Here is a 144179-nt window from a genome sequence, read left to right as displayed (position 1 = left end):
AGACCCTCTTTATCTTCGAAGTTATTAGTCAGTGACCAACGAATTCTGTTCTTGGTTGTTGTTGATTTTTTTGTTTGGTTTTTTTGTTGTTGTTGTATTTTTTGGTTTTGTTTTCTGCTGTCGTTGTTGTTTGTTTGTTTTTTTTGTTGGTTTTTTTGTTCTGTTTTTTTTGTTTTGTTTTTTGTTTTGTTTTTGTTGGTTTTTGAAAGTACAATTCATTCTGGAACATTTTTTAAAAAATGTCGTAGTCAAAGGGAGAAACTCTCAGACTGTTTGTAGAACTAGAAGGTCACGAGGAGTGTATTAAAGGTCTTCTGTTGTTCAAAAGGGTGAAGGGCTCCAAGGCTCTAACTCTACTTGTGATTTAAAATATATTCTAGTCAGAGATAACACCTGGACAATTTAACTTTTTTTCTTTTTATTTCTCTTCTTTCGAGACAGAAGCTCTGAGATTGATAAAAAGATTGATCAGTTTGTTGCATAGTCGACATTGTGCAAGCATTGGCTTTAATTACTGTCAACTACTGGTTCTTAAGGCCTGGGTTTACATGTAAGTCTTGCATGAACCGTTAAGCCATAGGTAAGGATATTATCCATCACTGTGTTGCCATTGTTGTTTAAGATCGATTAAATCCAAAAGGAGAACAATAAAGATGTTATGAATAGTCGGAGACTAGCGTGCGCGCACACACACACACACATGCAATATTTACTGAAACTGATCAGTATTTGTGACCATGGACTTGTATACAAAGCACATACCTATATATATATTCACACGCATGCACAAGCGTGATAGTAAAACGATGGTTCTTTATCAAGTCTCTTTTTTTTAATTTTCGAATTTTGTCACATGGTGATAAGATATGATGATCTGTAATTGAAAAAATCTCTTTATGTTACTGCATCAGCTACTCACACTGTAAATTAAGATTCGTTTCTCCCACATGCATCAAACAACCGAGACAACAAAAGTGTGCGAGTCCCCACGCTCTTAAACTTCCCGAGATGCAGCGGGCGGCCAGTCGTGCAGTAATTTGTGGCTGATTTTCATTTCGAGTATTGCGTTTTCCACCTTCCATCTGGATGAATTTATTTCCTGAACACTGCAATAATTGATAGGACTGTTTCATTATTGCAATAATTGCAGCTCCCAACATGGCTGTCAGGCAAGAGTGACTTGGTCTTCTGACCGCCCGGCTTAAAGTGACGTCATGCTTGGTGTCATCGGCGCCTAATGAGGCGTGACTGATGGACTATTTTTCTTTGGAATGGCGCCTTTCAAAAGTTCAAATGGGACTGAAGCACGGCTAATGCTATTTGCTCACAGTCTTTGTGCTTAAGCTCCGATGGCGTAAAAAAATGAGAACAGGCATAGAATACACTTTTGGCGGCTCCCGATTTTTCTGTCACACCGCTTCGCACGAAAGCTACCTTGAAGCCTGAAAACATTAAATTGGATTCTGACAATAAGGACGTTTCTCCCCGAGCCGAGAGCGAAGAAATCTCTTTAGTACTGGCTCGGTGAGAAAGACAAATCAATTGCCAGGAATTCGAATCGCAGATAAAAGCTCTTTGTTGTTCTCTGACTGATAATGTGATTGCGATGGGAAACGACGAAGCGTAAAATTTCATGAAGTCCGTTCTTGTGAGCAGAAAAAGCTTGAAAGGGAAATAACTGGCTAAGATGGAAGTGTCTTTGCGAGCAGAGTTCTGAAAAAAATCATCTCTCGGACGAGGGTCTTGCGTCAATAGGAAGTAAGACTTTCAAATCATATATCCTGTGCATATTTAGTGTTTGTGTGTGGTAGTCGTTTCAGTCTATCTAACAGACTTGTCAGGTTATCCAACGGTCTGTTACAATATTCTGTTTTTTTAAAGTATATTTTTCAAATTACTTCATTGGAAAGGTTTCTATTTTCGTGACAACAATAGCAACAGCTACAACAATACCACAAAAGAATAACAGCAACAGAAAACACTGTCTCCTTTATTAAGCTGTTTACTTTCTCAGATGATGTGATCAAGGACCAATTGAATGACAGAAACTAATCCTTTATTGATGAGATTTTAGAAGTCCTTTCATTTTTACTTCGTGAAGTAAGGGGAATGTGCGTGTGAAGGTGGTGTTTATGTTAGAGAAATAATTACACTGAATTCATGTCGGTGTGCGTATGCACGTGTGAATGTGAGTTTTGCATTTCTCGTATCTGTAACGATGAACAAGTTCACTTCTCCAGCCCTTTGAATGCCACAGACACGCAGTTGGCTTACTCCTTTCCCTGCAGGCTTTTACCGACATCTCCCACAACATTAACTTCTAAAAGATATTTACTCGAAGCATATCCTCGTCATCTGTCTTCTTAAGAAGAGGAGAATAATGGAGATCAACCGTCCTGGAGACCCGCCATTACAACGCGCCCTTCTGCTAACGCCAGGAATATTTTTGCCAATAATTCGAGCCGAGACTGACACATAGGGCTGAATTAAGAGGAATGTTGTTCAATGAGAGAGGAGAAAATTAAGGACGGAACGGGAGTCCATTCCAAGACGACGTCGAAGCAGGATGAGACTTCTGCTTTTTCCCCCCGCTGTCAGAGCCCAGACACATCGCAGTCTGGGTCTTGGAGATGGCTTCCTGCCCGTCCCTCCTGCAATTGCCTGCAGATTACACGACTCATTTCACTTCTACACAAGCCCCTCGCACCGGAAGCGGGAGCATTACACAGGTTAGTGCGGTGGAACATTAGGGAAAGCCGGTAGCACAAGGCGAGCCAGAAGCAGGAGAGAGAGACAGAAAGAAAGAGAGCGCGCGAAAGGGAGAGAATCGTAATCAACTGTCCGCTTTGTGCGCCAAACACTGGCTGGCTATTGTTATTGATGGCATTATACCAGGCGGTGCTGCACGAGCAAGCATCTCGTCAAATCAAGCCGCCTTTAGGTCCACCGGGAAAGCTCAAGCGAGGAAAGACCGTTTATTAGACAATGGACAGTTTTCAGGCGCCGTTAGACCAGCTCATTCCGCGCGACAGGATGAAAGAAACAGCAAATATTACATGCAGCGCTGGTGGTTTTCAACCCGCTGTTTCATGTTCAGGAAGTCGTTGAAACGCACTCGCCGAACTTATTTCGCAATCCCTTTGCCTCCGAGTTTACGCTTTTGCGGCCATAATGAGTCTGATATAGCCTCGCCGGTTTTATCTTTTGTCCAGAAACGGAGTGCTCGGACCTAGCGCGAGGTTGTCTTCCTTTCCTCCGGAAGTTGCGTGAACACCGTTCTTTCCCCCCGGTGGGACGCACAACAACCCGCCGGACCGGGTTTTGCGGAGGTCCTTCGGAGGTTGCAGCAGTTATTCCAAATGGCAATGGAAAAATAAAGCAACACTCAGTTGGCACGCCATCAGAGGTCTTCAGACCCCCCGAGACGACCCCGAGGCTTTCAACACAGAGAAACCCTTAGGGCAAAATCAAGGAATTCATTTTTCACATTACCAGCCCATCGGTTGTGACATATCGCAAATGCGTTTTCGTTTAGGCGCTGAGCGAAGCCCTCGCCGGTTGAGTGGTGTGGGTTTTGGCGAGCCCGTAAACCCTCTCCACTGCACTCCAGCCTAATCGAGCGCAAGAGCCTGCGTGAAGTGCGATATCACGGCGGCTCAGCCGGGGGAAGAGGCAAGGCAGTGCCCCCAAGATGAATGTGGCCACGCTGCACTTTGGAAATGTCACAATTGCATCCGACGTGTTATGACGAACATATTCTCCAGCCTGGAGAGGCCCGCAAGGATTAGTGGAGTTGGACGGATGAGAGATTTGGGGGGAAAGGGGCAGCGAGTCCTAGTTTCTGTGGTTTTGCAGGTGGAGGAATAGAAGAGCGAGGGGCAGTGGATGTGGGGCACATCCTGCCCACAGAGAGAGAGGAGACAGTGGATGAGGATCTTCTTCTTGTTGTTGTCGTTCGCTTTGTTAGTCTTGGAAATAAGCTCTCGAAATGAAAGTGGTAGTCTTCTAGAGAGAGTTGTGGGGAATGCTGGCGGTGGTGGTTGTGGTGGTGGACGTGGTGGTGGTGGTGGACGCGGTGGTGGTCGTGTTGGTGATGTCATACCCAATAATACAAAGGAACCACAAGTAAAATTGAAAACCTTTCTCTCATCTTCACTCAGTATTCTCATTTTTATGATCTATTCAAGCACACACACATTATGCTTAATTCGAAGCACTTCAAACCACACACAGGCTTTATCTCTTTTTCGCCCTCCCACTCCACTTGTCTGTTCACAAAAAGTAAATCTCTCACATAAAGATAAAATTTATATTATAAGTAATAGTATCCGACATGGGTATACAACGGATCACCTGCATTCTCATTTAAGGTCTGTGTCTGTTTTTTTTTATTGAATAATAATACTATTTGTTGCTTAAATATTAAACTATATTGTATCCTCTAGAAATCCAGAAATCGAATGTGTCAAGGTTCAGCAGTAGGGACTGTGTGCTAAAGCCGAGCAGTTATCTAAAATGATTTACAAAATATTAGCACGTGAGCACGATCTGTGCTGTCATTTGACCACGAACTTGTATGACTGGACTGCTGGCAGACGATTTTTCCAGTTAACTACTAAAACGAGGCGGGCTTGTACAAAGCTTCCGGTTTAGTCACATTCTTTGTTTAGTCTTGCCGAGACTGACAGCGGAGAGGCTAAGCGTTGGTCTTGGCAGACAGACAGCAGTCCATCTGTACACGTCCATGATTTGACTAGGGGAAGCGTCCCCTGGACTGCAATTATTAACCTGCATAGCTTACAACCTGCAATTATGCTTCGTCAACTGGTGTTTTCTGAACTAAAAGTCAATACCAATCACCATCTAATTATTTTTTAACCACTTCCGGCCGCCCAAAATAATCTTTTATTAGACCTCTGAATATGAAATAAATAAATACATAAATAAATAGAGTTGGGGTAAAGAAAAGATCCAACCTTTAACGACAAAAACCGGTGGCTTATCCCTCTTTTGCAACCCTTAAGACCCAGAGAAAGGGACAGTAGGGATGTGTGGTCTGAACAAGGGGGTGTTCCTGGAGGGAAGGACAGGGTGGACCCGCTGTAGTCAGTGACGTGTGTCTTTGGTGACGATTGCCGAGTGGAACAGAAAGAAGCTCTGAGGGGAGGGGGAGGTGGGGGAGGAAAAGCTAAAGCTCCGACGTTGAGGTGGGTGGGTGTGTGCGGAGGGTACGGGGTGCAGGAAGGACAAACGCTTGCGATCTGGTTCGCACGTGTTCTGGTCGCCATCAGAGTGCTTTGGAGACCCCGCTACCAGTCCACAGCGCATCATCAAAACCGATTTTCCGCACTCGCGGACACGAAAAGCAGCCCGGACTTATCAATTATAGCTGCGGATAGATTAGCGTTTCGTCTCAATGGTCGCCACACAAGGAGGGGAATGAAGGCTTTCCACGACGGCCACCCTCCTCCACCCCCGTTGTGGTGACTTTTCCCCCAGCGCCTAACCTCCCCCCCCCCCACTACGATTCGCCGCGTTCCAAAAAAAAAAAAAAAAAAGAAAAAAAAAAGCACAGGGTGGGTCCCAGCGCTGCCTTCCAGGGTGGCAAGTTTTTCACCTTGCCTTTCATGCTTGACTGAACGCGGAACCAGACTTGTGGCAGTTACGGTGATGTCCTTCTGTAAGCCATCGGTTCTTATTATTTTTATTATTATTTTTTGTCGAAACGAACGGAACAGCATAGTGAAACACAGTTGCCAGCGAGGTTAACTCGTCTTCACAGACGTACTGAGGTCAAAGACGTCAACAGCTTAAGCAAACCTTTTTGGATATTGTCAGACCGCCAGCAAAAAAAAAAAAAAATTAAAAGCATAAAAAGATATAGCAACGATTAGGATGACTGCTAAGGAGATAACAGTGATAATTTAAGATAATGGCCAAATACGATATCCATGTTTCTCATTTTGCAGTTCACCACTGAAGCTATTGTAAATGTAGCTTAGAGACAAACGACAACAGGAGGTCACCCAGTGAATTCGCTGTGACGATTCTTGTGTTCCCAGGGCTAGTCTAGGGTTGTTGTTGTTGTTGTTGTTGTTGTTGTTGTTGTTATTATTATTAATGAATTTTATAGGTTATTTCTTTACTTAGCAGAAGGTTTACTATGCTTTACAAAGGAAAGTCTCTGACAGCAAGACGGACACATACGGACATAGTCAAGTAAATGTCAACAAGCTAACGGTGAGGAGCACATCAGAAGATATAAACAAAAAATAAAAACCTGCATATAATGTAAGTCCAAGAAGCGTGATTTCTCGGTTGTATATAATGATGTAAACTTCTGCGATATCTTAGAAAAAGCCAGGCTCTCCGGGCATTGCAAACACAACACAGACACTCTCCCAGTTAGAACAGAAGGTGAGTTATAAACAATAACACTGATATAGAACGAGATTAACCCTTTCCTGTTTTTGAAAAAGTCCCGTGGAACTATGGTCACGCATGTTTCTTCACCTGATTAGAAACAGTATCGAAATTATAACATATCAAAATAAGAATAGCGAAAGAAAAAAAGAAAAAAATCATTTTGCACAAATTTTATTTCATACTGTGTAAAATTGTAATGTGTGTTTAGTACAGGATAATATCGTGGTCACCATTGATTATGAACATTGATTATGCAGTTAATGTTAGAAAAAGTGTGTTCCGTGTGTTATGTATGGAAACCCAATACATAATTACTGCACACGCAGCTGTGATATTTTATGAGAAATTAATATTCGTAATATCTGTAGCCAGCTCAAGTCAGGACACGTGGACAGCAATGTCACATCTTGTAGCTGTGAGACAAATTATGAGATCGTGATTGACAACAATTTTCTTGCTGTGAACACTCTCCGGGATGATCGACATATAACAGAAAAGATGAAATATACAGTTTCTATGACTATGAAACTTTTTTACTTTTTTTGTTCCATGCTAGCATTTTTCTAGAAGAATTGTACGGTAAGAATAGGAATGCTCTTCAAACATTTATGAAGAGTACTCAACCTTGCCAAGCAGCAATTTGTCCCTCATTTAATTATTCGAATAATAATTATTATAATACTGTTTGTGCTACTGCATTTCCAGAATTCTGCATCATGCAATTTTCAAGAACAAATCTCTGACCGCGTATTGCAATTACCCGCAATTACCTGCCCGGATATTTACGACCACCGCGACTAGTCTTACCAGACTTCAACCTGCGCATACCTAAATTGGCCAACAGGAAAAAAAAGAAGAAAAGTAGAAAGAAAAAAGATGAATTAACCAAGACTTCTGACAGAAATAGACCTTTATATGAATGACATTGGCAAATAAGAAGAACAGAAAAGAAATTATTTTTTAAAAAAACATGAAGGTGTTATCAGGATTTCTGAAAGAACCTGTAGGCGTAAAGGAGTATATAATTAATACATTGAGAAAAAAAAACCCCAAAAAAACGCAGTGCAACGGAAGAATGGAGCGTCGAACATTCGGTCCTTGCTGGGTGACCGGTGAATGAACCCAAGAGACGGCCCGGGGCGAGTTGCCGTGTGCACCTGTGTGGCTGGTCCGACACGAGAAAGCTCGACAAAAGTCAGGCGCCTCGGAGCAATGGCCACGCCACGAGTTAGGTAGGGAGGCCATCGCCTCCATGAAAGCACCATCTATCCTGGGAGGGGGACACAAAGCCCCTCGTGCTCTTTGGTCTAGCCAGGCAGCGTGACTGTGACCCTACAGTCAAGGCAAAGCCATTTCTTTGACTGCTACACACCCTTCTTCCTCAACACCTTATAAAAATAAAGCCTTCAGTTTTTATTTTATTATTCTACTGTTCCTTAGTGTTTCTATTTGCTCGTCGAAGCCTCCTGTTTGTTTGTGACTAAGTAATTCTTCTCCCATTTCCTAATGATGGATTGCTCCTCCCTCCCTATATCCTCCCTTCCTCGCCAGCCAGGTGCGTCGCAACCACGCAGACCTCCTCGTCTGAGCCAGTGTGATGCAGAATTCAAAAGGTTTGGCTTCTCGGTCGAGCTGAATGAGACAAAATCGCGACATTTCACGCCTGATTGGCGCTGTGTGACGTGATGCCGGAGATTCTGCGGTTGGCGAATGTCTGGTGTACAGAGACCGCGCGTCTTTTGTCGTTCACCCGCCCAGAGCTGCAAGAAACCACCCGAACTTTGACAGTTTGATCTTCTAGCCCTATGATCCGTTAGAAGCGTTGGTGTTCCTTGGCATGGCTATCATGGCTAGTCGTCGCTGTTACGGGTTAGCAGCCTCCACTGTACCCCACACCCTATAATTTTTTTTTTATTCCTTTCATCTTGACATGGAAAAAATTTTCATCATGGGTTTAGACTATAAGCAACATAAGAGTTATCTGTTTATATTATGGAAAAAAAGTGTGTGAGGGAAGTAGAGTCTGGCTATCATTGCAGATGAAGCGCCATATTTTTCTTGGTATTTTCTTAATTTTGTTGACAAATCAAAGTTTGTTACTAGTGTAAGACAAATGGGTAGTGGTAGTAGTGGAGAGAGGAGGGGGACCACGCAGTTCTACATCACTAACATGACTGATGTCTGACAGAGGAGAAACGAAGATATTGCAGAAGAGCTCTTAAAAGGTAGGTAATCTTTGAGATATACTTGTAGTTGGACGAAACACAATGCACAACGAATGACACAATATTTTGATCGAACTGTTATAGTTCTTGATTGTCATCTGCATCGACAGCGCTAATGTTTGTTCGTTCGTTCGTTCGTTCGTTTTTTCAGTTGGTTGGTTGGTTGGTTGGTTGGTTGGCTGGTTGGGTTGGTTTGGTTTGGTTTGGGTGGGCTGGTTGGTTGGTTGGTTGGGTTTGGGGTGGTGGGTGGTTGGTTGGGTTGGTTAGTTGGTTGGTTGGTTGGTGGTTGGGTTGGTTGGTTGGTTGGTTTGGGTTTGGTTGGGTTGTTGGTTGGTTGGTTGGTTGGTTGGTTGTTTGGTTGGTGTGGGTGGGTTGGTTGGTTGGTTGGTTAGTTGGTTGGTTGGGTTGGTTTGGGTTGGTTGGTTGGTTGGTTGGCTCGTTCGTTCGTTCGTTGGTTTGTTGCTTGGTTTGTTGCTTGGTTCGTTGCTTGGTTTGTTCGTTTAGTTAGTTGGTTGGTTGGGTTGGTTTGGGTTGGTTGGTTGGTTGGTTGGTTGGCTCGTTCGTTCGTTCGTTGGTTTGTTGCTTGGTTCGTTGCTTGGTTTGTTCGTTTAGTTGGTTGGTTGGTTGGTTTGTTCGTTCGTTTAGTTGGTTGGTTGGTTGCTTGCTTGGTTAAAAGGGTGAATAATTTTCCACAATTTAATAGTGACAATACAGTGACACGATAAAAATGGCGATACAGACCCAGTATTTTTATTATCAGTCTGTCAGCCTGATGCGTAGTTTGGAATATTAAACACCGCACTTCGTGATCTGGTTTGTTTGTGTACATGCACAAATGGCGATGTCTCAGCCATATTTATTCTCTTCATGTGAACACAGATCTACACCGACTAGACAAGAGGTCCTATCTGAACAGGTAAACCAATACTTGATTGAGTCGGACGGATCATCGCAAACACACAGCTTTGCTTGAGCAGAACTCGCCGCGCCCACAGCTCCGCCATTGCTGGAGGGATCGCGGCCATGGCCAGTGGTAAGTTCTAACTCGCAAAACCTTTACAACGACCATTCTGATTAGTAATTCGAGCTCCCGGACACCCTCTCGATTCGCAGACATTTTGTTTGTTCTGTCGACAAGAGCGCCACAAAGATGGCGTCGAGTGGTTAAGCACCAGAGCCACCATTATTACCTCCCCCTGATCTTGATGCGTAATGTCAACAATGGTGGACTTGATCTGTTGTATTATATCCTAAGCCCACAATGTCATAAGGGGCCTTAAAGTATGGTGTCCTGTGCGAGTCAAATTTCGAGCATGATAATAAGTTTATTCCAGTTCCTTTTTTTTTTTTCAAGCCACGCTTTTACCTTTATTTTGTTGCCTTTCTTTCATTGCGAACAACTTTGAAGTGAAGTGAAGTGAAGCAATTTTTTTATAGAGCTTTAACCAGTATCGCTGGATATGATTTCGTTAAACAAAAGTCTGAATGGTTCCAATTTTTGTATTACCATTGTACAAACTTCTGCTTAAATCTCTGAGAAAAGCATACGCATAAATTTTTCAGCTCGTTTTTCTTGGTGGATGCAAAACAAAAGAGGTGCAAATGGGAAACACAACCGATTGGTGCTTACAACCTGAGACCTATTTAGTATGCAGGACTAAAATGGCGTCCTCGAAAATGATTAGAGGACCTTTCATATACATGAAAGAGAAATTAATAGTGGAAGCCATAAATTACATTCCGAGCTCAATTTTTTGAAAGATAGTTTAGTACTGATAGAACATTTGAAGAACAATAAAAGAATATCTTAGAAAAGGAATCGAGTCTAGTGAAGTGTGATTTTAATAAATGTTTACTTATATATATATATTTTGACACCACTCGGCTATCGTAAGTTCAGCAAACGGTTGTCCGAGATGCTCAGACAAGAGGAAATCTGCATGTTCTCCCTTCAAAATTATTTTCTAAGAGAAATAAATGTTTGTCTCCAACTGAATCAACTTTCAACAGAACATCGCCATTCATGGACATAAAATTTGTCTGCATGTTTGTTTGGTGCAGTCAAGCGAGAATACAGCGCGTTGATACCTACAAACACCTAACTACCATCTGACATGTCAGACAAACGATCGCAAACGATACCCGGGGACGAGGGAGGGAGTGTAAGGGGGTTAAGGGGAGGACAGTGAAAATGGAGACAGTGACTGGACATCGCTAAACCCCAGTCACGTCAGCCCCAGACACAGGGCCCAGCTTTGACAACCTCCGCTTTCCGTAGGAAGGGGAAGAGCCAGAGAAAGTGAAAATGAAGCCCGGGCTAGCGGAACGCGGGGACAGACGCCATTGACAGATAGAAGGCGCCAGGGGTTTTTTGTCCCACACTGGCGCAATCCATCTTAATCAGCGAGGTTATCAGCAAGCGATCAGGCCAGCCAATCTCCTGCACGCTTCGCTGTGTTGTCTCTTGATCGGCCGGCAGGTGCATGACGGGATACAAGTCAACGTGGCCGCGCGCCATGCTGGAATATTTACGTCACGTCGCAGGCGCCAGCGCCATGGCGGGGAGGGCGCCATTTGTTGCCGTGTTCTTGTCTGATTGCTTCGGTGCATGAGCTGCTTTGGTTTGTCTTCTCATGTATCTGCCGGAGTCTGTAAAAATGTCGGTACTATTTTTCGGTACTATTTTCTCACCCTGCTCATTAACACCTTCATCAGTTGCTCTTCTCTGCCTTTTCCTTGGAATTTCATTTTCTTTCTCTCTTTCTCGCCCTCGCTCAAACTCATTTTTGCGTTTTTTAATTATTAGATTTTTTAAATTTCATTTTCGTTCTGGTTAGCGTCTTACATGCGTTTAAAAAGGTTTACTATGTTTCTTTCCTTCTTTCCTTCTTTTTTTTTCCTTCTTTCTTTCTTTATTTCTTTCTTACCTTCTTTCTCTTTCTTAAATATCAAAAATTGTATTTCCATGGCAGGCACACCGACGAACAGACAGGTAGTTTGTATCTACATGGCTCTCTCTCTCAGGTTCTGTATTTCTCCTTTTTTTAATGTTCTTTATTAACACTCCATTACTCCAGGGCTGAGTGGTCTCCCTTAACTGAAACAAACAGTAAACAGACTGTAAGTAATTATGTATACATATCCTTTCCAAATTCTCCCTTTCATAAATATAAAGTATCCCTTGGCCTGTGTGCACGAGCTTCGCCTGTAGCCTTGTGTCTCATGCACTTCTCACCAAACGTGATGCGCATCTATAGCAATCAAGCGCCGCACGGAAGTGGGGTAGCATCGCACCCGGCTGTGGAACGTGAAGAAGCTAAGCACTCGGAAGTGGTCGTTCCGTCTATGGTGGACAGCTATTTTCTGCTCTTCTCGATCAATCACAGCGGCTTACATATCAGGCGACCACCTTGTTGTCCTCCAAGCACTGGAGAATGTCCACCCTCGGGCTTGCATGCACCGCCACACCCCAAGTCCCTCTTGAACACAATAACAACATAGAGTGCGACAGGCACAGCAGCCGAGTCTGGACCCTGGACCCTCTCACCTGCCCGTCGTGCTCACCTGTGCTCGATGACTGGAGTGATTGCAGTTCATCGTCGGTCGGTGTGTCGCCGGCATCACTACACACTAGAGCAGCACTAGAAGAACACTACAGGACGTGCACATGTCTTGGACTATCACACTCCCCTTATTCCCTCTGTCATGCAAACTTTGCCTCTCTTGAATATTTTGAATATTTGAATAAATGGACGGTTGATGGGATACCTGGTTAGGTGAGTATTTTGTGTGTGTATGAACAGGCGCGTGCACGTTTGAGAGTAGAAAAGCAGATGACATGCGCTTACGAAGACAGTCCAAATACCCTTTCATTTGTGCGTGCGTGCGTGTGTGTGTGTCTTGTCTGGGTCTTTCAGCATTTTTATTGCTTGCCTGCAATAACCGGGTGGCTAGAAGAGCGTATTGATACTGTCAGTCGGTAAAATGAATGGAATGCCGTGTAAAACACTTAAAGGCTAACCCGAGCGCAAATGTATTTTAAATTGAGGTTCTTAATTTCTTCAAAGATAGCAATTCACAACAAATCTGTTGGGTTCATGAGCTACAAGCCTTTGAATAATCCAACTCTCACCTGGGTTTTGCCGAGGGGTCGAGACTTCATTTCCCGTGACGTCATAATGTCGGTTTGCTGATGGGGGACTATGAAGGGGCAAGACTTTACTAGTGTATATTCAAAACTCTCGAACTGGCTGCGACCTTCCACTTCAACCTTGCGGTGTCAGCAGTCAGAATTTAGGTTGATCGTGTAGATATTGTATACATTATACATAAAGAACTCACTACACACTTTTGTGACAAACTAATAACAGCTGAATGTTCTACTATCCGCGTTTAGCTTAATTGTATGTTAGACTCCGGTTAAACAACAGTTGGCTTATCTCGAAGGTACAAACTACTAGCGGTGAAATGGTTTATAACAAAAACTTGACAACTATGGTGTTCGTGCTTTATAGTGGTATGGAACCCTCTAGGTAAAATAATTACTTATACCATGTGACTGGTGTTTATTTCAATGACGGATGTGGAGATTTTTTTAAAAGTATTTAATGTGTGTAATAACATTATACGATTTGACTTCCATGTCATTTTGATCTTTGTTTGCGCTTCATTACAACTGGTACGGAAAATTGATAAATATTACAATTACAAACACAGATTTTTTACAAATGTTATATGGTGTGATATTTAACACAGTTTATTCGTATGACAGTGTGTTTTGTAAGGTGACAAGACTTAGAGCAAAGATAGGTTGGCTGTGCCGGCAAGAAGTCGCATAGTATGACAATGACAAGCGATAACAGAATATCATATAGTGCGATAAGGACCAACAGCTTGCCAGTACAAACAGGAAGCCAGCCATATAGTATGTTGATGTCAAGTGTTCAAGAACCGCTGGTCAGATCGATGCAAAACGAGGCTCCAATTGACTGCCTCAATAGCTCTCACCAGTGCCTTTTAGGCTGTCAGGTCTGAGGAGCCTTTTAAGAAGGTTGTGTTTGACCTGTCAAAAAGTTCTTTTCTCTGCACGACCCTTGCAGGCAGACGACGCTCACGTCAAAACTTCTCGGAGCGTGGCTGGGTAGATTGCAGGGTGGCACTTTTAAAAAAAAAAAAAAAAGAAAGTGGGGTGGGAGGTCATGAAGGGGTTTAGGGGTCTTGTGCTTGCTACATACGTCACTCTCTCCTTCTCTTTGCCTTCCTCTCTGTCAATGTTCCATGCTATATGCACCCGTTTAGCCCCTTTACCCATTCGTTCATCCACCCACATGTGGCTGTATACTGTGTTAATCATGCTTTTCTGTAGTACACTCCGTGAAGAGTTTGTGACTATAATGCGAGTGTGTTGATCACAGCTGCTGACTACTGAGGGTAGAGACGAGTTCAGTCCGTTTCTGCCGAAGAAACAAAAACATACACATGCAAGCACATACCCATACACGCGCACAAACACGTGCACTCACGCACGCGCAAATGGTCACACATAGATATACACAGGTGTACACGCTTACCCACGCACTTGTGTGTGTAGACGAGTGTGTGTGTGTGTGCAGAGCTCACAAGGTTTCCTTTTAGTAACTATTCGTACACGTCGCAAGTAAACTATAGAATCAAAGGACTGTAGCTGATACTGAAGGCCATAAACACTAGTCGTAAATCAGATCTTTATGGGTGTCTTTAATTGTGCCGACAAAACGGCAATGACCCATAAGCCGGCGTCATTGATGTTTACCTGCGAGCCGGACTGAGAGGTGTGTGTGTGTGGGTGAGAAGGGGGATGGAAAGGGTGGAAGGGTGTCTAGAGGGTGTGTTGGTGTAAGAAGAAAAGTGGTCTTCACTGCTCACACTTGTTAAGCGGGTGGATGTGGAATTTAGAGGCTCTATCATCTTGCTGTAGCGGCCACAGCTTTTTTTAAAGTCACACCTTACCTTTCAACAAGCTGTAACACCCGTCCTTGCTGTTACCGCCAATAATAATAATAATAATAATAATAATAATAATAATAATAATAATAATAATAATAATAATAATAATAATAGCCATCATCATCTGTTCTGTCTTTTTCTCTTTCTATTCTCCATCATTATGCTTCTCCTTTTTTCCATCCATGGAAGATGCAATACGGAGTTGCTTACTCAACCAGCGAAGGTAAATTTTTTTCTTCCTTTCTCAAGACTTCATTTCTTTGCTCTCATTTCCTCGGTAACATTTGTTTTATTTATGCAATTAGCGCTCAGCGTGACTCTGTGGAATTTATTTATTTACTTGTTAATTTAGTTTACTTTTAGATGTGTATTATGAATGCAGTTGTCATTTTAGTATTTCAGATTTTATTTCTGTCTTCATCGTTTTATACTAAACCTGAAACTCAGCTATATTCATGGAGAATTATGCGTTCATATAATAATAGAATCGGAAACTTCTACACATCGCTGCATTTACTTCTGCTCTCATACAGTGTCCCATGCCCATGAGAAAGACAGATAAAGCTTTCACAAAGTAATAAAGAAACAGATTTTAATTCCATTTATAAATTTACAAAGCTCTCCTGAATTTCGAAGACGAGCTGTTTACAGCATGATAAACAACCAGCTTGAACTTTTCACTCAATAGAACATTGCGAGTGATACACACAAAAAGAAACAAAGTATCAAAAGTTAATTTTACTTGTCAATTAAATTATTAAAATCAGCTTTCTGTCTGAACTGCACAATTTTTACGACTTTTCATATTAAGATTCCCTCATGGCAGGTCAAAAAGAAGTCTTAATTTCGAGGCGACATCATAATTTTGAAATGATAATCGTTAACTGACGATGTCTACTTGATAATGTTTTAATCATCAGGCTGTAAACTTTATTTGGAGGAGCCGCTGCAATCAAAATGGCTCCAACGAGTTTGTTCGTACGTGTAGGTAAATACTGGCTCTGGTGTGTACGAGACCTTCCCATTGAGCGAGAGTGATGTCCCTCTAGAAGCTCTCTCAATGGCCGCAAACACGGCGGACAATGGCGGCTGGGCTGGGTAAACAAGATGGCGGCGGCCTGCAGATTGCCAGGCCCGCGCTGATAGAATATTAATGCCGCGTGGGGTTAAGTGACAACAATCGCCGTGTCAAGATCTCGCGAAGCCTCGACCAGCGCCACCGGCCCTCCAGCCCCTGTCCCGCCACCAAAAGAGCGATTTCTCTGTAATGATCAAATGATTTCTCTTCTTCTCACCTCCACTTCTACCTCACCACGGACTTAAATCTCTCTCTCTGTCTCTCACTCACACATTCACTCTCTCTCCTTCTTCTTCCTCTCCCGGCACTGTTATGGGAGCAGATGGTAGAAAAACACGTAGTTGCTTCCCATACCCGGCCATTCATTCCCCTCCTCGCTGACTGTGACAATATTTCTGCTAATACTCCTTCCTCCTGCCATATCAAATGGAATCCTCATGCAAATGAGGTCGGGATCGGATGCTCAGTGGCTCGTCTTAAACAATCGCCGATCCTCGGTTAATCTTGTCGGTCTTTGACAGCCTGCCGCGTTGTGGCGCTGGGAATAATGGTATTATGGACGGCCCCGAGGTCTCAATAAATACCACTTTATTGAGACTCAATTTGTAATTTATTCAGGGGTCAGAGGACGACAGTGGGTGCGCATGCGCCAGGCCTGACAAGGATCAATTTCAGCCGTGACAAAAGGAACCGCAGGATCTTGGTCTTTGATTCCATTACTGCTGAGGGACACTAATAATGGTACGGGGGAGTTCTTGGTTTTCCTCCGCGCAGAATGGACCAGGCGGCCTCTGAATGGAGTATTGTCCTTCCAATAAAAGACAAAAACACATCGAAACAAAAGTAACCGCGGGTCAAAGGTGAGCAGTCGATAACGGAGGAGATGGTCGTGGACATGCTCAGAGGGAGAACAGAACAACGAGTTACTTTTAGTCGCTGCATCGCGACGAGAGAAATAAATGTTGTGATTCTGGAAGATAGATGAATGTTTGGTCCACTGATGACTAGCAGGAGTTTCGTCGACGTTAACATTTACAAATGACGATGAGAGATGCGACTGGCTGCAGCAGAACATGTCTTTTTTGTTTTGCTTTGTTTTTGTTGTTGTTGTTGTTGTTTTTTTTTGGGGGGGTGTTGTTTGTTTTGTTTGTTTGGTTGGTTTTTTTTTTGTTTTGTTTTTTTTTTGTCTGCCAAGAAGTTTATTTCAGTTCTAATTAGTCGGCAGAGGAAAGGAGGCGAAACCTTAGGAACCTTTTCTTCTCTGTTGTCGGATATTAAGAGTCATTCACGCTCTCTCTCTCCTCCGACCGTTCATCGAAGAGAGGTATAGTAGACGGGGTAAGGACCCGGGGCAGGGTTTGTGTGTTTTCACACGAGTCTTAGCCGGATGGACGACAAGCAGCTGTCCGGAGACCTGTTTACACACCCGACCTCTCCTCCCTCTCCTCCCTCCCCACTGATACTGCCAAGTCGGTCTATGATGTCGTCTGGACGAGGATTAAGCCAGGGTGAGGAGGTAACTCCGGCTATCGGCGCTTTCCCCCTAACATTTATTATGTCTAGCAACTGCGGTCCTCCAGACAACGGGCATTACAGCAGCCACCATTTTGAAACCAGAACGAGGCTATAGAACACTAGGTTAACACTCTATTATAGGGATTTTCTCGATTTCCTCCTGATAACTCGTACTTCCTCAGTTCTGGATTTAAAGTCGGGATTATTATTATCCTGTGATGTGTGTGAATTTACGTAAGAATTTGTAATGTGTGTGTGTGAGTGAGAGAGAGTGAGAGAGTGAGAGAGTGAGAGAGAGTGAGAGGATGCGAGTGTGCTTGGTGAAGCATGTAATGGTTTGCCAACCGTGCCTTGACATAACTATGAGCAACGCATGGAAAGAAAAAAAAGGAAGCAGAGATTGTTCTTTCATTTTTTAGACATGAATCAGTAACTAGTGATATTTAAGCAATATTAATAATAAACGAATTAAAAGTAATTAAAAAATTAAAAACTTAAAGTTTTTTTATCTTTTTAGTATTATTACAAAGAAGCATACTTTATTTCCAAGTAAGGGAAGTCCCTTGACCATCGTAATGCAAAAAAAAAAAAAATAATAATAAAATAAATAAATAAAAATAAATAAATAAATAAATAATAAAATGGTTGCACTAAGTACACAAATCATCGAGTAGGTTGAAGGAATCATATTTATTATTTTCATAATTTTAAGATGTTATTTTATTCTAGGTTGTTTTGTTTGTTTTTTTTTTTTTTTTTTTTTTTGGTTTTTTTTTTTGAAAGCATTTTCTGGCCTGGTGAACTTAGGTAAAGTATATAAATAAAATTTCAAATGAGATAATGTAATAATGGCTTTACCTATGCTAACAGCTTATCTTAGCCTGCTGCACACGTTCCTATTGAAATAGGTGTGGACAGACTTTTCCTTTCAAAACGCGAGATGCATTGTACGGAAAAGAGCGAATGAATAACAGGCCCACCAAGCGACTATCTAATGCCACTGAAGATAATTGAACAGCAAATATGCCTTAGAAAAGCAAACCCACCTGGAGGTGACACTAATTTTTGTATAAATATATTGTCATACGTTATCAGCTTCACACACTTGCTTGGTTCGACCAAGACGCTGCAGTCAAGCCCTCGTCGCCATGACAGAGAGAATCCTGGGTACAGTCTCCACACTTATCTGTGGATGTGGCATCTGTTTGTTGGCTGGAACTAGCTCTCCGTGATCTACCCATGGCTGCTGACTCGGTGTAACACTCTCTCTCTCCCTCACCTCCCTCTCCCTCACCTCCCTGCCCCTCCCGCCATGCCAACAGAAAGCCTTTTGAGCGTCACGAGGCTGTCGACGTGTGAGGCAGCGGAGGGAGGCTAATTTTCCCATCATCCTTTGCTCGCCTCACATTGCGTCCCACACCCAGCGGCTTGACACCTCGACTCCTCACAACCTGCCCTCTGTCAGCGGTTATCTCCCGTGGCGTATGATTTTCCTCCCTTGTCGCGCTAGGCCCCGCCTTCCAGCGCTTCTTTCACACTTGCCTCTAAGGATGTCATCGATTATACAGAGACGAGCTGGGGAGGCTGGGGAGGGTAGGTGGAGAGCAAGTACTTCAGGCGAGAGAGCTGAAAAGTGTCAGAGAAGTGAAGCGCTCGAAGAGTCTTAAATAATTGTCCGGTCATATTGTTTAAAATCCTGCTCACTTTTAATTTCCGTCTTTCGTTAATCTTTATATAACTTTAGATATTCATGTGTTAGACTAATTTTTTTTTTTTTATGTTATCGTCAGTGGCGTGGAAAGTGAACCAAGCAGACTGTGTGTAAAAGTCGTGATTAACTCGAGTCCTACATCTGTGGAGTTCCTTCACGCTGTGAGAGGACAGTTGACACTGAGCTCTGCTCACGAGTGTTATCTTATCCTCCGCAGTCCGTTGAGCCGCAGGACATAGCTACAGCTGTTTGCAGTGGTCATGATACACGACTCCTCTTGGTGTGATAAACTTGCTGCACCTCGTAATACTTTTCTCAACACTGGAGATCGGTCCTACAGATAGCGGGTTCGTCTCCTACAGTTTCACGATAGCAAACCTCACTGGGGAAAAACCTCATTGTTATTCTACCATTGTCGTGTGGTACAAAATGTATGACCTTTGACACTACACCCTGATGGACATACTGGGCATTCTTCAGACATATTTCCTTTTAGCTTTAGTTCTAAAAAAAAAAATCCCTACGTATTCTCTCCACGTGACAGCTCATCTGCAATCATCCCTCTAAGATCTTGTGTAAGCCCAGTGTTTGAGTTGTTTCGAAGTTCTTGTCGTTATCGCGAGGCTGTAATCTGTTGGAGAGGTTGCGGGTCAGCGGTGTCCACGGAGCAGGAGATTCATCGCTGTCATTTCCCGTTGACGACTGCGGCCCGCCGGTCCAGCGACAGATAGCGGGCAGCGCCCGCCACCCTAGGGAGGTGCCAACAAGCCAGCAAGCAATCTGGACCCTGGGAACCGATTGGGTGGCATGGCTGTTAGGACGTAAACACGACAGTCAGGACCTCGCGAGCGGTCAGCCTGGTATCAGATAGAGGCTGTCACCTTAAATAAATATGAACAGCAAAGTTCAGATGTCAAAAGAAAAACAAACAAACAAACAAACAAAAACCTCGAACGAACAAACCCAGCGAACCAACTAACCAATCCAAACCAAACAACAAAAGAACGAAAGACCGATGAACTAGCGGGAAAATAAGAATGAACGAGCGAATTAGAGTGAAGCGAACAAACAAATCTTACTTCGTTCTAGAGCATATTTATTTAACTCTGCATCATCATCATCATCATCGTCGTCGTCGTCGTCGTCGTCGTCACAGTAGAATGGTCAATAAAATTATACAGAAGTTTTTTTTTCTCCCAAGCTACAATGAATGAAAAAAAATTGTGCAGACCTGTGACATTTCAAGGTATTACGTTCCCATAGCGACGAATGACTCCACTGCTGTTTAAATTCTCTTTAAATTCAGCTCCAGTTTTCATCCATGCCAATGACTTTTAGCAAAAGTTCTAGTGGAGGAAACCACACTCATAGCTGTCGTGATACTTGTTGGTTCTTGCTTTTTAACCGAGCGGTTTGCCCTCAGTGTTTTTCTCCCCCTTTGCAGCGATCACGCCGTTATAAACACGTGACGTAAGCCGGTCGCACTCATTTACCTCTCAGTTCCCGCTGATCGTTGGTAATCCAAGAGACCGGCCTGTCCTCTGTCTCCAGAGAAATGATCTCCAGGTACCCGACAACGGTGAAGAGAAGCCCGTTCCTGGCAAAAGCCTCGCGCTCGCTTCATGATGCGTAAACCCTCGCCACCCCTGGCAGCCCCGCTCGTAAAGCTCGCCTCCCCGGGTACGTGAGGGTCCGGGTAGAGGGGCTGTTCTCACGAAGTAACGACATTATTCTCGTCGACGCGAGGAGGTTTCGATCCGCTCCGTGCAAATCTGTTGACGCTGCGAGCTCTATATTGGGGAGCAAGCCTTCCATCGAGATTTATGGCCCTTTGTCGAAGACAACATGGCAACGAGGGGGAGGGAAGTAGGGGAGGAGGGTTGGTAAAAAGTACCCAGCGCCCATAAACGTAGACCTACTTATTCTTTGGCCCCTGAAGGATCCAGGAAGTATGAATGACCAACAAAGTTCTCCCAGAAGGGTATGTATTCCTCTTCTCTCCCTTATTTCTTCCGTCTGTCATCGTGTTGCTGGGTTTTTGTTTTCTGTGAGTCATATTGAATGCATTTGCAGAGACGGTCACGTCTGAGGGGAAATCTTTAAAATGAATACACAGAGAAAGATACAATAGAGTTTTTTGTTTTTTTTTTTACTTGTTTGTTTGTTTTTCTCAAATATGCTGACATTTGATGCATGAATTTTGATTGTGTGCGTTGTGTGATGACCATTTCTTGGGGTCGGAGAAGGGTCACGGATACTGTTGGCCCTTTCAAAAACACCTTTGCTTTGTGTGTTTTTGTTAAGACAATTTTGTGATTTTATGTATGCAAGATAATAGGCTTCCTGTCATATTAATGCCAGGATGCACTTTGGCCAATGTCGATGTCTTTATTTTGTCCTAACTGGTAGTAGACAAGCATCTGACTAAAACTGGCAAATTGAACAACCAAAAAAATCAGTATTCTCTTACACCTTTTCAGGACATCATACACACTCTTCGGGTCGTTGTTAAGGTGAGGTTAACCCTTTCCCAGCTTATCACGAGGACAAAAAGAACGATTTAGCAGCCTTTCGACGCAATAGGTTGCCATCTAAAAAGGGATTTTAGGATGAAAAATCTTTCAACGATTTCACGAGTGAGAAAATTTGTCGCCTAGAGGCGGAACTGGAGAGGCCACCATGCATTCACTTGGCAACCATTGCTGAAATGTGACCAACCCGGGATTATCTTTGGTACCAACCGCAAGAGACCGCCTTAAGCTGTGCTTAATGGCTCGTGTTGGGGGTACCAGGCCAGTTTCAAAGGACCTTCGCTCAACAGGAGAGAAAAACGTCTTCACTATCGTGGAAAGTTAATATTAAGTAGGAAATGATAGTATGGCGTCTAAATGATAGCCAGGCCTCTGAAACACCAGTGCTAGGTTGAGATTTTGTTCCTTCGTTGGAGCGAACTTATGTCCCAAGGGTCTGGTTCACCAAAAAGATGGATCAACACAAAAATCAAGGTGCAGAACGATGAGACATTGATGAACCTTCATCAAGCCCAATAATAGCCTTATAATGAGTTTAAATAGTCAAATGTCGACTCGAGTTGTGAAACAACGCAGCAAGAAGCAATCTATTGCCTTGCAAACGCCAAGCCATGTGTTCTGTTCCACATTTGGCTCTCAGTGTCTCCCCCTAGCGGTGTTTGTCTCCTCGTCCCCTCAACGTGACGCCTCCCCACCCCACCACCACCCCAATCGTTCCTGCACGCCTTTGAGACAAAGTAAATAAATCGATCAACGCTTTTGTTGCGACGGTCACATATTTTCTTCGCCCTGCATTGTAAACTAGAAAGTGCAGCATTCCAGGGGGGCATAATTCACACCTTTCCACGTACTTGCTACCGATAGACCCACCACACACACACACCTACATTATAAGGCATGCCGACTGGGAGACATTGGTCTCAAAGGCGCGCGCACGACGTAGCTGAGGGATAGGATGGGAATTAGAGAAAAAGGGAGAAAAAAGGGGAAAGAAAGAAACAAAGAAAGAAGGAAAGAAGGAAAAACTAAAATAAGTAGACAGACACACTAGGTTCTTATGTTTGGTGGTTGTCAGTCATGTTGGACATTTGATTGTCTTTTGGACCATCATTATGTTGTGGATAAATATTCTTCAAAAATTGTATATTATTTTTGAAAAACGTTTTAGACAATAATCATGGGAAATTATTAAACCACAAATACATATTGACAGAGGGAATGAAGGAAGCAGAAGCATGTCATCATCATCATCATCAACATCATCATCATCATCAGCAGCAGCAGCAGCAGCATTATGACTTTTTCTTTTCCTCCCTCCCTTGCCTCTACCTCCATCCCACACTAACAGCTTTACTGCTTGTGTCAGCTACAGTTTATTGTCCCTATGTTTTCTGCCGTTCTTTGGACGATTGAGAGAAGGACAATAAAACAATGACAGTCCAACGACAGAGGTATTTTGCCCGACTGTAAAGACTACTAGCCTTATAAATTCTGGCACAGGTGCACAAAACGAAAAATATATTCAGGGCAACTGTTTCGAAATGTTCTCGGTAAGTAAAGTTTATCTATCTATCACCCCCTTTGTATGTACATAGGAAACGGATATTGGCAGCATATGGTGATGTTGTCAAACTCGATGCAGTGATTGTCATCTTTAAAAGCATGTCTTTGGTTTCTTCTCCTCCGAGAAGGAAGCTACTAGAATGACAAACACTGAGACAGGACGTTGGAGATATACAACTGGCAAACTGGCTTGCTGAACTCAGCGACATGTGCTTGCGGCATCCAAGATGGACATCCACCCGTAATGACAGGCAAGATTGCAGGACACGATTTACACCTTCTTGGGATTATGCGCACCCGACAAGTTTTTCTTTTGAACGCTCTCTCTTTCCCCTCCCCTCCCCTCTCTCTCTTTCTTCAGCTCTCGGCTCCATTCGGTCTGAAGACTGGGTGCGCGAGTGTTGCAAAATAATCTGAGCTGTCGATTGATGCTCTGAGCAATGGCAACGTGTTTTATATTATGGGATGTGCATAATTATATTTTTTACCTTGATGCCTCTCTATCTCATACACATGCTCTCACCATTTACGCATTTGAAAATTATTTCAGCTGTCAGAGATTGTTTTATCAAAATTTCAGAAAGATTTGAAGAATTACACCAGAATTAATATGATGATTTTTCTGTATTTTATTAAACACTCTGTATTAATAACTTGTAATGATCATCAATAATGATCACTAAAAATGGTTACTTATAATTGAAGACATTGTTCCTTAGAACATGAAGTTATGGTCTTCATTTCTAGACACCTGCAGTGTCAGAACAATCCAAACTTCTCAGTAATATTTACACCACTTTTTTGTTGTTTTTTTTTCTTTCTATTTCTCCCTCCTTTTCTTAATATCTCATTTTTTTCTCTCTCATTCTGCTTTTTCTTCCCCCCCCTCCCATCCACACCCCTTCCAGGAGTGGCTGCCCTTGTTGACACCTGTCAGTGTAATGTGTGCGCGTGTGCTGTGTTATCAGTGTGTCGTATATTTGGCTCTGTTTATCTGCACGAGGAGAGTGTTCATTGTGCTAAGGTGTCTTCGGCTCTTTGAAGTGCCCCTGCTCTTCTCGAACACTCCAGACAACTGTGAAGATCGCAACAATCATGGGCTGTGACATGTCTATGGCGAGGGCTTTGTACTACGACGATGACGACGACCGCAAGAAAGCGCCTCCTTGTCACGTGACCAGCAGTCTCTGCCGAATGGCGTCAGGCAGCACGGGTCAGTGCGATGTCCAGCAATACCTCTCGTTGGATGATGGCTGATTAAAAACTCCTTAATTACCTTCATACATTAAAGAAAAAAATGTGTGTGTGTTTGGCGAACTGGTGAATATGCTAAGATTGTTGTTGATTTTTGTCTCGTGTATCTCGGATTTAAAAAAAAAAAAAAACCGTGGTCTCAGTCTTCTCAGCTAAAATCAAATTAGTTTGCAGAAACTGGACCGTGGTGGCTAAAGGTCGACCCACCCTGGCCTGCACTTTTTACTGAAAGATGAAAACAGTTACCCGACGGAAGTGCCCTTTAACACCGTGACATGCATCTTCTTATCTGAAGAGCTGCCACTTCTTTTGGGCCGGAGTGTAGCTGGACCCTGAACACTAGTGTGAAAAACCGGTTATCGGAGGGAAATAAAATGTTCCTCTTCTGTCACAAGAAGAAAGATACTGACCTGGCCCATGTCGACATAAAATACTTTGGTGATATTAGGAAATAGTTCGCAACTCGTCCCATCCCCTCGAAAGCATTATCTGCAGGGTATACCGTATCATCCTTGACGCCACCTGACACGTGTCTCTTGAGAAAGAAATTAAAAAAATAGAAAAGTCTGCGGTAGTCGGAATACAAACTGTCATAAATAATTAAGTTGTTCTTTTTACTATTGAGCAACATGCGTTAAATGAGAGTCTAGCCTTTATCCGCTGTCTGCTCTCTATGGAACATCAGTCCACTTCTTTCTCCTCTTCCCCGCTCTTCCAGCTTCCTCGGTGTAGACTACCCTATCCCTCCCTCCTTCTCGTCTCAGATTTGGATCACAAGACAAAATGTTCCGACAACGCTGATGCTTCGTTTGTTTGTTTGAGGTTTTTTTTTTTTTGTCTTTTTTTACCCAGACGACTAACGTTTCTAGTAAGGTCCAGGCTAAGTAACTGGAGTGGAATGTAATTCTCGGCTGTAGTTCGAGATACATGCTACGTCTGAAAATAAATGCTGGCTCGAGAGACAGACAAATGAGGCCGGATATTGCCTATGACATTCATTGCCGGCGCTAGACTTCCGGTGAATCCTTAGATTTTCTTACAGCTTTATCATTATTATTCAACTTTCGTTAGGTACTTGTACCTCTGCTCTCTGCGCTAAGTGGCGGCAAGAAGGGCCTAGTGGCGTAAAAGGGTCGGGTTTTCAGGCTCAGTCTCTCTCTCCCATCCCTCCATCTCCTCAACCACCACCAAAAAGCAAAAAAAAAAAAAAAAAAACTTTTCCTGACTCCGTCTATCAAAAAACTCTCGTTTCATATTTTTGTCCTTCCATCTCTTTTTCTTCCTTTCTGTTCTGCTTCATTTATTTAATTAAACCCTCACGACTCAAACTAATTATTTTAAATGAATGATTCATTCTTAAACCATGGAGTTCCTGGCATCACTTTTAGTAATTGCTGATCTCTCGCATAAACCACACACAAATCCTACTATGTCCATCCCACATTTCGTAGCTTTCACACCACCTACCGTGGAACCTGACGAGTGCCGGTGAATCCTGATCCTTCATAAACAATATTCCCAAGGTACATATCCTGCGTCATCACCGCCATACCTTGTGATTGGCTATAAAAACTCTCGTCTAATGACATGTCTTGAACGTCAGTTTGTGGCCTCGTCCACTTCCTGTCATGCGCGGTAAGTGTGCATGTACGCACGAGATGGCTACCCACAAATCACTGCGTATCGCAAAGGGACGTCCCCGCGTGTTTACTCTAGCGGCTGAGACAACAGCTTATCAGAAGGGTGAATCCCCACCCCTAAAACACGGCGATAATTCTGGATGGCAAAACTGGGTACATTACAGTTCTTATAAACATGGCGTGATGGGCCTCATCCGATTATTGCCATGAAATGAATTCTTCTGTCGACATCCGTTGACCTCGGATAGGAAAGATAGAGAAGAAAAATAAAATCTAAATCCCCTTTCCCATGTCAGGTAGGCATCTTTCTTCGGGTGGTACTGTTGGTACTGGCGATCTTGATGTTATGGCAAACAATGCTATAAAATGTTATGGCATTCTATGAATAGATCGAAATTTTTGTCTACTCAAATCACCATCACCGCTTATGTGTACTGCTCTGACAAAACTGATGATAAATATGTGGCGAAGGATAGAATCATATTTTGTAGTCAGTACAAATATCGAAGAAGAGAACTAGAAGTGGAATTTTAGTAAACGTAGCGTCACCTCTCACGAGGAGATAAATTTCTCATCAACATACCATAAATAAAAATGACTGGAGTCGAGTAAATCACTCGCATAGCTCACAGAACTTTCTAGTAGCTCAGAACTAGGCCGAAAAATATGGGCTTGCTTTATATTCTGCAAACATATCTCCTCAATATACTTTTATAAGATTATATATATATATAGTGTAAAATCTCAAAACTTAAACATTCTTCGTAATAAGTTGTGTAAATTTTAAACTCTTCTACTCACTTTCTTCGTTTTCTCATCTTCATCCTTACTGCCGTTGTTCGTCGCTGTAAAACGTGTGTGCTACCAAGTTTTTAATTGTGTTTTGTTGTGTATCAAACTGTCGGTTCGTCTGTAGTCCTGCGAGCATAGTGCATCGAGATTACCTCCTCACGGCGAAATGTGTTTTTAAAGTATATATATATAATTATATATGTGAGCAAACGTGTCATCTAGTAGAAGATTTTGCGCGGAGGCAGAAATTTTATTTGGTGGAAAATAAAAAATATGTCAGAAAGGCACTATAGTGTGAAGTGTGTCTAAATCAGAGGTTAGTGTAAATCATGTCTCAATCAGAAAAGTTAACGTGAAGTGTGTCTGAGCTGTGATAAATGTAAGTGTGTCTGACCTGTAATAGATGTGAAATGGCATGAAGCAGGAAGATTTACAAAGTACACACACACAAGCACAACACAGCTGAATTATGTTAGTATAATCCTTGTTACTTCTCGAGGAACATAGGACCGATTGAATGATGTCTATCTTCGTTATTATTTCTATATATTTAGAATTGCTAATGAAATCATTTTGAACAGGCAGTTTTATGAGCAGCGTGTTTCTCAATATTTCGTTGGTTGCCCAGCTACATATAATGTACAGTTGAAATCAATATATAATTTTTTAATTATTCCCCCTCTCCTTCACCATGTTAAATAGTAAAAATACAGATTCACTAGAAATATTTTGCAAACAGAAATATTTACAAAATGCAATGATTGTTCTTTCACTGTGGAAGTGAAAAATTTATTAAACTGTAGTAAATTGCCTAAACTGCCTGTCGGAACTAAAAATAACTTCGGCAATAAAATAAAAATAGAACTGTTATCAGGGTAGAAGAGTTTCAGGTAAACGAAACTATCCCTGTAACTGAAATCTTTTCTAATATTAATTTGCACGTGCTTGGTATTGTGGCAAACGTGTGTTTTTGCTTTTACTGTTTTTCTTGCTATTTTGAGTCTTCTCATGTTATAGCAACTTGTATGTCGACAAGGTCCCAAACATCTTAACCGCACCCATGCACACGTAAATCCATCAGTCGATTGAAAACCATCGATCTCCTGTGACCTCCACACAACCCTCTGTCAAATACTGTCAAACGTCCGGCGACCTTTGCCCTAACCTTTAGGCAAACCCATCCTTTCCTGCTCGAGCGAACAGCGGTCGAAAGCTGAGTGGCTTGATCACAACCTGACGACGGGGAGTTTGCCGGATCCTTCAAACTCTCCAACGCCATTATTTTGGAAATTCGCTCCTCGGTCAGACTCTGTGACGACGTGGGAACTGGACGGCGACAAGATCACAAAGCCGATTAGAGGAAATACATACTCAACAAACAATTCTCCGAGACGCTTGTGCAAGAGTTTATTTTATCGCACCTCGATCACAGTTACAAGATATGGCATGAAGAGGACAAAGGCTGGGGAAGGGAGCATAACATTTGCATGAGAGGTGGTATCCTTTGAGACGCTGACAGAAAAAAAAAAATATGAAGGCAGTATTACCAGAAGACTCGCATTTTTTGTGTGCTTGTGTGTGTGTGTGTGTGGGGGGGTACTTTTGTTTTTGATTCTCCTGAAGCTAGTTCAGTTGGAACAGCATCAGTGACATTAATAATAAGAACAACACAGTTCACCCAAGAACTTGTATCACAGTCTTGTGCTTCATCTGCTCATAGCACAATTCACCAGCCTGCAGGCAAGCTGTACATGTCACAGTCCCAACAAGACAACCACCGTCAATGATGTAAAATGAAGAACAATGCTATTCCGGCGTATATATATATCTGGCTCTGCGCGAAACTCACACCAAACAAGAAGGGTGCGCTTTCATTTATTAGAGATCTTAAATGCTATGCAAACGACATCTCTAATGAAAGTACAGAGGAACGCAGGTTTACACGCCCTGGACAACCTAAGCAGGACTTCTCTGCCGTACTTTCTGTCACTTCAACTTCTGTAAGGCGACTGAATGATCGTAAGGTGATATTTAGAGGCTCGCATCTCGAGGATGGGCTTTGTAACAGAGAGTTTGATAAATATGGTGTCTAGTAGTAAATTAACCCAGTGATTTGGAAACAAAGTTTTGTACTCTCATAAACTTTAAATAACAACCGAGGTAGTGATGGCGGTTGTGGTGATAAAAGGAAACATCATAAAGTCCTGAAGTGTTGGTGGCACTGATCTGAAATCTGTACCCATTGTATAAATGGGATTATTATATTTTTGAAAGTTTTCGCTGCAGACACAAAACTCAACTTTCCTTTCAGTGTTTTGCAACCACGACGAAGACATTAAATGTGATTTTTCTGTTGCTTTACCCATTCTTATGATGACTCCGGAGCAAAACCCGATGTCGTTTCTCACACACCTGATGCTGGTCTTAGCATTGGTTGTGGAGAGAGCACCACCATGGCACTTAAATTTCATTAGTGTTGTTTTTTACACACAATTAAATTACCACTGTATTCATAAAATTTCTACCGAATAGTTTCTGCGTCACATCACCTATTCACTACCGATCGCACTACTCACGAACTTGTATTACACATCCATGCACTCACTACTCGAGCAGGATAAGGGAAGCCACCCCTGAGACTAATTCTTGATTTTTTTTTTTCGGTAGTGTCCCTTTAACATATTGCAAAGAGATGCGCCGAGAGCGAGAGGAAAATAAAATACTATTAATATTATAACAACAACAACAACAACACTAGTAATATGACTCAATCATAAGAAATTCAGCTAAGCGTGATAATATTTTCCATGGCTATCTCATAACTTTTTTATTTTAAATCACTCACTTTCATGACGTGTACCAACTGCGGAGCTAAAACATGGCTGCACACGAGAAAATGCCAACATATCGGCTGCTGTTTACCATCACATTTGCTGCATATAGTATTCAAGCTAGTCAGATATCAGATTTAAAACTGTGTGCTGATAAGAACTGCAAAGGTATGTTAAATCCTATTTCCCCTCCTACATATTAAACGTGTAGATGTAGTTCATTTTGAACTGTGCTTTCAAGAAATAGTTATTGTATGTCATCACGATCACGGATTATCATATGCCGATGGCAATTTTAATCGAGTTTTCGCGTTAACAAGCCATCTGACATTAAGATATTGAAATGCTAAATACTTGATAGACTTGTATATATAACAGATAGACTGAGACTCAAATAGGTTTATATATTATCGCTTTCTTAATTGTTTTTAAGCATTGTGTATCCACCAGCTGCAAAGAGGATTTGTTGCAAAAATGTTCGCAGTATGAAGTGAATAGAAGAACGCGGATTATTTACGAAGAATAGATCGCTGTCATAGATTTTTCAGGAAAAATGTAGCAATAGTAGTCTTTTTTAAAGCAGATTTCCTACTGCACTGTCTAAATTAATAGACAATACAAATAAATCTGAGAAATATCAGATAATGACATTATCTGTTCTACCTACGCTGATGTTTCTTCATATGAAAAGAATGTGGGATAGACAATAGTAAAAATGGTCTGAAAACATCATACTCAAAGAATAAACCTCCCTTAATACCCCTTTGTGTGGACAGACCATGATTAGGAACCCAGTCGGCTACTTTGCTGTCATTTCCCTTCATGACCACTAAAGTAATTTAAAGCTTCATTGTCTCTGGAGTGCAATGTCTTTACAGGAATTCACTCTGAATGCACTGTTTTGTCCAATGATTATGATCCAGTGAATAGTATTGCTTTTTTTGTTTTTAACCAGGAACAATATCCAGAGCCGCTGCAATAGCACGGTACCCAGCAAGCTCACCCCTTCATCTTTCATTTAACAGGGATGACATTATTGAGATTAAAAGCAAGTCTGCTGGGAATAGACCAGAACTTTGGAGTGGAGAAGTAAGATCAGTATTTGATTAATTACCTAACTTACAGCTGTATTGATATATTGCACGTGTACACATTGTTCTTTACATAGGACTTTACAACATAACATTAATAAACAAAAAAATAAGAATACAACACATTGCAATCCAAATTTTATTTTAGCTTTAGAATGGTTGTTATTCATTAATTGATACCTTGACTAACATCATGGATAGACCCATCAGCTGACAAGGCTCTCCACTCAGGCTTGTCTTCACCAAAGGTGAGCATGTCCTGCACAGAACAAGCAGTCCTCTCCTTCATGTTTGTAAGCCAGTTCTTCATTTGGCCACTAAGGCATTGACCTCCCTTTATGACATCTTGAAGGACAGTCTTCAACAGTGTCAAGCCAGGTCATATAGTCCAACCAAACCAGCTTACACCATGACTGTTTTTAAGTACTCATAAGGATTCCTTATCTCCTGCATGTTTCACACAGTCATTGACTTTATGTTCCTCAACAAGATCTGGTGCAACCTTTTCAGGCACTTGCTCTTGAATGCATGGATTCTCTTCTCCATATCAGCACCATAAAGCAGAATTGGTACTATAAGGGACTTGTACAGATTGTCCTTCATAGTATCCTGATGTTATGGCTGTGCCAAACCCTGTCCATTGTTGCTGTTGTTATCCTGATGTGGATATCTGTTGAGCTGCGGTCTTTGGAGATGGTGGCTTCCAAGTACTTAAAATTGTTTACCCTATTGAGCCATGCTCCATTCATTTAGTTATCTGCTTTGCTATTGCCAGTGATATTGACTTTGCTCTTAGTGCTGGTCCTCATTCCATGTGATTTTGAACTGTCAGTCTGTTAGTAAGCTCTTGTCGTTCTCTGTTAGTGCTTGTTATGAGATCGATATCTGCAAAATCAGTCTTCCACTGAAGGAAACAGTAGTCTGAAGTGGCATGATGTTCTGATTTTGATGAGCTGGTGAAGGGGGTACTCTTGATATATTCCTACTGTCTTGTGACTGAAAGCTCCCATTTTGTTACCAAGTAGTACTGTTGCTTTGGTGACTTGAGCAAGATCCTCTTTTGTGTTAAATTTTTACATCACATGTCATAGCCCTTTTGTGGCAGACTGTACAAAGCCTTTTAAAGTCTATGAAGTTGTGAAAGAGATCTTGCTAATCCTTAAGACGCAACATTTGAAGATCTGCTCAACTTCTATTTAGCCAGTTTGTTCTTCTGCTAGCAGTTCCTCAGCATTCTTTACATGGGTGGACCATACACATATGAGCTACTTAAAGAAAAACTTACTTAATATGAGGACATTTAAAAAATCTAAAAAAAACAAGACAAAGGAGAGTATTTTTATTTATTATTAATTTTTTCATTCAATTCAGGTTAATGGAAGAACAGGTTATTTTCCTCGAGCATTTGTTAAAGAGTTTGAAGTGTTTCATGACTATCCTACATTTGAAGTTCCAACAGAGGTAAGATGTTATATTCATGTTTTACTGGTAGTATAGTTTTACACAGGTTTGTTTTGTAGGACAGCCCACCTCATAACACCTGAGAGCTTGTTTGTTTTTGTTTCTTTGTTGTCTTTGATATTGATCATCTGCCACAGTGTAACAGCTGATGAGATGCAGGTGTCTGCATGCATTGACTTTATCATTTAAGATTATATTGAAGGAATATTATGTCTAATCAGTGTCTGAAGTAACAACTGCTATTTGCAGTAATAATGCAACACTTACACTGTATCTTCAGATTGTGAGATTTGGAAGAGCAAACTTTTTTTGTGGTCCTAAATTGAAAGGATATACTAATACATAGTTGACATGAATCAAATATCCTGTTGCTAAATGTAGACACTTAACACACTATCTATGACTATTAAGTACAGTTGAATCCATGGTTTTTTGGTGTCTGCTCATTGATGGTGGTCAGTATTAAACAGAATCTACCCTCGCTGGAGATCTTTAATGCACGTTTTGTTTCTGCAGGAAAATAAGTGGGTAAAACAGAATCAAAAGATACCATTACCTACATCTTCGTCAGAAACCCACAATGCAGTCAGATCAGCAGAGGAGAAATTGGAGGTCAAGAAGGAGACTATGTCCGAGAGTGATGAAACTGAAATTGAAGAAAGTAAGTGGGAAAATGCACAAAGAATGAAAACAAATATATCTGTTTTTGTGTGTTAGTGGGGGGAAGAGAAGAACATGTGAGTATGAATATATCAGTTTTCTACATATCTATGTGGATAACTTTATATATTTGTCTATATGTGAGTTTGTATTGTTATCCATATGTAATGCATTGTCCGTTTGAAATGATTCTCAAATTTTCAATTTGTTATTAATGAAACATTTTATAGATTTTAATATTCCATCTCTTGTTTCTTTTAGACACTTTGACAGGAGACAGGGGTGCAGCATCTGAGTCAGCAATTTCAGGTGTAAGTGTCCACTTCTTTAAGCAGTTTTCTTATTTTACTATTCTTAACCATCTTTATGGGTCACTGAGACAATGTTCACCTGATCATGGGAATTACAAAAAAATATAGTGAGTAACCAGATAGATACAGTTACAAACTAGTTTGGCAGACTTAGCTTTATCATATGGGATAATTTTATTTTTAGAGCTGTGAGGGCTAGCATTGATGTTGTATAGGCAGACAAGGAGCAATCTGTGTCCATATTTGAGCCGTAGTTTGTTTACATCTGCTATAAAAAGTCTAAGTGTAACAACTATAGCCTACAATTCTATTCAGGACACCTAACAAAAATAAAGGGATTCAATAACCTTTTTCTTTTTTGAATATTGATTTTTGAATTTGGCATTACAGGTAAATCAGCCAGCTGCAGATCTGCAAAGAGAAAAAAGAGCACAGGGTGAAGATGAAACTGAGATTGAGGAAGACAATGCAGGTAGTAATGCTATAAATAGACTGTTTGCTTTCTTTAGAAAGGAAACATTTGGTATGTTGACCTTTTGATGAAAATGTCAGGTTAGATGAATTTTAAGCTCGAGGTTAAAAAGAACTTGATGAGAGTAGGTTATTGAAGAGGGCTCTGAAAGGGAAGTCATGTGTTGTTGTTTCTTGTGTTTGTTTTTTTTTATCTGTTCATTTGATCTTTCACATTCTGTTTTCTTATGTTTAAATCTAAAATGCTGTTTGCATTTGTGGAAATTTTATACTCATGGTTTGACAGCTGGAAGACATGATCTTTTGCAAGACATCAAAGAGCTGCAGAAGTCATTCATGAAGCTGAATGAAATGAAGCCAGATACCAAAGGTTTTGTTTTCTCAAACTGAAAGCAGTGCATGCAGTATATTCTTGATGAAGCTTGACTAAACTAACATTTTTTTCAATATTTTACATATATTTTTGCTGTGTGTGTTTTGTTTTTTTTTTGGGGGTGGGGGGTTAACTTTCTTCTTCTTCTCTTCTTCTTCGTTCCTATTCGCCCCCAGTGGAGCATAGGGCCGCAACCACACGCCGCCATCGGACCCGGTCCAGGGCATCCCTTTCTAGTTGGGACCATGCCATGCCAGCTGTCTCTGCCTCTCTGTGGACTGATCATCTCCACGTCTGTCTGGGTCTCCCAACCTTGCGCCCCCCCTGTGGGTTCCAGCCCAGAGCTTGTCGCGTTATATTGTCGGCTGGCTTTCGTAGGGTGTGGCCAATCCAGCCCCACTTTCGCTTCTTGATGTCTAGGCTGGCAGGGTTTTGGTTGGTTCTCTCCCACAGGGGGTTAACTTTAGATTCATTATTTTCAGAAATAGAGCTAACATGAAATATTTGTGCCTCTTCTTACTTTTACCTATAATGAGTCTAACAGAGACATTACTTTGACAGTTATGCAAATTCTATCATGCCTGCAATTTAAATAGTCTCTGAATGAGTTTGACATCTCTGATGGACTAAGCACCCCATCCAGACTTTCATATGAAGCACCCAAGCATGCGCATGTAGTCTGCTCAAATGATTAAGCTTCTAAAGTTTTCAAGTTATTTTTATATTATTTCTAATAATTTTCAATAGAAACCATCTTCTCTACAAATCAGTTTCTCATTAACTAACTACTAGACAATTAAGTGGATGAAGTACAGGACTCTTATAATAGCACTTTTATTCTTTAGAAGAAAACCACTAAAACCATTAACTTTGAAAATTTGCATGGAAAACATTCAAACAGTGCTTTTCTGTAGCTATGCATATTAATAATATATAGTGAATTGTTTAATAATTATTTGTATTAATTTGAAAAGCAGTATTGCACGTTAGCGTGCATCAATTTGGTTTTATTCCAGGGGCAGTTTTACAAATGAAAATCATTTTAAAATGAATTTAAACTATTCTGTATTTAGACTACAAGAAAAAGTATTAATAAGAAAAACTGAATGTACATAAAGAAAAAGTTCCCTTATGTTTATTTTATATTTTGCTTTTCTAGCTAGTAGCAGCTTGCACCCTTAAACTATTTTTCCTGTGAAACATTTTATGCATTTATAGCTTCAATTATGTCTTTTTGACGCAATCAGTTTTGTTTAGAGTGAATTTTTTGTGTGTTGCAGTTTTTAACGAATTCCTTGCTAAACGATTTGGAACAGACCAAGGTGATTCTGCCTCAAAACAAGAGATGCAAGACACTATACCACCACAGAAGAATCTTACGATTGACAAGTCTGAACAGGAAAATGTGGCCTCAAAATTTGCTCCTGAAGTTGTAGAAGCTGTTGATGATACAGAAGTTAATGAAGAATTTGAGTTACTTTATAAAGTCACAGATGGTCAAGATAAGAGACCACCTAAGGCTGGTAATGACATTCAAGATCATAAGGATATTTACAATACTGTGGCAGATATGAACCAAGAAAAGAAGGTGAAAAGTGATAGTTCTTACATTGATGGTATTACAGTCCTTGACGTAGAGGAAGCAGAAGAGAATGAAGATTCTGTGATAGATGAGTCGATGGCCAAAGCATTTTACACCTCCTTAGATTCGGAGATTGAAAGAACATTGATTGATTTAGATAAAGAAAATGAAAATGTTTTAGATGTTGAAAGTAGCCCAGCTATTTTGAAGACCATTAAAGAAAATGAACCTATGGAGTTGAAAGATTCAGGAGATGATAACCTTAAAGAGATGGTGAAGATATTAAATTCAGAAAGCCCAGAGACCAAAGAAGAGTTAAAATCAGGTGAGCTGGATATAGATGCTTTAGGAAACAAACTTGAGGAGCCAAACATAGCTGTGACTGACACGCAAAGCATTCATGAAAATTGGAAGAATGATCAGGAGACACTTGAGATCCCTGGGGCAACTGCAAAAACTCTTGAAAAGATGTCCGCAGAGATAGATAAAAGTGGGAGTGCCTTCACACCATTAAAAGACAACAGACATGCAGGTATAAGAGAAACAACAGTTAGTGATGTGTATTTTGAGCCAGAAGAAAAACCCCTTTTAAATGACGTTCTTGCTGATGAAAGTAATATAGATGTCAGTCATTTACATGCAGAATCTGATGCAAAAAGGACACATGAGCAGCATGGTACACCTGAACTTGGAAATAAAAATGAAAAGAATTTAGTAGGCAAAGATGAATCAAGACATGTTGATCAAAATCAGGTCAGAAAGGAACCTCTTGTGCAAATTGTCAAGGGCCATGAGCCAGTCAATATTGACCTTATCCACTCTGTGGCACAAACCAGGAGTCCTAATCTAGTCCTAGAAAGTAGTCAGGTATTGCCTAACCAAGAGAGCCAGATGGAAACACCCGGTCTGGAAGATGTTTCCTCACAGCATGGTTCAAAGGCAGTGGAAACCCATAAAACAAAAGAAGCCTTCACTATCTCTCCTGAACCAGATGGGCAAAAGATTTTAACGACAGTCATGGATGGAACAACTTTATACCTTGAAGATGATGGGATTTTGGATTTGATATCAGAGTCCAAGGTTGTTACCGACTTTGGTGTGCCTGCAAGTACGGCCATGAGTGTACCACCAGATGATATGCCAGTAGTTGAAGTGGAACCTACTGTCTCAACATTGACTGAAGAAATACCTGGACAGGTGTCTCCAAACATTCCAGCTCCTCATGCTGTACACCTTGGGGCTAAACAAAACATTGAAGGTAATCAAAACAAAACAGACAGCACCCCTTCAGCTGGTTCTCCTGTGAAATCAGAACAACTTGACATAGCAGTTGATGAGCGTCAACCCAGTCCAGGAGGGGAAAAGTACCACACAAATGCTGATTTCCTTGGCCGAAAAGTTTTGTCTGTAGATCAGTCAGGTAATCAAAGAGTGCCTGTCAGGGAGGAACGTATTGAGACAGGTAATAGTGAAGAAATAAAGGGAGAGGCAACAGCACCCAGTGAAGTGAATGGAGCTCAGCCTGGTTTTCGGGAAAGCTCTGTTGTACCTGAAACGCTGACCTCTGCCGGGACTCTGCCTTCCCAGATTCTTCCCACTCCGCCTGCCATGCCAGACTTTGCTGCAACAGCTGTGACAGAGTCACAGCCTGAACACAAGAAAGAGGAACAAAGGTATGAATTACAGTCCATTTCTGAACTTGTGAACTTGCCCATCCTCAGAAAATGGGGTTTCTTAAACAGTTTTGATTAGGATGTTCTGCTGAGTGAGTTGTTTTCTCTATCACACACCAGAAGCATAAAATATTGTCGTCACTGGTTTGACCTCTTTGCCTATGGAGGTAAGACTGAAATCATTTAGAAATCTGATAATGATATGTATGCATATTCCCAAGATGAGGCTGAATTTGCACATTCCTTAAGTTGCTTCAGACTATTTTTGGATCATTAACAGCTGTAATCTTTGCTATGACAGCATTTAGACTCTTTTTCCAAAGATTAACAGTTCTGTTTTTGAATGTAAGCTTGCTTTCTTTTCTTTTTTTTTTTTTGTTTTTTAAATAAGCAAGCCTTGTAATGTTCTCGTGTTGAGTGGAGTGTTTTATATTAGTCTTGCTTGATACAGTCCTGTCATTATCAGCAGTTTGCTTCTTATCCCCTTCTCCATGTGGTCATTCACTTAATATTTCTTTAGTAAATTTGAAAACTAGGATTTTTATGATTGCGTGATTTTTCTTTCTGTGGATATAGGTGCCATCTAGTCTGTGATATTTTGATTCTTCTTAAAATGTTTAAATGCTCTGATAATTACTATTGATTGCAGACCTGAATCTGCTGATTCAGTGGAAGATAAGACAGCTCCTCAACCTGTCCCAAACCTAGATGCAGCTACTTATCTTGATGCTCAGTCTCCAGATAGCATCCCATCATTAGTCACTGGTGATCAGATCCCATCACCACCATCTGCAGACAATGTCTATGACCAGGAAATCCAGGTCACACAGCTGTCTACATGCTTCAGATTTGCTTTTAAATTAAAAAGAAAAGAAATATATGATAACATGAAAAGTGATATATGTATATTATATAGAGAGCAAAAACTTTTTATCCTTTGTTGTTGTTTTTGTTCTGTGCTGTAACAAAATACATTTGATAAGTTTTTACAAAACTTGCTTTGCCAATAAAGACAACGAAAAACATATATATACATACACATTTTCTCTGCACAGCACCCATTTTGTTGTGCTTCCATATAGAGCTGCCTCTAATTGACCTCCGGGAGAAATAAAGTCTTATACATACACACTGGATTTTTCCCAATTTTGGTCGCTGTATAATAAAAAAAATTTTCTTTACAAAATTTTTTCTATTCCGAAAATTGTTGCAGGTACCAGAGGAACCCACATTGGAGTCAGATACATACCAGATGGATGATTACTACAGTCGCAAGATCACTGATGAAGAGATTGCAAAAGCAGAGGAAGAACTAACAGCATATGCCTCTGAGTCATCTTCTAGCTCTGTAATGACCATCTTAGAAGTGCAGTCCAAAGCCTTCATTGATAAGGTGCTTGGATATTCAGTATTTTACTGTGTGTTTGTGTTGGTGTGAATTTTTTTCCAGTCATGATTTTGTTAGATTTATTTGTTTTAAATGTTACAGACATTTTAACTGCTTATAATTATTGGGTCATCCAGGAAATTTCCACAATGTAGAAGTTTCCACTTCGAAACCACATGGTCAAATGCTCACATTTTTGTTGCTGTTATGATTCAACAGACGAAATTCACCATAATAATCACAAGATTCTCACCAGTTGGAAGCCATGATGAGTGTAATGATGAATAACCTGCCCATCACAAATCTGCTTACCATCAATGTGGGAACTTTCATGATGACCCAATATTTATTCTGTAAACAGTAATGTTAATAAGAACTGAGGTATAAATTAGGTATATATCTGAGGTATATATCTGTGAACATTATATTTGAGAGAGAGCATTACTTTTTTTCCTCCTGTAACTTTGTTGCAAAACACATCGAACTCTCAGGTATTTTAAATTTATAGCATGCATATCAAATCACACAGACTAATAAAGATGACCCTAACCTCTGGCTGTCAATTGTTTGTGTGTGTGTGCAGCTGCCCCCTTCTATTCAGTCTCTTTTAGAGCAAGAACCAATGGGAATGTCCCCAGCTATGACAGTTCTGGTTACCATGACAACCTTTGTCATCTTCTCATTAACTCTGTGTTTCAGCTGTATCTGTACTGTAAGTATTTTCTAATTACATGAATGGTGTTTTTTTTTTCTTTAATTTGTAAGTCATCAAGACAAATGATTAATTTGGTCTTTTTTTTACTATTGTCAGCAATTATTGAACTAGGTCTCTTCATGTCTGACTGTAAGTTTGTATATTTGTAGGCGAAAAAATGTTTGTGATGTCATAGGATTTGGGCACAACTCTGTAATTGTTTTCCATAAAAAAAGGAAATTTTTGAAAATTTATACCACATGTCCTTGATCATTGCAGAGACCAAAGAAGTCGGGGAAGAAAGATCCTTTGGGTAAGCTGCGAGTAAAGTGATTATTAGCCTGCATTTGGGGCAGAGTTAAGGTTCATGGCATGCTTCTTTGTTCTTGAATTAACATATTGCAGCTCAGTGTAAGCTGCAGCTCAAAGTACTTTGTCGTTGGATTGATACAGCTCTGCACCGAACCAGTAACTTTTAAAATGTCATTTGTAAGTGAGGAAATATCTTTTTCTCATTCTGTGAACTTCACTTCTTTCTAGATAAATAACTGCCAAATTGCCTTTATAAGCTGATATTGATTGTCTTCATGTTTGATCTGTGAGTAGTTGTAGTACGAGAGCTGGAGGAGAAGTTGCTGATGGCAGTCAAAGAGAAGGAAAACCTGGAAGATCTTGTTCAGGAACATCAGTCCGAGGTGGGGTCTTTGGTTTGACTTTGTTTTGAAATATTTAGACCATACATGCTCATATGCAAGTTGATAGTAAGCCAAATGAGATCTGCAAAGGCTTTCTTGATCAGATTCTCTGTCATTAAATAGTATTAGTGGAAAATACGTGAAATATGTTGACTTTAAGAAGAATGAAAGACAAAGTAATGTTGACTCATTTCTTAAAACAATATTAATTTATTTTGTGATGTTTTTTGTTTTAAAGAGCATGATAACTGTTTAGTAGAGCACTTACTGCATTGCTAACAATTTCTTGGAGATTGATGCCATGCAGTGACAGACATAATTGTCCTTGCAAAGGTGTAACACTTCCAAACCTTATTCGTAAGTTTGGCGAGTTATGTTTTGATGACCTGGAAATCCTCCTCTTCTTCATTGACCCATCACCTCAGTACACTGAGCATGCTGACAAGGATTGAGTCTGGCAGAGTCGTTTGACCACAAATCTGTTGATAAACAGAGATGCAGATGACAAGACAAAAAGAAGCCAGGAAATATCACTAGGAGCAAATTTTTGATGACTGCCAAGAGATGGTGGCTTAAAGAAATTCTTTCATAATACTCTACTGAATTAATCTGACTGATGATGAATATTTACTCTATAGTTCATTTATTCTGTCATTAGGGAAATCGACTTAAAGATGAGCTGAAAGTTCTTCAGATGTCAACTGGGTCTTCTCACACAGAGTTACAGAATGTAAAGGTAAGCTCTCTAAGACATTATATTTGGAAGAAAGTTATTTTTCTCTCACCAGCAAAACTGGATAGTATGCAGGAAGAATTTTGAAAGGGTAGAAGTTCATTCTCAGGATTACACCTAAGCACTAATTGCTATTATGGTAACTTCTTCCTGCCATTCTAGGATTTAGGGAAACCAGAACTTTCTAACAGGTGTGTGAAGATGCTTTTTATCTTAGGCCACCAAATCAAAAAGGCATGAAATATGAAAATTACTGGTCAGCAGTAGATTTGTCTTAAAAACTCACTGTACCATAGTAGTCCATTGTAAAGGACATTTCCCACATAAATTCTTCATAGTCTCCATAGTCTCGACATGAGCCTCACATGAGTGGCCTCTAAAGGGCAGAGTAAAGGGACCAAGTAGTGGGAAGGAACTGCAGACACACTTTTGGCAAAGTCCACCTATTGATAGTTATTTGGTATCTTTTAATTGATAAATCCCAGGCTGGTATGTAAAGTGGTGGGAGCAGATAAATGGATAATTATTGTTTCATGCTACATGTTTTTTTCTTCTGAAATAGTATCATTTATTTCTTTTACTTTCTTTTCTAAAAATGATGTTCATGAATTCAAGTAGTGTTTTTAAGTAATCCTTACTTTAATTACAAACATGGTATTACTTTTCCACGGAACAGCTACACAATGAGGCACTCAAATCTCAAGTGACAACACTGCAGTCAGAGATTACAGAACTCAAAGATCATATGTCACAAAAGTCTGATGATGTGAAGGTTAAGGACAAAAAGGTAATGGGTTTTTCTTAATATTGATTTGATGGTTTACTTTTTTTGTGTAACATCTCACATACATGGTTAAATGTTTGTTTCTCTTTGTTTGTTTTGTGTCTTCACCAGCACACTAAACTCTTTCTTTTAATTTTTTTATTATTATTATTTTGCCGTTTTCCCTTTCCACAGACAAAAGATCTGGAAAAAGTGATCAAGAAACTGCAAGAAACCATTAAAAATTTAGAGCAGGAAAATCGGAAGGTGAGATATTTCAACTGCTTTGTGAAAATTGCATGAAATTTTGTTTTTAATATGATCCTTGAGATCAAACTGTCAGTGGGTGATTGAGAATTTCACAGTTTTCCTTATGATTGGATCTATAGGCAAATTATCTTATGTGTTTTTAGGTTTATAATCCTCTGCTCAGTAAATGATCACTATTTGTTGAAGCATGTGCAGTTCTTTTGTCAGTATTGGCTCATTAACACTGTGGTATTTTCATAGAAAGAAGAAGATCGCCTCAATCTTGAACAAGAGAACAAGGAATCCAGCACCAAAATCCAAAGTATGACTGACCGATTGCAAAAGTTAGAGACCAGCAAGCAGCAGGTGAGTTAAAATTAAGAAGCTTTTTTTATGTACATTGATAATGGACTATTAAGTGTTAAATGGTGAAAAAATTTGCTGATGTTGTATGGTTTCTTTCTCACAACTATTTCAGACAGGGGAAGAACGTGTGTGAGTAGGTCTTTTAAATGAATTTATCCATGTATTTGTCTGCATCTTAATGTACATTCCCATTTGTGTGGGGTCTTTTTAATTCATTGGTTTGAGGGGTTTTATTTATTGGGTGGTTTATGAGGAAGATTATTACAGTTTGTTGATTTCAAGAATTTCTTAATGGGGAATAATATTTGTTACAGCTTCTCTTAGAGGCAGATGACTGGAAAGAAAAGTAAGTTAATACTTCTTGGACAGTTATTTACATCAGTTTTGTTTTAAGTCAGGTCAATTTAGAACAAAATATGTTTTTCTTCATTCTTTATTTGCTGCTTACTTAAAATTTTTAACTTTGTCAGCATGGAGACATTATTATAGTTAATTTTAGTTGTGACTATCTTATAAAACAAAAGAGGTTTGTTAAAAGACTCAGTTTTTACATATATTTAGCACAGTATCTAGATGAATTTGGTGAAAATGAAGATATGAAATCACAGATTTTATCAATAAGAAATCTTAAAAATCAAACAGTAATTGTTGGGAGACATTTCAAAGTTCAAAGCTGGATTGATATAACATCTGCAGGGTTGAGGAAATGAAGGAGCGCTTAGAACAGCTGGAGCTAGAAAACAAGCAGGCCCAAGAATCGATGTCTTTCAAAGACAATGAACTAGAGGTGAGGTTCTGTAATGGGATAGTCTCTAATACATTGCTCAGACTATTAATTGGTGGCTGATTCTTTTTTCTTCTTCTTTTTAAGTGAAGCAACAAGGTAACCTACACACTCTACAATGGCTTTTGAACAATTGAACTTCAACAGTTTATGCTAGGGGAGCTTTTTAATGAGACTATTATGTCAAAGAAAATTCAGCTGTTATAAGACACCCATGTAAAACATGCCATCCGCTCACTTTCTCCATTTCCTGTTCTCTTCCCATCTGATTGATTTTTTTTTTAAATCAGTTTTGTAATAAACATGCAGAGGCTAGCACCTAATAAAATTGAGGCTTGTGAGATTAAAATTGATATAGGTTTGCTAAGATGGACTGTCGTGTTGTGTTCTATTTTTTTCACAAGGTGGTTGTGCAACCAACTGGTTGACTGAGTAATTCAGAAATGGCATGCACAATTAAGTTTGTATACATGGATTTTGAGAATGGAAGAGGTTTCGTTCGCATACATTTTTTGGAAATATGATCATGCACATTTTTAAGACATTGAAGTAGATGCTACATTTCAGAATGTGATGTTGCTGGGGTTAAAAAAAGCTTTCCTACTGTCCTTAAAGTCTTTTTCTGGTCATGTGGCAGGTGATGAAGGATTGCTACCTGCAGCTGAAGGCATTTGAGAAAGAAAGTGTGGATGGTGTTGAGGAATTTGATCCAGGTGAGAATTTAGTGGGTGTTTCATGAAATTCAAAATGCTCTATAGTCTATAGAATAATATGGATATTTGGTTAAAATGAGACTCTTTGTTGCAGTTTACTTAAAACCTTAGCACCTCAATTGTTTAATTTCACTTTGTGTGATGTTTCATAACTCTTTTGTTGTTTTATTTCTTGGGAGTGAAGGTCATTGTTCAAGGAGAGCTGCTCTACTTTTCCGATTTCGGCCCTTGGGTCTTTTAAAAAATGTTTAATCCAATGAAGAAAAAGCTTAGTAATCTGAACACTAAAATTTTGCTGACGTTTTGTGGCATCGCTCTTGAAAAATATTGTAATTTGTGTCGCTTCTTAAGTTGTGTCAGCCTATTGTTCATTTTATTCTTGGATGCTCAGAATTTTCTTACAGATTTATTTCTGTTTGTGTATTTTGTACATTAGAAAACGTACTCCTTATGCCTATTTATTTGCTTTTTTTCCAGCAAGTACTTCTGACATCCAGGAAAAAATCCAGGCCATGATGGATGTTTCAAGAGTTAGTATGTTTATTATTAATACCTAAATGTCTTTATTTCCTTTTCTGACTATCTTTATTATTTCTCTACTGCATTTCTTTGTTGCCTTGTGTTTGATATATTCTCACTTCAGTCATAACATACCATGGTATGTTTTTGTGTGCTCACCCTTTGTTAACTATTTCATGGAAAGTGTTGCTTCCAGTATATTTTGTGCATCATCCAAATGAATTTGAATTTCAGCAGCTGATAAATATTAAATCCAAAAGTATACTTGTTGACTTAAGCAAATTTATTCAAACTGCTTTATCACTGTTTTGATAATTCCTGTGTATATATATATATAGTTTTAGCATTCTGGATTTATATATTTTGCCATATTGTCACCTGTTGTGAGATTGTTATTGTGTGATTATTATATAATGTTATGGCTAAAAATGACCCCAGGGCTTATAGCCAATAAATAAAATGTTTCAAATGTTGGAATATAGAACACTGTACATTTTCGCTACATGAAACAAAATTAACTTTATACCTTTTCCTTATAAACTGTTAAAGTATTATGATTGTTTTGTTTGTTAATATGTGAAAGAACTTGTTTTAATTTATGGTTTATTGTCCACCAAGAAACTTCATGGCTGCTGATCTATTCACTGACTTTTTTCCCGCTGATAGTTGCTACAAGAAAATGAAGAAAAGGTTTTATGCGAAATGAAACCTCTTTTAGCTTAAAAAATTTTCTGTGTGAAAGTTGCTGTCTATGCTGGAGATTAGCAGGTGTGTGTTTGTTTTGGAAAGTAACTTTGAATGATTTAGGAAATATGTTGTACTCTGACAGGTGAATGCAACCCTGAGAGCTGTTCAAGAGGAAAAAGACAGCCTTGAAAATAAACTAAAGATTGAAAATGATGCAAGGCATGAACTAGAAGGTAATATAGAAATTCTTCGGCATTTTTTGTTTGATTGTGTGTTTTGCTTCAGGAATTTTTTCTAAATTATTTGCAAATATTATGCATACTTTTATTCAGAGACATTCCCATAAGACTGCTTCTTTAATTTAAAAGAAAAAAAATGTATATAGGTCTGTAGAATTATGTCTCTTGAACTGTTGTTTCATTTGTAGTAATGATGTATCTCTTTCACAAAGAGCTTGTATTTTATTACACATCCCATGAACAGACTACAGTGAGCAAAAAAGCTGGACTTTGAGCCTTATGTATGCTGTACGATAAATCAGTTTAATAAATGGCAACTGGAATCTCCACATGAGCTGAAAATGTTAGACAAGGCCAGTGTTGCAAGATGCTCACCAGACGGTCAGAATGCAGGTTGCATTATATTGATGGTGCCCTAAAAGTATGATGCTTGTTTACAGAACAATTGGAATGTGTTAGACGAGAGGCAGAGAGCTGCATGGCTGACAAAATGAAGGCAGAAAGACAGTGTCAGGAAGCACAAACAAAACTCTCTGTCTTATCAGGATATTTCAAAGAGAAAGAACTACAGTTGCAGCGGTTAGTTTCATATGATACTTATTTATGAAACTTAGGTGTGTTTTTTTTTTTTTTTAATTTGTTGGAGTTCGAGAGGTTAAATTTAAAAAGAATAATCAGGCCATCTGGTAATTATCAGAGAAAGACATTACCAGGAAAATTTTGTTTTCATTACATGAAATTTATTTTTTATTTTTGTGGTCGTGTTTATAGATGATTACATGTCCTTGTACATATCTTCATGAAGATTCATTACATAACCTGGTGTTGCTTTTCTTGTGGTAGAGAGCTTGGTGAGCATGAAGCTCTGAGAAAACAGAATTTATCAAAGCTGGACTCAGCTGATGAAACTACTCGGAGCATGCACAAGGAACTAGAGATGTGCAAGTGAGTATTAAATGTAAATGAAAAAATTTCAGTATGAGAGGTGTAAAACTGACATATGATGTGGTGACTAAACACTAGTTTTATTTGAAATTAAAAATCAGTTTGTTTGTTTTTTGAAATGCCAGACATTCTTGTGATAGTGCACATGCATGCATGCAAACATTATCAACCGAAAAAAGATTTTAACTGACAACACTTTAGTTGTGCATCAGCCATCAAGTAGAATTAAAGAATCTGTTTAAGGACATGCTCATAAGTATTTATTTTTATTTTGTCCAGAATCAATGTACAAAGGAGCTATCCAAGCATCTTCTTTTTAAGAATTATTATTATTATTATAAAAACTTTTTTTTTTAAATACCTAAATTTCTGTCTAATACAAAAGATTGTAGAAGAACTTTCATTTATCACTGAATTTACAGACAGCAAGTGGAGAGCTTAAAGCGAGAACTGGCTGCCTCAGAGCGTGACTTTAGGACACAAGTAAGGGCACTATTTCTACTTTGTTTATTTGTGTATGTAGAAGAGAGGATCAGAGAGTATTCAGAGCACTTCATTTTCATGTGGAATAATTTTTAGGGAATGCTGAATATTTTAGATTTGTCTGTAAAAGTTTTGTTTACCATCTTTTATTTATCTGTTCTGACAAAACAGGATTAACAAACTGAATTCCTTATGTTAAGTTAACATCTTGCCATCAGTTTTGTAGTTTTTGTGCTTAATTTTATTGTGTGTTGCAGATTGCAGCAAATGAAAAGAAGGCTCATGAAAACTGGGTGAGTTTGGCTTGGGTTGCTTTTTTTGTTTTGTTAGTACCACAGCACACTTCTCATTTTTGTTTCTGTGGTGAATGTGCACAAGTGCACAATTGTGAGATGGATGTTGAAATAATAATTTGGGCGGAGGGGGGAATTGTACCTTAACTGTACCTTCGCATTTATAAGAATGTTTTGACTTCTTTTTTGCTTGATTTTAGCTGAATGCACGTGCTGCGGAAAGAGAATTAAAGGAAGCAAGGCATGAGGCTGCAGTCCTGAGACAGAAGTAAGAATTTGCTTGATTTCAGATTGACAAAGTTGGGCTCATCAAATGTTAATGTTTTTTGTATTGTTCACGATAGGCAACAGAGAATCTATCATTAGTAGTCAAGTTGTTGTGAGTGAATTTGTTTCAGCTGATGAAAACTGTTAAAAGAAACTTGGACTTGATTGTAGTGTAGGATAGGTAAAGTGTGAAGAAGTAAGCTAAAGTTGCTGTTCTTATAAAATAGGAGCCACAGCTATTGAGTTTCGAACAGCTTACAGACATACATAGTCTTAAATGAAACTACATCTGCTTGGAGGCTTAGCAAGAAATCTTGACCTGAGAGTAAAGGGACTATGCAACTGCCAGACTTCCCCTAATGGGTTGTGATCAACAAGCAGCAAAAAGCCTTGAGTGTAGTAATTTGGCATGCATCATAGGCCCTTCCGAAGAGGAATCTTCCCATCCAGGCTCTCGTTGTGCTTTTTTGTTTTTTCGGTTTCTGTAATAGGGGTTGTTTCACAGGGTGGGGTTGCTAACCCTATGGCCAACCCTCCTCCTTCATCCGGGCTTGGGACTGGCAAGTTACTTGGGGGTTTTTCAGGCAGAGTTTGAGTGTAGTAATAGGTAGTAGTAATTGTTGACTGTATTCTGAACAGGCTGACAGAGGTAGAGCGCAGGCAGATGGGACCAGGAGGATTGATACGACCATTACCAACACGTGTAATGCCACTGCCAGGTACCTAAGACACATCAAATGCATTACCTTATCAAAATGATCAATAATAAATGGTGGTTTGTTTGCACTCCATTATCTTATAGATCTCAAAATTGGTGTTTAAAGAGGGAAGTAAATGTGTTGTATCTGTGCGGTCTTTTTTCTTTGGGTTTTTTTTTTTTTTTTGGGGGGGGGGGGGGGGGGGGGGTTAGAGTGGGGGGTTGATTATTAGATGGGTAGGTTAGAAAAATTAAAGATTGCCACCACATGAAGATGTGTATGATGCTGATACTTTTCGAAATCATTTAAAGGTATATTTTAAAATGTCACTGTTATAAGTATTTGACTGATTTTTGTGCAGGCATGCTATCATATGTCATTGTAGTAGGTTTCTGACAGGTTGTCTTGCAGGCATATTGTCATATATCACTGTTTTACATATCTGACTTGTTATACAGGCATGCTGTCATATGTTTGTTATACAGGCATGCTAAATGGACCTCCTCCTCCACCTCCACCGCCTCATCCGGGAATGGAACGATCTCCATCCAGAGGTTCTCTCCCCAGCGGACCCCCTCTACCACCATTTAGGCAAGTCTTGCCAGTGTTATCATTATAGGCTACATATATGGGCATAGCTCCTCTGTGCCTACCATTATCAGGGCTGTAGTGGTGACTATAGCATCTCATCACTTCACTAGTAAAAAATAGATGTTTTTATCAATAGGGACGATGACTTCAATGTGTCACCTCGAGATAGACAGCGGCTTCCACCATCACATCCTGCATTGCACATGCCACCACCCCCTGACATTCGTCCCGCGGGACCCAGAATGCCACCACCTGAAGCTAGGTCTCCACCTCCTCGAATGCCTCCTCCTGATGGACGGTCACCACCTCCACGGATTCCTCCTCCTTACGACCGTAGAAGTCTCCCCCATCCAATGGATCGTGCAAGTCCACCCTTACGATTGCCTCCCCAAGAAATGCGAGGGCATTTGCCTCCTCACATAAGATCACCACCAAGATCAGACTCCCCAAGAGGTGAGATCATGCAGTCAAGAAGTAGTACTTTTATTTATTATTTTTCTCTGGACTTATTTACCAAAGGAAAATTTTATGTCTGCTATAAACTAGACTCACAGTCCATTAATTATATATATATATTCATAAGAAAAATGTTTGCTTTCAGATGCAAGGCCAGGACCTTCTCCATATGGTCGTCCAGGACCCGGCTCTGAGAGAAGACATCAGAGTCAAGTATGAGAATGTACTTTTAGGGCGTGCATAAGTTTCTGGTCATTTGAGCTGAAGTCAGCTGTCCATTTAGTTTGCCATAAGTGTCCTGTGTATTTGACAGAAACTGTTACACCTGAAGGATGAAAGTGAGATGTTTGAGTATTTCATCAGTTGTGTTGTCACAACTGAGTTAGAAATGTGTGAATCATGATTGTAGTAGTAGATTAATTATAAAGCTATTTTATCAATAAAATGTATATTTTGTGTCATGTAAAGTTTATTGTGTTCATCCTGTAAAACTGAAATGAATATTTTGGTGTGAAAGCTCATCCATGATTCTTGCATGTTAATGACAACTGTTCCAATGTTCTCTCATAAAAAAAAAGGGGCAAAAAAGCCGTGCCTGAAAGGGAGCAGTGCCATTTGGCTGCTGACCTACTTAACTGTACTCTAGCAGAGCCAGAAAATATGCTGTAACATGGTCCTTTTGACTATGACTATTATTGTTACGATCACTTTGTAAGGGTGAATGAAACTTTGTTAGAAACATTACATACAATAACATTGTTGCTTTGTTAGACACTTTAAGTGATGATGAACACTTTCAGTCTGTGAGTTGTCAACAAATGTGAATGCATGTATAAAGAAAGGAGAGGAAAAGATATCGCAGATGTATGGGTCAATGTGAGGGAGAGAGGAAACCCTATGTGCGCTCATATGTCAAGGAAATGAATTATTTCATTTGAACAGATTTAGCTGAAACATGATAAATTTAAAGTATTTGTAACTGGGATAAGGATCCTTTGTGTTTTCACCTTGCAGTTCCTTTTGCAGCACATAGAATGGTGGATATGGTGTTTTAAATGGATTTAAGTGAAGTCTAGTCTGCTTAAAAAGCATAGTAAGTAGTTGATGCTGTGATTAATTACATGAATTCATTTATCAGTTTGGATTTAGAAATTGGTGCTAATTGAAGGTGGAAAGCAGGAAATAGAATTTGAATATTATGTCAGTTTATCACCTGTCAATTGTTCACATACCTATACTCTTAGATTTCAATATGCATTATACTTGACAGTTTCTTGGGTGCCTGCATATTATTTACCATGTCTGAAAAATCCACTACTTACCAGTGTGAAAGCTTGGTAATTTTAGGAGAGGTGTCATGAAAGTTTTATTGTTAAGTATAAAAGTAAAACTTGATTTGTTATCAAGCAATGCTGACAATAAATGGGTACTCTTGTACTGTTCATTTGTTAAAACATACTGTATTGTACTCTTACCTATACAAAAGCCTTCTGGTGAGATATGAATGATTAAGTTTTTGCTCATTCCTGCTAAACATGGTCTTGAACTTCTCCATTTAACACCAGTAAATGGATGCATGCTTTATTAATCCATCATTGCATCTAACAGGTCAAAATATCTAATACAGAGTAACAGCTGCCTGCACCCTCAGTGAAAGGTCCTTTACAAAAATACAGGGTAAAGTTAAAATATTTTTAGATATTATTTTGAATACTAAATCATCTGTAGGATGCAGGGCATTTAACTTCAAAGTAGATAGTTTGGGGTACATAAATTGTGTCTGCAAACACACACATAACCATATAGTCTCACTCATGTAGGCAATAACTTTGTAGTCTTTAATAGCAGTTATGTGTTCTTTTAAAATCTGGTTGGTTGACTTCATGTGTTTTAATTTTGTTTTATTTTTCTTAAAACAGTATTCTGACTAATGAGTTTGTAGGTCCGGTGGCGCAACGGTTAGCGCCTGTCACCAATACAGTGAGGGTTGGCTGTCCTGGGTTCAGCTCTTGTCTAGGGCACGCTGTTCTTTCTCTGTATGTGGCATCTGTTTACAGGGCTGGCTGCCTTGCCGTGACATAGCCTTAGTTGCTGGCTCAGCGTAAAACATTGTTCCCTCCACCGATTAGTTCAAGATATGAAGGGATAATGCCAAGTATAAATCCTCCATCTACTCTTTACAATTTTTACTGTGCAACACATCACAAAACTAAGCAATAAAAATTAGAGTTTACTGTATCCTTGGAGGTCTGATCTTTTGGTGAAGTTTTTGACCTCATGTACAGTAAACACATCTATGAACATTTGCTCAGCTAAACTTCAGACCTGGTTTGAACATGTGACGTTGGTATACATTTAGCATGGTGATGGTGATGGTGGTGGTGGTGATGGTAGTGGTCATCTTCATAGCAGAGTGGACTTCGCACAATTTTTACATTTAAACCATCATAGCCACTTTGTTTGGTTCTTCACACTGAGCAATGGAATGTCTTTCTTAAATCTTACATCAGGAGAGAAATCCTTACCCTTGATACATTTCATAATGTTCTTTGGGGTTGTTTCTCTGCATTATTCTTTGTAAATGAAATTGTGTGCAGTGAAGTGAGCTATAGAAATTTTTGTGACCATCAGGTCATTGTCATTTTTTTGTAACAATGAACTTGTGCAAAGATGCAGTTATTTTTTAATGAGTAAACAATTTAGGAATATACATGTACTACCCAGAACAAGTTTCTCTTGGAATTCACTGTAAGCATTTTGTTTGTAAGGTTTCTTTTGCAGCGTCTGCTGTCATTTTTTATGAGATAAACAAGATGTGCTGGAAGAAAAAACATGAAGGCAAATAAGTGGAAGCAGAAGGGAACTGCGACAACAACCAGATCTCAGTAAAGAAATTAAATACACTGTACTGAAAATTTGAAAGTATTCTTTAAAAAAAATTCATTTCTATTTATTTTGTAAATAAAGAACAGCAGCTTTATTTTGTATGTGTGTGTTTGAATCTTGTGAAAGAATGACTACGCAACAGCTGGTTGAAAGGCATTTTGTTTTTGGTTTATTGATTGTTCGTGAAGTATATTTGTTTCTTCAAATTGCTTTGTTTTGTTATTTCAGAATTCGTACTAGAAGACTAACAATTTCCTATAGAAATGTATCACTGGAATAGGAAATTTCTTTACTGATTTAGTAATAAGATTGAAGATGTCTTCATGGCTTTATAACAATTATTAAAGGAGTATATGAAGGGGAGCCAGAAAGGCTGCTCTGTCTAATGTAAACTGTGGAAGGTATCCAAGTAGAAAAACTTAGTGCTAGTAAGCAAACAATGTGCATGAATCTCTTTCTTTAGGTGTGTTTGTCCACTGTGTGCATTAAGACGATGTTGATTACTGATGCTTAGTTCACGTTCGCCTATGCCTTTTGAGTAGGTATTGCAGTTGCATAATTAATTACCATTTAAGTCAGTATTATACTGTCCTAGAAAAGTGCCACAGGACACTATAGTCACTGCCACCAGCCATTGATCTGCTGAGAGAAGTGACCAGCTGCTCAACAATCGGATGTTAATCATGTGACTGTAGGTCAAACATTCTCCAGCATTAGATGGTGAGGTCACATGCAGATACTAAAACTGCATTGCACATGGCGCTGAAGTTTGCCTGCTCATGTCAGAACCATCAAAGATGTTTGTTTTGAATCTAAAACCAGGGGTGTTGGGTGAGATTTTTGTTACTGATCTGGTGTGGTGTGCACATACACTTGTGTGGTGTGCATTCTTTAAGAGGCCTGCGACATAATAAGCACACATACACAAAGTTTCATTGAAAAAAAAACTTTGGTGACTGGTGCTGAGGCCGTGTAGTGTCACCGATGCATTGTGAGAGTCTGGGGTCAGATTCTTGTATCGGGACGTTGTGTATGCGACACTTGTTCGCAGGGCTAGATATCGGTTTCCTTTGGGTACTCCGGTTTCTACCCCTGAATCGAAAACCAGCTACCCCTTACGTCCCAGCTTGACAACTCTCCTCCTCGTCTGATGATCGTCTCCCTACTCTTCTTGTCACCAAACCAACAACAGTTCTTGTTCTTGTTACTTAGTTCCTCTTTGTGTTTTCTGTATTTGATTTTATTCTTCGTTTAGTACGGTTGTTTATTCTTTTATAGCTCATATGTTATTTGTTTGTTTTCCTGTCCCTCGTATGCTTTCCATGTTTCGTTCTTGTTCTTAAGAGCATATTCCTTAGGAGTGTGAATATGTGCTTTACAAATTTTGCATTTATTTTTTATTTATTATTACTCACAGACGTGTGACTACCACAGCAGCGTTCCCATAAAATGGGTGGCCAGGGTAGCGGTAGAGTAAAACCCCTGAAGGGCAACAGCGACGCTTGACTTGTGCACGACCCTGACCTGCTGGCCAGCCTCGAGGCTGACGACGGCGCTTGCGGTGGAGTGCTTGTAGTTGTAGTCGTCGTAGGCGTAGAGCGACGCCACAACGTGATTTCCAGCCACGATGCTGACGTAGCAGGCCACCCCCGATCCCACCAGCACGCCGGTTCGCAAGAAGTAAGTGCCCGTGACTGGCGCCGTGAAGATGCCGTTGGTGATGTTGTAGGAGTTGTCGGTGTGTTGCGCCAGTGTGTTGAAGACGACGTTAGCGTTGCTAGCCACGTTCACCGACTGCGGTGCCTGGTAGGCGTAGAAGCTGACTTTGGTCTCTGAAAACACGGCGAGCAGACGTCTGATTAACCCCTTTGATGTTGACAGGATCAGGGTGCATGACTGGGATAGATAACACACCTGGTTAAAAAGGTGAAAATGACAAATAGAAGAGAGAAAGCGAACTTCATTTATCGGAAAAAAAGAACAAATGGCAGTAAGTCTGGTTGTTGGACAACACAAATGACACTAAGCTCACTCCTCACTCTCTAGGGTTTGCTGAATACAGAAGTGTGTGTGTGTTCCACCATATTCCCACAGACCGCTCACTGCTTCAAACCCTTTCCTTCCCTCGCATTGTCAGGCCCGTTACAAGACAACTACAAGGTGTACCTGGAGTTACGTCACGAAGCCGCGCCAGTTCCCTCTCGAGATCTTCCCCTCGGTTGCGGGCTGAGTTGAAAATGTTGTCGACTGCAGTCACAGTGTCTGCCATTGTTTTAGAGTAGCTGTCAGTTGATGATATCCCTGTAATTAAATTGATTTTGATTGAGAGGTTGCGGTTCAAAAAACATCCACTTTTATTTCTTCTTTACTTCAATAGCGCCATTGTTTTAACAAATTCTGTTGACATGACTGCAACCACAGATACACTTTGTGTATAATACATTTGAGTACTTTGTACAGATGAACAGAAAGGCTAATGACAACCATGCACAATAACATTAATTACTAGATTATGGAATGGCACGGGAATGCCAATCAGCCCTTGTCTGTACTTACACGTCTGGGCTCTCTCGTTCTGGACAGCCACGTCAGAATTTGTGCCCTTGAGGGAATTTAGGTTCCTTGCTAGGATGTCGATGTCACTTTTCAGTTCCCGAAGCACCGTTTTGTAAAAGATGGGCACAATGCCTTCTCGATCTGGCACACAACAGACCATAACATCAGTGAACGTCTGTCACCGCGGACACTTATCCCCAGGTCTGCTACATAGTTTGCCCTTCTAGGAAATACACTGGCTCGAAAAGTGTGCATGTAGTTGTTTGTTGTTGTTGTTGTTTTGTTGTTTTGTTGTTTTGTTTTTTTACGTTCCCATGCGTCCCGTACGACTAATGCTCACCCTAGTGTCAGCTGGGTAGGGTGAGTATTTAAAAAGTTCTACGCGTAGCTTTGTTGTCAGATTGATGGATGAGCGTCTACGCCAGCCTCTTTGCCGAGAAAAATGAAATACAAGAGCCATCAGAAGATATCCGAGATGGAGCAAGGGGCTGACCAGACCTGAAATCTGTGTAGACCAGACAACGGTGCCGCGCTGTTGAGAGGGTGAGAATACCAGAGTGCGACTAGAGAAAGGCGTCCTTCTCCCACAGGCTTTAATTGCCTCGTTAGGAGACTCAGAACAGCCACCCCAGGGGCAGTTGCGTCCTTCTATCTTCGTGATATTTATTTGCAGACTCGACATGAAAGCACACCTGTACTTTATATATGCTATTAAGTTTGTGCCTTGTGTTGAGATTTGTATCTTGAGTATAAATGTGCCACTAGTCAAAGTGAATTTAAAGTAGTAATATGATTATTTGGTATTAATTATTATCTGTGTGGTGTACCGGGAGGGAAATCCCAGGCAAAATCTGTTCTTCATAACTTTCTTGCAAAGTGAAAATATTTGCAAATATCGGGGAGGACGCTGCTTCAAACCAGACATATGTCTGTAAAACATGGACAGAGATTAAGGGAACGAAGACTTTTACGAGTCCTTTGTGTCTTATTCTTACGTTTGGTGGTTGATTGACTTATTTCAAAGGAAGTTCTGACGGAGATGTAGCAATAATGCTACATTAGTGGCAGAAAGGGAAAATATATATATATATTTGTAGAAAATCTAAAAGCCAACATGATACTAAGGGCTTTTACCTAAGGACTCCAGTTCTACGCTGTCCATGAAGCGGTGGAGGTTGCCTCTGCTGTCGATGGACTCCACAACACACAAGTACAGGCCAGCTGTTTCGTCCTCCGGATCGCTGATAGTGACTCTGCCACATCGTCACACGACAGCTGCTGAATTAGGTGTCAAAGCAGACCTTTAGGGGAAGAGATCTAGTGCTAGGTATTCCATTACCTACACTGGGTCACAGTGTTGCCAGACTAATTATTTTACTGATTGTGTTTTAAAGGTCTTACAGGTTATAAGCAGCAACTTTTGTAGGATAGGCTGTTGCTACATGAACCCTGCAACATAGACAGGACCAGTAGTAGCTTGTAAATACACCAACCTCAGCGACGACGACTTCAGATCAGTAGCCTGGTACACTTCCTTTGCTGTTATACCGAGTCCCACGGACACGTCCTCCATTTTGACGGGGTTGCCCACGACGTAGGTGACCAGCGGCTCCCGGTTACTCGCTTGCACCTTGAGGATCTGCAGGAGGAGCAGCTGGGCAATGTCGGTGGTCTCGGACGGACGACACACCATCTGAACACTTCTGGTCACTCCCGGTAAAAAGGAGGTCGGGGTCACATCTAGCTCCGCTCCCTCCACTGCAAAACATGGTTTTCATGAGGACGGGGAACACTAGATGCAGCCAGGGTGGGCCTGGAATATGTCTTGTATATGATAAGGGACCTAACTATGTGACTGTGTTATAGGTCCTGACAACCAGGGACATCATGGTGACTAGTATACAGACTCTGATCAGAGTGATGAAAACCTCCTATTTCCGCTCTTAGCTTTCTTCTAATAACAAAGTTTCAGCTTTGTTGTCTAGTCATTGGATCTGAGATAAAAGAACAGAAAGAAATGCTATCAAAGCGTAGAGTTGTGCAACCTGACTAGAGTCACTGCAAGGAATAATTGTTTTTTTGGCTTATTCAGTGAAGAGCTAGAGCATCCAAAAACTTAGCCACATTTTGCTGTGGTAAAACCATGTTAAGTTGTTAAGTGCCAAAAACAGCTGTAACCCAAAGTCTTTTCACAGCAATTCTTAGCGCAATATGTGAATGGTTAATAGAGACATGTGCTGGAGTTTTCAAACTATCAAAGTGCAAACGGAAAAGCAGCGAAGTAAAAAAAAATAAAAACAACCATCGAAGCTTAAACCTGCATATACGCAAAATCTTGTCTCACCTGAAATGAACATGTATATAATTAAACTCAGACCCACGTTCTTCAACTCCTTCCACGTCATATTTTAAGCTCTTAGTGTCCCGTGTTCTTCCAGTTCAGAGAAGAAAGATACTTCAGGTAGTACAGATTATTTAGAGAATTCACCATGAAAAAAATAACAGGGGCTGATTACATGTATATGCGTTATCAGTTAACAAAGAGAATAAACAGATGTTGCATTTGATCCTGGCATAATTTGTATTAAGAATTATCTACATTAAATAGAGATAGCAGACTGATATCATCCAAAAAACTTTTTAAAAAAACAACTAATTTAAGTTTCAACTGTAAACAGGTAAACGATGTCACACGGGTTTGCTCGAAGATGAATGAAGTCATTGTGCGGCAAACTGATTTCTGTATGTCTGTAACGGTCCTATGTATGATTTCAGACTGTAACTTCCGATATCTGACTTTTGTGCTTATATTTTATACATTAAAATACAATTTGTATTCCCTTCTCTAAGCTTTCTGGTTGATAGCTCATGTTTGGGAAGGTTTCCTGGACCATCGACTTATAGCCAACCCCTCCCCAGCAACTGACCTCAATCAGTTGAACCAGTTTCTTCAGCAAGAGTGGCAGGCGATTCTTCAAAGGATTTTGAAAACATTATAATTGTTAAGTCCACGAAACTTAACGGTGCCTTGCCTGCATTCAGACCAATGGTGGACACGCACAATGATAATGACTTTTCTTTGATATCACTTTTCTGAATTTTGAAAACACGGGTTATATTACTAAAAGCTCAAATATTTGTTGTTAAAATAATATGTTTTAATGAAATTGGCTAATAATGTTTCCTTTAATGAATGAATGCTTTAATTCAATAGCCGTTCTCTATTAGCTCCCTCTCGCGCGCGCGCATAGATCTGTACATACTCTCTGTCAGTCGCAGTTAATTAAGAATTAATAGTTAAAAATGAAGTTAATTACGTCCAAATTTGGTATTGTCGTTGTTCGTTTTGTTTTTGGTTTGTTTGTTTGTTGTTGTTTTGGGGGTTTTTATTTGGTGGTCGATTAATCACTATAAGGATGATTAATTTGTGTTCGAATCCACTTTATGGGTTGTCTATCAGCAGACAGCTCACGCAGTAGTCGAATCGGCAAACGGTGGAATCACGAAGTCACATTAAACTTCGATCGGAGGTTGAATTGATCCCAACTCGACCCTTCAACTTCATTTAAAAACAATCCTCCCTCATCCCGCCGCGTCAGGGGAACTAACTGAGTAGCACATCTGAGTTGGGAAATTATAATTATTGTCCTGTCGTCCATCACTTCCACCATATGATAGTGATTTGTTGGAAGTATCTCGACAATATTTATTCACACTGAAAACATATGAACTTCCAAGAAATAAAATTTATGAGTGCCAATATGATAGCCGAATCTAAAGCACTCTAACCACTGACACGTATAGGAAATACAAGCTCGTTCTCTAATCAACACGTAATTCTGAAAACCACAATCGCGATTCGTACTTACAAATCAATATGTCCAATGACAATTCCTTTTGCTGTTGCTAGCGTTGCCTAGTTCTTAATGTCATGTTAGTGTTCATTGGTCAATATAGTGCATGTGGTCTTTTGGAGCATGCGCACGAGGTTCTTGAATTCATATTTAAGCGTGTAACCCCCGCTTGGTGTTTTCATTTACGGTCGTATGGCCGCCGAAACACGTGGGAAAGAAGGAGTATGCGGCATTAAAGTTAAAAGCTTTTTTCTTTGTCATTAACTTTGTTTTCCAGTGTGAACAAATATTTCAGAAATGCCTCCAACAAATGTACCTCCGCAAAGCAGTGGTTTCGATGGTCAACAGGATCGTCCGTGCGATGGTATGAATTGAATACGTCACCAAAGTTAAATATTTATTATTGAACTTCATGATAACGCTTTTGTGTATCGAGTTCTGAAACATATTTTTCTTGACACAAAAGTTACTGTTAAATTTAGTAGATGTAAGATAAAATTCATAGATCTGATAGAAAACGTCATTTTTACGCCAATTTTACGCAAAATAGTGAGAAAAGAAATTGTCGTCTGCTTGTTTTTCGGCAAAGGGAAGTAAACAAAGATGAACTACATCCCTTGGATGCTTCTCTCTCACACACACACAAAATAATTTCTTCTTATCTAATATGTTTTAAACAAAATAAACAATAAAAAGTGAATTGTACAAAAGAGAGAGCCTGAATATTTTCTGGATGACGGGTTTCTTGAGGTGTTAAATATGTGTGTTCAGATGAATGTTTTAAGTAGGGATGGGAATAAATTATTCTACAATGTGTAGCAAGCCAATGTGTTTGATTTTTATTATTATTATTATTCTATTGGTCTGAATAGCAAAAAATTGGAAACATTTGCCGGTTGAAAAACTTACTAGAAGAGCAGTTCACGTTCAACGCTAGATGATTGAGTATTGATAAATGAGGACAACTTAATTTCAGAGGTCATTCACCTTGATCCATAATGTTTTAAAAGCATGATTTATTTAAAAAAATTCTAAGCACAAAAAAGATGCAGCTATATAACTTAAGTCAAGGTAATTATGCCAGAGACAGATACCGTATCAGAAATCGTAACTGGAGAAAGAAGCAAAAATGGAAGTGGACGAAGCCCAGCATGAAAAGAATGGGGAATTGGTATGAAGGACTGTATACCAAAGATGAGAGTTCACAATAAAAAAAAAATTAAATCAGTGTGTACAGTTTTGAGAATAGAAGTTAGAGGTTACATTAGAGATACTGAATCTGGGCATGATTATGGCCATTATATCAAGGAGCAAATTCAATGTACAAAGTTATTTAGAAAAACTTAAAAGGGACTATTAGAAATTGCTGAAGAAGGTAAACCCTAAAAATTTTTGAAAATATTTTCAGGTGAGAATGAAGTTGAGCACAGGTATTAGTACTTTCAGAAAGAAAGAAGGCTTTGTTGGCTGTTAACAATGATGAGACAGCAGCAATACCAAAAGAGCTTTTTGTTAGTGTTTTTACACACAAAGATGTGAAGAATATGCCCATTAGGACAGAAGGCTCCTATTCAACGGGATAATTTTTGTCAGATACAAGAGTAATAATTTTATCCATTTAAAAAAAATTGACAGAATTAGTCCCTTATGAAATTCAAGATCCTGACTTGATGTCTCCGAGAGTACTGAAAGAGTTGCATATAGAGCTGTCTGTTCCAATGTGTTCTTCTTTCAGTAAGTTCTTGGAATATGTATATCATTTACTGTTGGAGGGATATACCAAATGATTGGAAACCAGCAGAGGTAATAGCTTTGTTCAAGAAAGGCTCTTAAGTCTGACCCTGGTAATTATAGACCTGGAGTTTAACATAAATCATGTGTAAAGTTTCGGAAAGTGTAGTCAGAGATGCTCTTGTTAAACAGCCCCAAGACTACTGCCAGGAACAAGAAACAATTTATGTTTTGATCATGTACTTGCTTTTATAAGTTTCACTGTATAGACTGTACAACACCAATCATTGTTACACGCTAAATATTGACCTTATTTGAATGCATACAAAAAATCTTGCAGACACATTTGCCGCTATTGAGACCACACTCAGGCAGCGTATCATGATATTTGATGGAGGAATGGGCACAATGATCCAAAAAGAAAAACTGGAGGAAGAGGATTTCAGAGGGAACGAATTTATTACAAGTGAACGTTTGCTGAAAGGGAACAATGATCTGTTAAGCATCACCAAACCAGATCTCATCTACAAAATCCACAAGGTGACAAGCTTCAGCTGGATTTTCGTCTTTAGTAGTGTAGAAGAATTAAATGCAATTAAGAGTCCTTGTTGAAGTGTGTTAGGAAAATATACCTGTAATTACTGTTAACTAAAGATTTTGAAAACATTTTAGGACTACTTAGAGGCTGGAGCTGACTTTGTGGAAACCAACACCTTTAGTGGAACTTCTATTGCACAGTCTGATTATGGTCTCGAAAGCTTGGTGAGATCTTTGCTTTTGTATAATTTAGTATCTTGCCTATCTGCTTCATATGTGTAAACAAATTGCTCATTGCTGAAAAATTCATTACCACCTTTATTGTCGGCTTCTTGGGAGTAGGTCTTCCATGAATGTTAAAATAATTGATACTGAATGAAATTTTAAAAAAACTTTGGATTGTAGCACCTGTTAAAAACAATACCCAACTTGCCTTTCAGTATTTTTTTTAATTGTTAAGCATCTTATCTTTTCCTCAAGATTTGTTGAATACTTAATTTCTTAAATGCGTGATTAATTGCTTCTGATCCTTTATATGGCAGATTCACCGACTAAACTATGAGTCAGCAAAATTAGCTCGCAGAGCAGCAGATGAGGTCACAAAGGCAACAGGTAGTTTTTGTAAAATGAATTGTAAAAGATTATAGTAACAGCAAAAGATTCATAGTTGTTGGGCATTGAAAATTGTTCTTTTGTTGGTAATACTATTTTTTTCATCTATTGATCTAATGTTAAAGATTTAAAATTGTACTTAGGAAAAGTAAACCAAATTTAATTTTTTTCTTTTATTTTTTTAGGTGTGAGACGCTATGCAGCTGGAGCCATTGGCCCTACAAACAGAACATTGTCAATTTCACCATCAGTGGAGAAACCTGAGTACAGAAATATCAGTGAGTTTTTATTAAGTTTTTATTGTCAAGGACTTGGCAGTGATGTAGGAAGATGCTTGCTTTTGGGAGGGCAAACTTCATGCTGGCAGGGAATGACATTTACATTCTTGCTCCCTCAGTATCATTTTTGAGGGGGCAGCTATATGTCGGTAGTAGTGTTAAATACAGCATTTTGGCAAGGGCTGTAGCCATGGAATTAAGCTGTGTTAATGGTGTGGCTGACACAAGCAGGTACTCTCATGATGGCAAAAAGTGTTGAAGTGTCTTAATACATATTTGTTGATGTGTCATGTTATTTTGCTACCTTTTTTTATAAAACATGGATTTATTTCTTGATGTTAACAAATTCTTTGTTTTCGTTGCATATTGCATTCTGTCTACTTATAATAACTGTTTTGACATGGATTTATAACAGAAAATGAACACTGCTTTTTTATATAGTTTTTTTTATATTGTATAAAATTGTTTTTGTATTGTAAATAAGATTTATCTTTGTCAGAGTTGTTTAAAAGAAAAGATTATAAGATCACATAAAACTGCTCATTACATTCCACTAGCTATAAAGCAATAATAATGTAATAATGCAAAGTTGTTTCCCATTTCATCATAGCAAAATGTTCATGGCATTTTAAAAATCTAGATGTATGTTTTCTTTTTAGCCTTTGAGCAGCTTGTGGATGCATACACAGAGCAAGCTAAAGCCCTTTTAGAAGGAGGTGTTGATGTTCTGATTGTTGAGACGATCTTTGACACTGCCAATGCAAAAGTTTGTTGCTTTACCTTCTTTTTAAAGCAATATATCTGAATAGTTATGATCAAGGGATATATATAATTTAATTTTTAGATCTTATCCATTATTGAGATAAAGCCATTTTATTCAAGGCTCTCAGTCAATTTTTGGAAATGACTTAAAACCCTATCCTGCACTTTGAACAAGCAAACAAATAAAATATTGTTTTGTTTATTTCTGTATCTTTGTTAAGGGGAAAAGTAAGGATGAAATGAAGCTAGTCCTTGAAGGGACACTTACATTGTGTTGTGTCAATAAGTCTTATTTAATTCTGCTGTGTCGTGGTAAATTAATTTCACTGCTAATTTTAAATACATTTATTGTTTTATTAAATGAGTTTGTGTATTACTTTTTTTTGTGTAATTTTATTTTCAGGCTGCTTTATTTGGCATTCAGAACCTGTTCAAAGAGGGTTACAGGAAATGTCCAGTGTTTGTAAGTTTCTCAATTCTGAATGCAATGTATAATATGTGCATGCCATAAATACTATAAATATTTAATTAATTCTTAAGATCGGAAAAGGTATAATGCCGGTGTTGTGAACATGATCATGTTTATGCTGTATTGTATGCATACATGCACATATATATTTAGAGCCACTAGTAAAATCTATATAGGTAAAATAAACATGCTGTAAAGACAGTCTTATAGCCGAACTGATTAGCCCTTTTTTCTCCCAAGCCACAAGCAGATCCATGCCACCATAAATTTTTGTGGCCAGATTAATCCACTTTTCTTACTACAAGGCTAACTATATGTAGTGCAATGGTACTTCTCCTGCACTGGAAATAAGGGGAAAGGAGGGTAAATTTGAGATATGTGAGCCACTTGTCACTGGACCAGAACATCTAAATGGTGCAAAGGTACTTCTCCCATACTCGAAATAATCAAAAAGAGAAGGAATAACCCCCTTACACTGCAGTGAACACGGTTCAGGCACTGCATTTAGCTCACTATTTAAACACAAAAACTTGACTGCTATGTCATCCATTTTGGGGTCATTCATCTCACTCATGTGGCTGGCCAGGTCAAGGGAAAGGGTTGCAGGGTGGAGGGAACAAAGCACTGTCAGCGGTACATGCTGCCCCAAAGAGAGCTCCTGTTACAGTGTAGAACAGAATATATTAATAAACATAGTCTACAGCCTGCCCATAGACAAGGAGTAACCTGCAAAAATTGGTAAATGCTGGACAAATGGTGTGGATTTGTATAGTGCTCTGCCAGAAACATATATTTGCACATACATGCATTGCTGCATAATCTTTATTTATAAGATAATCTATTTCTAACAGTTATAAATATCTGAAATTGGCTTGTTAATGGATTGTTGATGACTGAGTGAAAGTATACACATTTCACACTTTCATAAACAATGACTCATTGAGACGAGTTTAAATTCTAGGACACTATTTAATCAAAATTTATCTTTTAACTTATATCAGTGCACGTCCATCAAAATATTTTTATTTTTATTTTCATAAATGTATATGCACATCCCGTAAAAGATTAAGTATTGACTGTGTTATTGATGAACAGGTATCTGGCACCATTGTTGACAAGAGTGGGCGAACACTGTCAGGACAGACATCAGAAGCTTTTCTGATCAGCGTCTCACATGCACAACCAATGTGGTAAAGAGAGTTACCATAACAAACTGTTTAGACCAGTGGTTCTTAACCGGGGTTCGGTGAGTCGGTCTCAGGGGTTCGTCGGAGCCTCTGCCACAGAGGTCAAGACACACCCACAATTCATGATGACACTAAAGAAGGGTTCGGTGAATGTGCATATGAAACTTGCGCGTTCGGTACCTCAAACAAGGTTAAGAACCACTGGTTTAGACTTTTAAAATAATCAGCTTTAGTTTTGTGGTATGGAAAGAAACCTTGAATGCTTACACGTAAGAATTGTGTGTGTATATGTATACATGTAAAGACACCTTACATCGATCTGTCCATTTAACTGTTACACAAGTCATATTGCGTCTGCGGCAGTAGTAGTAATACACTTTAAAGTGGGTGACATCTCATCACTGATCTGCAGGATTTTTCTTTTCTTTTGATGTTTTTCACAGCGTCGGACTGAACTGTGCACTGGGAGCTTCTGAAATGAGGCCTTTCATTGAAACCATTAGCAGAAACACAACTGCTTATGTTATCTGCTATCCTAATGCAGGTATGATTTTTCTATCTTGCTATTATCAGATTTCTTCATGAAAGAAAAATGAAAATAAATGCATTTGTTAAGCACAAACACTCATCCCCACTTTCACTCAACCATACATGCACAACTCGCATGCAAGCATGCTAAAATACACATACTTATTTGTTTAGAAAATGGTGACATAGTTTGTAGCATCAAAAGAAAGTTTATTGTATATTTTCTTGCTGGTACAGGAGTATGAAAAGCAGTACTTTATATGTGAAGCCTATTTGCAGGGCTTCCAAACACATTTGGTGGCTATGATGAAACTCCAGAAATGACTGCTAAGTGTCTGAAGGTGTGTACAATACTGCCAGCATACCAGTTGGTGCCAAATCATACCTCAGACTAATGAAGCTCAGGCTTCTGAATTTTTTAGAGCCTTTGCATTGTTTTATGTTTCATATTAAAATGAAAAATAGCAATTTAAACTGTTTTTATATTTATTAATGATTTGTTGTAAAATATTCTAATGTCAAAAGAACTTTTACTAAGCACATTGTGGGGAATTTATTAGAACTGAGCTCTGATTCTTGTTTGTCTGTTTAATTTCCTTCAGTTAAATGTTTCACTAAAACAATGATAATAAGCTTACTTAGGTTTAGATCTCGGCTAGGGCATGCTGTTCTGTCACTGTGTGTAGCACCTGTTTATAGGGTTGGCTGCCTGGCAGTGATATTTATATTATATTGCCTAATTTATTTGCCCATAGGAATTTGCACGAGATGGACTGGTGAACATTGTGGGAGGATGTTGTGGCACAACACCAAGTCACATCAAGTAAGGAAAAGCAGTGTATCATGACATCACATGCAGCATGAAATTTTTTTTGCATAGGCCATTTGTTGCTAGGTTGTTTTACAGTTGCATCTTCTGTTCATTTTGTAATCAGGTTTGCATAACATTTGTTGGTTGTGGCTTTAAAATATTCAGAATATCTCCTTTTCTTTTTCAGAGCTATTGCTGAGACCATGAGATCTTTCAAACCCCGACAACCACCCACAGACCTGAGAAGTAATGTCTTGTGTTTGTCAGGTAAATTGCTTTATGCATTTTGTTGCTGCTGCTGCTCTGTGTGTGTGCTTATAGACGAACATGTAACATTGCACGAGAAGTGATTTATGTTTGCAAATCTCTGCACAGGGTTGGAACCTATGTATATCACACCAGATTCCATGTTTGTTAACATTGGTGAGCGCTGCAATGTAGCAGGCTCCAGAATGTTCTGTCGTCTGATCAAGACCGGAAAGTATGAGGCAAGTATATACTTTGATTTGGTTTGTGATGGCCACCACTCCCTGGTGCATCTTTATGAAGGACATGTAAAGCTCTAGTGGAGATTCATTATTTAGCAGTGCTTATAAAGGCATCAATAAAATATTAAACATATTATGTTTTATGAGATGTTCATTAGTGCCTATTCCTCTTAATAACACACATTATTCTGGATTAGCTAAATTGCCATGCATGCAGTGGCCACAAAAAAATAAAGGCAGTACTTTTACAGTTCTTTGTCAAATGAGACAGACTTTGCTAGATGAGAGGGGGAGAGAGAGAACAAGCATTTTTTAAATTATTTATTAGTACTAAGAAGCAGAAGAGTCAGTGGGTTGGCATTCTTCATCAACATACATTGGTTGCAGGAGGCACTTAATGTTGCTAAGACACAGGTTGAAAATGGAGCCCAGATTCTTGACATCAATATGGATGAAGGCATGCTTAATGGTGTTTCAGCTATGCGTATTTTTGTCAACCTTATCACATCTGAACCCGAAGTTGCAAAGGTCACATATACTCTTTTTCTTGTTATTAAATTTTAAACAATTTACATTTTTGAAGAACATGTCAAAATTGCAAAAACTGTTGCTTTCCTTAATAGAACAATTATAGGCTAAGTTTAATGAAACATTTTAGCTTTTAAAATTATTCTGGAAGTTTCTTTTACTTGACAATGTTTGTTTTTTAATATTTATTCTTGAGAACTTGTTTTTTAAATAACAGATGTATTTAACAGGCAGTTTTTTTTAAAAACGAAGCTTAACTTCAACCTGTGACAATAATACTGCTGCTTTTTGCAGGTTCCTCTGTGTATAGATTCATCCAACTTTGCAATAATAGAGGCAGGCTTAGAATGCTGTCAGGGAAAATGTATCGTAAACAGCATAAGCCTAAAAGAAGGGGAAGAAGATTTTCTGCGTAAAGCCGGCATCATCCAGCAGCATGGCGCAGCTGTCGTCATCATGGCATTTGATGAAGAAGGACAGGTTTATACCTTCATTTTATAATATGCATGCAGGATCCTAAATAAAAAGTAGAGAAAGAGGGAAACTGTCACTTTTCAGAGGCATTTGTAACATTGTGCTCAAATCACTGATTATGCATTGACTGTGCAGTCACCAATTGGGCAGTCACAGTCGGAGATAAAAGTAGGTTTTGAACAGTGTAGATATCAGCCTTGCAAGAGTTTTGTACTATAAAGAGAACTATGTCACATTTAAATAAGGCAAACATTTAAGAAGTTATGAGGCTTCACAGGTTTTACAGCCAAAGCAGACTTGGAAAAGAACAGTAGAAAATGAGGCAAAGGACATCGGAACCACATGGGCCCAACTGAAGGGGGCTACCCAAAAGCTGGTCCACTGACGAGGTGTTGTTGTGGCCCTGTGCTCCTCAAAGGAACAAATAAACTAACAGGTTTTACAGTGACTGATCTGTATGTAAAAAAAAAACCCAACTGAATATAAAATAATATTATAAGTGAATTTTATTCTATGCATTATAAACCAACTAGGACAAAAAAAAACAACATGTTATTACTGACAGTAGGACAGTTTTTATAATTCACAGAAATATTACTTTGTTTTGATTGTAAAGTGACTGATGTTACAGGCCACAGATACTGCTCGAAAGGTTGAAATCTGCACACGTTCTTATTGGACTCTGGTTGAAAAGTTGAACTTCAACCCCAATGACATAATTTTTGATCCCAATATTCTCACCATTGCTACGGGTATGGAGGAGCACAATAATTATGGAGTCTATTTCATTGAAGCAACTAGTATTATAAAGGTATGTAGCTGTAATAAACACAGAAAAGAGGTGGAGACATTTGTATATGAGAGTGAATTTGAGATGCTAAACTGATACTTGTTCAAGAATAAGTAGTAATGTAAAGAGTGTATGTACAAGTTCTTTACTCCATTATTTTGTGCAAAAGGATCTGTAAAATTCAGGAGCTTGAACTACAGCACTATTTTTGGAATTAGTTATTGGATTTATTTTTTTCTGTATTTTGGTAAGTTCCTTAGATGACAATTTTGTTTACATTTTATGTATATAGAAAACACTCCCTTGTGCAAGAGTCAGTGGTGGTGTGTCAAACTTCTCATTTTCATTTCGTGGCAAGGAAGCCATCAGAGAGGCCATGCATAGTGTCTTCCTGTACCATGCCATCAAGGTAATGTCCAACAAGGACAGACCATAGAAAGTTTTGGCTGCCAATATAATTATTATTGTTAAGAAGTACACTTTGTCTCTGGAACCAGCTTTCTACAAAGCAAAAAAGAATTGCAATTCTTTCTAAAGCTACTTTAGTAGATTGTATCTACTTTATCATCTACAATATCCATTCGCACCTTTACAGATGGTGTAAACTGATGAGTCTTTTAGGAGTTCAAATTGTAAACAGCAATCCCTCTACACCAGGGGTGGGAAACATCTGGCCTGCCTTATAAAGCCTGCAAAATCATTTGGTCTGTCCCAGCCAAAGCAGCTGCATGGGGGGACTCGATATTCAGTAACTCTGTAAATCTATGTAATTTTTCATAGCAACAGAAATTTAAGTGAATGATTGTAATAACGTAAATTTTGAGAGACAAGTAAAGAATATTCATTACAGGATGGGCACATACAAGTACATGATGGGATGGACATGTCTGCTTCTCGCTGGTCCGCTTGTGTTGGTGACTCAGTAGCCAGCGACAGACAGGCTGGGGGTGTGCACATTACAAAAGGGTTAATGCGCTGTGACAAAACTCTATAACAGAAGAATTTTTCGGTTGATAATTTTGTATGGCCTACAAATGATGTTATAAATATTCAAATGGCCCTTGAAGTGAAAAAGTTTTCCCACCCTGCTCTACACCCACCCATCTTGGAAATTGTTTATACATTCAGTTAGATTATCCTACCTTGTTGGGAATTTACATTGCAGTTTGGGTATAAATCATACATTATTGAAAGAGTGGGAAATACAAAATGTTATGCATGTTTGTATGTACAAGGCTGGAATGGACATGGGTATTGTGAATGCTGGTGCTCTGCCTGTGTATGATGACATTGACAAAGAGCTTCTGCAGCTTTGTGAAAATCTCCTGTGGAACAGGGACCCTGAAGGCACAGAGAAACTCCTGACATATGCTCAGGTAAGACAGATACTTCTGAAGAAGAAATTAAAATCCTCTGGAGACCATATCACTTGCAGTAAATAATAATAGAGTGGATTTATATAAAGCCTTTCCCCAGCACCAAAGCTAGGATTAAAGAGCTTTACACACAACGTACATACAGATGCATCAAATACTTTAGAGTAGGCATCAAATATACCTTAATATGTAAACAATTACACACACACACAGAGGGTAGAGTAAACTAGAGTATCCAGAAAAAAACCAACAGCCAGGCCTGTTAACAAGTGCCACATCCAGATAGAGGTATGTTTGAGTCAAGATGTTGCCCCATGGCACCTGATTCTCTTTGTTGAGGTGGTACAGTGATCTAGCCACAGTGCCACCAACCACCCACTTACCAGAATTTTTATATGTATATGTTTGTATATTTTAACAGTCATAACAAAAGTTCTAATAGAAGAATGTTTGATGGTATATTCTATGCTTAAAAGAATTAAAAAATTGAGGATGGGGAAAAACTGATACACTCAAAAGCAGAATCAATTTTCTCAGTTCTCAATAGAATTAGATCCCATAAAATTTGTTTCATGCTGAAAAGGAGAACAAAATTTGAAATAAAGAAAAAAAAATGTTTTATATCTAGTTCTCAGCAGGGGTGTGACTCAGACTCTTGGTAGGCTATAATTATGATGAAAATGATGATGTAACATTTGAAGATGATAGTGCTCCTAATAAAAGTGGTTATTATTTTTGTCTAAATGAGATACCATCTTGAAACTAATGCTATAAATGGGAATATGCCTATTTCTTTAGTATGGCATGCTTAGATCTAAAGAATGGTTGCATGTAGGGATATTTTCTCCCCTGTGAAAGTGCAATATTTGTTTGTGTTGGATATAATTAAAAAAACAAATGTATTTGAAACAAGAGCAATGCTTTCATGCATAATTTTTTATGATAAATCTTCTGTTATTGTTTTCTTGCTTTTTTAAAGTCCTAAAATGTACATTTCTTTTTAAGATAGGTAACGTCATGATTGAGCTTTTTTTTTTTCTTAACTGGAAATAGTGAATCAAAGTAAACTGCAGTAAGAACTTCAGTGGGCATTCAGAATGTTTGTGACCTTCTGCCTTCATTCAAGGCACATAAAATTTCATTTGTAGTTCAGCCTTTCTTCAGTTTATAAAAAAATGTTATTCAACTTCCACAAGAAGCAATGTTTACTTGTTTGAGTGGTGTGACTTGCCAAGCTGGCAGCCATTAATAATGCTGACATTCAGCTTGTGAGGCCTCTTCCATATTCACCTAATTAGGCATTATGGGACTTTTGGTGATCAAAATGAACCTTCGTGTGGAAAAGATTTTGAGAAAAGCTGATTGATGCTATGAATAAACTTGGAATATTGACTAATGTGGATTAAATGTCTTAAGATATGCATTGAACTGGCAGATGAATGTATCTGTTGAATGAATGACATTTTAAAATTATTTTTATAAATAAAGGTGAAAACTTTGTGAATGCCCATGTATGGGTAGTCAGTCTCATTCATTTTATACACACAGAACAAGGACACTGGTGTGAAGAAAGCAGAAAGCATTGATGAATGGCGACATAATCCTGTTGAACAGCGCCTTGCGTATGCACTCATTAAGGTTGGTGGCTTGTTTTCTTTTTAACTGAAAATCACATTTCTTTTCTCGAGAGTATCTTGAATAACTATGATATAACTACTCTAATTTCTACAGTGAGACAATAAAGTTGTAGTCAGCAGCAGCTTAAAACAATTTAATAAAAGTTTTGATGTTCTGAATCCAGCAGTATTTATTGCAGTCAGATTTGTTTGCAGCAAAGACTATCCAAGAGGAAAGTGGCTGATCCTCAAGTTTATTTTGCCTTGGGTTTTCTTTTCAAAGGGGATTGACAAATACGTCGTTGAAGACACAGAAGAAGCCAGAAAAGATAAACAGGCATATCCCCGACCTCTCAATATCATTGAAGGACCATTGATGAAAGTAAGTTTCAAAACTGTATTTTATACCGGTTTACCAGATCTTCAGATATTTTTTTTCAAGCGGGGTCACTCAGTTAATGACATCAAAATAGGTTCTGGAGAATATTAAAACCAAGTTTGTGGCTTTTAAAGTAAAATTAACATCTGGCTCTTGATGAATTCTATAGAAGGTATCCTACCTTAACCAGCACGGACTCTTTAACCTACCTAGATCTGATACAATCCTTAAAACAATATCAAAACAAATGTACTGGCCTGCAAGTCTCCAAAATGAAACTGTTAATAGGGGATGGGCTATCACAGAGCAAAAAATCCTTTCAAAAATCCTTCAAGATAATAGAGTGGATCCTTCAGCACTGAGAAAATAGGCTGAATGTAAAGAATGTAACTAAGCTGATAAATTTCAAAAAGCCCATCTTTGCTACTATAGAGACACCCAGTTTCAATTAAGAATCTTACACCAGATCCTACTTGCAAACTCAATGGTTTTTAAATGTAAGCTCAATACAACTCCTTTGTGTTTTTGTAAACAAGACATTGAAACCATTGAACACATATTCTGGCACAGTCCATTAAGTAAAGACTTTTGGCAACAATTATGGAATATGTTAAAGGAAACTGGGTTATGAAAGAAGTTGTTATATTAGATATTAGTAGAACTAAGAGTGTTGACAAAGATTTGAACTTCACGATTTTCTAGCAAATTTTTCATTTATGAATGCAGATTCCTGAAGGTCATACCAACAATGGATAAGTTTATACCTTTTGTAAAGTCACATTATGTTGCATTTATTAATAGCACACACATATCATTTTGGAGACAGTGGCTCCTATTTAGTCGTTTGATTTCTTAACAGCATCATTTGTAATGAAACTTTGCCTATATTGTGTCAGATGGATCGTCTTATTTGTTCTATTTTCTTATGTGTATATTAAATCTTGAATTATTCTGTTTGATTGTATGTGTTGTAGATGTATTTATTGTGTAAAATTGTTTTTAAAAAACTCCCACCTAATCTCTTAGGTGTGGGGTAATATACTCAAAATAATACACACCAACAACAAAAACCCCTTATGGTCCTAATAATGAAGTGCAGATGGTGGATTTTACTCAGGCTTGAAAGCAGAATCTTCATAATCTCCTTGTTTTTTTGGCTGGATGTATGTATACAAATATGACTGCTGCTGGTCTGCTTGTTCTGTCAGGGAATGGGAACAGTTGGAGATCTCTTTGGTGCTGGGAAGATGTTCTTGCCACAAGTAATTAAGTCAGCAAGAGTTATGAAGAAAGCTGTTGGTCATCTTATTCCATTTATGGAGAAAGAGAAAGAAGAAGAACTTGCTCTTCAAGGGAAGATCAGTACTGTAAGTCCTGGTACATAGTTATGGTCTGCTGTTGTACGAGAGAGAAATGTTATAGTTCTTAACAAAGGTATTTTTTTTCTTTATAAATATAAGCTTTTGAAGAAGTTTTATAAATTGTTGACCACCACTTAATAAGTGTTCCCATGTTTTCAATAGGAGAGGTCATATGTGGGCACAGTGGTGCTAGCGACTGTGAAGGGTGATGTCCATGACATTGGGAAAAACATTGTGGCTGTTGTGCTTGGCTGTAATAACTACAAGTGAGTATAGTAGGACTTTCGTGATTTCCAGCAAAGATGTATGCACGCTAAAGTCTCAATTTTCACCTTGAACAACACTTTCTGTCTACAGAGTTATAGATCTTGGTGTGATGACACCTTGTGAGAAGATTCTTGAAGCTGCAGTCCAAGAAAAGGCAGGTGAGGTATAGTTTGCATCTGACAAACTAATTATAACCACCTTAACATTATGATCTCAAGGCTACAGCTAAAGGTCTGTGGTGTTGCAGATATTGTTGGACTGTCGGGTCTAATCACTCCTTCACTTGATGAGATGATTTATGTTGCAAAAGAGATGGAAAGGGTAGGACTTCAAGTTCCCCTTCTCATTGGCGGAGCCACAACATCAAGGTAAGTTTTTTAATGAAAAAAAGCACAGATTATGATAGCTTTAGTGAGCAGTCTATATGCAGTACCTGGTGTACATTCAGGTCAGGTGAGTTACGAAAGATATTATATTTGAGTCTTTTTGTTTGACGAATCTTTCTGACCAGGGCACACACTGCAGTGAAGATTGCTCCTCAAAGACAGAACCCAGTTGTTCATGTTCTGGATGCTTCAAAATCTGTTGTGGTGGTGAGTTACTTTTATGCAGGGATGAACACTTTATAACTTAAGGGATTGTAAAAGATATGTGCTTTATGCATAATGCAATTATAATATTAATAACTCGTCATGTAAATTCTAAATTTTATTTTGAATAGGATCATTGCAGTTTTATATCTGAATTCTTTATGCTACTTTGTTTTGTTATTCAGTGCTCATCACTGATGGATCCAAATCAACGGGAGGAATTTTGGGAGGAAATCAATGAAGAGTATGATGAGATTCGTGATGAATTCTATGAGACACTGAAAGTAAGTTTTCTGAAACTGTAAGAAAGATTCTGTTGATTTAAGGACTGTTTGTTGTGGCTTACAGTAAAACAGTCATCATCACTTTAAAAATATTGAGTATGTATAATACATAAGTATTAAAATCGAATAATGTTCACCTTCTTGTACTTTATCTAACAGGATCGGAAGTACTTGAGCTTAGACAAAGCAAGGAGTAAAAAGCTAATGATTGACTGGATGTTGGAGCCAGCACCAGGTATGTTTATACAAGTTCATTTTAGATGCCTTGTGTTTCATGAGAGTTGTCAACAACCTCCATGCTGACAACTAATTCGGGGTCAAGTTGCAGATAGGAGCAAGAGAAAGATTGACGATGGGCTGAGACAAAAGAGCTTAGATAGCATCCATAGCTAATGTTTCTTGAACTAATCTGAAGGGGAAATACTAGATTATGCATGTTAAGTTAAACACAAACTTTATTTTTGATTTCTTTTAATATATATATAATGTCACTACAGAATATGTTTATCCCGTTTCTTGCATGTTGTCAATGTTATAAACAAATATACTTCCAAGTTGTGCTATTTACTCAAAGTTTTCTTAGACTTATTTAGGCTAGACAGGGGTTGAGTATGGCATTAAAATGTACTCTTGCTTTGTTTTAGTATGGCCATCTTTCCTTGGAATACACAAGTTTGTGGATTTTGACCTACAGCTGTTAGTACCTTACATAGACTGGCGACCTTTCTTCCAAGTGTGGCAACTACGTGGTCGCTACCCAAACAGAAATTTTCCCAAAATTTTTGATGATAAAGATGTGGGTAAGATACCTTTTGCATCCCCCCACCGCCCCATATCATTTTGAAAATTTAAGACAGGAAAGAAACAAATTTTCTGGTGGACAAAGGTAGATGGAGAGTTTAGTAAAGATCCTGTACAAGTAAAGAAAAATTTTTAAAAAGCAGTCACCATGCACATGAAAGTTTAAAGGACCTTGTTTTATTTTCTGAGGGACCATAGTTACAACTAATTTTAACTGTATTTTGTCATGGCCAGGAGAAGAAGCAAAGAGAGTATATGATGATGCCCAGTGCATGCTGAAAGCTATCATTGAAAATCATTCTCTGAAAGCAAGTGCAGTTATCGCCTTCTACAGAGCAAACAGTGTGGGTGATGACATTGAAGTTTATGATGAGAATGGGAAGGTCATTGAAGTTCTTCACGGCTTGCGGCAGCAGGTAAGCCAGAATTCATGGCGAGATAGGTGAAAATGATGAAAACATACTCGTCCGCCAGCTGCTAGTGAATAAAACATTCTTCTGTTTTACATTATTTTCTATGATATGCAAAGAGCTATTTTTATATTCAAAATAATGTGTCCATGCCATCTGAGAAAAGCAGTGACTGTAGAAACTGCAATATAAATGCCTAGTTTCACCTGGCATTTACATAATCTTCATTTCAAATAATTTATTCTGTAGGCAGAGAAAGATGGGGCAGACACAAGTCCTTACTACTGTCTATCAGACTTCATTGCCCCAAAGGAAAGTGGTATCACCGACTTCATTGGTTTGTTTGCAACTACATCTGGGATTGGAACAGAGCTACTATGTAAAAGGTATGAGGAAAAATTTTCCAACATCGTGTAGAGGATGATGACACATAATCAAATTTCTGCAATACTTCTGTGAACTGAAAATGTCTTGTTGCAGATATGAGGAGCAGATGGATGATTATAGTAGCATTATGGTGAAAGCACTGGCAGACAGACTTGCAGAAGTAAGTATAATGAAGGGCACTCAGACTAAAGGGTTACCATTAGAATTGTTGAAACCACTGGTTATATGAAGTGCATTTCTGGGATGTGTCCAGTTTCCAAAAGCAAAAATATCAGCTGTTTCTAAAATGTTCTGATTCAATCACAAGTTTTTTGTATCACACAGGCATTTGCAGAGTACATGCACGAGATGGTTCGCAAAGAATACTGGGGTTACAGTAGTGGAGAACACTTGGATGCAAATGAACTTCATAAAGTAAAATACCAGGTGAGATGCTGTAGATTTGCATTTTACACACACAAATATATATATAGATAGAAAACTACACCATATTCTTGGAAAATTTCAAATGGGAGAGCTGACAGGGTGTCAGCCTATAATCTGTCTTCATTAAACAAAAGATTTTCTTGTTGACAGGGTATCAGGCCAGCCCCTGGGTATCCTAGTCAGCCTGATCACACAGAAAAGAAGATTATGTGGCAACTGTTGCAAGCAGATGATGTGGGAATAGTCCTGACAGAGTCCCTGGCAATGGACCCAGCCTCTTCTGTTTGTGGACTTTACTTTGCATCGCCACATTCTGTGTACTTTGCTACAGGCAAGATGACAAAAGAACAAATGGTGGATTATGCAGCCAGGAAAGGAATGGAAGTATCTGAAGTTGAGCGGTGGTGTGGGTCAGTGCTGGCTTATGAACAGGGTGCAAACGCTTAAACCATGCCTGGCTTGGCATACATTGGGAGGTGGTAGTAGTTGTATGACAGGAAACTAAGCAGCCTTGTCTCCACAGCTTGTTTGGAACCTGATGCTTTGTACAAGTCCATAAGTTGATGACGCTGTGCTTCTGATATCTGCAAAGGATCAATAATTATGAATGGAAGTAACCATTGTAACTAGTATTTAAAAAATAAAATCAGGAAGTTCTGTATTACAAAGTAAGAACTCTAATGCAAAATTTATATTTCAGAACTGACTTACCCCGACCTCCTCATCTACCATGTGTCGCACTTTGTCCTCCATAGTTTCTTGCCTGTCCTCCTGGACAAAAAAAAAATATATGTAAATTTTGTGTGTGCATATGTGTATAAAAATATTTATGATATTTACACAGTAAATGTGTCTTACCGGACTTGTGATAAGTAGTTCTCTTAGCTCATCTCTTAAGTCGGAGAAACGGTCATGGAAGATGGCCATAGCCCAGGATTCTCGGAAGAAGCTGTTATGTAAACCAGAACAAAAGAGAATAATATAATTCTGATATATTACTGTGTTAAGAGACAATAGTTCCTACTTGGTGTCAGGTCTGTGAATTAGAGTGGCACAAGCAATGAACCAGGAAAAGAGCTTAAACATGCCATGACAGAATAGTAAATATTTTGACCAAAGAAATTTAAATGACCTTTTTTTGTCTCTGCTTTGTACACAATCCTGTCTTGCCTAGAAAGATTGCAGCAATTATAGAAAAGAATGATCATGACATCTTACAGCACCATCAGTTTGAATCCTCTACTTAAATCTGCAGACAAAAATTACTGATTTTGTCTAGGCCCATTAAGTTACAGACACACCTGTACAAATTCTTGATGAGGCCTTCGTCATATCTTGCTACAAGGTTGTTGAGAGAGCGCTGATGTATACCATAGAGGCAAATAAAGTTACTGGCTGGGAATTCCTGCAGCAGTTTAGAAAAAAATGCTGGATCAAATGCATCATTATGCAATAGTAACAATAAGGAAGTGTAAAGAAGAGGCAGCAGTCACAAAATGGTATCAGAATAAAATTTATTCTATTTTTTCTAAAAAAAATTTTTGTCTGGCTTTTTGTTTTGCTTTACTTTTGCTGTTAAGTAAATTATTTTAAAATCTTTATATAGACTGAATGAGATGTCAAACACTACAGAGACTGTACTAGGTATCATAGTGTGTGTGAATATGTAACCCAAACTGTTATTTTACAAATGCAAGTCCAGAAATAAGGACGTTTCGGAGTTTACCTGGCATTCTTTTCATCACACCTTATCTGCCATCAGAACTGAGTAACTTATAGCTCAGCAGCAAGTGCCAACGAGTTTTAAGTTCCATGTGCTTACCTGTTTGGAGAGGCAGACAATCTTGTCTATAGCCTGATATTGACTGATGCCAAGTTTCATATAGCCATCTTCATTTTCTGGTTGTCCAGAAAAAACCTCTCGGCCCTGGAGAGACATAAACACCCTTATGAGCGCTGACATATGGATGCCTAGGAAGTAAATGTGGGATAGATAAAATTCCAGTCTGCTACAACCTTATTTGAGTTTCATCATACTACAATCCATCAATACATCAAGTAGACTTCATGGAGTTTTATTTTTTTTAAATACTTCTCAGCTTAACAGCAGTTCTTTTAGGTCTCAATCACTGATAACTTTGTGCTTACAGGCTGAAGCTGACCCAGCTGCACGTCTGGCGGATCCATCAGTCCAGGCTTGCTTACTTCCAGATATTGGTAGCCGCCTGGGGGAAAAATCTATACATGAAATATTCACATACCTGTTATGTACGAGAACTATACACATACATAATGAATGTGTACATATAATGCAACACACATTTTTCTAATTGAATGCTCTACTTTCTTACGAGACGAGTAGTGGACTGAGCAAATAGTTATTTGGCCAAAACCCTGATGGAAAATTTATAGGCAGCAGTGATGTGGAACTCCCGTCAATTTCAGTGTGACATCAGAGAAACAGGTTACTCAGACCACGTTCATGCTCAGACTACCAGCTTTTCTCCTTGACAATAAGAGTTCTGTAGTGATTTTGGCCTACTTGTCATAAAGTCATTCAGTGTGTGTGTGTGTTGGGAGTTAATAAACTAGTTGACTAGAATGAAAACTATGCTTCTACCAGGTCTTGTAATCTTGTTGACAGAACAAAACAAAAATAAGAGAACAACCTTGACAAAAATTAAAACCAACCCCAAATCAGTAAGGCAAGTGAACTACTTTTGGGACATTTTACTAACCACAGTGAAAGATGTGCGCCTTCTGAAAGAGACCGACTCCCATCCCCCACCACCATCTACACACGTGCAGGCACGCGCACAAGCAAGGTTGTGACCTTTCCGCGAAATCAGACTTAATAGCTGTTTCTTGTCCCGTTTAGAGCATCCCTTGTCGACAAAGATCAAACAAACGGGAATGATACTCTGGACTGCAAACGCGCCACTGTGCGCAGCGTTCCGCGTGAAGGACGAGCAAAGGCCTGGGGACAGTGCCGGCCGACACTCTTGGTGTCTCCGTTGTGGTACATTGTCCGACAGAGCAGGAGGAGGTTGGGGTGGGAGAGGAAGAATGCAGAAAATGCATGACTGGCAGAGAGGAACGTCGTGTATGTTGATACGACAGTTGTGTCGCCTCCTCGCTTTCCGACCATGTCGCCGATGCCATCTGTGCATCTGAATGTCTATATTGTCAAAAGCTTTATTTTAAAATTAAGAATTGCATTGCTGAGCATGCAATATAATACAACAAAATTCGTAACTACTCCCCACATTTGTTTGAGCCTCTCTCAATCTTTGTAAGGGTTGGGTGGAGGCACAATACTCGTTTTAACGTTTGTCTTCTTTTGGTTTAATCATTCATCTATTGAAGTACACACCCTGTCGACTTTCTTCGTAGCTCTCAATGCGTGAACACCCGCCAACTGCTGTACGGCGAACTAGAGGATGGCAAGAGGAAACAAGATCGTCAAGTGCTACTAGAACACCATGAAGGAGAACCTCCAGTGGCGCAGTATCGTCTGAAGAAATGGAAGCTGCAGCCAGTGACAAGCCTGGGCTGATCCACCTAGTCCCCGGCCACAGAGACTTGCTGATGCACGCGAATGACGACGCAAAGTACATCCAGCAGTCATCAGGACAACTGAGCTCCAGCTCTGTACCAAAGACTTGAGTGGGATTGCGGGGTTATTACTCGAGAAGCCACAAACACAAATTAGTCACACGAGTCCTCGTCTTCTTCGGACACGAAGGTCAACCCACAACCTGGGTTCTGGAAGGGTTAACCCACGTCAGGGCGAATATAGCGAGCAAAGGTGAATACGCCGTTGAAAATGTTTATGTTTTCGGTTTTCTTCTTCACCTTGTAAGTTTTTTTCTGGGTTTTACGCGTTAAAATTATTTATGATGGTTTAGTGGAAGCGTTTTGACGGAATACTAGTTCAAATTTCTGATGGAAAGTCTCTCGATCAATAAGCTAGAAGAAGCTGGACGACGATCGAGGTTTTGGTGGTCGATAGTTACGGCGATATTTACATTAATTGTTATTCCATTAAAACCGCTCCATATATCTGGAGGAGTTGGTCTACATTTGCTACAAATGAGACAAGCAGACTGTGAGATGCTCTGCTATCTCTTCCGTACTTATGTCCCATTGTCCTGCACTTCAAGAAAAGTTAAAACTGTTGAAGATGCGTCTGAAGATGCGTCTTGAGCTTTGCTGGAAGAAAACAGATGAAAAGCGGATGTCCACATCATAAAAACTGTCTTTAGTAACACATGGCTAGCACCATCATACCGGTTGGTAAAGCGTCCACACGGGGTCAAGAGCAAAGCAGCCAGAAGCAGAGAGGAGGAGTGTCTCATGGTGTCATCGACGAGATTTTGGCGACGCCAGAGTTAGTAAAGCGAGGTTTGCGATGATGGGAGGACGCAGGTTAGGGTGATAGTATCGGGAAGGCGTGGTCTAGGGAAAAAAAATGGAACACCCATGGGAAGGCGGGGACAAGGGGAACGCGAGGTTTGTTTGTTTTGTTTTGTTTTTTTAAAAAAAGAAGCAGGTAGTAAGTGGCTTGATTTGCGGGGAAACAGTATGGCAGCTACATGGAGGCGTTGGTTGTTTACGGTGGCAGCTACAGGAAAGCGTGGCTTAAACAGAAAAGGGTGGCAGCGACTGGGAGGCGTGATTTACAGAGTAAAATTAGGTGTGATTTACGGTAGTGACGGCAGTGAAATAAATAAGCGTTTCTCAAAGATTCAGTATGTACTTTTTTTTTTTTAAATCACACCTGACGACCACCAAAACTGACAGCAACAAAAGACACCTCGTCGATTTTGCTTCAAGGGGGCAATGTCTTTAGTTCAAAAGACTTTTTCTCTGGTAAAATGTGAACAAGTGGATACCAGCAATCTCCTGGCGATTTTATTCACATTCTTGATTATTGGTCGATTTATTCTGCGTTTGAAAAATGAGTGTAGGGCCTGTAGATCTTAACATCGACCCATCGACATCTTCATCTAAGAACCTGATGTCATCTTCAAGCCGTCATTCAATTAACTTACTTATCATGTTCTTTGTACAGCGCCGCGAGCTTATAGCCATAGCCCTGGGTTCACTTTGCTGTTGTTGTAAGCAAAATGAAAATTGAAGCCTATTGCAGGAGTCATTAGTAACTAGTAAAATGCGAGCAGAAAGCTTCTATTTTAAAGGACGTTGCGATAACAATGTTTGAAAAGAACGCCGCTAGTTCCTAAAAGGTAAAAGTTTTTTTCTTTTTACAAAAAATAAATTGGCATAAGCGACTCTTTATCGAACTGGTGCCAGGAACGTAGTTCCCTTGTTCTCGCAAAACACCCTTGAGCCTGCACTTAGCCTGTGTTATTAACAAATATTTGCTTTTAGCTTTCACTGTTCACTTCAACATTCACGGCGTTACGCGCGCCGTAAAGTCACGTGAGCTGGTTGGTGGTGTAAGAACGATGGGATTTATACTGTGCAAGGCCATTATTTTCACTACATTTCTGGATAATCTGTGTGCGCTCGTGTTCAGCCGAAACAGAGACAAAAAATAAAAATAAAACACGGGAGAATAATTCCCAGGTTATAATTATTTAAAAAAAAGACTTTTATAACTTGCCTGTTCACATCAGTTATTTCAGAGTTCAAGCCTCCCACACTGCCTCTCCATACTGTCGAACCACACTTTTCTCTGTCATACCATGCTCTCCCCATCTCATACCATGCTCTCTCCATCTCATACCATGCTCTCCCCACTCTCATACCATGATCTGCAATAAATGCACTTTCAAATAAAACATCGCAGAACTTGAATCCGAGCAATCCTTGTGTAAAACAACATAGGTCTAAATAACAACAAAACCCACTTTTGTGTGCGCTGAGAAGATCGAACGTCTACTACCCGCTCAAATCGCAATAAAAAAGGGGTGGTGGTGGGAATTAATAGCACTTTCTGACAGGAAATCAAATATGGAAATAAAGAGATAAGGAGGAGAGAGAAGCAAGGCAGGGCGCCGAGACTGAAGGTTCCCCAACAGCACAGCATTACGTATGTAAACAAACGGTTGACCAACGTGAAAGACCGTGAGTCACCATACGCCTCCAGTACTCAGCAGAAATCAACTTAAATCAACTCAGTGCATTTCTGCATTCGTAGAAGATCGCTTTTTATGGCAAGCAATTACGTCTTGATATAAGCTACGGTAAACAGTCCTGTCTGCACGAGCAGATAAGATCTCTATCATTCTTTACAAAATAAAACACCCGTTCTATTCAAATCGTCAAGGAAAAAAAATTTTGTTTATCAATCAATAGAAATGGACTCATGGGATTGAACATAAGGCAAGAAACTGGAGGTAAGCTCTACTTTTGATGTCAGACCAGCTGGCAAGTAAAGACACGCAATCAGTAATCTTCTGATGACACTGGGGGGAAACAGGGGGCTGGAACTTTTGTGACAATCAAATAATCAAAAGTAAACACTCCCCAGCTTGTTACAACAGTTCAGGATGAAAAGTTTACAAGAAATGGTTGGGGAAACCCAGACCAAGAACTAAAGATGTCATACACATTACATACACAGGAGTCTTACTCATCAAACACAGCGTAACGCTACGACCTCTGAACTCCCTTTTGTCAGTAGCAAACAATCTGAAAAACTTTGCCCTTTGTAACAATGTTATGGAATTATTTGTTAACAAACATGCACGCGCCAAATGTTTGAATAAAAGTCGACAGCGACAAAAGTGGAGCCGGCCAACTGCTATATCGTCTGCTGCGATCATCAACAATGACTGTACCACAAACAAGCGAAAGCACGCTGACAGACGTTTGATGTATCTGTCGCCATGACGACTTGCTAGTTTGCTTGACTTGCTTGACTGTCACAATTTGCTCACTCCTGCATTAACTATAAGCCATTAATTAGTTCTTGTTAGTCAATCTCCGGGCCAATCAAACCTGCCCCGACACGTGTGAGGTCCGCCAAGAGCCTGACAGTGTTTGCTCCTCATCCACCCCACCCAGCCCTACACACCCAGCCCCCCCCCCCCACACACACACATAATAATCATATCGCTAGGAAATCGAACAGAAGCTGTTAGGTCCTCCATCAATCTCGGTGTCTACCATTTACAGTTTCCGTTTGTTTTGAGTTCGACTTTTTCGATGATTCCTTTGTTTTAATTCACGTGTGAGGATTTTGTTCGCATTACACAGACTTAACAAAAAAAGAAAAAAAAAATTCCCATCAGCGCACATGCATACAGACAGAAATATATATACACAGACAGAAATGCATGCATACAAACACAGCCACATATTTACATAAGCGTTGAGCCCGCGGGTATACACACTAGCGAACTGGATACCCGTGTGAGCCAGCATGCATATCTCCACGTGACCCCGCTGTGTCACCTGGCTCTGTAGAGGGTTGTGGGGACGATAAGGCAGCGATGGAGAGGATAAAGGCACCGTCCTCACTAAAGCTGGCCCCAAGATAAGTATAGGGCAGCGGTTCTCAACCTGTGCCTACAAGGGGGTCGCGAAGGTGGTCATTTTTTAAAAAAAGTTTCTTATACTGGTATTAGTGGAATTAGTTTACATTGTGTAACCGAGTGGTGCGGGGGCTCAAACTCCAAATCTCTTCTTCCTATTCAAGTACACTGTCTCGGCATGCAGTGACTTCTCACTTCCAAAACTCAAAACACAATCTCCCTCTCAACAATTAAGCCTCCAATCTCCCTCCTCTCGCCTTTTGCCCTCTTTCTCCCCCAATCTCTCATCGCTGACTCCCCTATATTACACCACCATATTACAAACAACTGACAAGATGAATGCTTTCGTCCGAAAAATTTCGTTGTGGACGCAAAAGATACGCCAAGAAAATATTTTTGATATGTTTCCGTGCTTGTGTAAGTGCAAGGCTGACAACTTGAATCTTGATCAGGTGAAGAATGTAATTATTGCCCATCTAAACGGACTGCAAGAAAGGTTTCAGCATTATTTCGCTGAAATTGATGTGACTAAATACGATTGGATTCGTAATCCATTTCTGGCTGATCCTAGCACAAGCGGGTTGTCCACGGAAGAAGAAGAGCAGCTCATCGACCTTTCGAGTGACCAATCCCTGAAAATGGTCTTCCAAACAACACCAGTGCCAACATTCTGGATTAGCGTCAACGGTGCTTTCTGAGAAAGCAATGAAAGTTCTTCTAACATTTTCAACTTCATATATGTGTGAGCAAGGATTTTCAGCATTGGCAGCACTGAAGTCGAAATACAGAAATCGTGTGGACGCAGAGGCTGAGCTGCGAATAGCAGTGGGTACGAACATCGCACCCAGGTTCGCTTCTTTATGCAACAGCAAGCAGGCTCAACCTTCTCATTAATCAAAGTGAGTGTCCAATAAAATAATATTTATTAGCTTTAGTAAAATTTCATTAACAGTTATACTTCTTGCAGATACGAACTTTGCTCTTCCGTTGTTGAATTGCATTGATTTCCTCGACGCGGCGTTCGAGGTTAGCTAAAGCTCCCCCCCCCCCCCCCGCTCTTCCACCGACCTCGCCGGCTAAGGGGGGTCGCGGACGTACCGGTGTTCGTCAGGGGGGTCGCCACATGTAAAAGGTTGAGAACCGCTGGTATAGGGGCTCTAACACCTCACTTACCCTGCGACTTTACAAAAATGCACACACACACCAACACCTCATGCTTCCCTACAAAACAACTCCTGCGCGTGCCACCGGCGTCTGCTCGGCGCGCCCCGTGCGTACGGACGACAGGTAACGCGCACCTGGTCCGCTGCAGGGTGGGTTGTTGTCACCTGTCGCGGGGTTCCCAGTCTCCGGCGGGCCGCTACCGTGTGTGGTGCGTGTCGTCACACCAGCTTGACCCACGCACGCTGGTTACTAACCACGCCACTCCTGTCGCCAGCTCCCACCCAACACATCCACAATTTTGTTCCGGAGCGAAAAGGAAGGTTGATCTGCCAGCGTCTACGTCTACGTCTTGCCCCCTACGTTGCCGGCGACAAGAACGTGACCCTCCTTTCGGATACGCACGCAGCAAGGTAAGTCTATTCGCTAGCACGAGGTCTGGCGAATGAAGAAGACATTGGATGGAAGCATCCTCAGCATTTTGAAAAAAAAAAAGTGACAGGAGGCGAGAGTGACATATAGCTTAATGACAAAATGTTATGACTTAATTAATTACAAATCTTCCTGTTCTGTTTATTTTTCCGATGGTGTTTCACAATTCAAAATTATTTCCAAAAGTCAGATTATACACAACATCGATCATCGGTATTTGTTTGGAAAGTAGCACACGATGCTTGCTGCGTATCTATCTAATCTACTGGTGGTATCCACGTGTCACAGCGAGGTAGGGAAGGTGTGTGATAACGGAGATGATGAAGTCGTCACAGTAACCCCGACGGCCTGTTGTCCTGTGTTTCTGTGTCGGTGAACTCACATACTGTTCACAGCGTGAAAGCTTTTACTTTCCCTGCGAGCTCTGTCTTTGATGACTTCCCTAACGCACAACATGCGTGCCCGAGCTTTGTGGCGAACAGAACATTGAAGTTTATTGAAATCGACTTTAGCCGGGGTCAAACTTTCAACGAACAGGCATAAAAGGCACACAAAATAGACAATAAAAGTAGAATATACATCTTCCAAAGTTAGGAAGTTACAAACTATAAGAACCGCACCGATCTAGGTGATGAAAAATTGATCAGAAATAATAATTGAAGAGTTCTTAAAATGTGGTGACTGACTCCAGTGTGGAAACAGCTGGGAAACCATGCTGAAGGAAAAGTGCGGGGTTTTAATTAGTTTTTCGATCGTTTGTGGCTAAAAAAGCGGTATCGGAATTTGTTGCAAACCTTGACTTTACTACCCTACTGCTATTATTAGACCTTTTACCTGTCCCCTGTGACCCTGTGGCACAAATCACTGTCAAGGTGTAGAACGATTTCCCCTTCCCCATTGACATTCCTCCTCCTCCCCCCTACTAAGTTACGAACACGTTTTATTACTTACCCCTTCTACTCTAGCCCCGGCCAACAGGACACATAGGGAGCTATGAAGAAAGTCGAACACACTGACCTGATATGTCATTCAGTGTGCTCTACTCCAGCTTTTCCCGTTCAAAAGCCGTAAAAACCATTGCTATTGTCTGATGATCTCACCCCCATGTCCTGCAGCCCTCCGCCCACTCTCACCACTAACCCACCCACCCACACACACACACACGCACGCGCACGAACACGCCCCCGACCTTAGAATAAGCGCAAAACGCGTCTGCTACACCCACCCGGGGGTCAGGGCGCGTGCCGGGTGCCAGAGAAGAGAAGGAAATGACCACTCTCGTTGGCCACCCGTATCTCTGGCCTTCTTCTCATTATCATCTCTGTTCTAAGCGCCGCGAGTGTTCGTTATCAATGGCCTTGTGACCTGCACGTGAACTTCACGCTGTGCGCGGACCACACCTTGTGTCTATTAATAGCGGGACTAATAACATTGTTTGCATTCTTTTTCTTCATTACGTTGTGTAGTGCAGCTATCTGTCAAGGTGACGCGTCTGTCTTCTTTGTTTATGGTGTTGTTGTTGTTGTTGGTTGTACCGGGTATGCCGAACACCGAATAATAATTAACGTCCAACCACTAGATATATGTCTCAACAGCCGGAACAAAACAAAAACATGTTTTTAAATTTGAAAACCATTATCCATATGAATAAATAATTTTAAATTCTAGTCCTCAGTCACCATTTCCTGTTTTCGGTAGTTCGCCTTTCATTAGTTTACAAAAGAGAGAAAACATTAAAAATATATATATAACTTATACAGTTCAGCTCAACTTTAGTCGACAAAAATGTCGAAGGAGGTAGAGTAGGGCGTCATTATTTGTTCTACCCAGTCGATAACCTGCCCCTGTAACAAACCCTATATAAGAAGTCTCTCCCAGGCCAGGTGAACAACGTGTGTGACGTCGTCCGTGTGTGACCTAACGACTTGTGGGCATTACTAACGGTTGTCCCGATCCCCTCCTCCTTCACCTCCGGTGTTCCTGATCATGCAAGATGTGTGAGCTCGTGCGTTCGCGCGTGCGAATATGTGCGGCTAACTACAAGCTTACCAGCTGCCGCCGGAAACTGCAGAAAGAGCCAAGCCCTTGTCCTGTCCGTCAATTACGATTGTTTATGTACTCGTGCTCCGTCACCTTAACATCGATCTGCATCAATAGTTACGACTTGGGAAACCGTTCTTTTAGTCAGCCCCAGCCTGCCTCGCCATGAAATATTTTAGTGCCAACATTAAAGCTTTGCTCGGCGTTTTCGCCCTTGTGCCTTCATCAGGCGATCGTCAAACGGCAGAGCACAGAGATGACCTCTAACCCCGACTTCTCTAACATCTCGCCATCTTCTCTCTCACATACAAATATGTAACCATTCCGCGGAAATCATCGCCGTTGTAGTTACAATCTGTGGTTTCAAGTGAACTGAAGCGCCGCTAAAGTTACAATCCGATTAATTGATATCAAAGCCGCATCTCTTTCTCGTTTCCTTCTTTTCTCTTCTGACCCCTGCCATCTTCCTGTTCTAAGAATTTTAAACATTTTCATAGAATGGACAAATCTGAAATTTCATTCTATTATATCTTAAGCCAACTCAGCTTGTTACAACCTGAAAGCAATACTCAGCTGGATATTCCCTGTGGGAAAAGATACCCGGATGTAACACACGAGCGAGACTTCGGCGACTTCCGACGAGAGCATATCGCGATCTAAAGACTCCATTTATAGTCAATGCCTGTAACTCGAATCTGCGAAGAGAAAATTGGTTTTCGAGAATGTGAGAAAAGCGCCGTAACTCACCAGTTCAAAAGCCGCTGACGTCACTTTGGTGAGCGGAAATGGTGTTAGCAGTGGCTCGCTGAGTAAGTGCCTCTGATAGACGATGTACAGACAATGTCAGCTATGGAAAACGTGAGTACAGGAAACACTGTGGCGCTGTCGATGAATGCAGACTTTCGTAACTTTCATTATTTCCCAACTTTTGCGTACATCTTCTGTCACTGAGAAGACAAAAGTTGTAACCAACTGTCCACAGCGTTACAATCTCTACCTGTATCAAAGTGACAGGTGAAGTAACATATATACCTGTATGAGAACATGAAGGTTTCTGAATACAACACGAGACTTTATGGTTTCCTTATGAGAGGAGAGAATCACATTAAAGCCTCATCTTTCATTGCCGACAATGCTAGAGTGCTGTGCTGTCACTTTTGTCTCAGTGACAAGTATGCTGGTCATTCAACCGTCACTTCCGGCTGTCTCTCTCCGTACATTAATTATATTAAAATCTAGTGGTAGGCAAAGCGTTAAGGGCTCGGGACATGAGTGTGAAAACGAGTTTTAGTTCATTAATACATTCAAAGCATTGCAGAAATCGTTACCGATCTACTGTTACATGTATATACAAATGCGAGGTTGGGCGTAAGACGCTGTAATTTACTGAATATATTTAGTTTTGTCGATCGCTAACGATATCTGCTAAACAACAGCAGCAACAACGACGACAGCAACAGCGCCAAGTATTGTGTATGGCCTTACAACTCTCAGCTCCCAGCCGAGCTGCCGAGGCTAACGACTCTGATTACTTCCGTATCTCCAACGCAACAGCGACAGCTTGTTTCTCTTCTCTCTTGTTTGTTTTTGTTTTGTTGTGTTTTGTTTTGTTTGTTGCTGTTTGTTTGTGTCACGTCTCTGAATAAGCGCTGTTGTAGGAGTAAGCTTCGATATATTTACTTCATCCCATTTCTACTTATTACGTCTGTCTTTAAAAAAAAAAAAAAAAAACTTTTTCTGTCTTTCAGAATTGCTCACAAAGTTACCACGTTTAAAACTTTTTTTTTATAAACCGGACAAATAACCGAAGCATCAAACATTCTCGGTGCCCTGAAGTCCTGCTGCTCTAACTACGAAGTCCTTCTGGCCAACAAGTTGAGACCTGAGCTTGTTGATCAAAGTTCGAATGTCCCGAGTATTTGCTACCCAACCGCTGGTTACAACACAACTTTGACAAACTTGGTCAAACATTTGTCCGGTTAAGAACAGCCTTTACCGCGGTCAGGCATGTGTTGCATGCCCCGACAGTCTCCCTTTCACTCACTTACATGTTTTTACATCATAATTACAGAAACAGCATTGACTGTCACATGAAAGGCAAAGATCCGTTAAACCAGTCCAACTGGTGGCAGGTAGCAGAAGGCAAACTGTCTCTAGAGAGTGGAGTGGGCGACGGGAACCAAATAAAACCATAGAATCCTCCACCAAATCCATCCAAGTCGTAGACTAAGGGTTAATGCACCAGTCAAAGAAAACCAGCGGTTAACTTATAAGATATATTGACATTGATGATAATGCTTCAAACTCAAGAGAATCGAACACGATTGCTAAAAAATGTATGCGCGCGTGTGTTGGTGGAGGGCCGTACGTACTTATATCTAAGTTACACAGAGAGAGAGAGAGATGTCAAGTATTTCTCTGAGCTGGTGGTCCTCCAATCGTGCACTTCAGTTTGTTTGGCCTGAACAAACAGTTGTATTCCATTTTTGAGCCTGCCAATAATACAGAGTTTGAACGGCTGGCACAGGAGACGGACGATGATGTGGGAAACAGAGGTCCCTCGACATTAGTCGATAGCAAGGCATAAGAATGATTGCCACACGAAAAAAAGAGAAGTTTTGATAATGTCATTCATTTCCATTTCCCTTTAAGAAACCACACGGAAATGTCAACTAAAAATAATCAATCCGTTTCCAAGGACGCTGGTATGTATTACACTGTCATTCACAAAACTGTGCGGCAGGACCCTGACTTCCTTTGTTTTAACCTTTCGACCATCTATCGTAGTGTGGTGTAGATATGTGTATCTCCGTGTTCTGCACTTGACATGTTCAACAGACAAACAACAATATGTAGCGATTTTTTTTTTATCTCGTCCGTCCGTCCATTTGTTTGTCTCAATCAGAACGTGGCCGAGCGGTAAAGTTCTCTTCACTAAGACAATGAGGATTGTAAGCCGTGTAATCAAAGCTTGTTTCTGGTAAAATATATCAACATTCTGGACGTTTACAAGGTCGGACTAACTAGTTTACTGTGCCAGAGACCTCAATGTTTATTCGGCGTGACCAGCCACCAATGAAGCAATACAGTTTTGCACATACACGTTGACGAGCTCTCGATGTCACGCGCTAACAAGATCCTCCTGTCCACATCTCCAGCTTCCGTAACAGGTCCCATCCACATTTTCCTTCCAATAAATCCAGTAAAATAAATCAAATGAATCACTGTATTCAAACTTTAAAGGTTTTCTCATAAAAGGTCCAGAAAACCCGCAAAATAAAAAGTATCTCATGTATGCCCTTAATTATCAAACATAATACAAATAAATATGAAAACCCTATTTAAGTAATTATTGTTTACAAAAGTGGGTTTGTTAAGTATTTCCTACATTTTATGTTTTTTTCCCCCCGGCTGTGTGACAGGATGACAAAGTTTGAGGACCGAGTACCAGTTAGGTCACGAAGTTAACGATTTGCGGCGTTTTACTGGCAGCTTGTGTGTTTAGACACGGAAATGAATTCCACAGCAACCGTCGTGGTCGTTTCTCAAGCAGCATCAGCAGCCATCGATTGCCTGTTCCCCTCCCTCCTTTCTCTGTGGATGGACTGCAGCCTCCCAACGACAGCACACTTCTCCGGAATCAAAGGCATCGCCATTAGAGGGGAGCGTCTCCGCTGAGCTCAGACAAATGTTGATCAGCAAAATCAATTTCAGTTTGTGTGTTGTCCAGTTTTTAATTTTCTTATTGAAGCCCACTGTTGTCCGATAACTGGGAATGTTTTAATCCACTTATCACAAAGCCTCAGTTGGATTGTTAAGTTGTCCAGTTTACTTCCTTCTACAGTTTTCTTGGAAAAACTTCTCTCTCCCTCATTCTCTCTCTCTCTCTCTCTCATACATAGAAATTTCTGAAAGTAAACTGTCGAAGGAAGTAAATAGAGAGTGACCAGATTTATTTCCTTACATTGACTTCCCAAATCTGTATTGGAGCAGCTAACTACTAACTTAAAAGGAAGTATATATCAAATAATTTTCTTCAACAAGCTGTGAAATCCTAAGTCATGTTTCTTTTCTCTTTGTACTTCCGCAACACGCGATACAACATGAGGCAGACCTGTGTCAAGCAGAATGGGATCTCAGTTCCCATGGCAAGTTGCAGAAAGCACTTTCATTTTTCTCACGAACACCCTGTTGTTGCATCACATTGACACAAAATGCGCGTGTATCAACAATTCAGGTTTCCAGAAACAACGATGTGTCCCACTTTCCGATTCTACATCCACGACACTGGAAACATGTCACGTCGGGAGGCAAGATGAGATGAACTCTTGAAATTATTTTCCGAGAAGCATTTAAAAATTAACGGAGTTCTCCCGTTAACATTAACGTCCCCATTAGAAATATTTTTTCCTTTGCATTGTACAGTGTTGCTGATGGCTGATTTACTTTCTCAGGACGTTTTACACCCCTTGTATTACTCCGCACTACACTTGTTACACAACATGGAGTACCTTCACGTCAGCAACAAACAGAAACCTCTCTAAATGTAAACAGAAACGTAAGATGAAGTCAGTAATATCCTGCTTCTGCTAAAATTATATGATGACAGGATTTACTGCCATAAATTGATGTTGGTATCCATGTTGTGGAAACAACGTTAGATGTCGATCCCACGCGAGCTTCGCTATCTTCTCCATCTCGTCGTCATTCAGCTCCCAACAGTCGGCACATCGGGAGTGTCTCATCCTTGCTCGACAGTTCCTGCCACTCAGCTGATACAGTAAGCCACATTGTAACATTTTATGTACCTCTTAACATCCCATCACGACTGGTGAATAATTGAGTAACGAGAGAGGAGAGCGTGAATTCATATTTGTTACAATTGAAGAAGCGAGCCTGTCCAACAGCTAGATCATGTCTATATACATATTAAACTTTTTACTGTTTGTAAAATGTTCTCGAACAGTAATCTGCACCCATTCTTCAAATTGCGACTGAAAAGTCCCAATACCAAGCACAGACAGTGTGACGTTTTAAAGAACCTGATATCAAGCAAAGAAAAATTACTAAACAAGAAAATTTGTGGAGCTGCAAATGTCGGCGTTGACCATTTCTGGTCTCCAATTCGATATAATCTTGTTTATTCCTTTCGGCTTCTCTTGCTACCCAAAACATCATCTTGGAGGTAGAGGTGGTAGTAGTGGTGGCTGGTGAAAGTAAACACTAGCAAACGACCACACCTGTCCCGCTGCCTGGACTTGACCATTAATGCCTGTGTATCCCATAGAGACAAACTCCACTGACGACCGAGCTTTCACCACGCCACTGCTTTTGTGATGAATTGTGATGAAATGCCGCGCAGGTTGACCACAGACGGGATCCATTTGTAAACGACTCGTCAGCTGAGAATCGTTAACTGCGAACAAAACAGCTGTCATGTGACATAGAAACAGCTGTCATGTGACATAGAAACAGCTGTCATGTGACATTGAAACAGCTGTCATGTGACATAGAAACAGCTGTCATGTGACATAGAAACAAGCTGTCGTGTGACGTAGAGATGCTCCTAACCCCGTGCCCCACTGTCCACCGCCGTCTTTATTGCCAACACTTAGGGTGATACGCATGCGTGAGGCAGTGCGGAGCGTTACGATCCACCCGGGGCACCCGGGGCACGCGGGGCAGCGACTTTTTCGTGTGCAGCGATTTTTCCGATGCATGCGCGCACCGTCTTTTAATGTGTCCCTTCACGGTGTCCATTGTCGATGCTATACTTTCATTTGCATTTCGCTTGCGTAACTGCTGATTGCGTTTTGTGGAAGCTGCTATGGTGCAGTGAGTAAAGTGAGTGGTTTTCAGTGTGAACGCTGTGGGTTCGATTTTTCCCGTTGGTAGGCACGCTTTATTTTGTATTTAATTTGTTGTTGTTCTTGAGAGATTTTGTGTGTGTGTGTGTGTGCGTGTATTAAATTGCTAGGTTGGTGTCCAGTCACTTAATCCCCAGACACTTCATCCCCGACACTTCATCCCCTAGACTTTTAATCCCTAAGCACTTAATCCCCGACACTTCATCCCCAGACACTTAATCCTTTATAAAGCATTATGTAATGCTTCTATCAAAGCACTGAATTAGAATACGTCATCCCCACACTGTACAGAGCAATGTGTGATGTGTGATTTCTAATCACTGATTCTTCTATAAAGCATTGTCATATTGATTAGCAGCAATTACCTCGCGAACACTCAAGAACAATTTTCATATCATATTGTTGAAGAACATTAAATTTACTAGCTTATATGAACTTTAACTAATGTTGTAGATGTTCAAATGACGTTGAAGTTAATAGCATGATTTGAATTTGGATTATTTGAATTTCAATTAAATTTTTCGCTGACTTCATAATTTTTATAGTTAAGGATTTAGTTTAGGGATTAAGTGTCTGGGGATTAAGTGCTTAGGGATTAAAAGTCTAGGGGATGAAGTGTCGGGGATGAAGTGTCTGGGGATTAAGTGACTGGGAACCTGCTAGGTTCACATCTATGATTAAGACAGAGATAGACTTGGCTTAGGTTTCGGGTTAGCTTTTGTATATATTTAAGGTTTTGTCTTTCATTTAGACCAAACGACCAGAGCAAAGGTTTGTTAACCGCGTTTGACTGCTCGCTCATGCGTACAACAGATCAGCTGCTCGAGTCAGTGCAGAAAAAAAAATCGCGTCCGGTTATTGTCATGGTCTCAATATTCTCGCATGTGACGGCCACGAGCACCAGCGGAGGAAGACTTACCTGGCAGGTAGCCTCCCAAAAGGCGGGGACTTCTGTACATGGGGATGAGGTTGAGGGGCTCCTCGGGGGGTGAAGACATGGAGTCCAGGGTGGGATCAAACAACCTCAGCATCTCGTTGGCGAGCTGCAACAAACGAAAGGCACCGAGTGAGCTCCACTGCACCTGGTGACCTGGTTCTGTGAACCTGAAGTGTTACAGGTCACAGTCAGGCCCAGCTTCACGCCCGAAGTTACCATACCACAAGAATTATTTACTAGTCTGAAAAAGTATTTTGAAAAATGAATGATGAAGTCAGTACTATTGTCAATATAATGTTAAGCTTGTACAATTAAAGTGATTTAGAACATTTTTCAATCCATAGAAACTCGAACAAATTGTTTTATGCATCAAAACCAATTTCAGAAAGGGATAAAAGTCTTTTTTATGCCATCCAAACCATACACTGCACAAGTCAGAAGAGTGTTGTAAAGATTAAGGTTACTTAGCAACTGTGAGACATTTACTGAAACTGAGATAGAAAAAATAACTCTCACATCATCTCTTTCTTACTCACACACCCTTTCTCTCTTTCACACACGCGGGCGCGCGTACGTTTGTATTTAAATATTAAAGACAGGAGAAGGAACGACAGAAACTAACAAATACAGTCATGAATAAAATACAATCATATATGTGTGTTTTACATCTGTAATTATATTTTATTCATGTCTATGTCGTTCCCACTCGTGCTCTCGCGCCATGACAATAGCTCGGAATGAGTTTCATGCTATTTACACACGCGCCTCTCCATTGATTGTTCTTCCCATGCTTGTCCTCGTGTTAAATATTTTGATATGGCGGCGACTGCTTGCTGCATCTTACGGAAGCACAAATGTTCACTAATGCATTCTGTGATCAGAATGCTTTTACTGCTATCGACCACTCGGCGAGGAATGAGCTGTGCGCAGCACTCTCCTTGTCCCTTCTGTCTTCTGGCCTCGTTCTGGGAGGCCTGCTGGCAGCACAAATATCTCTTCTTTGTTTGTATTCTCCAGCACTTCAAAAGCACGATATTTCTGTGTCCCCCAAGCCTCGCACACTTCAAAAAAAAAAAAAAAAACACACTCAGTTTTCAATCGTTTCGGGGTAGAAGCACACCTGATGGCCGCTGCTACCTGCGCTCGCACGTGACCAACGTCCTCTCTCCTGTCCACGCTCCAGTGGTCACACAGCTATTACTCTGCGCTCTTATCATTCATCGCCCTCTCGGGTTAGATTGGAAGAAAACTCGTTTACATTCTGGAATCAACCTGTGCACGCTAAGGGCACCTATCTTTTCGTCGCGCCCATTATCCATTATCAGAAGCAGGGTTGCTACCTCAATGACCGATTTAAAGATGGCCAGAGATTGTCTAGCGACTGTTAGCGAGAAGAGATTGTCCAATCCATGTATAATTGCGCGAGGTCAACGGCTGGCACCGGCTGACATCAGCAGAAGAGTGGTCTTCAGGTTAGAACTGCCATGGGACAAGACCTGTCTCTTGACAACAGGTCAGAGATGACCTTTGAAATCAGTATCTTATAAGGAATAAAACCCATTCATTGTAAAACAAGTTTATATTCGGATTAAGGATTTTTTTTTTTTTAATGTAACCGGGCAAACATGGACGTGAGTTTCAGCAAGTCTGGTATATTTTACCCGACAGTTAGTGTACATAACAACTTCACCCGACAGCTACGTGTATCTAAAAACGTTCACGGCTGCACATGGCGGCCTGGACCTCTGGGAGGCTGCGCACTTGAGTATATTGTCCAGAGTAAGAGCTGTCCACTCCTTGTCACACCCAATGAACACCCGTCATTGTATGCTGCTCTCGTTATTCACGGCATAAACGGAACAATTAGTACTCGAGAAATTCTTTCGCACGCGTCATGCTCGAATAGGTCTCAGGCCTTCCTCCCGTTGCTCGGATTCTCCTCCTTCATTACCGCTGAAATGAGACCTTCCTCATTCCGTCCTCCTCTCCGTCACTCAAGTATCACAAGCCTCTGGTTATCCGGAAACAAGTCCAGGTATTGATGTGATATCCGTGTACAATAGACAGAGCTAGATCAAAGGAAGACCTAGTACTATCAAAGCAGGACATCTCTGTTGCTCCACGCAGTTTTTACACCTCTTTGCCGCCTCTGGGTAATCAGCAGCGAACCGAGTTTGCAGACTGGTGGACCGGAACGAGCGTCATCCATGCGTGAATATTAACGCTGCGATGAATTGCGAGACGATGACGTCGAGCTGCAAGGGCTGGACCCGTTGCCGGTCCACTGATGGCAGCCATGCCTCACCTCTACAGTTAACAACGACCTGAACTAACACTCATCTTCAATGGTCTGTCACCGGTGACAACAAAAATGGCGGTGCTAATTGTTTGTGACACGAAGTGGCCTTGGTCACCATGCAAACAATTTATTTGTTTCGCTCGCTGATGGTTCGCACTGCTTTGTCCCATAAACAAATCGCCGCAGTAGGCTTGTCATTGAGAAATGTAAGGTCCTGTAATTTATATTTGTGAGCAGAAAACGGATGTTTGACTTTTAAACGTTTGCAGCTTCTGCTTAACGTGTATCTCTTTAATTTTTTTCTTGCAGATTACAGAAATCGGCCCAGGACAAGATGATCCTAGCCTGAACTGTCGTCAGAGCAACCGGTATGGCCGCTGACTGGACCAATTTCGGACTGCTTTGGACATCAAACAGGTTAAGTTCCAGCGAAACGAGTGATAAATGGATTGTTGTCGGGTCAGAGGAAGAAGATGAATGACATCTTTAAGCTTCAAGAAGCTTAGAGGTAATTTGTTTCTCATTCGATGTGCTGCAGACTGTTTTTGTGGAGACCAACGGTTCCCCATCACTGGCTCGCACTTGGCGGGTCACGAGACCTCGACATCTACGACGCGTGAACGCACCTTCAACGGGTGGCGATAGAGAATTACTCTCCATCAGTTGGGGAAAAACTCAACAATTGTTTTGTGTCAAACAGGAGGAAGATCCGACTGAACAGTCCTCCTACACTCTTTCAACTTTCTTTGTAATTTGTCATCAGCTCTCTCGTACCTGCACTGACTCTGCAGCATCCCAGCTGCTCGTTTAAGTCCACGGGTGCTGGTGTTTTTCGTGAAACTTCTGAATCATCAAACATTACAAATTCACGACCACTGATGACGCTAAAGCTTTCAATTTTTCATGGATGTCTTTCGGTGATCAGCGAGCAAATCTGAAAGGCTGTAAGCCTCCCTTGCTCACCTTCATCCTGTCTTCCTTTCATCGTCTCTGAGTCAATCTACAGCCAATCTTTTGATGTTTCCAAAAGAACAAAGCAACAAGCAGGGTCATTACGTCCGCAAGAGTGAACGCCAGAGGGCGCCCTGCCGGCTGAAGGAAGTGACGACACCGATATGTACGAAAACATCACCACGACGGACTGGATCTACATGACGTCAGAGTGCGTGGTAGGCGTGTTCTCCACGCTGGGCAACGGCCTGGTGCTGCTGGCCATCTTCAAGACGCACGCTCTGCGCACCATCACCAACTGCTTCATCGGCAGCCTGGCCGCCGCCGACATGTTGGTGGGCCTGGTCATCCCGCCCACCGCCATCCTCGTCTTCCGCGGCCTGCCGAGAAACTTCCATGCCTGCGTCTTCATCAACTCCCTCGTCGTTCTCATCACCAACATCTCCATCCTCAACCTGGCCGCCGTAGCGCTGGAGCGCTTTATCGCCATCCGATACCCGTTCCACTACCACAGGCTGCTGACCATCCAGCGAGCCATGTACGTGGTGGTCATCACCTGGATCACAGCCATCTTGGTGGGCCTGATTCCCACCATGGGATGGAACAAGGGCTCGGACAACTTCACGGACTGTTCCTTCACGAAGGTTATCCGGTATGATTACTTGGTCTACTTCATCTTCTTTGGGATCAACATCCCGCCCCTCCTCTTCATGTTTGTCATCTACCTGTACATCTACCACACCATCCGCAAGCACCGAAGGCGCTCAGTTTCCCAGGTGAGGGTGCTGCCCCCGGGCCTGCGTCGCTCCATTCATCAGCGGGCGAAGGAGGTGCGCGGGGCGCAGTGCCTAGCTTACGTCATCATCCTCTTCGCTATTTGCTGGCTGCCCCTCCATATTCTTAACTGTATTTCACACTTCGCTCCCGAAAAATCCCCACATCCGAATGTCTTGCTCGTGACCATCGTGCTCAGTCACGCCAACTCTTGTGTCAACCCTTTCTTCTACGCGTATGGCAATACAAAGTTCAAGCAGGCGATGAAGAAAATCTTGCTGTGTGGACGCTTGGACCCTACGCACAATTCCGACTCTCTCCCCACCGATGGCCAATCGTACCGACGTTCGGTGTTCAACAAGGACAATGCCACATCCTTCGATGGTAAGGACCAGTCGCATAACAGACAACTAGAACTATTCTCCAGTGACGACACAAACGTGTTACAGCAAGTGTCTCCGTCCGCTTGGCACCTGGACGTTCAGGGTGAACCCCACGGGAGATTAAACGGTGGTTTCGATGACAAGGATTCTGCGATCGCGATTCAACCTCCAAATGAGCGAAGAATTAACAAATCTGTCTCATGGAATGATGAAAGTGTGAGCCATGATAAGCTGCCGACGACTGCCCCCAGCAGGCAGGACATCAACGATGACATCGGCGATAACATCGATAATCCACACAGCTCCGTGCTGCCCACGTTCGGCAGCAAGGCTTCTGCCATGTCAGAAACTGAGCACACAAGCTTGGATCCACTTCCAATCATGATTCCTCTTACAAACTCACTCGTAACGGCTCTCGAAAGTCCTCGACACTTAGCTTTAAGCGAATCACAAGGAACTGCACAGCCTGACATCAGCCCACCACAAGTTCGGCGTCGGAGCTTCCAAACCCCGAGTCAGCCTCAACTGGACAAAGTTCACCCTCTCTATCCTCAACGTCTAAATGCGGGAGATCCGGGCATCCCCGTCAAACAGTTCCTGTGTGGGCTGAGCGAGGACTATGGGCAAGTGGTGATGAATTTGTGCTCGACAGACGATGCAGACACAGAGTACGACGAGACCTCGGTAGGACCAGTTGACGATAGTCATCACCATAACGTCTACGTCGAGCAAGCACACAGCACAAATTCATCTGATCCCCCAGAAGGTATCACTCGTGCGGCCTCTCCTTCGCCGCCCTTGCTTTTCCATAAAGTGAGGCTGAAGGTCCCCCCGGATACCGAACACATGGACATTTCCTCGCCATCAGAAAATTCCTGTAAAAACTCTAGTGATGAAGTGAAAAGCGTGAAGTCTTTTTCAGAAAACGAGGACATATTTGGATCAAAGAGCTTTATTTCAATACGTTTATGATGACAGGCTCTTAGACGAATGTTATTTTAGTGAAAGAAACATTTTCCAAACGTCAAACAAACTATTCGTGAAAACTAATCAAAACTGCTACTGTGATACTTAGGTAATTTAATTTACTCTGTCCATCTTCAAGGTTGTAAACTACGCCGACTACTAAGAATAGCGTGTGAAATGTTAATGCCCGCGGTCGTCTGCTTGCTCCACTTCTGTCCTTGTCCATTGGTGTGTTGTTGTTAGCCGTAGTTTCACATAAAAGCAAAGTAAACATATTGATTCCAACCCATTTTATTTATGTCCTGTTCATTCAATCATTCTTCTAGGTAGAGCAAACAAAAGTTTTAAAAGTATAGAATTTTTTTAAAATACTGTCAATGCTACACCCACAAGCTCAATTCGACAAATAATTAAAAAAAACACCGCAATAGATGACTGCGTAGATGTTCTGCAAGGTCGTTTTGCAAATGTTCGGGAAAACATCTGTGCTCGGTGAAGACGGAGATCATTAATTTTAAAAACCAATAAGCCAACAGGTTGACAGGATAACAGACACACTAGTATGCGCTCGCGCGCACACACATAAAAAACAGTGTTACAGTTGGGATAGTGAATAATAACTAGAACAGTATTTTTATGGAAAAGAAAGAGAGAAAAAAAACTTGAATAATCATCTCTTCACAACTATTAACGTCGATATTTTTTGCTAAATTTATGATTTACTCATTCATTCCTATGATGAATAATGTTTAGCGTCTCCGTAAAGATTAATCGTTAAAAAGCACAGACAAAAGGCGGATCTGTCATCATCCGAACACTTGTGGCTTGTGACAAATAAGTTAGAGTAGAACACGGCGGATAAGACTGCTGCAATCAACATTACTCCACTCCGCGGTTAGCCGCCGTGAAAATACGAACACTCACAAGCCATTAATCGCAGTTAGTGTGCTTTAAAAATAAAACTTGAGTCCAGCTGGCATTTTATGCTCAGACGACGAGAAATATAAACAAAGATCCGGTGTGTTTATGTATTGGTTGCACTGCTCACGCTGGTCGATCTTATGGACAAGTTTGCTGCCAACGGTAGCCATGAAGACCGTTCATTACTATAGAAACGGCTGCAATTATTCTGGATGTTTAAACGCTCGGTTGAGTCACAGTCATGGGGATTAAGAACTGCGAAGAGGGAGAGAACGAGGAAAGCATGTCAAAAATAAAAAATTTTCATTGAAGACCTGACTTTCAACTGAGATTTGAATTTCATCGCAAAACTGATTTTGAGGTATAGAAAAGGCAGCGCCACAAGAAATTTAACTCAAGTTTACAATTCTGTCCAGATCATGTCCATTTTTAGAGATTTTCTTGTGTGTTACTTGTGTCTCGTCAATAAAATCAATCAAACTTCAAAGTGTGATACTTATCAATTCTGTTCGAATTCATAGTGATTTGAATCCTTCATGGTCATAGAAAAGAACAAGGGAAATAACAGTCTCGAGATTGTGGATAGAATAATAGGTAGCAATCACAGAATTTCACTAACATTTTCTCCCCTAAGCCCAGCCAGTGTGACTAACAACAATGCAGTGCCTTCAAGACGGACGCACTCACACAGTGTAATAAAACAAAAGACTGTAAACTTGTGGAAGGCATCAAGTTTCACAAACTTATTTTCTTGCTTGAAATAAAACGTGTAAAGTTAGAAAGAAGCAGACTTTTATTGACCATTTAAACATCTAAAAACTGAACGAAACGGGATTGAATAGAAGTGAACTGAGAGGGTGGCTTTGTTGTGGGCTCAGTGTGTGTCATGTGTCTTCAAACAGTACCGCGGACTGTCTGTAAGTATGTGTGTGTAGGTGTGTGCGCGTGCATAAATGTACATAATGATAAAGTTCATTTATACAGCGCTCTACCCCACCATCAAAGGCTAGAAAAAATGCCTTACAGAAAAGAAATAATAATAATAATAATAATATAAAATTAATAAATATAGTATATATATATATATGTGCGCACTTTTATGTTAGTAAAGGTTTGTTTTCCTTCGAACGCCAAACATCGATCTGTGTGCAGCAGCCAAGGAATCAACATGTCAGCCTCATTAATATCACCTTAGGTGTGTGTTTCCGACTCTCTGATCAACAGATTCTGTCGCGGTATCTGCCAATCTGCTGCGCACCCGAGCGACTTTCATACAGAATGTCGGGTGCAGTCATCTGGACAGCGCACGCCGCACAGAGACGAATCAATCCGCCCGCTGCTGTAGTTCAACGGCATTTATGACTCAGTGGCAGCAACAGGTGTCAACGCACCTCGAGTGCGACAGACAACAACTAGGCAAGCAGCACTGGTTGCTTGTTGCGACAGCTTTGTGTTTTCGCAAGAAAACAGTCAATGTTTGCAATCGTATCAGGGACTACGTGGAGAGGAGAATAATCAGCCGCAATCAGATACTTCAGGGGTTGTTTTTGTTTGTTTTTGTTTTTGTTTTTTGTTTTGTTTTGCTTTGTTTTTTGGGTTTTTTTTTTTTGGTTTTTTTTGGTTGTTTTGTTTCATTAGTGCACCAACGATTTGATTCTAAGAGTACATGCAGCGTCCCACGTGATGGAGTACCTGGCTTGATGACGTCACGCGGCACGCGCTCTGGCGACAGTTGCTGTCCTGTGCGCACGAAACACACGAGAAATCTTCCTGCATAACTTCAATCATAAACAAAGCATTAAAACCTTGTTAACATGCGGTGACAAGTCCTGCTCAGCACATAAATCGCCACCTTTTCCCGCGGAAAATAAGTCTGGCTCAAGCAGCCTCACCCAAACGACACCTTCACCCCTCGAGTCAACAAGCGATGAAAGTTGTGATAAAAAAACAATCGTGGACACAGGTGTGAGATTGACGGTACTTAACCCAAAGCAACATTCCTGCGGAGAAATAATAAAGGTAGAAATGTCTGCACATCAAAGTTATGGCTGTTAGCGACGTGGGAGGTGAGGAAAGTTGTCGGTAGGACTCGGCACACCTCCGGTCGACTGTGAGAGTGTGGGCAGGATCTGGGTTAAACACTAGCCTGGGGGATCTTCCAACCCTACAGCTAAAACCTGAATTGTAATAGTTATTAGACCAGAGAGTGTCGCAGCTAGTGAAGCCATTACTTCAAGCTGTGCGGTGGAGGCAGTAACATCAGGTCTGGGTGTGTCTGCCTCAATACTTTCTCGTTGGTGCGAAGGATTTCAAGGAAGTCCGATACGAGAAAAGTTGTAAACAGAAGTCACAGTATCCAAACCATCTGCTGTCAAATTTTTAACATATAGATAACATCTATTCTGAACATTGAGTTCACGAGCTATGTGATTTATTCAACATCAGACCTGGGTTGACGCAGATGAACTTTCGATTTCGTATCCCTTAACAGTGAAACTAGTCAGATTTCTTCTAAAAACAGAATTCTTAGCGTAATCTGATAGGAATTTGTCGCCCTCAAACAAAACAAACTTAAAAATATTAGAAATTTAAAAGTGCATATGAAAACAACCTTTGTGATTAATGGGAATAGTATGCACTACGCGATGTTAAAAAAGAAGAAGATGACGATGAAGATGACGAAGAAGAAGAAAAAGATGACGACGACGATAATGATGATGACTGCCCGAGTTCTAATGTGGATTTGTGTCTTGTCCTGACGCAATGTCTATAACCGTGAGTTCGCCACCTAATTGTTTGTCCTGTCACAAGACGACATCGGTAATGGCGATCTACTGTCACCTAGCGTGCACAGAGCAGTGCCGCCTCGTGTGTCGCATCCTATTTCAACTGTTTACCAGTCTGCAACTTTGACACGCTTACAAACAGATCTGCAAACTTTGACTGGCCTCTGAAATACTGATTTTTAAAATAGTTTTACACTTAAATATATTTTAAAAACAAAGTGTTCTGAAATTATCCTTGTAATGCCTCTGTCTAAACGTCTGATAGTGAAATGGAGTGTGACTAACGCTCTTCATACTTGAACCTGTCTCCAATAACAACAGATAAGCCTCGTTCTTTCCTTCTCTAATACTGGGAGTGCCCGAAAGAGACATGTTTACTTTCAAAAGACAATGAGGTACTTTAACAATAACATTTTTCAAGTCTATTTCAGTAACGCGGTCAAAAAGTTCTATTTACATACTATTACAAAATCCTCTTGTACTAATGAAGCAGACAAACACAACAAATCCTAATATTTCTAAAAACACCATGACTATTAAAGATAGCTGCTTTCTCGAAATACAGAGTAATATCTTCTTACACCTACAGCACACCAGCATGCATCACAACAAAGCACGGCGCGTGTCAGCACGTGCGTCTCACATTAAATGTCCAAACATCGATGCGACAGGAAGAAGACTGTGTTGTCCTCTGTTTGCTGCCCTGTACACCTTTCTATCAAGATTCATAAAGGGTGCTGCGGGTGGCAATATCTATTAAGACGGTGAAGGGGTGAGAAACAAATATTGACTAGCCTGACTCTAGTCCAATCTAATTTTCCTCCCTAACCTGTGCGCGCTGCTAATCCCAGACTCAACTACGACTGACGTCCCTCCGCACGCACCAGGCGCACATTACGCCTCAATCAAGCGACTTGCCGAGGTGTTAATCCTGCACCCGTACAATCTGTCAGTTTGTGTCAACACCGATGATCGATAATCGTGTGAACATGATCATTGAACAACGCCATCTTGCGACAAGCAAATACTTTGGACGTAAGCATCCACAGGTAAACAACAGCACCTGTCCCCAACGGCCGCCAGCAGAACTCGTTATTTTTCAGCCTCGTTGCAGGACGATCCAGATGTTCTTCCCCACGCCCCTGATATCCTATCCGTCAGCAGCTAAGTTCAGTTGTGGACATTTACAGGTCGCGTGAGGCTGTCTGTATATACTCAGGGTTTACGAGTCTCATACTTCTCCGTGCTAAGCTCTAAAGTACAGAAAACCTGCCGGCTTAGGGAACTGCCTTTGCGCCGCTCCTTCTAGGGTTTTATTATTTTAATCGACCTGAGAATCCACCGATAAGTGCCTGTGACGAGGGTGGAGAGAGAATAAAGTTGTATTCGGTGCATGTTTTTGATTCCTTCCCGGATGCATGGACGTCTGGGAATAAGTAACCTGCCGCAGGACAGCTCGGGGCGACGTTTACACAGGGGCGTTAGGTAGACGACATGGTCCATGCATCTTGTAAATCATCGCAAACAAAAATGTAGTGTCACATGCAAGTCATTTTATTGATACGATTTCATCAATAAATAAATGCTCTACCTTGGGGTATCCCAATGGCTAAAGCAGCTGATGCCAAAAGTGGAAGCGCGCGCACACTCGCGGGTTCAATGACCTGTGACGCAGCGTACTTTCCCAGTGGACCAGCTGTGAACTGTACAGCTGTCTCTATAAAGGGTCGGGAAGGTAAGGCGGTGTACTTCCCCCAATAACCCAGCTGTGAAATGTAACCTGGCCCTTAATTACACCTGACCCCATGAAGGGTCGGGAAGGTAAGTCGGTGAGGGAGATGGACCGGTCCTCACACAAGCGTTGGCCCCGGGATAAGTGAGGTCTCTAACACCTCACTAACCCCAAAGTTACGGGACTACACCTGCCCTTCACCTGCCTCTTCTACAAACGATTTGTAAACAATGGCTGGCGTGGATTTATTGGTGAGCCAAGAATAGGAGTCGTGCGGCTGTGAACAGTTATCTCTAATCACACGCGACATTAATTTTTGCTTAATCATTTTCGACACTCACATTATGTTTTCATCGCGACAGATCAACACACAACAACTGACAGTTTAACCTATATGCTAGGTGCATCATATTATCACTTGAGAATATAACCAGTGACCGTCTGCTCCAAATTTTAACTGTGCTTCTAGGGCAGAACGACGGACTGCGCCTCAGGGATTAGAGATGATGATGATGATCAAGATGATGATTATTAAACATCCACTTCTGATCTACTTACGTCTGGAAACACGTGTACCCGGCGTTTTGTATTATATTTGCCACCGTGTGACAGATGGCTGAACAGGATATCTTTGCCTCCTGACCGGTTTACAGAGTTGTTTTTTAATTAAAATACAAATGTACGAGTGCGCATTTGTGGGGGGAATCAGGGGGATAAGGCGCCTATTCAACAGAGACTATACGCACTCATTTGGCCATTTTGAAAACACAAAAGGTTAGGTTTATATCGCATATATCTACCGACATCTGCTAAAACCGCAAACCATCCAGGTTGGTCTTTAATCTAATCAAACAAGACGACACAAAACAAAGCTCGAAGTTGTACTGTTGGAGGAAGAAAAGGCGCATCTAACTTTAAATGGCAGAAAACCCCGTTAACAAGGTCCATAAAATATTTTCTATTAAGCTGTTGAGAATATTGAAAATTGTCCCTTCCTTTTTTTTTCGCATCAAAATCGAATTATTTGTGACGCTTAAAATAATGGGCGGATGTAGTCAGCAAAACATCACTACATCGTGCCCATTATTTGAAGAACAAGTTCCAGATTGGACTTGATGAACTTGATGTACATGCCCTCAGCGTCCCAACAAGTTTCAGAACTGACTTGCACAACAACGTGCTAAAGTGGTGAAGATGAGTCCGCCGGCGCTCAAACACAAGAAAGTGCAGTTTGTGAAAGTCTGTGACACTTGACACGGAAGTCAATTATTTCCCAAGACATTGACGAAGACTATTTTCATTTGTTCAAGAGATCGATGATTTGCTTTTAAGATAAGTGCAATGTGCGACGAAAGTCTTCCTTTGGGGAGGCTGGTGGCGCAACGGTTCGCACCTGTCACCAATGCGCTGAAGGTTGGATGTCCTGGGTTCATTTCTCGTCTCGGGCACGCTGTTATTTCTCTGCAGGTGGCATCTGTTTACAGGGCTTATATAGTCTTAGTTGCTGGCTCGGTGTAAAATACCAATCCCCATCCCCTCCTGTCATCACGACAGTGAGAATTGGAGGTAGTAGGTTCGTACCTCGGCTACGACAGACCTCTGATATAACGCCTGTTTCTAGGGCTGACAGTCGGTGGGTTTTTTTCGTCGGTTCTCCACTTTGCCTGTGTATTGTACCTTATGCATGCGTGCGTGCGCGCGCGCGTGTGTGTGCGCGTGTTCGTTTAAGAAAGGCGCATTTTGATGTCTGCCCTGAAAAGATTTGTATTCTAGCATTGTATTTGAAGCCTTGTAAGCCTGGTATTAGGTGTTGGGGATCAAGCGCTTTATAAACACGCGCCGTAATTGTAAAAAAAAAAAAAATTCTCTGTTCCTCGCGCCTTTTTAAAACGCTGAAACAACAATTTCAAAAAGCCAAAACGAGAAACACTGTTCTTTCTGCTTCGACTGCATTTTCCCCACTCTTCTATTATTACTATTTCCTGCCGTGTTACCTTGAGGAAAACGTCGACAATAATAACAAAAAACTATGGAAGCTAAGCTGTTAATGGCTTGCACTTCTATGTCGCGCTCACAAAAGACCGACCGTGAACACGAGACTGTTATAACAATAAGCAGAATAATAATAATAATTGATTTTGTAGCGCGTACTTCCCTTTGTAGAGGTAAGTTCAACCTGCATTCAACAAAAGAATACAAACGAACCGACAGTCAACCATACAAGAAACACAAACGTCACCCAAACGAATGACACGTGACAAATATAAGCGAACATAAACAGCTGAGCAAAAAACAGTTTCCTTCTAAATAGGTTTTTTTTTTCATTTCGACGGGTGCGATGCTGTCGACCAGGCTATGGTCAAGCTTAATTTCTTTCAGGTTACAAAATAAGGGGCCTGCTGTGCTTTAAAGACAGGAACATGTGATCATGGACAGGAACCATTTTTATAATAAAAATATGTTCAGATGAGTACGTGAAATAAAAAAATCAATATAATTAGCATACCAATTAAATTAAAAAAATTTCAGACAGTTACGGAAGAACATTTTTGCTGTTTTGAAAGTATTTTATGTATAATGTCGAATATGTTATTATTTTTACGACACTGCTATGGTAATGAGACAATAAGTTTTTTAAAGCTTACTTTAACTGTAATAATAATGATTGCGTGTGTGTGTGTTTTAGTTTCCTAGACATTAATGGCTCTTGTAGAAAGTATGTTGATTGTTGATTACATTTTGTGTGCCCTTGCCTCTTCTTCACAATCAAGTCCGCGACAGCTTTAGTTGCTGGCACGGTGTAAAACGCCAACAAACACTACAATAAGGCTTGAGACTTCTTTCGCTGTTTATACCTTACTTACTTTCTTCTTGAATAATGCTGGCGCCTCACTTCTAATTTCTAATTTGGTTTTGTCACCACTGTTTGGTCTACCTGACTACACAATCGTGTTTCTTTTTTGTTTGTTTGTTTGTTTGTTTGTTTTGATTTGTTCGTTTGCTTGTTTTTTATTTTTGTTTTTTGTGGTTTGTTCGTTTGTTTTTGTTTTTGGTTTTTGTTTTTTTTTTGGTTTGTTTTTTTCTTTGTTTGGTTTTAGTTTGGGTTTTGGGGAAAGTTCTTTAATTCAGAAATTGAAGCTATACTCAAAATTAAAAAAAGAAAAAGAGGGCAATGCCCTCTTTAGTATAACTGTAGAGTGTAGACAGTTAAGGGAGACTGAGAGAGACTGACCGCCATGCCAACTTCCTTGGAGTTGAAGCAGGCGTGGGTCCACTGGTCAGCATGGTAGCGACGCTGGAACTTGGTCAGCGGCCCCGCGGCTCTGATGGCCACGTCGTTGGTGTGGAAAGAAGCGTCGATGACCAGCTTTCCGTCGTACACAAGGCAGGCATTGTTCATAGCTGCAAACACGAGACATAGGCATTGGAAGACGTTTTACCTAGGTACAGTATATCTTTAGTTGCATTACTAAATCAGCGGCAATAATCTTTGCACCCTGTATGCATGCGTTATGAATTAAGATACATTGTGTTTACGTTGCGTGAAGAATTCTCGCATTGTGTCACTAGGCAACAAAGGTTGTTTTTTTTTTAAAAAAAAAAGATAAAAATAACATTTTTAAAAAACCTTGCGGTCTCCAAAACAACAGACTCGCAAAAAAGAGTCTACGTCCAGATCGATGAGCATCAGCATCATTGTCATCAGCATCACAACTGACACTTAAACAGATCACCCTCACAACTAATGCAAACCTTGGCAAAGATACAGCCCTGTCCAGCTGTCGATTCTGTTCCATTTCTATTTTATACTTTAATAATGTCGTCCGAATCCTGGACATGTTTCGCTTTCCGCGATAATGAGTTCCATATCAGTAAGTGATTGCTGTCTTTGTTGATTTTGCCGGCATCAATTTCTACCATTGTGCTTGACCGTTAGTCTCAATAACGGGTGTATGCAAGTGTGACGCTAAAGAGATTCGTTGATGAGGATCTTATAAATTTATCCCAGTTGAAATTTCACGTGTGCATTCATTTGCATCATTGCCAGATGCAGGTTGGAGTCGACAATGCACGATCAGGGTTTGAATGGGAGTGTTGCAAGACTCCAAATTCCCTGGACCAGCTACAATCCCTTCACTCTGCAGCAACAATTCTTCTACTCATCCATGTCTCACCTTTATTTCAGAAAACAAATATCTGTGGTTAAGACTAAGAGAAAATAAATGTTTAACAATTAATTGTATGCATCACTTAATTCTTCTTTCCGGTTCGTCTGCGTCTCGTCAGCAATGATATGGTAACAAATGGGTTGTGACTTTTTAACTGTTATCATTCCATTTGCGCAGCTCACTTATCAAAGGGAAAGAATTGTTTGTCATTTAACTAAAATGTCTTTCTTTTATTGTAGGAAAATTTTATATTCCTCTTTTCATATTTATTTCGAATCGTATTTTGCATCGACAAAAATATTACTATACCACGTTTGCTAGTGATGATCAACATCGCAGTGCTAAAAATGTCAAGATTATTTTCAAAGGCCCAAAGCTTTCAAAACAGATATTTTTTATTCAAGGCAAACTATAAAACTACTGCGCCCTTGGGTATTAAAATGCACGAAATTGATGACACCTGCGCACACACACACACACACATACAAACACACACACACGGAATGCAGAAGAATGCGATCTCCATGACTAAGTATAGCACATACGGTTACACGGAACTGAATGCCAAAATCTCGTTTTATTATGATGTAGACCCTTATACACCCAGTCCTGATAAGGACCAGATGACCCTCCAAAAACGGAGCCAAAAAAATATTATTATTATTACACAAACTCTTTCAACACACACACCGACCGAGAGCGCAAACATGTTTACCCTAAAGATAACCGACCTGTAATACTTCCATCAAAAGTAATTCCAGGTAAAACCCTGTAATCTACATTTAGTCACAGATGAAACCAATGTAATGTTTCGGCCTGAGCATTAATTCCTGTAATTCTGCGGATCTCTCGCGCTGATTACGGTCTGCCCGACACACCATCATCAGGGATCTCGTGGGCGGGACGTGGTCACGTGGTCAGTGAGTCACCGTGCCTCTGTGCGCGCTCCACGGTGTGGATGGACGGACCGATGCTGTTGCATGATGATAGCTGTTAGTCCAAAGACTCGATCTTTCTCGAAAATGCAAAAGCTTTTGGGTAAGATTGTTGAAATCCAGAAAGAGAACTGTGGTCTGTGAACATCCTTGTAAAGCTTGTATTAGTAACGTTTGATACTGTGTGTGTGTGTGGGTAGGAGTATGTGTGATGTACAATATACATAAAAGCAAATAATCTCTCGATGACCAAAAAAAAAAAAAAGAGGGACCGTTTCTCCTGAAACCCCGTCTACCCGGTTACCGAGTCAAAAGCTCGTAGGCGGATGCAGCCTGTTGAGGATTCTGACAGAAACGAGAATGGACATGGATGCATTAACAGCTGCGATTGTTCCGTCATTGCGAAATACCCTGCTGAGGTATTGTCAATAATGGAGTGGGTGGGTGGGAAGGAAGGGTAGGAGCCATTGTTTCTAACTTCGCACGTGAAACGTGTTGTGATCGCCGACCATGAGCTGCTATCACCGTATGCAATACTGGGTGATCGTCAGTCCAGCCGCTGTCATTGTGACTCCGGGTGATCGCCCGACTGTCCCGACGGTGGCCGCACTCCCAGCAGCACGTGCAACAGCGTGAAGCACGGTGACAACACGCATCAAGATACTGTCGACCTTTGACCTCAGTCATGGCACGGTCAGGCCGGCCAGAATCCTTCGATCGGCTTTATCGTCGATGACTCCTGACAGTGAGCCTCATCGCCACGTCCTAATGATGACTCGCAAGCAGCGCCTAGTCTTCTCGCTTCTTCTCTTGGCTTTTAAAACATAATCTGTGATCAAAACTTCGAAATATCGACTATAGCATTGTCCGATATGTAGAATAAATACCAGCTTTTTGAAGGATGTGAACTAAACCAGTTTTAGTCATCTGAATATTCTATAAATGAAAAAATCCAGAAGATCTGTGAAAGGGAAAGGTTAAAACTGACAGGGGACCTGCAATTTTTCCCGTCAATATTCAGAGCATTTTCATTTGCTTTCACTAGAAATGTCAGGAGAAAAAAAGGTTGGACATTTGAAAACGAGATTGAATGTGGCTAGCCAACAATGTCTCTATGACAATTTTGTTTTCGTGGAAGCACTGATGTGATTCGGATACTGCACACATGGAATCAAAGCGATGACACTGCAGCGCGCATCTTTTACTCTAATTTTCTCCAAGCCTGCAAAGAGGTTGGAGTTGACACTGTAAGCGATATGCTTTCACTGAGTTTCATATCCATGATGTAATATTGGAATCTAGCTGATTAAATACGAGTTGTTTATCTTAAACCCTGATATGAAATGTCGACAGCATACCACTGAATTCACTGTTAGCACGAATTTTTCTCTTCATACACAACAGTGGGTGGGAAGATGCTCGGCTTGAGGGTGGGTGGGGAAAAACTCCAGTGAACTGACAGTGAACTATGTTCGCATTCTTGTCCCCCTCACTATCTATTTTGAGGGACGACTACTGACTTGAGGAGGGGAACCCCTCCTCCAGTTTCTACGCCACTGTACAGTAAATTTTTAATTTGTAGGCATTTATTATCGGGAAAGCAGATATAATACTAACTTGTCTTCTGTCTTTTTTAAATTTACCTTTGCGACAGTTTATAACACAGCAGTGATCTTGTCCACCCCTTTGGCATCTATCTTTTTACCTGCGTATATGTTTCGGAAAAGGCAGGTGCGGAGAGACTAACTGACCTTCCGTTCTAACCACCGACGAGTTTGTACCGCGCATGGGCAGAATAATTGACGGAATGTTCTCGTTCTAAGAAATACTAGTTTTAACGATCATGTTGAAACAACACTTAAATGCACTGTTTGTTCCAACTGTTGCATGTATCAAGACTATCAGGTGTGTATATATTCTCCTAACTGTATATATATGAACATGCACTGCACCAGTGAACAAGTGGCGGACTATCCAAAATCTTAACACTTAAACAGACTTGTCAAACATATACTCTTAAAGGCAAGAGGTTCTGTATCTGTGTCATGTTATTATAGGTTTATTAATAAGCAATGTGGTATAAAAAAATATTAAACCATCAAAGGAAGCTAATTCAAATGATAAGGCCTTTCAATAGTTTGCTATCTTAGATTGCACAGGAGTCCTGTTTGGATTGCACAAGTAATACAGGATGGAGCAGGCTGCCTCAGGGAAAATATCCAAAGCAAATCATTATCTGTCTCTGCAAACGCTGGTTAATAGTTTATTGATTAATGATGTCACTTAAAATAAACAGGCAGGTGCATGTGCTTAAAACCCGCATGCTCAAAGGCTTATGTACATACAGAAATGTACACAACCAAGTAGAAGCAGAGAAACACAGTCCAGGGAAAAGCAATGGCCAGAGAAACTCACATTATAGTCAGCCTATGAAAATATGTAAAACATCCTGTTGCCATTTAAATTTTTTTTTCCTGGAAATAATTTAGAGATTGTCAATAAATTGACATAGTGAACAGACGAGGACACAATGTCATTTATCTTTTTAATTTGTGATGACAGCTGTCCAAAAACATGTATATGAGCACCCCTTCCACATTAACTTATAAACATTCTCCATGAACCTCAGCCCATTTAATTATACCATCTGTTACACCCCAGAAATCCTTCTTAATTAAAACATAATACTATCTTAGATGAAGTGCAAAAGCAGTTTCATTTGTTTTCTTGGTTTTAATTAAACAGACTTTAGCAAAGTGAAGCAACAACTGCATTCCAGCATTGTTTTATTGACAATTAAACTACCCATGTCTTGGTATCAGTATTGTTTGATTGACAATTCCACTATGAAAGTACTGGTATCAGTCCAGAGTTACCTCACTGAGCAGCTCCATTTGCTCGATAAATATTCGAGCGTTTGTTTCTAAACTCTACTCTTCAATTGTCAAAATAAATAAATAAACTCAAACTACATAAATATTCAAAAGACAAGTAATGCAACTTACATTTAAAAGCATCCATATCTACTGCCTTCTTGTAGAAGGAGAAGAAAGCCTGTAAAATTTAAAAAAATATATATATAAGCACCAAAATTCGAATAAAGAGTTATCACACAGATTAAGGATTAACCACTAGACCCTCTGTCCCTTGTAGTCACATAATAACCTATCATTTTGTGACTTTGGAGAATCCACGAAAGAAAGTTTCCCAAGCAGAGTTATTTCGCCTTTGAGATAAACACCATGCCGAAAATGTCAAACACACATGGCTATGAAATAATTGTAATAAAACAAAATCTTAAACTATCCCAAATTTTCTTCAGTACACACATGGTCTCTCTTGTTCTCCCCACACCCTCAACCTCATCAACTGAGGTTTCTTGAATATATATATATGCACACTTGTACATATATACCTACCTGGCAGTCTAGTTTCAAAGGTTCACCAGAGGAAGTGAAGCTGGCAGACGTAATTATTTCTGGGATTTCCACACTATTATTCCAGCGAGCCAGATAGTAGCCTGAATACATCTGCACGCCAGCATCAGTCAAGGCATTCTTCACTGTATTCATCACTGTTGTGTCCTCAAAACATGGGGTCTAGAAAAAAAATTTTACAGTTTTTCGGCATCAGGTCAATGTGGCCTATTATAAACTTTTGTCTATTACTGATGATCTCTTACCATAATGATAAGCTAATCAAAATGATATTTAAACCATATGTATATGTACAGTTACCTCAGCAGGTGGTTCCACAAGGGCAATGTTGCTACCTTTCACACCCAACACCAGCATTGACTGGATACAGGTGTATGCATTGATAGTGCCCCCGTACACGATTATGAGGCCTGCACAAAAAAGCATATTCACCCAGTCATGAAAAACTAAAACAAATATTTTCCACTTTTAGTAATCATTGATTTACAAAGTGTCTCTTTGCATTATATGACTCATTCTATCTTAACTATCATGGTTAAATTACCTAGTTGTTGTTATATATCACAAAGGTAAACACTCATCAGTTCATTTTCTATTAATGAATCCAGTAAAAATCCAGTGCATTCCACTCAAATTTAGTTTTAAATAACTTTTACTATCACGTCACTATGCAGATGGAACTCTAACTTGCATCTGAACTTATTAAATGACCACATCTCAGCTATCACCTACCATTTGTCTTCATCAGATAGTTTTTAATCATGTACTGTGCTGCTGCAGCATTGTATGCATCATTAACCAGGTAAAGATTCTTGGGTGGTGGTTTTAGCAAGCGGTTGTCAGGATTTGCTGGTAAGTTCTCATTGTCAGCACCTTCATCTACATCAGCTCCTGTGGGTGCAGGAACATAGAACTGCTGCCCAGTGCAAAGTACCAAGTGGTCAAAGGGAACCTGGTATTTGCCATCAACTGTGACAATCTTCTTTTTACGGTCTATGGCTGTCATCCGCCCATACACCAAATTGACAAATGTGCGTAGCGACACTTTAGCGTGCTCCTCTTGACTATAGCAGTAACTGTGGTACAAAATAAAAAAAAATTTCATACTCTAAGTAACATGATGTAAAACTAATCTAAACAATGTTTGCCATTTTAGTGAATTAGTAAGAAATGGTGAGCACATGCAACGTTCATGAGTGTACATACATGATCACATGCACTCACCACACACACAGCTACACATGCACATGCACGAACACATACAGAGGGAGTGATCGGGAAAGAATGGGTTAAAACATGTTAAAATCTTCTCTGGGTGCAAGAAGCTAATAAAAAAAATCCCAACGCCCAAATTTCGGCAAAATGAAAATTTTTGAATATAAAATATCTTTATCCCTGGAACCAAACAAACAAAACTACAATAAAAGTCAAAGTGCAAATAGTTTTTCATATTCATTTGCATTAGAGGTTCATAATCATTTATATTATTTACCTATGATTATTACAACTGCGCCTAACATAATATCTGTTTTAAGGGTTATTTCACCTGCTAGGAAGCATCTGGTCCCTTTGAGGATCAGCAGGCATCTCTCCCAGCAGCCCATGTGGTGAGATTAGAGTCATGTTGTTGAAGCGCAAATGGGGACTGTCACCATAAATGAACATTTTATTTGTATACAGCATAAACTTATGCCAACAATTTCAGAAGATATTGTCTTTAAAACATCAAATGATCATGACTGCAAATGGATATCAACTCTATGAATTGTTACTTATGGTTGACCAATAGCCAAGTCAAAAGACTTTATCTTCTAAATCAGGAATATTTGAATATCTTACCAGTATGAAAATGTTTCAAGAAAAGAGAGGCCTACATCTGATGCCCCAACAACCACAATTCGTGCATTGATGGCGACCTAAGCAGAAAAGAAAACTGTTTCATGTACACAGCTACAAAAATGGTACACTGCAAATCTTTCTCAAAGCCTTTCAGTACCAAAAATTTCAATGAGAAGAAGGAAATGTTAATCAATTTTCAGTATGACATCTCCTAATATTGTAGAGCACTTTTCTGACAGACAGTGCTAGATGTCAATAATCCTTTGCTGACAATTTTCTTGTTACTATCTGTGCCTCTGTGTGTTTTCTATACTTGTCTTCTGTTTGTCATCAGTACTGTTGTTTTTCTTCTGTCCTCATATGCTGTCCATGTCTCATTCCTGTTGTAAGCGCTAAGAGCATGCTCCGTAGGACTTCATTTATTATTTAAGCAATGCAATTGCCTATACTAAGCCCTCAAACTGATGTGCATGTTTATACACATGGACATGTGCCATAAGGAATGATTCTCAATATGCAGGTTTTTAAAAAATGTTCACAAACTTTGACTATTTTTTGTCCTCTTTAATGCAAATATGATATTTAGCCGACTTTGTGTGCTTTTGTTTGAGCTAAAATCATTATACATTACAGAAAGTTTATGACTCTGAACTTACCTTTGGTTCCAGTGTCAGCTTGCGGTTAATATGGTTGAGAGCATAAGTCTCTCTCTCAGCAAGGACACGTACTGATGGAGCATTGATACCCAGCTGTTGTACTGGGTATTTGATTTGATGTCGGGCACGGACTGGCACCAGTGCTCCAAGACAGCAGACAACTGAGTGTCGGCTTAGTGTCTGAAACATGACATGCCTATATCAAGTACTATGAAGGAAGATTCCATTTCTTTATAACCCCATAACTGTTGTAAATTTAACGTTTTTAATTCAGAAATTTGTAAGCTTATAGTATGAATAGAGTATAGTAATGATGGTACCACAATAACAATTATTCTTATTATTATTCTTATTCTTATTATTATTCCCAGAATATGGCATAGGTTGGTAAAGGTCTGGAGCTTGTTGTTGATGGTGTTTGTCACTCTCCAGGTTTCAGAACCATACATTAGGACTGCCTTCACATTGGTGCTTGAAGATGCGGGTCTTGATGGGGAAGGATGATATGGAATGGAAGGATGATGCTCGTATGGATGATGCCAGATGGGACGTAGACTGTTGAAAGCATGCCTGGTCTTGTTGATGCAGCTTTTGATGTCTTTGTTGACAGTGCTCCTCAGATACATAAAGCAATCTGTTTCCAGGATGTTCTCTCCTTGAAGTTGGATTGGAAGTTCCTGCTTTTTGGCGATTCTCATCACTTCAGGTCTTCTTTCTGTTGACCTTTAAGCCATGCAGTCTTCTACACATTCTCTGTTAGCTTACTCAGTTTGGTTTGTGCATGTTGCTGCACATTGCAAATTCTGATTCTGACACAGCTCTAATCCCTAGGCTATCCCCTTCCAGCAAGACAATACACTTTTCTCGAGAAGAAGTGGTCAAAGTTAGCACAGAGTTATGCTGAACTAACCTCTTTGGAGCTGTATCTAGGGTAAAGTGGATAGTACACACACGTTTTATGGCTCAAGCGAAGAATCTCCTGAAACAGGAAAATGACATGCTGTAATTCAAATGTGCATAATATATTTGAATTACCATCATGCTTTCTTCTTAAGATCTCACCGATATAAAATGTCCTAAATCACTCACATACTGAAGAAAAGGTGAAATCCCTTTTCAACACTTTTCATGAAAAACATAAACTTACTTTTCATAATGCTCTTAATCCATATTTTTATCTCCTGGACTTGTCTTCTCTTCACATACCTTGAGGAAGTGTTTGGTAAGGTGAGCAAAGATGGGATTCAATACAAAGTGATGAAGATGGCCATGATCCTCACGGCGATGGTGGTTGTAGTAGATAAAATCTTCAATGTTATAGTGAGACCTGATGTATTCAATATCCTGTAAAATTGAAGTGCAACTGTTTTCATGCCATCAAACAGATGTGAATTACTCTGCAGGTTACTTTTTAAGGAGATTACAAATAAATAACAAATGAGTTCATGGGTTTTTAATTGTCTTGTTAGTTTTATTATGATCCCAACTTATTTTCAGAAGTCATAGCTTAAAGTGAAAGAACTGTTTGCAGTTCCTGATGTGCCTGACAATGGGTTTTTATGTAGCAGTCTTGCTGGTGAAATGCCTGAATAACCAAAAGGTGATGGTTATCAGCTTCTAGTAGCAGTAACTTAATTAGTTCTGCAAAACTTCATATAAAAATAACACTCCATAAAACAATAAAGTATCAGCAAACAAACAAATAATTTTGACAATGCTTATAATCAACCAAACCTCACTCCTGAAAATCATCTAAAATACAAGAAACTTTGGTCTGGGACATAGCCTACCTCCTCTCTCCTGAGTATTGCTACACCCACAGTCTGGTTCTGGCACTTGGCAACATAGGCCTGGATTTCTGTACCATCCTGAAGCAAGAATAAAATCTATGTCTCAGAGATACTCGTTATACACATTTACCGAGTAGGTAAGTCTGCCACGAACTAGGTGGCTGAAAACAGTGGACAGTTTATCAACAAAGACATCAAACCCACCTGGTAATTGAATAGTGTTCCTGCTGATTATTAGATGTCTAATAGTATGGGTTGCTACTACTTTGAAAATATTCTTCAAATTTAACTGCATTAAAAGTATGGAAATGATTTTTTTCTACTTATCATAAGAAACATTTATTCCAGAGTCATATGAGTGATGTGATTTTAGTTATGCACATTGCTAACTAATCATGGGAGTGGATGATGAGATATTTTTTGTAATGGGATTATTCTTTTATTGGATTGAGAGTAATATCCCTTCATTTAACAGGGTGGAGGAGACTAATTTCCTGTTATTTTGTCTTGTCCATGGATATATGTTGAGTTTTAGTATCTCCTACTAATCTGTGATGTTTGTTGTGCCGTTCATCTTTGTTCTGGATTATTCTTCCCTGTACTGCCCTGTTTCTTTCCATCGACACCTTCATCCACTAATGGCTTCCGAGTCCTGTTTACCATCTTGCTTTGGGGTTTTTTTTATTTAACAGGATTAAGAGCTTTCTTTGTTGACACTTTAACTTTTGCCAGCATTGTTAACCACATTACTTTCCATTTCTTAATTTACAGACCATGCACGTGTTGTATATGTTCTGTTGATTGGAGCTTTTGGATTTATGCACTTCAGAAATGTCGTCTGGTGATAGATGTGTTTCATGTGACCATGCATCTTGCTCAATGCAGGTTTCTGGACTGCTGCTGCATTCGCTTCCTCAGTGCCAATTGTGCTCTGTCCTCAACTGTGTTGCCCTAAAACTTTTTACTGAGCTGAATTTGTGAAGGTCATTTCACAGGAAAGTCCAGTGCTGGGGGGAAGGATGACAATCTGCCACTGCTTGCCACATGTGAGAGACAGCAAAATATCTCTACTGACGAGTGTGAAGGTAATGAGGACTGTGACTTTATTTACCTGTCTTACCCATCAGCAACCTCCACCTTCCACCAGCTACACGCTACTCCTGGTGCCTTGGTACTGCAGCTATAGCCAAGGCAACGAAAACAATTCTTTTGTTCTTCAGACAACAACAGCCTTAAAAGATATCCCATGAGCCCCTCCATCAACTGTCTGGCCCAGAGACTGTTACTGCTGGACCTTCCACTGGTATTGCACAAGCAGTGTAGCAGCCTATACACTTCTGTCATTTTACAGGATTTTCTTAACAGGATAAATTTGGATGAACGTTTTGATCACATTTAGCAAAGATTTTGTAGAGCTATAATTTGCTTGCATGTTTGTGTATTTGTGAAGATGCTGTCCTTAAAAGGAATGCTCATGTGCCTATATGTAAAGTGCCTTGAGCCTGGCTGATACTGTTGAAAGGTGTTACACAAATGTGGTAATTAATATCATTATATTCTCAATGCCCTTTAGGTTCCTTCACTGTTGACTACATCATTCAGGAAGGAACTTTGATCATGTAAGTGCATATACACTCAAAATATGCCCCTAGTTGTTCAAGCTGTCAGATAACTGCCTCAGTCCTCCCAGCAACTGATGTGTCTGACTGGAGTCTACCCATGGATTACAATAAATCTGCTAGTTCTTATCTGAGTGTGATAGTGCTTTATCCAATAAGTAAATCAAAGATGGCAGTGAATATATGAGTTTTGATGAATTATGGAAACATAGCTAAATCTGCAATGGTCAATGTGCTACATACCGGATCCCTTCCTGCAATGTTGTATTGAGTCAAATCTGCCAAAAGATTCTCATTCAGCTGAATGTTCTTCACCAAAGTCTCCACAGAGCTATAGTCTTCGGAGCGTGCTGGCTTCACACTGAAATTTCTGCCAGGGCAAATAAGAAATGAAAAACAAGAAACACTGAAAAAAAAAATCAAGCTTCCAAATAAATGTTAGACATTTTTTCATAGGGTTAATGTTTTGTTCCAGTCTTTACTTAAATTTTTTAATATCACAATATAAATCTAGAACTGGCTTTTAATGTGTAATTCATAAATTGAGTTATGACTTTGTATAAAGAGTTGGCAATAAATGAATTCATAAAGTTCTTCGAATTCATAAAATGTAACTGAAGTGAACAGTGAAACTACTGTACTTGAGGAGACCAGCGCGATGAAATATGTACAACTCATGTGGCAGGATGCTGGGACAACGAGGTGTCACACGCTGAAACATAGTCAAAAGACACAATAGCTATAATCTATGAATAAAGAAGTGGTTAGATGACTATTCAGAGATGAAAGAACAAAAGTCTTATTCTTAAGCTGAAGATAGGTAGGTAAAGTGAATGATCACAAAAAAAAAAGAACTGGGAATTTGGCAATGATGGTTCTCATTTGATAATTTTCCAATACAAAAGAGAGTTTTAAAAAAGATAATATCAGTATCTCAACTGCTAAAAATAAATTCCATACACAAAATGCACTTGATCCTAATCAAAATTATGATCCATGTACTCTTACCACGAAGTTCTGGATGAGTGGTAACTCAGGAACAAGATGAGGCACTGTGATGATACAATAATCATAGTCTGGAAAGAAAGAGAAGGCTTCTGGAAGAAAGTCACAGGACCTGTAAGTAAAAAATATAGTTGCCTTTACATTCTTCTTTTATTCTGTATCATTTACAGTTTAGTTTCTGCATAATCTGAGCGTATATCTGCTATACACATACTAAAGTGCAATCAACAAGTCCATGTTGATTGCCATAGTGGTGCAAAACCATTGCTGCTTTTCTCTACTGCAATTTTCTCAAATTTGAACAAAACATCCTCCTCTGGACACATGGTTAATTTTACATCCTATTATGCTTTTTGCTGTCACTCTTTAAGATATAATTTAAGTTGCAATACAGAGTAAATGGCAGTGAGCGAAATTCCCCCAGTGAGGCCTTTAATATGATCATAATTTAAATAAAATTGTGTTGAACTGTAAAGTTATTAAAGTTATTACTTATGAGAGTCACACAAACACACAACCTGTTCATTGCTTCCTTGTATTGTGGAGAGTTACTCAAGAGTGAAATAATGACTGAGGGAAACTAAGTCATTAAAGGCATGGCTTTGCCATTTATGGCCAAGAATAAATATACTTTTAGTAGTTTTTATGCTGCATGATTGAAATGGAACAAGATGTTAAAGCTCCACATTAATGACTTGGTGTTTTTCCTATAAACACTAACAGCTTCAACAAGATGGCAACACCAGCACTCTTGAAAAATCATTGTCAGTCACCTGAGTAGGCATGGTCTTGAAAAGACAGCAAATCAAGATCCATTTTACAATCTAAAAAGAGAAGAACAGGTAAAACACGCAAAATTTGTCTGCGCTCTCACCTCATTTCATGTCCCTCGTCAATGCAAAATAATTGGATACTGAAACAGTTTTGACGTCCATTGTACTTTGGCACAAACCGCTTCTTGAAGGCAGGCTCAAAAAGTTTTGGGGTGGTTCTGCCAGTCTCTCTAGACTATACACAATCAATAGAAAAAAAGAATTGATGCTGCAGAATATCTAATTATCTAACACTTTATTATTCTTCTTGTTGTTGTTGTTACAATAATTAACTTCCTTTGGTGCAAAACAGAGACTGATTGCTTATTCTGCTCATATAATGCAGATTTTAATTAAATCATTTAATTAATTCATTAACTCACAATTAATTCATTACATTATGGCCCATAAAGTCTTTACAAAGGATAAGCATAATTTTAATTTTGACTAACTGCATGGTGGATTATAAATAGGTGAGCGGTTCTCACTTCTCATCAAACAGCATGATGTACATGATAAACAGTAGCTCCTTCATATTGTAATCTCCCATTTTCTTATAAAGGACAATTTCTAACAGTGTTTCTGACAATAAAAGAAGCAGTCCAGTGACCTTACATTCATAGGAGAGTGAAGTGTTATAGCCCTTACTTAAGGGTATAGTAAAGGCTGTGAGGCGGTGTAAGGCTGTGGCGTGCTGTGTGACATCAGAGAGGGAGAGGAAGTGTTGGTCATTGTAAGGATTTGAACTCACATGATTGGTGGTGTGTCATTAGTTGGATTAGTGATGTATATTAGTGATAACAATCAATATGGCTAGAAGCATATGCCAACCATATCATTGCATCAGCTCACACTGGGATCGAGTTGATGTCATCGGAGGACGAGATTTCGTTGAAGCAAACGAAAGAGTCCCATGTAATTTCTCTTATTAAACACAACATCCTATAAAACATTTAACTGTTTCCACAGGAACAGACACAAAAATAGACAAGATTCAAACTGATGCTACTCTTTACAAGATTTTAAGCAGTTTTATTTACAATCCCTTTAATCACAAGACCAGCTTTTATGAAGGTGGTACCTACCCCCTTCCTCTCTACCTTACTTTCTCAAACCCTCCACAGACTCTGGTAGCCACTCTACAAGTAGGTCACCTGGGAAAAGTACCTTCATCACACAAAAACTGAGCCAGCTGGCTCAGACACCTTTGCTCTAGCCAGAAGGCTATCTGTTCTCCATTTCTAGCAATATACGATAAAAGCTATTTTCTTATGTCCTTTGTGTCCCCACATTCACACACCCCTCGTGCCAAAATCTGGAAAATTAAAATACTGACCACTTTTGAAAATGTACTTGGATGAGTTACAGTAGCATCTCCCCAAGCTGTGTCAAAATGTGGAGATCCAGGTTCGGACACATATACATCAGTAAGACTCTGGACCACTTTTGGCTCTCCACTCTGGCTCACTGTCAAATAATATGATCTCTTCAAACACACTTTCTCCTAGTTGTGACCGATTATTATTAGCTGTCAATACAAATATTTACATAACCAAGAATTATATCAACTTCTGATAAGTTTATCATATTATTTCAATTTCATTTTTAGGTCACTTAGCCACACATTATTTGCATTTTTCTTAAAACAATTGTCTGGTTTGCATTTAATGCAGAATGATACAGACAAATATACTGGCCACAGAAGTTTGAATGGTTCTTAGTTGTAGTTTAAATTCTTTATTGAAATACCTTTTCAAATCTACACAAAAAACAGCAAGCATGCTTACATGAAGAACTATAGTCACTGGATTGGCTATCTGGTCTCTCATCTGTGCCACTATCCTCAACAAGTGTTTCTAGTGTACGATGAATTGTTCCTGGGATAGATGGCGCATACTGTCTGTCTACATCTGCCCAAAAGTAATAAAAACCCACAAATCCCAGTGACAATGCTTCCTCACAGTTATATTTTGGTAGAGATATTTAAAAAAAAGCAAGAATCAATGCCTATTTTCTCTTTATTCAAGATTTAAAAATGAGGATGGCTATTAAAGCCCTTCTACCATGGACAGTCAGTTTTTTAAAAAGCAACAAATTGGAGAAACAGATTTCACAAACGTTCCTAGAAAAAAAAAAATCTAGATAGATGACTGTTTTAAATATTGAGAAAACAATGGACTCTAGACATAAGGGAGATAATCTCGTTATTGTCCCATGAAAGATGCAGAACAAAATTACACAACGGAGACAAATGATGGCAGGTGACAAGAAATGGTTTTAAAATGAAACACTTTTTGCTCTATTAGCTTGTTGTACTCTGCACACCCATTCAGTGTAAAAGTATGATGAAGTACCATTGGTAGGAAGAGGGGAAGGCACTAGTGAAGGTGGAGCAGATGTGACATCATTTTCATGAGGCTTGCGAAGACCATGAAAAGGCCCAAGCTCAAAGCACTCATTTAGCAAATTAACACTGACATCACTGCTGATGCTCATGAACCCAACAGCTTTGCCTTCCACCTGGACATATTACAGAGTGGTAAGTTATGACAGATTATGAATCAACAATGAAAAATTCCATTCTAGCAATATTTATTAATAAGTGTTTATGAGGTAAAATTTATACTTAATAATACATACTTTGCATTTTTCTAGGTCAAACATAAATTCAAACCTCTGCCACTAAGCAGTGCATGTTTTCATCCTGTGCCTCAATCATCTCAGCCAAAAAGTACTCTCCATAGGTTGTCTTCAGCATATCACTCTGACGGTTGAAGATTGGAGTCAAATCATCATTGTCTTCAACCCTATGTAAATATATATATATAACTACCATGTTCATGCAACCATCGACTAAAGAGACAGTAATGGTCTCACAGGAATTACAAAGGTTTTTGTAAAGGCAGCAAAGATAGATATGCTATGTTCTGATAATCCCATTAGCATTTCAATAATCTCTAAGGGTGAATGGAACACTATAAACTAACAACCAGCTACAAAATAGTTTGTTATACCATTTGATGCATTATCCATATTAACATCTTCAATTACATTTGATGATGTCTTCTTTTCATGCAGAGACATACCTGGCACCTCGAATATGTAAGACTGGGACATGATTATGTCGACGACAGACAAATATAGAGGGAGCAGGGTTTGATCCACTTTTTCTTTTCAGTGGTGTGAAGATGGTAGAAATGGAAGGGTCTGAAATCAACAAATTTTTAATTATATTTTAACACCCCGAGGCCCACTGTTTTAGCCACAGCAGATACTGCTCCACATGACATGGTGGTATATACTCAAGTTATTGTGGTATCAAGTGAGATTATCTTATGATTTATGCAAGATTGCATTTTTTTTAAGTTTCCTATGATGTACAGCCTTACCCTTCTCTTTATCTTGTAACTAGCATTTGCTTTGTTTATTTTTGTATCTGAGAACACACCCTGAGTATAACTGCCCACTGGGATTAATAGTTGGTCATTGTCATTGAAATTTCTGGCCACATCTGGAGATGAAGAAATCACCTTCTTTATCCTACTAGACCTATGCATTGACCAGCAAGTAAAGAAAGCTCTCTATTTTTTTAATATTATTAAAAAGCTCTCCTGAACATCGTATCAAAACTCATCAGTGAATGACCAGTTCTTTGTTTTTCCTCCTAGAATTTTTTTCTTTAGACTCTTTATATATAGTCTGACAGTTACAGAAAGTGTGCATATAACGTGGCTCTGCCCCACTTCTCAACAGGCAAGCAAGATCCAATCGCACAGATATACATAAAATCATTCCTGCCAAATAGGAAATATGAAGGTATTTGAAATTCATGCTTCTTGCTGTGCAATTTCTTATCATTTCAAAAATACATATTTTAGTTTGGGCTCTCCTGCTCTATTTTCATTTCTCACTTGAATTCTTACTATCTCTTCATGGGTTATCCAGCAAAGTGTAAAATTACATTTCATCAAGATGGTCACATACACTTAATGAGGTAAACATAAAACTTACATGTAAGATTAAAAATCTCACTGACCTGGATATATACCAATGGGAATAACCAGAATGAGAAAGTGCAGATCAGGTATAGCAGTGAAGGCAGTGCGGACAATTTCTTTAAAACACCCTTGAGCATAATCTGGTTGAGCCACAAAGTAATGCAAAAACAAAGAGTTAAGAGCTGTGTACACAGTATCGCTGTCATCCTTGCCCATCCATTCCTCCCATGCTGCTTGGTCAACACTTGGAACGTTGGGGTAGTCAAAGAAAGCAGCGTGAGCCATGATGTCCTCTTTGTCATTTATGAGTGTCACTGCCAAAACTGCCTTTTCACTAAGAAAAAAATATTAACTTTTATAAAATATGCTAGTTACTTTTTTATTTATATCATGCTAAAGAGATATTATTTTCATCAATAATGCAAACAATGTATTCCAGCAAGATTTTGACACATTATTCTGACATGCATGTGACATAAATGAGAGGTAACTTTACCAAGATATGTCCCTTAAAAGGTCTTGATGGTATTATATACATTTTACATTGTTAACATGCATGTGTATTAAAAAACATATATATTGGAATTTCTCCCCTGTTAAGAGCAGGTTCTGATTTTGACTGGTTAAAATAAAATATTTTTCAAAGAAACTCTCAAAATAAATTCCTCCTTTTCAACTAAGTAGAAATTTCAAACATAAAATTTTATGCTCACATGACATTGACAATATTCACTCTACCAAACAGTTTTTCTGTCCATGGCTGTGCAAGCTGAAGAATGTAGGGTGCATCAAGTGACTCAGTGCGACGAGCATTGATAACCACTGATGCTCCATCTTGGCTTTCAACTTTTGCCATTTCAGCTCACTGCCTGAAAGAAATCTCAAACGAAAATATCATCCTTTATTATTCATTTAATCAGACTATACTCATTTATAATATTTTCATAATGTATATATTATGTATTCAATATGTATATATACAAATGACATATCCCTTTTAAAGGTAAAAGTAAACAGTCCCAGAGCCTTGCACCTTCTGAAGAAGTAAACATAAGCAGTGGAGCTCGCCCATCTCCTTCAGAGGCCTCTACCTTCCTTGATATGTTACACTCTTCTGCAAGTTAAGTAGAAGATCGAGCTTTCCTTTTACAAATAGCCTTGGTAGCTGGCTTGGCATAAAACGTACGTCATTGCCCCCACTCCCACTTCCATACACACACACACCATATAATAAAACATCCTGAAAAGCAATACAATGTATTGGTAAATGTGTAGAGCAGCTATAGAGCTTTCGTGGACTTTAATTGCTTCATACATGTACCAATGTAATAACATGTAAGTCGAGCTAAATGCAAAAACAGCAATCAGAGCCTTAATTTTTTGGCATGATTTATGTATGCGATATCGATTCCTTTCAACGCAATTACAATAAAGTGGGTTTTATAAAACGGCTGACAATTATAAGAGCTTGGTAAATACTTATTTTAAAACCTTGGTAAATACTTATTTTAAAAACTTAGTAAATACTTATTTCAAAAGCTTGTTAAGTACTTATTAATGTTGTTTGAGGTTGTAGCACAGTTTACATTTTCCTTCAGATTGTTTTCATCCAGAATATTTATTTTATATATTCTTGTAATCCAGCCGTGCTCTTCGTTTATTAATAACATCCGATTTGTCATCAGTTTTATTCAGGGCATATTTATGGATAAAGCCTCACATTTCCATACCTTTAATAAACCTCCTGATTGTAATTGATTCCTTCTGCGCTTTCAGAAATTAGCTTGCTTTCAAACGACGTTTGACAGTTTAGCTAGCAAGCCCAAAGTAAACTAAGGCTGCGGCCATTTTTTCCCTTAGCAACAATAACATCATGCAGTTCCGAAGTGACTGGCTTGGCGCTACAAAAATTTAAAAGAATAGAGTAGTATAAGTATATTATAAAATATATAATTAATTATTTATGGTCTGTTTAGCTTTTTTACTAATATATATGCGTTTTGTGATAATCGTTACTTCGTTACTGCCTATGCGTAACTCTCGTGAACTATCTCAGTTCAGATACGAACGACCCGTGGTTCAAACGCTGGTTGTTGACGACCACCAGTCTCTTAAAGATGGAAACTTCAATTGATGGAAAGACGAAAATGCCTAAAATTGCCAAGGTAGGAATTAAGGAATATCATAGATGTTTAATTTATTTTAGTAAGATAATTATTAAATGGATAGAACTTAAATCCCTCAAATCACAATAGCACAAACTTAGTTGTCGAATCTTTGGCGTGGTTTACTGATTTTACTAGTAAGAAACAACAGTTAAAAGGAAGATTAAGTCATATGGTAAATTGGGCTTAAATTAGAGATGCGGACGTTCTGAATCGTGTCCGACCAAAATTTCGGGTAGTAAAACGAGTGTTTATTTACAGAGGCATCTAAAACACAGCTTCAAATAGGCCGCCATGTTGGGTTGTCTAGGGACATCTCTGAAACGTCACATACAGTAGTATGAATTGGAAAATACTGGCGTGACAGAGGATAATATTGCATTGTTTCAATGTAGCTACTGCGTACTGCGATATAGCAATCTTTGTGAAAAGATACGACGATCGATGAACTTACCTTGTGAAAAATAAAACAATTGCCATTAAAAAAACTAAATGGATTTTTTTTTTAATATTGAGATGTGAACTGGCAGTAAAGATTCTTACCTGCAAATGAAGTTGATGATCAGCACACACCCTGATTTTTATATGTTCTACATAACCAAGACAAGTTTGTTTACATTTCTTGTAAGCTTTGTCTGTGGAAAGATTATAAGCTATTAATGAAGGTCCCACTTGTAATTTACAAAATTGCGAGCAGTTTCTTGTCAAATAAAACTGCCGACACTACTCCTGAATTGTATTTAAAAATGCATAATCAACAGCAAATGCCACAGTCAGCATACACATCTGTGATCTACTATATGTGCCAATATGTTAGCACATTGCTGACTACTTACTGTGTGAACTTCATGTTAAATAATAATGGGACTTTGTTGTGACTATTCTAGGAAAAGAAAAAATAACTCTGGTAAGAGGCTTGTCTTGCAGCATTGAATATTAGAAAGTGAACATTAAGGTCCACACATTCATGTACAATTCACTGGCTCAGCCAAAACAAAACAAAAAACTAGTGAGCACCATAAGCAAGCATCTTTAATGTCACCTTATAGGCTGTCAGATACAATGAAGTATGTTCAAACTTTTCACATTTATAACGTAGGTCTATGGCAGCTCGGATAGATTTGTGCTCGCCTGCATGTCTGTTAATTTTTTTTATTTGTAGCAGCACATTTAGCTCATTTGTTATTTTACTTAATGAACTAAATGGCTATGGAGTTCTTTTCACAGGGTTCGCAGTGTCTTACCTATCCTTACAAGTCCCTACGTAGATAATTTTTTCTGTAAGGTCTCATAAGTACTTATATTTGCCATGTGGTCTTTACATCTCCTCATCATTTTTCTCTTTTATTTGATGCTGCAGGTTAAGAACAAGATGCCTGCTCCAGTGCAAATTACAGCAGAACAGTTGTTGAGAGAGGCGAAGGAAAGAGAATTGGAATTGGTTCCTCCAGTAAGTATTTTTTAAAAAAATTTTCTCCAACATTGATGTTTGCTGTTTCATCAGTATAACGTTATGTGTGTAAGCGTTATTTTATTTTCATGTCTCTAAGATGACTTGTTACCTATGAAAAACTGTAGAGAAATTATTTTATAGACTGTACAGTTAACTTATTGTTTTGACTTAACACATTGGTCAGTTTGAAAAGATGGATTGTGTCAAATTGTGCTTTGATACTTTGTGTAATAAAATGTGTCTGTCATAATTTTTCAGCCTCCAAAGCAGAAGATTTCAGACCCAGAAGAACTGGCAGATTATCGGATGCGAAAAAGAAAGGTTAATTGTCAAAAAAATATTCTTAACTTCCGATTTCTTAGAATTAATTTTTAGGGTGTTTTATATAATAAATTTTAGCTTTTTGACAGTAGAATATCAGTATTAGCATATGTTTGTATAATATTTGTGGTGTGTCTGAATCATATTTGTCATATATTTCAAAATGTTTGCTGAATAAAAGGGAGTTGTGTGATGAGCCTAACTACTTCATATTATGCACATTGTGCATGCAACTGAGGAGTTTATTTCAGTAAAATCTTGCCCTGTTCAGGCTTTTGAAGACAACATTCGGAAGAACCGTTCTGTTATGACCAACTGGATCAAGTATGCTCAGTGGGAGGAGAGCCAGAAGGAACTTCAAAGGTCTGCATATATTGAAGATTGGCACAGTCTTATGTGTACAGCTTTGGAGAGTATAACTCTAGTTAAAAGACTATAAAATGTATCCTTTTAATCATTTGTGACCGAGATACCTAAGGGACATTTATTGACTTACATAGAGTATGTGAATGTCACTGAATGAACAAGTTAAACAGGGTCATAGTGACATTACTTGTAAGCTCCATAATTACACAGTAGCTGGAGGTCATGGGAGGTGGCTGGTCTAAGCTTGCTGCAGTCACCAGTTAGAAGTCCAACCAGCAACAGATACTTACCCAAATTAATCATGAAAGTAAAGCATGGTTACAGAAACTATAAACCAAGGAATATGCTTACTGTGGACAGAGGTTTACAACTTAAGTAAAAGACTTAAAAGTGGGTTTTAGGTATTGCTTGTGTGTATATTTACTACAAGGGAAAGAACTGCTGATGATCAAAAATGTTGTCCAGTTGATTGGCAATTCTGTTTCATGCAAAATATAAACATTGTCCAATTCATAGCAACAGCAATATAGCCTGGTAGAAGAGCATGCACACTTTAAATAATAATGTCATGAATCTGAAATCTGTTGCCTTCCATAATTTCTGGCATATTGTCATTGCTTTGTCTCAATAGGGCTCGGTCTGTGTGGGAGAGAGCACTTGATGTTGACCATCGGAATATCACAGTGTGGCTGAAATATGCTGAGATGGAAATGAAGTAAATATTAATAAATTTTCTGTGGTTTTCATGCTAAACCAATCATAATCAACTAACCCTGACACTTTATATTTTGTTTAATGTTTTCTTATTTTCATTCATTTTTCCTTATCTCCTTTGAATTAAAACATGTTAAGGTTATTTTTCATTATATTTGTCCCATACATTTTATTTGTTTGGACATTTTGACTTTTTGTTTTAAAAAGTTTGTATTTTTCTTAGAAACCGACAGATAAATCATGCCCGCAACATATGGGATAGAGCTGTCACCATTTTGCCACGAGCCAACCAGTTTTGGTACAAGTATACATACATGGAAGAGATGTTAGGAAATATTGCAGGTACTTCCTCATTTTTGCCTGCCTCTGCTTTTTCTTTTTAACGATAGAATACTGGTTGACTTTGTGAAAAATATGCATCTTTACTATAAATAAGCTTTTAAAAAAACTATTGCATTATGTATCAATTTTATATATATAACTACTCTGTTATATTTTTCACAAGACATTTGATTTATTGTAGAATGCAGCTTTTATGGGACTTGTGAAAAAAAAATTATAGGCATTTTTGTTTAGTTGGTGTCTTGGTTCCTCTCTTGATCAGTTGGCTATTTGCAGGGGGTTTTGTTTAATGTCTCCTCTAACTGTGCATGTAATTATGTGTCTGTACTTCAGGTTGCAGACAAGCGTTTGAGCGCTGGATGGAGTGGGAGCCAGAGGAGCAAGCTTGGCATTCATACATTAATTTTGAACTTAGATATAAAGAACTCGATCGAGCTCGTGCCATATATGAGCGATATATCCTTTCTGATATTTCAGAAATTATAGTAATATGAGCCTTTAGCCTTATGGGATTTGTACCAAAGATGCCTCATTTTCTTTTTGTTTGTTTTCAATTCATCAAGTATAAAATGCAGTGGTCGTCAGAAAATATAAATTCTGTTTATCACCTAAGTACTATATAGGTGTTTACTAATAATTATTTTTGCTCATGTTTTGATTTTATAGTAATTTAACACAACAGTTGCACAGCATATTAGCACCTCATGCTGTGGCTGGCAGACAGGATGAATTTTAAAATGTTCTTATGAACCGCACTTACATGGGAATTCAAGTCATTTCACTACAACTGGTAAAAGTTAATGAAAGAATTTCCAATCTGTTTTAGTGTCATTGTTTTGTGAGGAAATATGCCTATACCATTCATGATATGTATTTCCTGAAAGTTTTTTTGGAGCAAATTCCTCTCTCTCTATTTATATAAATACATTTTTTTATTTCTCTCGCTCATGATAATCATCACTTACATCAGAACAATTTAAGTTAACTCAAGCAATTTGAATTTTTATATATATATAGAGTTTTCATTGTGACCCAACTATGGAAACACAATTTTGAGTACGCTGATATGTGTGGAGTTTCTTTAAAAAAATTTTTAAATGCTATTACCTACAGGCATGAACAGTTGATCTTTACTTAGTTTGATAGTAAGAACTCAATTTAAGTTATATTTTTGTGGAATATAAATGTAGCTAATGGTAGAGAGGTTGCCTTAAAAAGTTGCGATATATAAATGTAGCTAATGGTAGAGAGGTTGCCAAAGTTGTGATCATTTTGATTAAATGTTTGAGGTGCTTTTCCTTGACTTCCTTACTTGTGCTGGTGCATCCGGAGGTGAAGAATTGGATAAAATATGCACGCTTCGAAGAGAAGAACAGCTATATCAATTCAGCTCGCACAATTTATGAACGGGCTGTACAGTTTTTTGGGGACGAAAATGCTGATGAGAATCTTTTCTTAGCTTTTGCGAAGTTTGAAGAAGGACAAAAGGAGGTGAGAAACTCCTCCCCCAACATCCAGTTGCCCCAAGAGTAAAAGAAAATATAAAATTAACTCTATGCATAATAAAATGTATTGTTTATCTACATATTCTCTTACCACATTTTAATAGATGGTGAAATAAGTAAATCAGTCTAGCATTGGTACATCTGGTTTTGCTTGTTTTTTTTTTTTGTTGTTTTTTTTTTTTTTGGACAAATTTACAGGAAGCCTGAATTGAGTGTGCTGTTGGAAAACATTGCTATGGATTTATGTGCATCAACTTGTGCAAATATTTGTTTTTCCCATGTGCAGCATGACAGAGCAAGAGTTCTCTACAAGTATGCACTTGACCATCTTCCTAAAGAGCGTTGTAATGAAATATACAAGCAGTACACTGTTCATGAGAAAAAGTTCGGCAGTCGCACTACCATCGAAGACGTGATTGTCAGCAAAAGACGATTTCATTATGAAGAGGTTAGTTTGAGGAATCAAACATAGAAAAGCAAAATATGAGTGAAAAGGGTTTTTTTTTTTTTTAAACTTTCAAATGCTTCTGTTTCATAATTGTTTGGTTATGCCATATTGTTTGATGAGGTAACTATGGTAAAGTAGATTAGATCTTTTTTTTATTTATTTTACTTTGTGTTTTTGTTGTTTTTTTTTAATCCATTGTAACCATGTGTATTAAATATTCGTTACTGATTTTGCAGTCATATTTAGGTGGGCTATCATTGATGTGGGTATGCATATGAATTAATGAAGATCATAATTTTTTTTATGTTCAAGTTTGGTTTTGTTTTGTTTAAAAGAAGACTAACCTGAGCATTGAATTGTTTTGAAATAAGTTAATCATTTCCAAAAATCTAAAGAAAGCATTCACAAGATTTCAAAGTTTGCAGTTCTTACCTAGGTTTTTGAAAGAGATCAAGTCCTCATTTTATTTTTGACTCAGGCTGGGATTTAAAATATGTAATTAAAGGCTGAATTTCTTTATTTTGAACAGGAAGTGAAAGCAAACCCAATGAACTTATGATGCATGGTTTGACTACTTGAGACTTTTAGAAGCTGATGGTGATGTCAATCAATTCGAGAAACATATGAAAGAGCCATTGCAAATATTCCTCCATCAAAGGTAGTCTTTATTTTGTACTGCTTTGTGCACTATATTTTGCATTTAAGGATCATGTGGAACTGAAAGACTAGTGTGATGATTTTTTTATTGAAAAATGTATTCTGTATGGACTAAAAAAAAAGCCCAGGTGGAAATATTTAAACACAAGAAATGAAAAACTTAGCAAACCTGTTCTTCCCTAACCCTGCCAGACCCATTTTCCAAATGTTCCACATTTCACACTTCTGAGGACTTAAATCACATGCACAAATGTTCCAGTACACTTTCAGAAACCTTGTGGAAGAGTATCGCTCTTTTTTTTTTTTTTTTAATGACGGTGGCAAAGTTCATTGCTGTGCATATGTTCATACTTGCATTATATACATTTTTATTAATAAATGAATCAAAGTAAAAGAAAGCTGTGTGCTGAAAGAAGAATGGAATATTTCAAGTAAAGGCCAGAGTACTTCTTCACTTTGTGCAGTCAGCTGCAAGACTTTCAGTGTCAAGTGCTGACATTGCTCTTGTAGACAGGTGTTTATACCGCAGCTGTTGATTAACTGTAAGAGCAACTAATGAAACTGTAAAAAAAAAAAAAAAAAAAATGTGCTCTAGAATGTATATTTCTTTTACTTTCAGCAAAAGCGTCATTGGAGGCGGTACATCTATCTCTGGATTAAATATGCTCTGTTTGAAGAACTTCAGGCAGAAGACATGGAACGAACAAGGGAAGTTTACCGTACTGCCCTTAGTATCATCCCTCATAAATGCTTCTCATTTGCTAAGGTGTGGCTGCTGTTTGCAAAGTTTGAAATTCGACAGAAAAACCTCACAGCTGCACGAAAAATCATGGTTGGTACCGAATTTAGCCAACAAATATTTTTTTAAAGCCAATCCATAATTGTTCAGGGAAGTTTTTGTACATTGTGGGGGTTAAAGTACATTGCAAGTATAATCTGAAATCATTTTCATCTGGATTACAAATATCTTATTCACCTACTTCTGACTTCTGTGTATGAAATATATGTCAAATAGTTCAACCAATTCCACCATAATCTCAGCCAGATGTAACGGCTGAGAAATGTTGTAGGTGTCAGAGAAAAAAAAATTAATAGATAACATAATTTTCTTATGGTTAATCTCATAGATACATCATTATTGTCAGAATGTACTTATTTATCTAGTTTGCCCTATTTCTTCATTCTTAAAATATCAAGACTGTTTCAGACTAATTGTTACAGGTAGTTAACAGACAAGATTTAAATTATAGTTATGTTGCTTTCTTTTTCAGGGCACGGCCATTGGCAGATGTCCAAAAAACAAGATGTTCAGAGGTTACATTGAACTTGAATTACAGCTTCGGGAATTTGATCGTTGCCGCATTCTGTATGAAAAGTTTTTGGAGTTTAATCCACAGAATTGCACAACATGGATGAAAGTAACTACATTTCTTTCCCAATTTTATGTGTGAATATTTTGAATATATAATGTAGTCTTTTAAAAAAGTCAGGATATTTTTTTTGTTTGTTTTTTTTTTGTTGTTGTTTTTTGTTTTTTAATGTTTCACTGCTGATGAGGTCTTTAGTTTGCAAAATAAATATCTGTTGTGTTGCAGAGCAATATTCTGAATTATAAAACTGAATCTGATTTCCTTTCACTCTTTTGTTACTCCTTTTCTCTGAGGTTATTTAATGCTCAAATAATCAAAGTTAATCCAGTATTTTTGAGGCATTATTGCATGACAGTTCTAGCTAAAGAGCCCATTTCTTCCTGGGTAATGAAATATTATATGCTTTATTTAAGAACCTAATTTAAAAACCATTTATGCACCTATTCGTCAGTATATGTCATATTGCTATATTTGTGAAAACCTTACATTTTGTATTTTCTTTTGTGCACCAGAAGGAACATGGTCAGGAAATGTTTTTTGTAATTATCTAACAAGATAATCAGTTTGATATGTAATAGGAAAAATATGTACAAATCTGAAAATTTTCAGTATGCAGAGCTTGAAACCATATTGGGAGATATCGACAGGGCACGAGCGATATTCATGCTGGCAGTCAATCAGCCTCAGCTTGACATGCCTGAGGTGTTGTGGAAGTCCTTCATTGACTTTGAGATTGAACAGGAAGAATATGATCGCACCCGCGCATTGTATAATCAGCTTTTGACACGAACACAGCATGTCAAGGTATGAATTGATTATTTGTTTCAGATAGACAAAGATCACCATTCAAGGAAAAGAGTGTAATAATAATAGAATGCATAGAGTAATAATAGAAAGCATTCTTGTACAGTGAGCTCAATGTACTTGAACACAGAACAGCAACAAATATAGCAGCACAGATTGCAGGCTTCAAAACAAAAAACCAGAGGATGTGTGGAAGAGGAGGAAATTCAATGACAAGAAGGGAGACCACCAGTTGTGGTGGAATAGTGTGTGCCACAGAAGCCTTTTCTAAGAGATAGCTTGGCTCATAACGTAGAAATCTCTAAATTGTCATATTTAATTTCTTGTGCAGAAATCACAAGATATAAAGAGAATTTTAAATTGCTATAAAAAAAAGCTAGCAAGAAAATGATTTGATAAGTTGATTTATCCCTTGTACTCATCCTTTAAATGTTGTCTTGTGTTGTAGGTGTGGATCAGCTATGCCAAATTTGAAAGAGGAACAGAAGAGGAAGATGCTGTGGAAAAAGCGCGTAGTGTTTATCGCCGTGCCAACCAACAGCTGCAGAACAGCATGGAAAAAGAAGAACGCCTAATGTTGCTGGAAGCGTGGCAGGAGTTTGAGGTGACTTGTACAGACAAGAATTATTTGCTTGTCGTATTCATAGAAAACATATGAAGTGAGAAAGTTACTTCTGTGCTGGTGAAAATCATGTCAGAAATATTGTTTATTCAAAAATACTGTAAATTTTGGTCTATTGAGCACACCATTTATAAGCCGCACCCACTAAATTGTTTTTAAATATTAATTATATTTTTTTAGAAGTAAGTCGCAGCTATGTACAACTTGAAAGCTGTGTCATAGGCATTTCATCTCATTTTCGGCATGATGAGGGTGTGTGCTTGAGCAGCTGATCTGTAATGCTTCAATTGGTTGCAGATTTGATTTGAAAATGCTAAAAGTAACACTTTAACATGGAGCTTGTAGAATAATCAATCAGAATCTGAAAAATTTGCAAACTAGCCATATTGCTCTTTAAGCCGCAGGGTTTAAAACTTTGTGTGTGTGTGTGGGAGGTTGGGGGGTCGTGGCTTATAGTCTAAAATTTACAGTACATAGGACTAGACTGAAATAATGCTGGACTGACTGTGGGCAGTTTAATGTCTAAGTGGCCTTAGTGCTGAAGAATGTGTTCTGGGGTGGATGACATTGCTGATGTAATAATTTGGGGGATTTCAGATGGAATGTGGAGATTCAGAAACACAAAAGGCTGTGAAACAAGCTTATGCCTCAGAAAGTGAAGAAGAGAAGAAAGGTTCAAACAGAGGAAGGAGTAAGTAAAGATTGTGTTGGTTCCTTGGTGCTTTTTTGGTGTTTGTAAATAATTCATTTCTTCTAGTCATAGTCTACATTCATGCAGAATCATCTCATAGTCATCAAAAATAAAAATAAAAAAAGAGGCAAAAGCAAATACTTTAAGCCATGATCTGTTTGTCATCAGGTGGATGGTGCCTGGGAGGAATTTTATGACTACATCTTCCCAGATGAAGCAGCTTCTCAACCCAATATCAAGCTGATGGCTTTGGCTAAACTGTGGAAGAAAGATCAGTCCACTGTCAAAGAAAACTTGGAAGAAAAAAGTGATCAAGATAATGACAACAAGGATGATAAGGAACCAGAAGGTGATGAGATGGACAAAGATGATGGTGAGACTGTGACTGCAAATATTAGCAAGTTATGACTGCAGCTTAGACAGTAACTGTCTATTTTATTTGGGGAAATGAGGCGTGATTAAGCATCTGATTCTGCAGGAGTGGCAGGAAGGTAGCTCTTCATGGATAATTGTGCTGCAAAGATGCAGTTTGCCAAACAAGAGAAGCCCTTCCAGAGAAGAGGTGAAGGAAATCTACTCCAGGTTCTCAGAGAAAGAGGCACAAGTGCGGCAAAGAAAAGGGACTACCTTTTTTTCCTATCAGTTTTGACTTAAAGCTTTTGCTTTATTTTTCCTCCCTCAGAATCAGGCTGGTCACCAAATTACCAGCTAACAACCCCAGTTTATTCTTACTTGCCCATATTATCAACAGAAACTGTCTACTATCCCATCAATCAAGCGGCCTCTTTAAACTTCATCTAATGATGAAGATAAAATTTCTGAAGTAAAATGTATTTTTATTGAGGCTGATATTCACATATATATAAATGGTAATATGCATTGTTTGTATGTGGAAGACTACAATTTTGTGTATGTAGTATAAGTGACATTCATGTCTGGATTCACAATAGATGTTGCTGAAGTATGAATGATCTCTTGGGCTCTTTTGTTTCATTCAGATTAACAGAATTTGTTTTTCCTTTTGCGTCTGTTGCCTTCAGAGCTGAAAGAAAGGTGTGCAATAAATGCGTTCCAATGATTCAAATATAGGTTGTTGAGAGGTTTAGTCTGTTGCCACTTGAGAGCTCAGTATAATGGCTTTTCTATTTCTCTTGAGCTTTTGGTAAGCTTTTCATGGTAGCCTAGGATCTAGGAAAGATAACTCCACATGCACTTTCTCGATCTCGCATACTTTCAAGTACATACCTTTTTCACAAAGACATCAGAAATTGTGCTTCACTTGTTTCAGCTGTTGGAAGGTGATGGTTTCATACAATCAATATTTGCAGATTTAGCGTAGATGTTATGCCATGGGGTTATTAAAAGATTACTGAAAGTAGTTTTGTGATGGTAAAAAAACTGGATTAAGTAAGGAAGGTTGAGGGAACACAATATGCTATTAGGGTTAAAAGGAAGGTGAGCCTGTAGCAGTCAGCTAAAATGCTTGAATTGTATGAGAGTTTAGCTGACTTGTTTTAACCATGTAGCACATGTTTGTACAAATCACACAACAGTTTGGGCTAGCGAGTAACGCAAAAAAAAATTGTTTCCCTAAGCCCAGCAGTGAATCTGTTGTATTTGTAGCAAAAATGCAGTGGGAAGAGGATAGGTTTCACCTTGTTCTGGGCTGTAGGAACCATTTGGGTATAATAGTGTTGAGAAGCACTAGGGAAGAGTTTAGGCAGGACGCTGTCTGGGATATACATCTACGCTTCACAGTCAGTGATTGTTAGAGGAGACAACTGTTGGCTGTCCAAGCCCTTCACGATGTGCTTGCGGAGCGCACCAATAATTGATTCTCTGAGAATCCGTCTTGCAATGCAGTTGCCAGGTGTAAATGCTCTCTCTCTCTTCCTCCTCCACCCTCTCCCCTCACACTTTAGACCCAACATGCAACTTGCAGTCGAAGTGAGCACATTCAAGCCCGACAGCCCACCCGCACGATCGCTGCACGAAATGCAAACGCAGATGCGCCATTCCCCTTTCCCCGCCTACATCCCCACCATAAAAAAAAGGAGAACCATAAAAAGCAGCAACAAAAGCACTATGATGTATCCGTGAATCAGGCCGACCACATTTTTCATCTATTGCATACTTCTGGCATTAGCTGCTGTGACACGCATGTCGTATTACTTTTTTCCCTCCCCACTTTAGTACGTGCTTTATCCATTTTGCACAACCACGGGGAAGAGGGAAAAGGAGTAATAATTCAGACTTCCTGTGTGCGCACACAGGCACTTTCACACTGGCCCGTTGTTTGCTTTTTCCCCAACTGTCCGATGCAGGGTGAGAACTGCTGACATCGCAGTAGATTGAATACCGAGACAGTTAAGTTTACAACCGTAAGTTTTTGACAAGCATATGTGCTTAAAATGTCATCAGCTATTATCTAATATTTACTTTTTCTTTTATATAAAAATATATTTGAAGTTCTTGCCCATTCTCCAACTGCAGGTGCACAATCTGTCGATTATCAGGTACTAGGCATGTGCATGGTAGATTAACCAACAGAGCGTGTCTGCGCTGTTTTTTAGGGGGAAAAGGGTACGGCACTAATTTTGACAAGGTCGGGCAAGTTAAATTATTCGAGGAATGAAAGGTTGAATATATGTTTGTAATGTTGGTGTGAGTGAGGGAGAGAGAGAGAACAGACGCAAGCAGTGGAAACACACACACACACGTGCAGACCAGGTGCGAAATAAAGTGCTTGAGTGGCGAAGGAAAAAACTGTCAAGGTATGACGTAGTTCTGCTGTTGACTGAGCAAACTGAAAATAAAATAAATGCACGTGCAGCTTACGTACACTTCCCCACCCCAGACACGCACACGCTGACTGAACAGAGACATGGACGTAGCTCGCTCCTCCTGTCGCTGCCACCGCCATCATTATTATTATTTTTTTTTTTTTGTTTTTTTGTTTCCCAATTAGCAGCATCAGTCGACTCAGTTCATTGCATTCTCCATGAGTCGTAGACAGTGTGACAACGGTCGCAGATAGTACAGATGACAGTCTGCGGAGGAGACTGGGGGGAGCGATGAAAGTTATGGTGGAGAACGGTTTCCAAAGCATCATATGAAGCCGCCTTCCAATCCTTCCAATGCATTTGACTGGAAGGCCCTCGCTTGTTTGCAAGCTGTGCGGCAGGTGTAGGCAGGCGCGTGTTTTTATTCAGCGTTTTTGCTAGCTGATGCCTTCATTGCTTTGTTTAATTTTTGCAGGTTTGCCCCTCCCAACAGGTGTATGTAAGGGCCGCGCGAATGTATGTGTGTGCGCGCGCGCGTGTTTGTTATCAGAAACGTTGCTGAACGTTTTTGCAGTTTGTGATTTTATATATATATTACCATAATTTATTCTATGTTCTGGGTTTTTTTTCACCTTTGGTTACTTGATAATCTTTACAGTTTTATGTCCGCAAAACATACAGTTTTAGATATCCTGACGCTTTTGTGTTGTTATCTTTTCTCTCTCTCACCTTTTCTTGCTTGCCTTGTGTTATTGTTTACTGTTTCTTATTGCAATAGTTAATGTTATTTTAGGCATAGACTAGGTTGCTGGTTGTTCACATTCTAATTATATCTAGACAAACAGCTAATTACATATTCTATTTGTGTGGGTCGAACCGAACTCCGCGAAAATATGATTCTGGTGTACGTGGTCATTTGAAGACGATGTTAGTGTTGTTGAGCTGAGAGTAACATGATATTGCAAAAGGAAGGGTGTGAAAAAGGAATAGCATCATGGGAAAGGTCGTTAATAATAATAATAAAAGAAGAAGTGTAAATTTGCAAAGCGGAATATCTCAGCCAAAGGCGAACTTATTGCGCTGAACAAGATCATAAAATAGTAACAAAGATATAGAACAAAATCACAAGATAGTAACAAAGATAACAAGTTAACCAAAAGTAACAATGATGTAGAGCGAAATCACAAAATATTAACAAAGATGTAGAAGGAAGAACAACTCGAGGACTCGCTGCTTTCCGAACGTAAAAGGCGATAACTGTACATTTAAAGGTAGCGACTTCAGAGAATAATGTCAGTGACATCAGCAGAATACTTTGCTTTGCGAACATGCTCGACTGTGTCTGTGAATCTCGATGAAAACAACCGACATCCTGCCGAGGACTAGGAAATTTTCTCTTACATGGAACTGATACCTACATGGAAGGCGCTCACTTTATTTCCCTCACTTTAGTTCGGTCCTTTCTGCGCTTGTGTGGTCTCTCGGATTACCCCTAATGTGAGTCCGCTATTGCCCTTTCGGTCGTGGACAAATGAAAACGGTGATAGTCTGGATCGTACGAGACATCTGACCCAAGGGTAGCCTTAATCAGTCTCCGCCCAAAAGTGTTACCGCAGCAGCTGACCCCGCCACCACCTGATCCGCCGACAGTGCGAGGTGGAGGGGCACGTAAAGCATTCAGGGTGGAGGCACGTACAGCAGTCAGGGTGGAGGCTCGGCGAGTCAAGCTGACTGTCCAGGGGTGGAGCATCAGCAGCTAGATTAAGGTTTATTGATGGAGGCGGGTGTTAAGCCGCAATTTTCATTTGCACAAAGCTTGTAGATATCATGGTAAAATAGGTATCTTCACCGAGAGCACTCTGGTAATAAAGGCTGATCAGCCAGCCGTGAAAGAATGTGAAATGTAAGGTAAACATTAACTTAGATGAAAACGTAAACAGTTTGGATAGTTTACCAGTTTACCAATGCGAATGTTCGAATATAAAGTGATTGATGTGATTGCTGATAGACATGTAAAGGGTTTTAGGAGTCCGTGCTATCCTTGTGTAACCTTCACACCACGTGTGGCTATTTATGTATTTTGTTAGTTGTATGTTAGTTGTTGTTTGTTGTTTTTTTTTTAAAAAGAGGTAAAGATCGTTCCCTAACCTTTTCAGTTTGTTGGGGAGTCAAGTGCTCATCTCTCCCTCGCTGTCTTACCATCCCCAACCCTCTAAAGAGCCAGGTACCCTTTCCCAAAAGCTGGGTTGACAAAAAGTTTGCTGCGCTACACGGGCATCGAACCGCTTACTCGGAAGAGGACTGTATTGTACACGTTTAAAAAGCCTTTACAGCACCTAGTGGAGAAGAATAGTGGAGCGGACCGTTCTAGTTTTTGCAGACGATAACTGTATTCAAAACTACCTTCTAATCGTTGATATATCAAGTGTTTTCTTGTTGTTTCTTTAAATATTTTGGAGTATAACATTATAATGTGTATATAACATACACACATACAGGGGATAGGAAGAGGAAGTAAAGATAGAGACAAATACAATGTTCTTTTCAATTGTGTCTTTATATTAGGAGCCTAAGAAGCATCGGTCACTGTCAGTTTTCAACTCGTGGGTACAAGATAAATTTTTACTCGGGAAGGGTGTTTGAAGGGTGTGCTCAGATGGTGAAGTCCATCGTCAGACAGCACTGGTTTGTCATCTGTAGTACCCGTGCATTGGAGCAGGCAGAGCTCATTATAAGGAGCTGATAATAAATGACCTTTTCGCTCACTGTCAACCGCGCTGACCGCAAGAATAATGTGTGCGACGAAGTGAATGAGTGTTAACAGAACCACGACTTGTGCTTTGAGAATGATTTATGCCTGGGAGACCTCAGCTTCAAGATGATGAATCTTCAGGTGCGTCGATGGCGATCGACGCACCTGAAGATTCATCATCTTGAAACCTTTCTTTTTTCTGAAGATCTGTTGTTCAGAAACCGTTTCTTTTAGCTTGGACTGGACAGGGGCAACCAGGTGGCTCAGCGATTAATTGCAACGATAATGGTGGACTGGGAGTTCGAACTGATAGCATGAAAACATTTTAAAAACGTTTTAAAAACGTTTACATGGTTGTAATAAGGTTTACGTTTTAGATAAAACGTTTTAAAAACATTTTAAAAACATTTACCAAAAAAACATTTGTAAGTAAAACATTTTAAAAACATTTTTTAAATGTTTGAAAATAAAACATTTAAAACAAAAATGTTAAATAAATGTTTTATAAACGTTTACAATGTTAACCTTTATGGCTGCGCGTCATGACGTAATTTTTTAAAAGACGTCACTATTTGATTCTCGGGCATTCGCTTCTCCTATGGAATTTTAGAGCCAGTCCACGGTGTAGATACTGAAAATCCTCACCAAAAAGCTTTTTTAAAGACTTTGTTATATTTGTCTTATGACTAGGTTTGATAGTTTAAAATCATTGCAGTTTTTAAAACATCAATGCTACGTAACTAAATATTTGCTATTCTTCTTGTGGATGCACGTACTCCCATGATTCCACGCGGCGCGACATTTTCTCTGCTGATGTACTGTATGTTTGAAAACCAAGGTTGTAATCTTTTCTCTTTGTTTACCATACACGTACTTCAGGTTCTTAATTATAAAACACTATATACCGTGTTCTAGTACAACACACATTTAATGTATGCTTATTGGGTGTGATGTGTCAAAGTTTACTTTCTGAATTGAGCGCTCGTACATAATCTAATACGTTAAGGCAACTGATAGTTCACATCATGTCGTCCTACTGGACGAAGCGGAGAAAAGTTAATAAAACTTGTAGAAGCAGAGTTGGCAGAACTGAAAGAAGAAAGATGTATTCAATACACACTGATACAAACATTCACGATCCAGTGTCGTAGAGAAGGTGCTCACAGTTTTAGATCTACAGAGTCAAATTAATAACAGTTCGAACCAGCAGACACCAGAACTCTCAGCGATAACATCACGCCAGCAATATTTACCGACTAAATACAATTTGGATGAAAATAATGATGATGATGTTGTGAAATCTAATTTTAGTGAATTTGAAGATTATATTGATGATCAGTTTGATTCAGCGATATCTTCAGACAGCGACAGTGAAACAGATACAGATTTGGCCACACAGTTGGCATATTGGGTCGCAACATTTAACATTTCCAACAGTTCACTTTCAGTACTTCTTGCCTTGTTGCGACAAAAGCATCCTGCAATAACTGCTTGCTTGAATTCATTGCTAAACCGTTATCTATGGCTGAAATGGTACCACTGGTATTGTGTAATCATTTCTCATTATCGTGTAAATTTGTGTTACATGTTCTTAAAATTTACGTTAAGGATGATAGAGTTTTTACTAACATTAAATAACGTGACATTATAACATTGCATGCCACAGAAGCAAACTGCAGTCAATACAATCATATCTCAGCTAAAGAAGATTCATGCTATCCTCCCTGTATTTACCATAGTTCCTTGAGTATAACAGTGTATAAAAATTTATGCAGTCATAATCACTGACGGAAATATGACAGATGAAGTCAAACGTCCAACACTCCCATAAAGACACACAGTTAGCCTCCCTGGTAAGAGTTCATAGAGGATTGTTTATTTTTCAGCACGCGAAACGGTTAGCATACTGGCCACCAAGTGAGCTGACAAAACACCTTAAGGAGGGAGCTCTGCCAGATAGACATACCTGGACTCTTCAAGCTGTTTGCATTTTTGGTTCAAAGGGTACTTTTATACTTTTTTACTCATTGTCATATATATGTATATTATAGAGATTAGATGTTTGATGACTTCGTCAGCCTGGTTAATATTTTTGTGGTCAGTCTCTTGATAAAGTATTGTTCATATTTATTTTGTAAAAGGTTTTAAGGTAGTGTTAGTGTCTTTAGTCCACGCAGACCTTGCTTAGGGTTTATTGTGGTTACAGACTGGAACATACAGCCACATGACCATTAACATCGCAGCGAACAGACAGTTAACTGATTTTGTCATGTGAAATTCATATTGTGTGGTAAAGCATTGCATGCCATTATTCTCGATGTTTATTATAACCACAAAATAATAACCCTTTCAGATGAGTATTTGGTTGCCAGACGAAAAGTGGAAAACAGCCAGTATACATCAAACTTGGATACAACAGATGATGACAGCACTAAAGGTTGAAAAGATCGGAAGAGGAAGAGAAACAAGTAGTCACATTGTGTCTTGTTTGAGTTATAGAATGACAGGGATTAGGGAATCCCTAGGTTTGGAGAACAACTGACAAGATCAGTACAGATTTCAGTATTGCAGTTCATTTCAATTTTTCATGAGAGTAATATTGATATTATGATAGGTATAGCCTAGGAATTATTTATTATTTTATTTCTTAAATCTTTACTCCAGAAATTCTTAAATTTTCATAATTGTCATTTCACTGCACACTTATTAATAGGTATGCTTGTTAATTAGGTTAGGGCTAGAGAGCCCAGACGAGGAGGAAGAAGACGACTTTAGATGGAAATCAGTGCATCCAGCAGTGCCAGCAGGACCATTGCCAGACTCATTGCAACCACAAGTGGAAAACAAGCGTTTATGCCCACAGGTAAATGCACTAACCACCAGAATATTGCCCCCACGACGTGAGCACCCCAGTGACCAACGTAGTGACTCTCAGCAAGGAGTACAAGAGGGGACAGACCTCACAACTGCAGCAGTAAAAGGCGGTACCCAGAGAGTGTCTAATGAAGGTAATTCAGACAATTTTATATTATGGGTAACTTTTCTTGCT

The 144179-nt window shown here is 39.5% G+C and overlaps 6 protein-coding genes across 11 annotated transcripts; 4 read left to right on the top strand and 2 right to left on the bottom strand.

Annotated features, from left to right (window-relative positions):
• Positions 1-29585: 29585 nt before the first annotated feature.
• On the top strand, positions 29586-51723 carry LOC112570479 (transport and Golgi organization protein 1 homolog). Of its 2 annotated transcripts, XM_025248911.1 has the most exons (31): positions 29586-29719; positions 30507-30640; positions 32014-32103; positions 32620-32764; positions 33025-33074; positions 33465-33546; positions 33832-33915; positions 35199-37173; positions 37823-37994; positions 38387-38566; positions 39144-39272; positions 39534-39567; positions 39861-39949; positions 40608-40685; positions 41359-41469; positions 41641-41712; positions 41956-42060; positions 42375-42406; positions 42757-42847; positions 43482-43557; positions 44035-44087; positions 44906-44996; positions 45443-45581; positions 45846-45947; positions 46370-46430; positions 46688-46723; positions 46924-46991; positions 47630-47709; positions 48174-48279; positions 48416-48732; positions 48881-51723. In XM_025248911.1, the coding sequence occupies exons 1-31, from the start codon at positions 29599-29601 to the stop codon at positions 48952-48954; spliced, it is 4977 nt and encodes a 1658-aa protein (XP_025104696.1). In that variant the 5' UTR covers positions 29586-29598; the 3' UTR covers positions 48955-51723. The 2 variants fall into 2 exon arrangements, with proteins under 2 accessions (XP_025104696.1, XP_025104697.1); XM_025248912.1 differs by lacking the exon at positions 33832-33915.
• A 1298-nt stretch (positions 51724-53021) lies between these two features.
• LOC112570538 lies at positions 53022-56658 on the bottom strand. The gene is made up of 6 exons (XM_025249029.1): positions 56522-56658; positions 55671-55935; positions 55312-55430; positions 54178-54318; positions 53788-53922; positions 53022-53453 (listed from the first exon to the last, which is right to left on the bottom strand). Exons 1-6 carry the CDS (start codon positions 56580-56582, stop codon positions 53047-53049), a joined length of 1128 nt encoding a protein of 375 aa, XP_025104814.1. The 5' UTR covers positions 56583-56658; the 3' UTR covers positions 53022-53046.
• Positions 56659-58199: 1541 nt separating this feature from the next.
• Positions 58200-75607, top strand: LOC112569910 (methionine synthase-like). Its single transcript, XM_025247987.1, has 33 exons — positions 58200-58395; positions 60103-60302; positions 60435-60524; positions 60842-60911; positions 61097-61189; positions 61849-61955; positions 62355-62414; positions 63516-63610; positions 64051-64151; positions 64415-64476; positions 64891-64958; positions 65134-65213; positions 65322-65434; positions 65822-65962; positions 66257-66442; positions 67068-67247; positions 67519-67635; positions 68462-68602; positions 70151-70240; positions 70502-70600; positions 71806-71964; positions 72121-72224; positions 72316-72383; positions 72473-72593; positions 72737-72818; positions 73001-73099; positions 73259-73334; positions 73744-73899; positions 74135-74316; positions 74560-74696; positions 74791-74857; positions 75022-75123; positions 75274-75607. The coding sequence occupies exons 1-33, from the start codon at positions 58329-58331 to the stop codon at positions 75568-75570; spliced, it is 3810 nt and encodes a 1269-aa protein (XP_025103772.1). The 5' UTR covers positions 58200-58328; the 3' UTR covers positions 75571-75607.
• Positions 75530-126015, bottom strand: LOC112569908 (cilia- and flagella-associated protein 61-like). Of its 3 annotated transcripts, XM_025247986.1 has the most exons (30): positions 125868-126015; positions 124851-125006; positions 124176-124471; positions 123226-123346; positions 122814-122946; positions 122494-122659; positions 121927-122049; positions 121476-121606; positions 120202-120335; positions 119331-119439; positions 118964-119034; positions 118566-118692; positions 116704-116781; positions 116120-116257; positions 115824-115892; positions 114914-115093; positions 114258-114334; positions 113965-114063; positions 113151-113494; positions 112719-112828; positions 112401-112580; positions 111987-112035; positions 107110-107279; positions 93048-93171; positions 77272-77348; positions 76946-77050; positions 76425-76528; positions 75982-76072; positions 75835-75894; positions 75530-75707 (listed from the first exon to the last, which is right to left on the bottom strand). In XM_025247986.1, exons 2-30 carry the CDS (start codon positions 124991-124993, stop codon positions 75567-75569), a joined length of 3750 nt encoding a protein of 1249 aa, XP_025103771.1. In that variant the 5' UTR covers positions 124994-125006; positions 125868-126015; the 3' UTR covers positions 75530-75566. The 3 variants fall into 3 exon arrangements, with proteins under 3 accessions (XP_025103771.1, XP_025103769.1, XP_025103768.1); XM_025247984.1 differs by having other exon boundaries at positions 75835-76072; positions 124851-125017; XM_025247983.1 differs by having other exon boundaries at positions 75835-76072.
• LOC112569912 (beta-2 adrenergic receptor-like) lies at positions 83815-99846 on the top strand. Of its 3 annotated transcripts, none has more exons than XM_025247991.1 (2): positions 83815-84202; positions 95674-99846. In XM_025247991.1, exon 2 carries the CDS (start codon positions 96480-96482, stop codon positions 98442-98444), a length of 1965 nt encoding a protein of 654 aa, XP_025103776.1. In that variant the 5' UTR covers positions 83815-84202; positions 95674-96479; the 3' UTR covers positions 98445-99846. The 3 variants fall into 3 exon arrangements, with proteins under 3 accessions (XP_025103776.1, XP_025103777.1, XP_025103774.1); XM_025247992.1 differs by lacking the exon at positions 83815-84202 and adding an exon at positions 86988-87119; XM_025247989.1 differs by lacking the exon at positions 83815-84202 and adding an exon at positions 89468-91041.
• A 138-nt stretch (positions 126016-126153) lies between the features above and the next one.
• Positions 126154-136679, top strand: LOC112569911 (crooked neck-like protein 1). Its single transcript, XM_025247988.1, is given in 19 exon segments — positions 126154-126302; positions 127663-127752; positions 128014-128076; positions 128348-128439; positions 129074-129157; positions 129380-129498; positions 129832-129954; positions 130811-130989; positions 131290-131451; positions 131981-132004; positions 132006-132060; positions 132063-132109; positions 132728-132940; positions 133380-133526; positions 134088-134282; positions 134731-134886; positions 135502-135540; positions 135542-135595; positions 135764-136679. Coding segments are annotated over 19 exon segments (2130 nt in total). The 5' UTR covers positions 126154-126254; the 3' UTR covers positions 136004-136679.
• The last annotated feature ends 7500 nt before the right edge of the window (positions 136680-144179 follow it).

Source organism: Pomacea canaliculata, linkage group LG8 (assembly GCF_003073045.1).
Source record: "Pomacea canaliculata isolate SZHN2017 linkage group LG8, ASM307304v1, whole genome shotgun sequence".
NCBI lineage: Eukaryota > Metazoa > Mollusca > Gastropoda > Architaenioglossa > Ampullariidae > Pomacea > Pomacea canaliculata.
Note: the sequence above shows the minus strand (reverse complement) of the source record. Positions and strands in the feature narration are given on the sequence as shown.

What these genes read in the sequence shown, in the direction of transcription:
- LOC112570479 (XM_025248911.1), top strand. Translation starts at nt 29,599, where the DNA reads ATGGCTGCACACGAGAAAATGCCAACATATCGGCTGCTGTTTACCATC. An exon ending in CAGAACTTTGGAGTGGAGAA is followed by an intron (nt 30,641 to 32,013) that starts GTAAGATCAGTA and finishes CATTCAATTCAG; the next exon opens with GTTAATGGAAGAACAGGTTA. An exon ending in ACGTGTAATGCCACTGCCAG is followed by an intron (nt 47,710 to 48,173) that starts GTACCTAAGACA and finishes TTTGTTATACAG; the next exon opens with GCATGCTAAATGGACCTCCT.
- LOC112570538 (XM_025249029.1), bottom strand. Translation starts at nt 56,582, where the DNA reads ATGACGTGGAAGGAGTTGAAGAACGTGGGTCTGAGTTTAATTATATAC. An exon ending in TATATACATGTTCATTTCAG is followed by an intron (nt 55,936 to 56,521) that starts GTGAGACAAGAT and finishes CATGTTTTGCAG; the next exon opens with TGGAGGGAGCGGAGCTAGAT. An exon ending in GCTTCGTGACGTAACTCCAG is followed by an intron (nt 53,454 to 53,787) that starts GTACACCTTGTA and finishes CCGTGTTTTCAG; the next exon opens with AGACCAAAGTCAGCTTCTAC.
- LOC112569910 (XM_025247987.1), top strand. Translation starts at nt 58,329, where the DNA reads ATGCCTCCAACAAATGTACCTCCGCAAAGCAGTGGTTTCGATGGTCAA. An exon ending in ACAGGAAATGTCCAGTGTTT is followed by an intron (nt 62,415 to 63,515) that starts GTAAGTTTCTCA and finishes ATTGATGAACAG; the next exon opens with GTATCTGGCACCATTGTTGA. An exon ending in TTTTGATGATAAAGATGTGG is followed by an intron (nt 73,900 to 74,134) that starts GTAAGATACCTT and finishes TGTCATGGCCAG; the next exon opens with GAGAAGAAGCAAAGAGAGTA.
- LOC112569912 (XM_025247991.1), top strand. Translation starts at nt 96,480, where the DNA reads ATGTACGAAAACATCACCACGACGGACTGGATCTACATGACGTCAGAG.
- LOC112569908 (XM_025247984.1), bottom strand. Translation starts at nt 124,993, where the DNA reads ATGGCAAAAGTTGAAAGCCAAGATGGAGCATCAGTGGTTATCAATGCT. An exon ending in CAAGTACATTTTCAAAAGTG is followed by an intron (nt 120,336 to 121,475) that starts GTCAGTATTTTA and finishes GATTGTGTATAG; the next exon opens with TCTAGAGAGACTGGCAGAAC. An exon ending in CCAAGGAAGTTGGCATGGCG is followed by an intron (nt 93,172 to 107,109) that starts GTCAGTCTCTCT and finishes CGTTTGTTGCAG; the next exon opens with CTCGCCAACGAGATGCTGAG.